The sequence below is a fragment of the Mustelus asterias genome, chromosome 14 (genome assembly GCF_964213995.1).
Source record: "Mustelus asterias chromosome 14, sMusAst1.hap1.1, whole genome shotgun sequence".
Classification (NCBI taxonomy): Eukaryota; Metazoa; Chordata; class Chondrichthyes; order Carcharhiniformes; family Triakidae; genus Mustelus; species Mustelus asterias.
Window position 1 is genome coordinate 47,203,737 of NC_135814.1, and position 144,179 is coordinate 47,347,915.

The window sequence follows — 144,179 nt, forward strand, 5'->3', positions numbered from 1 at the left end:
TGGGAGTACAAGTACACAGGTCACTGAAAGTGGCAATGCAGGTGGAGAAGGTAGTCAAGAAGGCATACGACATGCTTGCCTTCATCGGCCGGGGCATTGAGTTTGCAGCTTTATAGAACCTTAGTTAGGCCGCACTTGGAATATAGTGTTCAATTCTGGTCACCACACTACCAGGAGGATGTGGAGGCTTTGGAGAGGGTACAGAAAAGATTTACCAGGATGTTGCTTGGTATGGAGGGCATTAGCTATGAGGAGAGGTTGGAGAAACTTGGTTTGTTCTCACTGGAGCAACGGAGATTGAGAGGAGACCTGATAGAAATCTACAAGATTATGAGAGGCATGTACAGAGTGGATAGTCAGAAGCTTTTTCCCAGGGTGGAAGAGTCAATTACTACGGGGCATAGGTTTAAGGTGCGAGGCGCAAGGTTTAAAGGAGATGTACAAGGCAGATATTTTACACAGAGAGTAGTGGGTGCCTGGAACTCGTTGCCAGGGGAGGTAGTGGAAGCGGATACGGTAGTGACTTTTAAGGGGCATCTTGACAAGTACATGAATAGAGGGATATGGTCCCCGGAAGGGTAGGAGGTTTTAGTTAAGTTGGGCAGCATGGTCGGTGCAGGCTTGGAGGGCTGAAGGGCCTGTGCAGTAATTTTCTTTGTTCTTTGTTCTTATTGGACCACAAATTACATCTTCCAAATATCTTGCTGCCTGAAACGGGCAGCTGCTCTGGATGCCCGGAAGTAAGACTCTTTCAAGACAGAGCCAGTCACATTATCAGGGATAGTGGATTTAGTAAAACCATCGACCCTATTTTGAGGCTGTTACTGTCCTATTAACACCAAATAAGGCAAGTGAGAATCAACTTCACAGTATCCCTTCCCAAGCTTTCTGCACAATCATATTTTGGTATTATTCTTCAAGATTTTTGTCTTTTGTTCATGAGGAGACTTCTACAAGCAAACGGAATTTTTCAGCCTGCTATGTTCTGTGTATGGGCCAACGTCTTTTGGTTCAACAATTAACTCTAGTTAGGTTGTGTGATTAGGGGAATTTATGTCAGATGCCTACCTCATCTTCCGATCACTTCCATTGCCAGACCAACATCATGACTAACCTCAATTTGTACTACTTCTCTTCTATAAATACATCATAAAGGGCTGCACCACGGTGGCACAGTGGTTAGCACTGCTGCCTCACAGTGCCAGGAACCCAGGTTCAATTCTGAACTCGGGTGACTGTGTGTAGTTTGCGCATTCTCCCTGTATCTGCGTGGGTTTCCTTGGGTTGCCCTGGTTTCCTCCCTCACTCCAAAGATGTGCGGGTTAGGTTAATTGGTCATGCTAAATTGACCCTCAGGGGGATTAACAGGGTAAATACGTGGGGTTACAGGAATAGGGCCTGGGTGGGATTGTTGTCGGTGCAGGCTCAATAGACCAAATGGCTTCCTTCTACACTGTAGAGATTCGATGAATCTATGAATTTCTATCCAGGCCAAAGATAATCCATTCTGTCTTCTTTTGTCACAACTTCAGCAGGAATACTGTTTGCTGTTGATTGTAAGTTTTAATTGTGATCTTGGGAACCCATGAAAGGGAAGGAGGAGAGGGTATTGTGGAACAGGTGATAATGTAAACCTGCATAGTTTGTTGTTGCCTTCGACACTTGAAAAACTTTGCAGGTAATTAACCCTCTTTACAAGAGGATAATTAAAAAATAATCCTATAGGTTTATTTCTAAGGGACTTCCATGGACCTGAACACAATTAGTTTGCCAGTGTTCAGATTGTTCAACACTTAAAAGGCAAGAGTCAGGGAAATTTAAGCGATGGAAGTTATCCTGCTAACCATGTGTTCTTCCAAAACTCGTGGGGTGGACATTGCCTTTGTCTATCCAGGCAACAGCAGGAATTTTCTACGGTGGTTGGTAGGAGCGCTGACCCACTATTTCTGGGTCCCCTCTGATTTTCCACTTTTTCCAAAGTGCCAACTGTCCATATTTTGCTTGGAGAGTGCCTTAAGCCACGAACAAAACTCAATGTCACCGTGGGCAACAAAACTGTTAAAGCTGCAAGTGGTGAATTTAAATGCTTTTTATTTCCCAACATGTTTATCAGATTGATATTTTCAAACCAACCCATTGCAGGAGGGAGAGAAAATAACGGAATGTTTTTCTTTATAAAATAACGGAATTTTAAAAATATAAAATGATGATGTAAGTGGCAGAGATGCAGCAGAACTTTTGTTTGACTTCACGCAGAGATGTCATCACCAATAAAACCATGGGCCAAGCACTCAGAAAATTGTCACTTCAAACATGGAATCACTTATGGAATGGGAACAGATCAATATTGTACGTAAAACATCAATGACTCTTATTTCCCGAGATCAGTTGAGGATAGATGATTTTTTGAATTATTGTAGAGTTCTCCTTTAAGAAATTTTATCATTCATTCAGATTGCAGTGGAATCTTGCACCTCTTTCTTTAAAAAAGCCACTTTAAAAGCCTTAGAAACATTTAAAATACTTGTGATTCAAAGCTACAATCTTATCAGTTGCACCCCCATTGCAGCAGGTGAAGGCAAAACTAATCTAACTTGTGCTATTAAATAACAGGTTCATATTCAATTTTAGCAATATACCTGGGTATATAGGAGCTTCCTGTTTCCGTCTAACGAGTGATGCTAATTTTTTAAGGTTTCTTAAAACCATCATGGCATAATTAGTTCCTATAGCCATCTGGCTAGAAGAAGGTGCAAAGTATTTAGTATGCTGGCTTTCCATCTCTCTCCAGATGTTTAGCTACAGGGTAGCATTATCACAGCAGTTCGTGCAGCTGTTTAGGGGAAATGGAGCTGAATATATAAAGCATAGTGTATCACTTAGAGGCTGCAATGAACCATGTTAATCAGTTCATAGAGTCTGCATTAATTATTTGATTTGCATGGATTATAAGCATTTTTATTTTAAATGCAATTTTATGCTGTAGAGCTGAAGTATTTTATATATCTTATGTATTGGCTTTGAAGTGTTTTAATGCTATAAATAGAATAACATTTTACATCGCTCATTTCAGAGCATATTGAAGACGGATCAATGAATAAGGTGCCATCAAGTTGTCATAGCCATTTAATTATAATATATGAAGGGTTTTTTTTACAGTTATTCTTTTTCTTTCAATTCTTGAAAGGCAAAATTTAACCGGTTGATTGGAATTAGCTGTATAGCACCAGCCTAAAACATCAACATTTTAGATTATTTTGAATTGAGTAACTTTATACTTTCCAATACTTGGTCAGCAAAATGACATTCAAAATTGTATGTACAAACAAACGACGCACCGGGGTATTGTGTGGTGGTACAAACATGTAATTGTATTGGTAATGCCTTTTACCAACCTCTGTAGAATACGTGTCAACCTTCCACCAGCACTGCAGCACCTAGATTGATATGCCTTGAGAAAAATATCCCCTGCTACATATAGCAGAGTTATTCTATATGCAGTACTTATAATGTTGTTTATGTATTTTCACTGCAGCTTTTGTAAATCATCATGGAATTTGCCATCTATCCTTGTACTGCAGGCCTCGCCCTATCCAAATGTAAATAACAAAGGTCACGGTCATTTGAAACGCCTTGTGGTTCAACAACTCTAATTATATTTACTCACATTATCTGACAGTCTCTCTTGCTGCCATTTCAATTGTGCAAAAAACTCCTCTTTCCAAGTCCAGATTGCTGAGGAAAGGTACATTGTTACATATATATATATATATATATATATTATAGACAGATTACATGCAGATTTCCGGCCATATGGTAAAACTCACCTGCACAAGCTAGTGAATGTCCTACCCACTATAAAGGCTGACTAGTTCCACTTAGCTTGCTTCTAATAGGTATGAATACCTAGGTTTTAAAACAGAATGAATTAAACTTTGTAACATTTTGCTTTTGAATGACCTACTCTGTGAAATTACAACGGCAAACTAATCCTTTAGGACCAAGGGCTCTATCAATCTTTGGATTTTTCTAATGTGGAAGCTACTCAATTGCATCTCAGAAATCAGGGAGGTAATTACTCATGCAGACAGCACAAAATGAAAGAAAAAAATGCAAGTTCTGCTGAGTATCCCTTTTAGAACAAGCTGCAGAATAGTCCATGCAGCCACTATAATCAGTCAAATTCTTCTGCTAATTTTTCAGGTGTTGAAAGCAATAGTGAGAATACATGCTGCGAAAGTTAACAAAGCAAAGCCGACTTAAAGGAGGTTTGTTCTGAGTGAAGTACCTCTCTCCTGCAAGTACTTTCTATGCAAAGATCTGTTGAAGATCCACTCCACAGAGATAAACCACTTCTTGCGCACAGTGAAATCTAATGCGCCTCTCCACATGCATGCATTACATTTCACAATATGTGAATTGTTGGAAAACACTCTTTTTACTCCTGACTCATTTTATGGTTCCGACATAGATAATTTGTTTATTCTTAGCACCATAAGAGCTTCATGCTTTTGTGTAAACAGTTTTAGTTGAAACGCTTTTTGAAACATATTGAAATACTAGATCCAAAAGTGCAGAATTTACCCATGAATAACTTCAAAACTATTTTAGTGAATTTGGATTTTTGAAGTCTTTTCGCCGAATTTCAGAGGGAAACTTAAGATGTCTTAATTTCCTTGAGCAGATAAAATTGGGCAAATATCCCTTGAAATTGAAATCTCATATTATAGTGCAGCGCTTTGTGAAAGCTATGATGCAAGTGAGCCTGTTTTATGTATTTTAATGTTGTGTAAACATTGGTGATCATGATAAATCAACATGGAAAACAGTCATTTAGCATGTTTTAAAGGCGTGGGTTTTTTTAAAGTTGAGGGCTGGCGTCATTTTGGACAAAGGGTTGCAGTGTGAAAATAAGCAAGGATCAAATTAAAGAAATAATATCAAGTGATATTTAATGAAAACATGAATACAATCAAATGATGAGGAAATGTTCATTCAAGTTGATTGCATTAAACTAACGGTGGCCAGACTGTTATTTAGATCCAAATTCATAAAGGTTAATTAAACAATCCAAATATTTTAATAATTATCTTCAAATTTTAGTTTCTGATGAACATTTGTAAAATACTATAGAAGTTAATTATAATTTTTGTAATCCAGCAAATGTGTAAAAATTTCCCTTTCAACCCTAATTTAACAGCCATGACAATTATGATATTTTCACACAAATGGTTGCATTGCAGAGTTCTAATTTTTGATAGTAACTCTGTGAGGGGTTTCCTGTTGGTTTTCTGGGAAAAAGTTCCAGGCTCAAACTCTACTCATTCCTGTGCACGTAAGGCTGACTGAAAAAGCTTTGCTGCGGACAGCCAGAGATTTCCTGGGGAGAGTGTGTGTAAGTAGCTCAGCTAGTAGCACAATAGAAATAGGAATCCTTACATTATGAAAACTGACAGAGTGGGGCATTGTTGGCAGGTCTGGTAATTCACCTGCTTGAAGAAGTGAATGTCAAGTGAGCAGTGAACGATGCAGTATGAAGATGTCCTAGGTTAGATTTTTGCTGAATTTATTTGTTAACTAAAGGAGCTTGGGACTTTTAGCATCTTATTGTAAAGTCACATGTGCAAAATATATCTGGGTTTCATTGACTAGTGTGATTGAAGTCATGAAAGACACTTGCATTTGAATTGCCAATCCAACTTAAATGAATATTAAACATATTAAAAGGAGCAATGGGATCCAGGGATACAGTTTCAAAAATCGTTAAAAGTAGCACTGAAGGTTAACAAAGCCATAAAAAATGCAAACATAGCACTGTGGTTCATCTCTAGAGAGATGGAATTGAATAGTAGAGAAGTTATAGAAGCTTGGTTAGACCACACTCGTGTTCTGTGCAGTTTTGGTCTCCATGCCACAAAATGGATCGAGAGTTATTGGTGAAAATGCACAAAAGATTTACGAGCAGTATAACAGAACTAAGATGCTGCAACTGTCAGGAAAGACTGATTAGGCTGGAGCTCTTTTCTCTAGAAAGGAGAAGACTGAGAGGTGGCCTGCTAGAAGTCTTTAAAATTATGAAGGGGTTCAATAGCATCGAAGCTTCCACTTGTGGGTGAACTTAAAAATAACAATGCTAAATATGAGATGGTTAGTAATAATTCCCACTAGGAATTCAGGAGAAATGTCTTCACTCGTTGGTTAGAATGTGGAACTTGCTATTAGACAGAATGGTTGAGGCCAATAGCATACATGCATTTAAGGGAATGCTAGATAAGTAAATGAGGGAGACTGGAAAGCTATGTTGATAGAATGAGATGCAATAAGGTGGGAGGAGATGGAGCATAAATACAGCAAAGGCTGTTTGGCCAAATGGCCTTTTTCTGTGCTGTGTAAATTCAATGTAATACACATACACATTCCTGTCCTGCTTTAATTTACAGTTAATTGCTTATACTATAATGCTTCATAAAAATTGCTTTAATCGGAACGGGAGCAGATCATTTTCCACTTTGCCACTCATGGGAAGCTGTTCCTTGTTGGTGGATGGTTTATTTTCAATTGACTTTTCCTGCTTGAACATTTACTAATATTATCAAAGTGATGATGCAAAAATGTCATCAAAAATTTATAGCTGCTGAAAATAACTGTTGTGCTTGGAAACTGCTTTCATCTGACCTCAAGCTGAATTTTAAAAGAGAGTTCCTCCACTTTATAGCATCAATGCCCCACAGCTCCAAGTAACTTCAAATGATTGTATAATCACACCAGGAAATCCATCCACAAGTGTCAACTATTTATATTTCCATACTTATATTTCTCTTTGCTTCTGCAGCTATCTGAGAAATAGAATCAATGATTTTGGAGTGATTGGATGGGCAAAATAATCCATTTGTGATGACTGGCTGCATTAACTACTCCCGAATCTGGTCATCCTTTATACTTATGAATTATGCAGTCAAATTCTACACTAATCTTTTGGCATATTGCACAACTCTACATAATCTACTATGGAGTAAGGTACTTGCGTTTGTGTGCACTCCTGTTTTAAAACACTTTTGTCCTGTCACTTCCACAGCCATGCATGTGCCACATACACTTCGATATTATTTTCATCCCATCTGTCAGCTGTGAAGGTATGTATAAGGTATACCAATACATACCAAGATGTTTGAGATGGCATGCCTATTGGTTGCACTACTACCCTCCGAGGTCTGATAACCCTACACTAGATGGTGCTATGGGTAAATTTCATTTAAAGTTGACCCCCTCCCTTCCCCGCCCCCTCCCGGATCACTGTGTTCCTTGCAGATCGGTCTAATATTTGTTTTATCACCATGAACCTCACAACTCTACCACTCTGCATCCCATCCTGGGTCTCACAGTATTCATCCTTCACTTGACCGCATAATAAGATGTCTTTGGATGTTCTTGGGTCTTCCATAGTAAAAGGGCTTAGAAAGAGGAGGAGGTCATTCAGACCCATGGGCCTGTTCTGCCAGTCAATTATATCATGCTTAGTCTCTAGATGAATTCATTCTATCCACTTTGATTCCATATCCTTTAACATTCTTCCCCATCAAAAGCCTAGATGCAGTGTTTTGAAATTTTCAGTTGACAGGTTTTTGGGGGAAGAGTTCCAGATTTCCATTCCCCTTTGTGTGAAGAGGTGTTGTTCGAGATCACTCCTCAGTAGCCAACCTCTAAATTTAGGGTTATAAATGACTCTAATGACCCTTTGTGCTGGACTCCCCCACCAGAAGGGTTGTCAATTTGGCTGGTTGCCAGGCAGAAAATGGAAGAAAAAGAAGTCATGAGGCACCGACACTATGTTCCTCTGGGTAGCTGGCCTTGCTGCGTTCCCTGGCTATTCATGGCTTCCCTGCACCCACTCCACCTCCCTGCAGAGGTATTGCTCACAACTAATATTAGACTAATCCCCTTCATCAGGTTTATTTTCTGCTGCTAATTTTTATGGTTATCATTAAGAATGCAAGAGGAGAGAGTATGATTTTTCTAAGCAGAAAATTGTAACATGCAATAGTTTGTCTCAGGGAATAGAAAAACAGGAGTTATTTTGCCCTTTTAAGGAAAATAGGATAGAATTTTTCAGCAGCAGAACATGCAAGACTATGAAAAGAGTGGGGTAGTGTAATTAGTTACAGATTGCCCTTGCATTGAGCAGGCACAAGCACTTTGGGACGAATGGTCTCCACTGCTGTAAACCTCCATAGTTTAATGAACTGGAATTTTGTGGTGCGCAGTACCAGGACAAGACCATATCAGAGTAAATCAGGATAAACCATTTTCCTTCATTTGATCTCCAATCCTCACCTCAACGACAGACCTCTTATTGCACTATCACTGAAGATCTTTGAGCGGGATTATTAAAATGTGCTAAAAAAATGGTCTTCCACTTTGAGATCTTTTAAAAATCTTCTTACTCTCCATTCTTTTGGCTCTGATCTCTTAGATCGTTACATTGGGAGAGCTTCCAGTGCCCACACTTTTGAAAGTATTGGGCTCTATAGTGCTACCAGCACCTGCATCAAGGATGTGGTCACTGAACACTAGCACGCTTGGTTAGCATGTTAGCCTAGACCTCCAAAGGTCAGCATGACCCCCCAAAGGGAAACTGGACTTCTGCCACAAGAATGACTGTATCTGTCTTTGCAATGCTTGGCTAAAAAGGAAAGCACAACAAATGGAGGAACATACATGAGAGAGAGCGTCCAGATTTCTTGATGAAGTACTGGAGGCATGAGTGATGCAGGAAAGACACCTAATTCTTCAAGGGGTCAGGGGGCTATCAGGTCACAGCCTGAGACAGGAATGGGAGCTGTTCGCCAGAATGGTCAATTCGTGGAGTCTAACCATGAGGACCTGACAGCAGTGCCGCAAGGTTCACTAACTCATATAGATGGTCAAGATCAGTGAAAACATCTTCTATCCACTGCTCCACCAATATATTACACTATTCAATGAACCATATTATCCATCACACCCTTGCAGAATGCCCTTAAGCAACTCTGAGCTTATGAGCCCATTTCAAGTTGCAACACTTTGGCTTGAGTGGCTGCAGTCTGGGATTAGCTGGCTAAGAGGCAACATAGAAACATAGAAACATAGAAGCAGGAGTTGGCCATCCAGCCCTTCGTGCCTCCTCCACCATTCATTTTGGTCATGGTTGATCATCGAATTAATATCCTGATCTCTCCTTTCCCCCATATCCCTTGATCCCTTTAGCCCCTAGAGCTATATCTAATTTCTTCCTGAAATTCGACAACATTTTGGCCTCAACTACTTTCTGTGGTAGTGAATTCTACACATTCACCACCTTCTGGGTGAAGAAATTTTTCACCTCAGTTCTAAAAGATTTATCTCTTATCCTCAAACTATAACCCCTAGTTCTGGACTTCCCCACTATTGGGAACATTCTTTCTGAATCTCTCCTATCTAGGCCTGTTAGAATTTTATAAGTTTCTATGAGAAACCTCTCACTCTTCTAAACTCCAGTGAATATAACCCTAATCGACTTGGTCTCTCCTTACATGACAGACCTGTCATCTCAGAAATTAGCCTGGTAAACTTTTGCTGTACTCCCTCTATAGCAAGGATATCCTTCCTCAGATTAAGACATCAAACTGCACACAATATTCCAGGTGTGGCCTCACTAGTGCCCGATACAATTGCAGCAAAACATTCCTATCCCTCTAGTCAAATCCTCTCCCTATGAAGGTCAACATACCATTTGCCTTCTTTACTGCCTGCTATACCTGCGCACTTATTTTCAGCGACTGATGCACGAGGACACCAAGGTCTCGTTGAGTATCCACCTCTCTCAATTTGCACCCATTCAAGTAATAATCTGTCTTCCTATTATTGATACCAAAGTGGATAACCTCACATTTATCCATTGTTGCAGCATTGAAACAGTGAGAACACTGGTGGAATAGCCGGGATGGAGGCACAAATCCAGTCATCCTGATAGAGGACAGCAAATTCATGCACTGTGGAGTCATTGCCGGATCCCAGGTTGAGGCTCTGCAATTCTAGTAATCTGCCGGAAGGCAGATTGCAGGACTTCTGTGAGAGCATGCATTCTTACTGAGCACTGCTAGAGAGAGATAGGAATGCAAGTGAGAGTGTTACAATGCATTTGGATGATGTGCCTGCCTTAGCTGAATAGCTGGTGATTGGTGGAGGCAGCAAGATGGAAAAGTGAGGCTGGCAACAGTAGTACATGTGAAAGGGAAGCAAAGCATCTTAATGCTAGGCATGAGTCCTGATTGCTGTTGCATGAGTGATGGCAGGTGTGGTGCACTGCACAGCAGGAGATATCAGTGAGTAGGAGATGTCATGAGAAGATGCCTTCACTGACCTTGACCATACATATGAGGTCATTGAACCTTTTTCAGCACTGCATTCAACTTCATGGGGCCAGACTCCAGGAAGTGACATCCCTGGCCACCAGCTTCCATTCACTTCTTACGTTGTGCCTTGATAGGCCCCTAGCTCCTTGCAGGATCTTTCCTCCATCATTTAGGTCTCCAACTCTACATCAGGAAATCTGCGAGTTCTCTCTCTTGCATGTTGCTTGCTTTGTTGCATTTTCCTTCTAGTCCAGTGTTCCAGAAACAGTTACAGCCACTCTTGTTGCATGAATTAACCCTGCCTTTAAGAGGAGCTGTTTGCCTTTAAGGGATGCAAGCTAGTCATACGCAATGCTGGGCCACCTGGTGAGTGTACAGCCAGTCAGCAGCGATTTCTGCATTGGGTTGCAGGCTGTTATCATTAAAATGAAAGAGCATCAAAAAGTCTGCGTAATGCCTTTTGCAATGAGACTGGGCATAGGGTAGTTCCTTATCCGAAAATGGGCTTTATGCTGTACTTCTCTCTTTATCGCTTCTTTCTGATTTAGAATCACAGAATCATAGAATCCTTACAGTGTAGAAGAGGCCATTTGGCCCATCGAATCTACACCGACCCTGTGACAGAGTATCTTACCCAGACCCTCTCCCCAGCCCTATCCCTGTAACCCCACACATGTACCCCCTAACCTACTCACCTTTTGACACTAAGGGGCAATTTAGCATGGCCAATCCACTTAACCTGCACATCTTTGGATTGTGGGAGGAAACCAGAACACTGGAAGGAAACCTACGCAGACACGGGGAGAACGTGCAAACTCCACACTGACAGTCACCCAAGACTGCAATTGAAGCCTGGTGCCTGGAGCTGTGAGGCAGCAGTGCTAACCACTGTACATTTTCAAAGTCAAGTTTGGAACAAAGACAAACAGTAACCTTATTTCATAATTTTTATTAAGCAAAGGTCTTCCTTATACTTCCATATGATTTTACCTATGTCTTCGAAAATGGTGGAATATCACATCAGACCTCCATTCCGTCAGCATGAAATATTATGGAAATTTATAAACAAACAACAAATAACCATTCCAATCAGTTATATACTTTAAAGTAGAAAGTCTTTTAATCTAATTTCTCAAGTAGATAAATTAAAAGTTCCAATCTAATATTGATACATCCTTTTATGGATTACTCTATAAAGATGATCCTTTTTTTTACAATCTTTTTCTGACTAGTGGGGTTGGCCGGTCTGTCTTATCTTTTCCTGTGAAGTTTTCATTTGATTTGACCACGTTCTGATCAGTAACTTCAGTGAACAGATCGAGTCATTTTCACTGGGTGGCTGCGGCTTCTTTAAGGTTTTTATAACTGATAGTTGTGTGCAAAATAATTAGCTGGGATACACTTAATTGAACACACCTTACTGCCCATGCTTTTTCAAAGTTAGCTCGATCCTTAAAGTACATATCAAAAGAAGCTCAATCGAAAGATCCAAAGAATGCTGCTAATTTACAGTAGCTAGATTTAAAGAACATCTACAAAGACTAGACAAAATTCTTTGCTCCAAAAGTGCAATTGTGTCCACCAAGCCACTAAAGTTAATTCAGTGTTAAACTTTTCCAACTTTGACATTTTGATTCATTAGTTCATACTAGATTTAAACCTAGTTTCCAAAGTTGAAAGGGCAGCACATTAAGTAATCATACTATTTCTTCTCCCTAGTTGGACTGGTTTTTTTTAAAGCAATTTTCTCCCAGGATTTTCCTCATTGCTGAGTTCAGAATGCTCCGCAGCTGCATTAAATACCTTAATTTTCCTCCTGAGAATGATTTATACGCGGTGGTCAATGTTTGACTCATGTACGCTGTCACATTACTGTCCTTCTCCACTTTATTTTACCATATCCTTTCACAATGGATTGCTGCCAGTGGAACAAAATACACAAGCAACATTTAAATGAGCCTCCTGCAGTATCTGCATGCTGATTCTCTTTGTTAAGCATGCAGATACAAACATGACTGACAATGCTATTGTATTGTAAAGTGGTTTGTTCCACATCAGAAGTGAAAGTAGACTTTACGTAATAGCAAAATTAGAGATCGTAGTTTTAGCTTTTTAAACAAATGTTGTTTTGATATCCAGTTTTCCTATCTTTCATTGAAGAATAATCACCAACTGGCAAATCAAATACCACTTCTTCTGAATCCACTTTAAACTTTTTGCATGTTTTCACGGCATGGCTACTTGGCAAATAATTTTACCTGATGCCGCATTGCTATTCTGTAAGTGTGACCGAGCGTTTCGTGTTACATTTTGACAGTTTATGTAAGGAAATCGTAATGTCAGTTAATAAAGCACAAAGCTTGCAGCATCTCAAGGTAAATGGGAGGATGCATCATGTGGTGTGACATTGATTGGGAAGATTTCAGGTTTCTGTGGAGTATGTTGATGCCAGCTGAAGTGGCAGTGAGGATGCCCCAACTCATTTCAGGATCCCCATCCTAAGGCGGTTCTGTACCTGATGATTGACTCATGCTAATGTCCTATTGGAAGTGTGCATGTGTGAACATCAGGTGAGGGCATGGTGACTTTAACAAGTGAAAAGTTGGCTGAACCTTATTGCTCATGTGTACACAAAAAAATGGACAGTTGCATGAGGTACTGAAGATTGCGATTTGTTTTGGGTTACATAAAGTAAAGATAAGTTAAGTACATTAAGTCCACTCCCTCTATAGTCCTTGAAACCTACCAAACATTGAAAGCTCCCTTGTAACATAACTAACCATAGGTAAATCCCCAAAAAGGTCTATCCCCATGCAATTTCTCCCAGATTAATTCCTACTGCTTTCAAAGAAATCAACAGGAAATGGAAAAGTAGAAAAAATGAATGGAATGTCCTTCCATTGTTTGTGAATCAGAAAGAATGCTGGGCTGTGCCTTTTCTGCACGGCAGTGTTAAAGTAACACATTGTAATAACTTTCCAACATATCTTGCCTAGTTTATCGCAATATTCTGAAACTGCAGCTTTTCAAATGCTTTTTGAAGGCTATTTTTAAGACATGTATGTTGGCTTCTTGTTTTTGGCTTCTTGTTGTAATCAGATAATGAATATAAATAACTTCAATTTAAAATAATCAAATATTTAATCATTTTCCTGTGCATTACTGATCATTCTGCAATTGGGGCCCATTGTACTTTTCAGCCTTGTTGTAATTGTATCTGTTCATGGTCAAACCTTTCCGTAAGCTGTAAGTTATTTTGCATGATTGTTGTAGAAAGGACATTTTGATCACATTAGCATTAACCAAAATGACTAATTTTATGCATTTTGGTGCATTTATGATCAAGTTAATGGACTAATTAAAATATTTAGAAGGAAATAGCTGAGTGATGTCTTTTTTTTAGTCATTGTTATTAATATTATGTTGGCTTGGGCAGTGTGCCAATGATATTGCAGTCATATGGTTGTGTACTTTTGTCATTCAGTCGGCCCAGGGTTGATCATACAATGAGGACTTAGGTACTGGGCTGACCATACAACTCAACAGTTTCAAAGAAGAAGAAAAAAGCAATTCTCAAAACAATCACACTAATCAAATGATTCAACTCGTCCCTGATCACACTACACAGCTTACACCATCTTTCAGTTGTGTGGTATCAAAAGTGTAACTTGCATGACTTCTCACTCATCAAATACATGACCAACAGAGGCAGTAAGGGAATTAGTTATAGACAGACTCCCCCAGTAAATGAACAGCTAGTTTTCCAGAAAAGAAATGGGCAATAACTTGCAATAACCCAATCTGTAAGGATTCACACTGGAAGCATCGATATAGCTAACAGCAGCAGGAAGTATTTGAATTGATGGTGGATTTATTTTTGGATTAATGTTGGGTAACAGAGGACATTATATGGGTTGTTTAGTAAGTAAATTCTTCAGGTTATACTCAATCATATCTGATAACATGTTATGGTTCAAACCTTCGGTCAGTTGAGCTTCAAAATCTGTTTCATACCATGAAGTAAAAAGGGAAGATCAGTTTAATAGCTTTGAGATCTAACACTGTGGCACAATGGTTAGCACTGCTGCCTAACAGCGCCAGGGACCCGTGTTCAATTCCAGCCTCGGGTGACTGTCCGTGTGGAGTTTGCACGTTCTCCCCATGTCTGCGCCTGTTTCCTCTGGGTGCTCCGGTTTCCTCCCACATTCCAAAGATATAGAGGTTACGTTGATTGGCAATGCTAAATTGCCCTGTAGTGTCAGGGAATTAGCAGGGTAAATACATGGGATTATGGCGCCTGAGTGGGATTGCTGTCGATGGAGGCTCAATGGGCTGAAAGGGTTCCTTCTGCACTGTAGGGATTCTATAGACCCCATTTTACCATTTTGATTCTAAGTGCTGGGTAGACTTGAAACTGGGAGTGTTTCAGATCCGACTTTTAGACTCGTTCGCAGACACCCCCATATGCACTCTGCCTGCAAAAATATCAGCGATTCCGAATCACATTGCACAAACCTATGGGTGGGGCTTAAAGCACCCAAAACCCTACAGCTCCGAACGGCGTCTACAACTGCACATGCACAGAAAAAAAATGATAGAATGCTGTTCCCCTGCCATTTTGCTCCCTGACCTCCACAGACATTGCCCAATCCTCACAACATTACTGACTCCCTTATCCCTCCACCCCCCTGCCACCCAGACTGATCGTGGGCCCCTCCCCCTCTTTGATCCCCACTGATCTCAGGCAGTGTGGCAGTGGACCCCCCCTTCCTCCCCCACTGATCTCAAGCAGAGAGCCATTGGATGTTCAGCACTTACCTCCTCACTAACTGGAGCGCCCGAATCAGACTTTTGTGGAGCATGTCTGTTTCGCACTGATTCTGGATGGATGAACGCGGTGGTAAAGGGGGAAATGCCAGTAAGGTTGTGTGTGCAGTCCACTAAGCCAATTTAAATGCATGCAAATGCATTTAAATAGCCGTCGCGCCCATTTCGGGCACAGTCCCAATTGCGGCCATTTTTGGGCCTTGGTAAAGGAGGAGCCGGCGTGGAGGTGGGCGCAAATCACACTACTTGCCTCACGCACGACTTTACCAAGTTTCCGCGCCTGAAAACGAGCGCAAATTGATGGTAAAATCGGGCCCTATGTTTCTACGTTATACTACAATAAAGGAGAATAAAGGAAATCTATATACTCTTATTGTTGAAACAGAGCATAAAATTAAATACAGAATTACTTAGTTGCTTGAGAAGGAATATGAAAAGTAATTTGGAGAGTTAGCAGGTGGTTAAACCAGGTGACTCAGCAGTAAGAAACACTGGCACACGTTGATGCGCTGAATGTGATATAACTTCTCAGATTCTAATTCGCAGGTCCAGTTAGGTTAATTTTTAAAAAATGTTTAAATACTGATATCTCCTTCTAATTCAAACACTGTATTAGGAACAGGAAAATGCACAGCAGTAAAATATTTTGAACATTATATGCTTACATCGGATTGAAATCATTAGAGGTCCCCTAGGGCTCAGTGGGTAACTATATCGCTCAAAATGGTACTAAGCCAAATCTATCAGGAAGGCCCTAGGTGTGACTTCTGCCTTGTGGTAAGTAGGTGTTGGGTGGATTAGTGTTAGAACTGAGATAATTAGCCTTGCACTGCTGGGACAGGAAAGGCAAAAGGTGTTTTCTTCTGATTCTGCATCATGTTTCTTGCTGATATATGTATACGTACATGTGTTTATTTGTGCCTGTGCTTTCATATGTGTATAGCAATCACACAAAGACATGATATTTAGCTGCAACGAGCCTTTCCCCTCCCCTCCCTACTCCCCCAAGTCCTACCTGCTTGAACTCACTTTCTACTCTCATGCATGAAGATTATCAGTGGCCCTATGGACCTGTATACTCAGATGTATCATAATCTCCTGGGGAAACAACGGGAACATAGGAATAATAAATGACATTTATTTAAAAAAAAATTAAAATTACAAAACATTCTCGACAATATAGAATTTCCCACAGAATTACTTGAAGTTTATTTGGAAAGAATCATTAAAGTCCAGAACAGAAGTGTTTAAAATTGCAGCCCTCAGCGTGGCTGGAGCACAATGGCTGGACAGGCCCACAAGCTGAGTTTTCTGTGTAAAGGATTACGGCCATATTCCCTCATCTGTGCAACCAGATCACTGTATTCACTCAGAATCAGATATTTATGCTAAGCACCAGGGATCTCATGTATTTGCCACAGCATTTACCCACATTGCCATATACAAAATAGTATATCAGCCCCTGCGGGTTCAGAATGCGGGTTTGTTTTCTGAGCAATATTTTGTTTGTTCAATGTAAGAATTGTTTGGTATTTGTGAAATGTGTAAATATTTGTGTTCCGACTTCCTGGAATTCCCTTCAGTAACAGAAAAAGCAAAATCCACTTGCTGAGAAGTCTGCAGCGGTGTTCCTGCTTTGGGCTGAATTGGAGAACCGCCTTTATGTTCAAATTAAGGTTCAAACCTATTTGCTTAATCTCAAGTGAAAAATCTTCCACAAAACAGCAGAACAAAGTAGCGTCATAACTGTTTACTTCATTCGCTTGCATTGAAAAAAACAATTGTTTTATTTAAGATTGCTAATATGGTGTAATTTTGTTGATGCAGCTGAAATGGACTTATCAAGGGAAAGAAAGCACTGAAAATGACTATAAAAAGTTAGAATGAGCCATTTATTAGCTTCATTGGCATACATCAGGTTATTTTTGAATAAATTAAATATATGAGGTGGGATTCTCCCAAAACAATTCTCAGTGTCGAATTTGTGTAAAAACTGGAGTAAACCTGCTGTTTTTTTTAGCGGGATTTTCAGAATGAATCTCCCACACTCTGTGCACTGCAGAGCGCCCTTGCGTGAATCTCGCAAAAAATCTGGGTGCAGGCTCTATTCCTGCTGGAGAGGCCGGCAGCATAGCGCTGAGTGGACCACTGCGCATGCGTCAATCTGTCATAGCACTGAGATCGGCGCATGCGCAGTAGCCCCGCACTTCTGGCCTCCTGATCGCTGGCCACCCCTACGAACCCCCCATTGCTGCCCTTCCGACCCCCACACGGCCCAATTCGCTGACCCCCCCCCCCCCCCCACCCTCGGAAGTGTCCAGGCCAGCCTCGCAATCCCCTCTTCCCCTGGCCTGCCTCAATCTCCCTCCCACCCCCCACCCCAGCAGTCCTGATTTTCTGATCCACGCCCCCCCCCCCCCCCCCTCCCTGACCTAACCGGCAACATGACACACACCCACAGCCCCGGACCCCCCTGCAGGGGAAGATGGAGCCCTGATCGCTGGCCTTGCTCTGTCCGAGTGCAGAGTGGCAGCGGGACCCCCACCCCCACTGATCTCCCCCCACAGAGGCCCCGCCCCTATGCCCCCCCTTGGCACTACCTGATGCCCGGTAGACAGTGCCAAGGTGCCCCCTTTGGTATTGCCACTTTGCCCATTGGGTAGTTCCAGGGCGCCAGGCTGGCACTGTCAAGCTGGCAATGCCCTGACCCCCTCAATGGCCCCCTTCACTCCAGCGGGGGTGCGCCGCCAGCTCCCCACAATTGGGGAGCTATTTTAAACCCCGTTGGAGTGAAACACTCATAGAACCATAGAACATAGAAAAACTACAACACAAAACAGGCCCTTCCGCCCCACAAGTTGTGCCGAACATATCCCTACCTTTTAGGCCTACCTATAACCCTCCATCCTATTAAGTCCCATGTACTCATCCAGGAGTCTCTTAAAAGACCCTATTGAGTTTGCCTCCACCGCCGCTGACGGCAGCCGATTCCACTCGCCCACCACCCTCTGTGTGAAAAACTTCCCCCTAACATTTCCCCTGTACCTAGCCCTCAGCACCTTAAACCTGTGTCCTCTCGTAGCAGACATTTCCACGCTGGGAAAAAGCCTCTGAGAGTCCACCCGATCTATGCCTCTCAACATCTTATATACCTCTATTAGGTCTCCTCTCATCCTACATCTCTCCAAGGAGAAAAGACTGAGCTCCCTCAGCCTATCCTCATAAGGCATGCCACTCAATCCAGGCAACATCCTTGTAAATCTCCTCTGCACCCTTTCAATCTTTTCCACATCCTTCCTGTAATGAGGCGACCAGAACTGAGCACAGTACTCCAAGTGGGGTCTGACGAGGGTCTTGTATAGCTGCATCATTATCCCCGGACTCCTAAACTCAATCCCTCGATTGATAAAGGCCAGCACACCATACGCCTTCTTAACCACCTCCTCCACCTGGGGGGCCGATTTTAGAGTCCTATGGACCCGGACCTCAAGGTTCATCTGATCCTCTACAGTACTAAGAGTCTTTCCCTTTATATTGTACTCCTTCATCCCATTCGACCTGCCAAAATGGACCACTACGCATTTATCTGGGTTGAAGTCCATCTGCCACTTCTCCGCCCAGTCTTGCATCCTATCTATGTCCCTCTGTAACTTCTGACATCCCTCCAGACTATCCACAACCCCAGCAACCTTCGTGTCATCGGCAAACTTACCAACCCATCCCTCCACTTCCTCATCCAGGTCATTTATGAAAATGACAAACAGCAAGGATCCCAGAACTGATCCCTGGGGCACACCACTGGTGACTGACTTCCATTTACAAAAAGACCCATCAAACCCACTCTCTGCCTCCTTTGGGCAAGCCAGTTCTGGATCCAACGGGCAGCAGCCCCTTGGATCCCATGCCCTCTCACTTTTTCTAGAAGCCTTGCATGGGGGACCTTATCGGACGCCTTGCTAAAATCTATATAAACCACATCTACTGCTTTCCCTTCGTCAATGTGTTTAGTCACAATTTCGAAGAACTCCACTAGGCTCGTAAGGCACGATCTGCCTTTCCTGGTGGGGTTGGGGGGGGGCGGGGCGGTGGGGGGGGGGGGGGGGGTGGGGGAGTGGACTCTTGCAGGCAGGGGGACTTCAGTCCTGGGCCCGCTAATTAGATGCAAATCTCAATTTAAATAAATTATACAGCTCCGCACTGATTTCTGGCATGGAGTTTACGGCACTGGAAATCCGGCGGCCTGAGACATGCGGAGGCCATTGCGCCCAGTGGGGTGCCCGCTCCATAGCCTCTGCTTGGGTCTCCTGGCCTGCTGTGCTGCTAAATCAGCGTAGCATGCTGGGAGAATCACCCCCATATTTTTTAATATTTAAAAGATTTTAATATGTGCCTTCCAATGCTTTTGTGCCTCAACATCTAAGGGCGGGATTCTCCTATCTCATCCATTCGCACCCACTGCCAGCAGGAATGGGGAATTGGCGCTCAGCCAAAGCTCCATTCACTGCAGCAGCTCCACCGAATCTCAGCCACTGCCGAGGTGAGAGGTTTTCGGTGTAAGTTTAATTTGAAAAATTTCTTTGAATGGGAACAATTGGCAGAAATTCACTTGGCTCATTATTTGGATCTGGTTGTGTGGCCAACCAGTGGGCAGGACGAGGTTCCAATGCACTGGGCAGTATCTGGAACCCGTGTTCGCTCTGAACCTGATTTAGAGACATTTCTATATATTTAATTATTATTAACCCATCCCCTCACCATATCCTAACCCCTCACCATGTCTTCAAACCGTGCCGTCATGAAGTCATGCCAATGCGGTTTACAACAGGTTCACACAGACTTGAACCTATTGTGAAGGTCTACCCAGGGAGGTAAAGGTAAGTACAGCCCCTGGGGAACAAGGGACATGGCCCGGAAGTGGCTGGGCAATGCCTCTGGCAATGCATCTTGGCACAGCAGTGTCAACCTCTGCCAAGGGGCAGGCCCAGTGGGAGTCCCACAGGGTGGGGGGGGGTCATGTGGCTCTACTTGTCGGGGGGTGGGGGGAGAAGGGGCTGATGTTGGGGGGGGGAGGGGGGAGAAGGAGCCGATGATCGCGGGGGGGGGGGGGTGCGGGGGAGAAGGGATGGATGATCACGGGGTTGGGTAGGATGAAGGGGCCGATGACCACGCAGGGGTCAGGGGTCGGAGTAAATGCCAGCTCTGATCGGGGGTGGGGATGGGAGTCGCTGAGGCCTCCGTGGTGGGAGGTGGGGTAGGCTCATTGCTGCTCTGATCAGGGCACCTTTAATGATGGCACCCCGATCTCTGCACAGTCGAGTTTTGCTAGTGTGTTTAACTCTCCCCCCTCGCCCCTGCCAAACCCACCCCTCACCGTATGATGGTGTGAAACACACCCCCTTGATTTTTTTTGGCAGAGTGTCATAAGCTCTGAAGAGAAAACCGACCAGTTTCTCTGGAAACACATCCGTTTTCTTGCCAGAACCAACACTGCCATTTTGTTTAGTAGGATTTAGCCCATTGTTTTCTTTTTAAAACCTGTGCAAAGCAGCATTCAATTTACACTTAACATATAATTCCTCAATCCTTTCGGTCGGCTGTTTGAGCCGTCTTCAGATGGGTTGCACTGGTAAAAGCAGCGTAAACTAGAGGAAGCTTCACCTTGTAATATGGACAGTAAAATAAGGAAAATGTATGCCCTTCAGCCTGCACATGCAAAATCTGACATGTGGAGGACACGTGTAGTTCAGGTCATATCACTTCCATTTTCTGTCGGGAAATAGCAGGTGGTAAACAGCATCTCACTGACGTGAGATGTTAAAAATATTTGACTGAGCTTTAGGTGAAGAGAAGGCCGGACTGAAGTTGCATTATCTTGGTGGATGCTTAAATTATTGGCCAAGGTTTCATAAGAGTTGCTTCTCTAAACGCATCACCTAATTAAAGAGGAGGAAACATTTATTTATCATTAAGTCATTAGCATATGAAGGATTGAACAGAAGATTTAATTTTTAAATGACAGGTGGCGGTGCATTTTATTGATACATGCTAATCCTGTTTTTATTATCAAAGAACTGGGCATATTCCGAGGCACTGGGGAAAGGATGGGAAGGCAGAAGACTTGCAGGAATTGGTCAGAAACCAGCTGTTTTGTTACTTTACAAATACAAAAAAAAAACTTTCACCCAACCCTTTCTCCCAAGCCTTCAATGTAATAATTTAGCTGTTTTTAAATCCTCAATAAATCAGTGTTTTGCATGAACTACAGTAGCACTGTATATTTTAAATTATCCTAAATAAACACAAGATAATGAGAAATATTTCCACTGTATACAGTTTGCGAATAAAATATTTATTGCACCTAAAGACATAAATAGCTCTGGTGATTACTGTGGTATTTTCTGGAACGTTCTGTTTTCGTTCTTCAGTGATTCTGTTCGTCTGTCTGTGAGGTGCGCTGGAGCTGAAACGTTTAAGTCTAAACAGAAAAATAAAAACAAAGTGTAATAAAATACTATGCAAATCGCACTCTAACACTCACATTTAGTATCATAAAAGCATTTGGTACACTCCCATTGCGGAGCAGCAGTCACCTCTTTTTTTCAACCAATTCCACTGCAAACAGCGTTATCTTGATTAAAGTTTAATTAAGGATCACATTTGGCAGTACTTTTCACACCGATCTACACCAGCAGATTTTCTAGGGCTTAACTTTATCGTGCAGAAAATCCTCTTTTATTACTCCCAACCTGTTGTAAAAGCTGTTGGCACAGAGCGATGGCTGCTTCATTCAGTGGCCTTGTTTGCTGCTGGAAAAATCCCAAGTCTCCAGAGAGAGCACCACAGTGGTTCAATTTAATATCTGTCCTATCACTACAAGGCTCTAGCTCATTATTAATGATACTATTCATTAATTTCTTGTTGGGCTGATGTTGTTATTTATTAAAATATTAAAGAAAGCTCCTGAGACACATACATAATGAGGGATACCTCAAATCCTTGTGCTATGCCAGCTGAGGGTATGAATATACAGCAAATCTGCCCACACCGCCAATGCTCTCTCTCTCTCTTTCACTCATTAGTCCTTCCTCCGAGTGTGAGTGACACTGTAAATTCATTTTCTGCAGTGCCCAATCAGAAAATGATACCGACAAAAAAAGCTTTCTTTAACAAGGTATTGCTATTCAAAATGAATTGCCTGCTCTTTTGCTAATCCGTTCTATGTATATTTTTGGAGGACAATTAAATTGCCAAGATTTAAACATGAAACAAATAAAACTGAACATATATTTCTATTAAGATTTTACATTTTTAAAACAAATCTCCATTTTTTCTTTTTGTTTCAAAATCTGACTGAATTCCACTAATCCCTCATCTATTTAGTTCATTTGCATGCTGACCACACTTAATGGCTCCAAATAAGCGATGTGTAGACCACAATTGTCAGTTGTAATGTACATCTGCAAATCTTTGCAGGTTTTAAACTAAAACAGCCTAACTCTTGCACTGCACTCGAAAGATTGTCATGCATTCTTGCAAATTGGAATGATATAATCGACAGTCATGAGACTTAATTCAAATTTTGGCTCATTGTTTTACGGCTGCGGCAGTAAATCGTTGACTTGAAGGTTACGCAACAGACTAGTGGGAAGTAATTTGTTGAGCTTGAGCAAGTCCTTAGGTATTTGAGGTCAATTCTTCAAAGCAGAGCATTTGACCATCTTTTTTGGCACAAAACTGTAGTGGATGGAAAAAAAACTAAAGCACTAACCCCTTTTAATCATTATTTCCTGTCTTCTCCCCTTCTTCATCCACTCAGAAGCAGAATGCAATTTGCTCTAAGGTCTTTTCCAATGCAGCTGCAAAACAAACATGATTACGTGCAAATGAAGAATGGAAGAAACTATCCTTTAATTATCTATCCATTTTCTCAGACCTGCTTGGTGTTTCCTTAGGTTGATTCAGCCAATTCACTTGTGTAGCTTATAGCCTAAAGATTGTGATTCTGGAAGGAAATAGTATTTTTTCCACTGCCTGCTTCTCTCTCTCTCTTGCTGAAGTTAATTGGTAGAATTCTTAATAGTAGTTTGGCACAACTGGGTAATTTGCTAGACCACTACAGAGACTACTTAAGAGTCAGCCACAATGGTGTTGGACTGGAATCATATGTAGGTCAGGTTTTTTTCCCTAAGGGTTATCAGTGAACCAGTTAAACATTAGTCAACCAGTTGGGTTTTGTGGCAGTAGCTTTGTGATCACCTTTTTCCTGATGAATGTCTCAAGTGATGGGTTAATTATAGCAAAAACTATCTTTCCCAGAAATCCCACCATTTACATCAGAGTCCTACCTGTTTTAAATCTGTAAGAAGGACATTAGCTGCATGTTAAATTCCTAGACAATCTGAAAATCTGAAAGATAAGCAATAAGTGGAGGAATTTTCTTCTATTTCTTTTTTCTCTGCTGCGCTGCGGAGTAGAGCTACTCCAAGCTACCTCCCAGCAATTTCAGGCAGGCATATCTTTGTTTTCTCGCCATTACATCATCAAGACCCTGATCATGGAGCACTTCCTATATATGCCTCTGTGTTGGAGGCTGAGTGGGAGCCAAAGGAAATGAAGGAGGTACACATGATGAGGGTACACCAAAGTAGAAGAGCAGCTAGGTGGTACACTTCCACAAGTGTCTACAGACCAGGCTGTTTGCCTAAGAATTACATAGCATTATGTCAGAAGGGATCTGCTTAAGGAGAGAACAGTTCTGTAAATGATATAGAATCAACTTTCTCCAGACCATTAACTATCATCAAACTGACCTGAAAAATATTGATCCAAACAGAAAAAAAATGCACCATGTACACAATGGCCAAAGTCAGTTTCAATACATTGCACCTCTAAGTGAAATTATTCTTCAATTTCTCAGATAGAGCCAATTTCCAGGCTGCTCTAAAAACTACTGTACTATTTCATATCTTTGCACCTGTCCACCAGGCTCCTGTAAGGAAAAGGCTTTGAGGTGTACTAATTGTTCATGACAGACTGAATAGTTCCAGTTAGGCCTTGGGAAACCCTCTGAAAATGTTGGTCCAGATCTTCCAGTGTCCGCATATCCTGAGATTGAATGTGTCTCCTAAGATGTGCCAGGAGACCCCCCTGAAAGTCCCAACTCTATTGCTCCATGGGAATTGCCCAGAAAGTTTGAACTTCTGATGCGCAATTCCCTTGCTCCTGGAACCCGCTAAAAAAGCCTCCAATTTGAGATAGTTACCCTTCTAGCAAGAATAGCTACCCAGAAAATATTAGACAGAAATATCCTATTCTAATTCTTGGATAACTACACAACTGACCCTCCAATTGTGCACTGAGGAACCCCAGCCCCTGCCTGCCATTTGACCCGCAACCTCCGACAACCCCCCAGACCTCCCCCACTAACCCCCGAGCTACCTTTATTAGCCCCCACCAACCAACATCTCCTGAACCACCTGACAACTTACTGATTGCCCCCCCCAACCGCCCGATTCCCCCATGATCCAACCTACCCATATCCCACCCTACACAGCTGCCATCGTACCCCCTACCCACTTACCTCACCCACCCTACCTCCTTATTCAATCTACCCCCTTAACTACTAATGCTGCCTGCCCTCCAGGCAATCTGCCGATGATTGGCACTCCGAGGAAGTTACAGGGGTAACTGAGGAATTGGGGCGGCACAATGGCACAGTGGTGAGCACTGCTGCCTCATAGCGCCAGAGACCTGGGTTCAATTCCCGCCTTGGGTCACTGTCTGTGTGGAGTTTGTGCATTCTCCCCGTGTCTGTGTGGGTTTCCTCCGAGTGCTCTGGTTTCCTCCCACAGTCCAAAAGATGTGCGGGTTAGGTTGATTGGCCATGTTAAATTGACTCTAGTGTCAGGGGATAAACAGGGTAAATATGTGGGGTTGTGGGAATAGGGCCTGGGTGGGATTGTGGTCGGTGTAGACTCGATGGGCTGAATGGCCTCCTTCTGCACTGTAGGGACTCGATGATCTCCAAATGCATTGAGTAGGGTGAGGTTCCTGTGCTTGCATTGTAGATACGAAGGAAACACCTCAGTGAAAAATAAATCAATGGACTTCAAACCTAAGTACTGTTTGAATGGCATGTACAGTACTGTTTGTCAACCTCTCTGGCAGTGCAAATTAATTATTAGAAGCATGGAGCCTCATTCTTTCAGGTTTCAATACTCGATTTGACATTGGATTCACCACTCTAACTTACACTTCCTACTCAGTCCTTGCACTGTTAATTTCACAATGCTTCAATCTGTTTGGTTAAGGGGATACAAAATTGTTTATCCCATTCACTCAGGCCCCAGATACTCTGCAGAAGATGCCACACCATTCCCATCTCACAACTCCAGCTCGCAGGGCAGCATGCTATCAATACTTAAATGAGCAAGGACAAGCCTCACTAACAGCAGGCACTATTCAGTGACCTGCAGAGCAATCTTTCGGCTATTATGATTCTGATTTTCCAAAGATACATTCTCCCCCTCCCCATTAACTGTAGTGCTTTAAATACTGCTGCACGACAACAAGTCCCTTCTTCCCAGTGGCAGTCGCCGATGAGGAGTAGTATCATTGGTCCAAAGCCTGCATGCATACATTTTTAGGGCCCCATAAGGAAAATCCAGTGTGCGGGTGGGATAATTCCTTGGGCAAATGGAAGTCCCATCCTGTTTATGATCTGCCAACCAGAGGGAAATCCAGGCTGTTGTTTCTGTCAGGAGATTAAGTAGATTTGGAAAAATACACTGACAGAGCAGGCTGTACAAGGTCAATGGAGGAAATAGAATCAATAGGTCGGCTGGCCTTTTCTCATTCCATACTTTATGTTCTCCTTTTTCTGTGGTACAAAGTGTTTCGAAAGACTATAAATGTCATATTCTTGACGCATTTAAGATTCTTTTGGAAGATTATAAAGCAACAATTTTAGCTGTGACTCAGTTAAAACACTCTTGCTAGTGAGTCAGAAGGTTATGGGTTGGAATTCTCTGGCTGTTCATGCCAGCGGGATTCTCTGGTCCGGCTGCAGTGAACAGAGATTCAGCTGAGTGCCAAATTCTCCATCCCTGCTTGTAGCAGCAGTGGGGCATGAATTGCCGTGGGTTTAAGTTCCACTCCAGTGTCCTGAGCACCGTATCCAGTACCATACTGAGAATATGTTGCACTGTCAGAGGTGTCCATTCCCAGGCAACACATTAAACAGCAGCTTATCACTTTCCCTCGCAGTCAATATAAGGGATTAAAGGACACTTTCTGATAAGAGCTGGTCGAGTTCTCCTTAGTGTCCTGGTCAGAATCTATCCTCAGCCAATAGCCTGGATTTTCATTTGGGAACACTCAAAAAATAGTGGCCTTGTCCCGATTCCAGGATTCCTAACCTCATTCCGTGTCTGTCTGATTCCCGGGAGTGCCTTTACAGGGTGCAGGCTGCTTTGGGCCAAAAGCCCATATTGACATCCCTGACCAGACCAGCACCATTGCGGAGATAGGAATGACCCACTACTCCGCCTTCCTCCTGACGTCAGGCCAGATTTTTGGAAACATAGAAACATAGAAGATAGGAGCAGGAGGAGGCCATTTGGCCCTTGTGGTGAACCATCGTTGGTTCCCACTGGATAGTACTGAGCCAGGGTCTGGCCAGTACTACAAGGATGTACATATGTTACTGTTGGGTTGTGCTACTTGTTGCTGTTGGGGTTAGGGTGGGGTTGTTACACCTTTGTACTGTAGTGTTGTGGTACATCCCAGTCGGGCTCCGCCTCCTGGGAGAGGTATAAAAGTCCCTGCTCTGGCTGGGACCCCTTCAGTCTGGGATAGTGTATATAATTATTGGCTGCTTCATTACGGTAAATAAAAGCCTTTTATTTCCTGAGCATCTAGCCTCGTGTTTGATAACGCGCTTCAATTTTATTAACTGTTGTTAAACTCTCGTCAAAGAGAAAAAAAAAGAGAGTATGGAGCAGATCCTGAAGCGGGAACGCCTTACACTAGATCCACGTGCGGTGGGCGCCTCTAACGCCTTCGACCACTGGCTGAAGTGCTTCGAAGACTACCTGGCAGCCTCCGCAGCGGTCACCACAGATGATGACAGACTCCGGGTCCACTACGCGAGGGTAAGCGACACTGTCTACCTCGCGATCCGTGCGGCCACCGATTATACTAAGGCCCTCGAGCTTCTGAAGAAGCGTTATATCAAACCGCCCAATGAAATACACGCTCGTTACCTCTTAGCCACTCGACGACGGCAGTCTGGCGAAACGATGGAGGAATATGCGAACGAGCTCCTACAGCTAGCCAGGGGCTGTGACTTCAAACCTGTGTCGGCTGAGCAGAGCATGAACGACCTCGCCCGAGATGCGTTTGTGGCGGGAGTCGGATCGTCGTACATTCGACTTAAACTATTGGAGAAGGGTAACCTTAACCTTACCCAGGCAATCGAGCTAGCGGAGATGCTCGAGATGGCCTCCAAAAGCTTAGTATTATATCCGGAGGACCACGTGGAGACAACGTGGCAGGAGCAGTCACCAATCCCTCCTCGTCCCTCGGGTTCGAAATGCTGCGTAATGGCGTGCTCACACTTGGGCCAGACGACGGCAGCAGCTCCGGGCAGCCCGCGGTGCTACTTCTGTGGGGGAGCGAAGCATACTCGGCAACGGTGTCCTGCTAAGGCTGTGTTGTGCTCCGCCTGCGGTAAGAAAGGGCACTATTCGAAAGTGTGCCGATCTAAACCTAGGAATGTCAGTGCGGCCTGCGATTCTTCAGAGCTCGGGTCTTCGTCATCGAAATCATCGAGGGGTTCGTCCACGTGCGAGGCCAGGACGACGCCAATATGGTCGACGGAGTCGGAGGAGTGTGACCACCAGGGGTTGCTGAGTTTGGCGTCATCACCCACGTGCGACTTATGGGAGCGGCCATGTTGGTCGGCACTGACCGCGAACGACCAGCAGGGGTCCTCCTCATTGATTTCAGCTGCCTGCAGTGGCGCTCATGAACCAACAGTGGCGTCGATCATCCTGGACCAGGCCAAGCCTCATAGACTTGACAAATCTATGATGAACATCCAGGTAAATGACCACTTGATTTATTGTCTGTTTGACAGCGGGAGCACTGAGAGCTTTATCCACCCAGACACTGTGAAGCGGTGTGGACTCCAGATTCAACCTGCCAAACAGACAATCTCTATGGCATCGAGGTCCCGGTCTGTCACCGTGCTAGGGAGTTGCGTGGTAATTTTGAAGGTGCAAGGCGCAGTTTACGAGCGTTTCAAGCTCCTAGTGTTGCCGTACCTTTGCGCGCCAATACTTCTCGGACTAAACTTCATGGTCCACTTGAGGAGTGTAACCCTACAGTACGGTGGGCCACTCCCTTCACTGGCAGTGGGAAAACAGCAGCAGCCTCGAAATTGCCCAACGCGCCCCACCTGTAGCCTCTCGACGCTGAAGATCACCACACCCTCCCTGTTCCAGAATCTTGTGCCAGGCTGCAAGCCCATCGCGACTAAAAGTAGGCGTTACAGCGCTGAGGATCGGATCTTCATTAGATCTGAGGTTCAGCGGCTCCTCAAAGAAAGGATCATACAACCTAGCGCTAGTCCGTGGAGAGCGCAGGTCGTGGTGGTCAAGAGCGGGAACAAACCCCGGATGGTCATTGACTATAGTCAGACCATTAATCGATATACGCAGCTAGATGCGGATCCTCTCCCGCGCATATCTGATATGGTCAATCAGATTGCGCAGTACCGGGTGTTCTCCACCATAGACCTCAAGTCTGCCTACCACCAACTCCCCATTCACCCAGAGGACCGACAATACACGGCTTTTGAGGCAGATGGTCGCTTGTATCACTTTCTCAGGGTTCCCTTTGGTGTCACCAATGGGGTCTCGGTCTTCCAGCATGCTATGGACCGAATGGTGGACCAGAACGGGCTGCGGGCTACCTTCCCGTACCTGGATAATGTCACCATCTGCGGCCATGACCACCAGGACCACGACACGAATCTCCTGAATTTCCTACGCACTGCATCTCGCCTGAACTTGACCTACAACAGGGAGAAGTGTGTGTTTCATACGCGCCGTTTAGCCATCCTAGGATACGTGGTGGAAAACGGGGTCATTGGCCCTGATCCAGATCGTATGCGCCCCCTTTCTGAACTTCCCTTGCCTGCTAGTGCAAAAGCACTGAGAAGATGCTTAGGCTTCTTCTCTTATTATGCGCAGTGGGTTCCCAATTACGCGGACAAAGCCCGTCCGCTCATTAAGTCCACGACTTTTCCCCTAACGCCAGAGGCCCGATTGGCCTTCGATAAATTAAAAGCCGACATTGCGAAAGCTACGATGCACGCTGTTGACGAGTCCATCCCCTTTCAGGTGGAAAGCGATGCATCTGATTTTGCCCTGGCTGCCACACTTAACCAGGCGGGCAGGCCCGTCGCATTTTTTCCCTCACCCTCCAAGGCCCCGAAATCCGGCATTCAGCGGTGGAAAAGGAGGCCCAGGCCATTGTGGAGGCCGTCAGGCACTGGCGCCATTACTTGGCGGGAAAACGGTTCACCCTGATCACGGACCAGCGGTCCGTGGCGTTCATGTTTAACAACACGCAGAGGGGCAAGATCAAGAATGACAAGATCTTGCGGTGGAGAATTGAACTCTCCACCTATAACTACGACATCATGTACGGTCCAGGGAAACTCAATGAGCCCTCGGATGCCCTCTCGCGTGGAACATGCGCCAGTATACAGGAGGACCGTTTGCAGGCTCTCCATAATGGCCTATGCCATCCTGGGGTCACTCGGCTCTACCACTTTATAAAAGCCCGCAACCTGCCCTACTCGGTGGAGGACGTCAGGTCCATAACAAGAAGCTGTCGGGTTTGCGCAGAATGCAAACCGCACTTTTACCGGCCTGACCGGGCATATTTAGTCAAGGCCACTCGTCCCTTTGAGAGACTGAGTGTCGATTTTAAGGGCCCCCTTCCCTCAACAGATCGGAATGTGTACTTCCTCAACATCATTGACGAGTACTCTCGGTTCCCTTTTGTTGTTCCCTGCTCTGATACATCCGCTGCCACGGTTATCAAGGCATTCCGTGATCTCTTTACCCTGTTCGGGTACCCCGGCTACATCCATAGCGACAGGGGCTCGTCGTTCATGAGCGATGACTTGAGGCAATATCTGCTCTCATACGGGATTGCCTCTAGTAGGACCACGAGCTACAACCCTAGGGGTAACGGACAGGTGGAACGTGAGAATGCTACAGTCTGGAAGGCTGTCTTACTGGCGTTGAAGTCAAAAAGTCTTCCAGTCTCCCGTTGGCAAGAGGTGCTCCCTGATGCGCTCCATTCTATTCGTTCCCTCCTGTGTACGGCAACCAATGCTACTCCCCATGAGAGGATGTTTTCGTTCCCTCGGAAGTCTTCCTCGGCGACCTCATTACCGTCTTGGTTGACGTACTCAGGACCCGTCCTCCTGCGGCGACATGTAAGGGCCCGCAAGTCTGACCCGTTGGTCGAACAGGTCCATCTCCTCCACGCCAACCCTCAGTATGCCTATGTGGCATACCCTGACGAGCGAGAGGACACGGTCTCGATCCGAGACCTGGCGCCAGCAGGGGACGTAGCAACCCCTGTCGCTCCCATACCCCCTGTTACAAACCCCTTAACTCTTGTTTCTCCCCCGGACACGGCGCGGGCAGCATCGGGACCATTGCTTAACCCTTTTACTCGCGTGTACAGCTTGCCTGAGCCCAGAAGATGGTCGCCACTGCAGGGCGTGTCAGGACCCCATGGACTACCGTCACCTCGGGGTCAACCGGCCTGTGAGTCCGTGGAAGAACAGCTGGACGCCGCCTTGGGGAGAACGCCACCGCAAGTGCCTACTCCGGTGTCACCGCCGGTATTGAGGAGGTCACAACGACGGTGCGGTCCCCCTGACCGTCTGAACTTATAGACTGCTGACACTTTATTCTGTTTTGTACCCCGCCGGCCTTTGTTCTCAAAGGAGGGGTGAATGTGGTGAACCATCGTTGGTTCCCACTGGATAGTACTGAGCCAGGGTCTGGCCAGTACTACAAGGATGTACATATGTTACTGTTGGGTTGTGCTATTGTTGCTGTTGGGTTAGGGTGGGGTTGTTACACCTTTGTACTGTAGTGTTGTGGTACATCCCAGTCGGGCTCCGCCTCCTGGGAGAGGTATAAAAGTCCCTGCTCTGGCTGGGACCCCTTCAGTCTGGGATAGTGTATATAATTATTGGCTGCTTCATTACAGTAAATAAAAGCCTTTTATTTCCCGAGCATCTGGCCTCGTGTTTGATAACGCACATCAGCCCTTCGAGCCTGCTCCGCCATTCATTGCGATCATGTCTGATCGTCCAACTCAATAGCCTAATCCTGCTTTTACCCATAACCTTTGATCCCATTCTCTCCAAGTGCTATATCCAGCTGCCTCTTGAATACATTCAATGTTTTGGCATCATCTATTTCCTGTGGTAATGAATTCCACCCTGAGGTAATGAATTTTAAAGAGTTGTGGTTCATGGCCCCTCAGAGGAGTTGTGATCCCAAGGCTGCATTAAGGGACTTTTTAAAAGCTGAGTCCAAAAGATCCCTCTCATGTCCCCAAGCCATGCTCTGCCTTCCCTGTGGCCCCTCAGGTGCGCTATGCCAGGTTACACACACCCCCGCACCCCACTCCAGGGCCCCTCAATGCAGCCTATGTTAAGCTCTGCCCTTCCACCCAATCCACCCAAGATATTAATATCTTGTGAACAGATAAAACTGTTGTGGATTAATGGGATTTCAGTGTGGAGAAATGTGAGATGTCATTTTTGTAAAGGGTAGACAAGCTAATTTTATAAATAATGAAATCCCAGAAACAGTGGAAGCCCAGAGAGTCATGGGTGTCCATGTTCATCTGAGTACAGCATGGATTCAGCAGAATGGGACCTGGATTCTACGGTCAAATTATGAGCTGAGGTTACACAGACTAGGATTGTATTTGCTGAAATTTAAAACGATCATGGGTGATTTGATCAAATTTGTCAAAGTGTCAAGGGCATTGATGGGCTATTAGTTTGGCTTTGTTTTCCACAAGTGACAACTGATGATGAGTCAATTGCTGATTTTAAAAGCTAAGACTGGCCTTATCAAATGCTCTTTGCAAATCTAAATATTCTTCTGTCATTCTGGCCCTTGATCACAGTGTGTTTGTGTGTTTCTTTATTCATTTATAAGATGTGGGCATCGCTGGCTAGACCAGCATTTATTGCTCTTGAGAAGGTGGTGGTGAGCTGCCTCCTTGAATTGCTGCAATCCCTGAGGTGAAGGTACACCGTAAGAAGTCTCACAACACCAGGTTAAAGTCCAACAGGTTTATTTGGTAGCACAAGCTTTCGGAGCATGACTCCTTCATCAGGGAAGTGGCTAGGTACACCTACAGTGCTATTAGGCAGAGAGTTCCAGGATTTTGACTGTGAATGAACAGTGATATATTTCCGAGTCAGGATGTTGTGGGATGAGGGCTGGAAGGTCGTTGTGTTTTTCCTTTAAATGGGACAAAGTCTCAAACCACCGAGGGAACCCTTTCAATGAGCCCGTCTCCACACCTCACCTTGTGAGTGCCTTCACACTTTTTCCCCCAGATTGGCTCGCCCCAATCTTGCTCACACCCGACCCCCAGCAATGAAGATCCCACATTTCCAGACACTTTCTCCCAAGGTATGGGGCCGAGTCGGGAATTTTCCCAACTCCCCCTCCCCACCTTGAGATTGAAAATTCAGACCAATATCTCTAAAAGAGGCTATCAAGGCATTTATCTCAATGCTGTTTCATGGGATCATAATGTGTTCAAACTGCCACATTTCCTTTATTTACAACAGTGACTGTACTGCAAAGTGCGTAGTTGGCTTTGAACTACTTTGATGCTCCCTGAGCTCATGAAAGATGCTATATAAATGAAAGTTCTTTTTATACTGAAAGTATTATTAATGAAATCATGCATAAATTTGCCCTGAAAATGCATTGTGTCATTTCGAATGATCTTATACAGCAGAGGTTGAACTTCCACCTGCCAATCGCTCGCGGTATTGAGCCTGTTGTAGAACACAGCGTTAACTTATTTAAATAAGCTCTGACATTTCAGCAGCGTACATCTGGTGTAGACAGGATAATGCATTGGTGATGGGGCAGCAACTACTACTAAACCTTTAACTAGGCAGAAAAAGATGAAGATTTCAGCCTGTGACAGGGGAATCACCTTGTAAGTAGTGAAACTTCCACAAGACTGAGTTGACTAGTTAGTAGGGGGAATAGATGGCTAAAACAGCAACTTCTCCAAGAATGCCTTTCACTGGAGGGGGATTCTGAGGGAGGGAGGAAGACATTGGATGGAGACAGAAACAAAGAGAATTGAAATAAGGCCAATTTTCGGGTACATCCAACTGAAATTTCGCAGAGGAGAGAAAGGCCACTGCATGTCTGCAGGGGAAAAGAAAATCTCAGAAAAGTGACTCACATTCAGTGTGGAGAAAAGGTGACAGTGGCACTGAGTGCCATCTTTCCCACCATTAGAATTACAGACCTGTCCTCCATACCAGAAAATAGGCCTGACCTAATGGCCTGCCGTGAGACACAGGACACTCTACTTTTTCTTCCTTGTACACCATGGCCATCAACATATTGACAACCTTCTAAAGTGACCAAATGCAAAAGTTCACCCTCTCACTGCTCTTTAGTTTAAGTGCCCACAACTCAGGATCACGTATGGAAATAACACTGGGTGATTCACAAAACACACGGAAGAAGGGAAGTGGTTGAGATGTGCCAACAAAGTAGTGGAAAAGATTGGCCCATGGCTTCGAAATGGTGAGACCCAGTTCTCATGGATACTTGTCTGGAAAGTAAGATATTCGAGGGACATCGTGCCTATATGTCAGCACTGAGATCAGTCTCTGAGTGTGTGCAGTAACTAACAAGTGTGACCCTAGAATCCCTAGCCTCTGTTTGCAGAAACACTGTGAATGTTTTCAACAACAAAAGCAGAAATTCCTGGAAAATCTCAGCAGATCTGACAGCATTGGTGGAGAGACAACAGAGCCAACGTTTCAAGTCAGGATGACTCTTCGTCAGAGAGAAGTTTTCCCTTCTTAGCGGACTTAATTGGGACCTGTGACTGCCCACTACCTCACAAGTGGCACAGGAGAAGCCAGGACCCGTCCTCCCAGGAAGTAAGGCTTGCTCCCCTAATAGCTGCTGAGGGGAGATTAACCAGCACAGTTTTACCAGTTTTAAGCTTTCTGCCAATGTTCTTTCTGAGTGCTTTCAGAGAATCTGATAACAGCCATTTACCAACCATCGTACTATTCATTGGACAAACAGGCCCAGGCGTCAGTAAAACCACAAGGGCCCAAATCTTCTGCTCTCCAGATTGTTGGAGACTAGAGTGGCAATGGAACCATTATGGGCTGGAAACCCCATGAAATGGATACCAGCGCAGAACATACCTCAGCAGTGCCAGCTTCTTGAATTAGGCCGAAAACTTCTTGCACAAGGGAATTACCAACCTCAAGTGGTCCAGCTAGGCTTTGCTGGTCTTGCAACATTTTGCCATGTCACATTTTGCAGACTGTTCTTTTTTTTAAAGAAATATTTTATCAAATCCCTGGACATGTGTTCCATTGTAGCATTCAGGGATATTATAGACAGAATTATCCCACAAAGCTGTGATCTGAAAATCTGTAACAAGTTTATTTTATTTTATTCTTGCAGATTTGAACAGTCAAAGAGCTTGTTGCAACACAACAGCTTCATTACAAAATAGATTAAAGGCAGAGGAAGATCCTGAATTTGCCTCGGAGTGATTTTCGAGTTTCCAAATTGTGCCTTGGTTGTGAATAATGGGAAGCTAATTTCTGACATAATTGGTGTTGCAGAAGATTTTCTGGCATCTCTATTTGGAATTCAGCCTCAGAATTTTTAGACATTTAAACCGGTCATCTAGACAGAAGAGAAATCCTTTCCACTTCAATTATACCTTTCATGAGCTATTTAAAAAGCCCCAACTGATTTTTCCCTTCTAACTTTCATCTACCCCTCAATTTACTTAAGAAAAATGGATCAGCGTAAGCTATTCCTTTCCCTTGTCATTGTAATATACTGTCAATTGCATCTTCTCCATGGAATAATGTGAAGCATTTCCTACTGTATGGTAAGATTTAGCTTCTTAGGCCAGGCTCTTACTGTTTGGCTGATATCTTAATAGCATCTTGCGTCCAGAGTAATTTTCTGAGTCATAGCTTGCTTGGTTGATTATCTTGTCTGTATGTTGTGTTTCTCTATTCTCCTATCTTCTATTGCTTATTGTAATCTTATGGCATCATATTTAGCTTGAATTGAATACCACACAGTAAGAAATAATTTATTCACTTCTTGGCTATATTGTTAGATTGACCGAGGAATACAAATTTCATGTCCTCTCATCTGCAGTTTGCTCAAAGGCATTTTCAGGAAATCCAATAATAGCACTTAATACCATAAATATAAATTATAGAATGCTCTGGAAATTGAATTTCAAATACACTCGATTAACAACATGTTTTATTTTCATATACAAAGCAGAATACTCATATGATAAAGCATTAAGGTATTCCATACAATATCTAAGCGTTAGTCAATGCTGCCATGCATACAATATGACATTATCATGCTCACTTCAGATATATGGCATAGAAGACAGATGGTAAATGTTCAATGAAACAAGTTTAAATGGAGAAATGCTCCATTTAACTGACCTGCCATTATCTAATTACTTTATTGCTTTCCCAGTTAAAGCTTAGTGTTGCAATTCTTCTTCAACTAAATAGCAGGTTTAGGTGTAACTCTGCAGCAAAGTCACCTTTCTTTCGATTTAAGAATACTGTAGTGATTCTATAGCAGGACAAAATTCTTCTATCTGCTGCTGTAAAAGAGGCATGAAACCATTTACTTGCTTAATTTCTACCCTTTAATCATTACTCTTCACGGAGTCTGTTGTAGCAGTGTCATATTGTCCATTTGGGACTTTGTCAGTTGCATTCATCTCCCACAAACAGAACATTTCTTTCTTTCTCTGACTCTCTTTTGTAGTTGATACCTTCTCCCCCGATGTATCTAATTCTCACTCTTTTTAAGAGTACCACCGTGATAATGAGTTTTCTTAATTGCTGCATGGGCCCTGTGATAAATGGACACATCCTTTTTAGAAATGATAATATAGAAAATCCATCTAAATAAAAGTACAGTTCCAAATCTAAAACAATAAGCCATTCAAATGTTGTTACTTTAATCAGACACAAGTGAGGCTGGACAAAAGTGATTTTTCCAACCTCACCATGCCCGGCGCTGATTGCATCAATCCCAGAAAATTGCGTGCAGGCCTAAAAGCGGGTTTTGTGCCCAGCCCCAAATAGTTTGCAGTCATCCCAGTCCCTTGCTACTGGCACACACTGGATCTTGCCCAGAAAGGGTGCAAGGCTGATTAGCATATTACAAGTAACATTTAAATATGCTTAGCTTGTTTGACGCTGGATTCTCCCAGCTCCCGGGATGTTCCGAACTTTGGGTGCGGCACAAACCCAGCTGGAATCACTTACTGGTCTCTATTAATGAAGACCAAGGGTGATGGCTGCTCCAGGGGGCTCAGAGGCCATTGAAGCCCCCAGGTGGTTGGGGACATGGCTGGGTAGTGCCAGGTGGGCACTGCAAAGGGGGTGAGGCCTGAGTGGGGATGGGGCCTGAGTGGGGGTCATGAAGAGGAGGCTATGCAGGGGGGTTTTGTAGAGGGGTTATGATGGATAGGGTGGAGGCGGAGAGATTCTTTCCACTTAGTAAGGAAGTTAAAACTAGAGGACACAGCCTCAAAATAAAGGGGGGTCGGTTTAAGACAGAGTTGAGGAGGAACTTCTTCTCCCAGAGGGTGGTGAATCTCTGGAATTCTCTGCCCACTGAGGTGGTGGAGGCTACCTCGCTGAATATGTTTAAAGCGCGGATGGATGGATTCCTGATCGGTAAGGGAATTAAGGGTTATGGGGATCAGGCGGGTAAGTGGTACTGATCCACGTCAGATCAGCCATGATCTTATTGAATGGCGGGGCAGGCTCGAGGGGCTAGATGGCCTACTCCTGCTCCTATTTCTTATGTTCTTATGATGGGGGGCTATGACAGGTTGGGACATAAAGGGCAGTACAAAGGGGTGGAGCATGAAGGGGGCATGAAGTAGTGGGGCATGAAGGGGGCATGAAGGGGGGCCCATTGGAGGGCCCCAATTCTCCGATGCCGGCGATTTATGTTGGGGAGAACGTCATGAAACATGCCACCGATGGGGCATGTTTCCTTTATGCTTTATTCCTTTATTCCTCATGTCCATGGAGGGAGGAAGGGGGTTCACCAATGCACTGAGAGATCGGGGCGCCCTTTCAAAATGGTACCAGATCGCTTTGTAGCCGGGCTCACTGGTGTGTTTCGTGTTTAGGCCCCACCCCTCACAGAACCAGTGCGCAACTCACCATTTTACCAAAAAATGACTAAGGCTGGAATATTATGGCCGTTCACACCGGTGGGATTTTCCCATCCCGCTGCAGTGAACAGAGATTTGATTAGGCGCCAACTTCTCCGACTTCACTGCGGCGGTGGCGTGTCATGAACGTCCGGTAAGAATGTGCCCAAAGTGTGGGATAATTGCGGCCTAGTCTGCGCCTCAGATCAGACCGACCCTTGGGTGCGGCACAAACCCAGCTGGAATCACTACTGGTCTCTATTAATGAAGACCAAGCGTCAGATCAGACTGACACAGATCGTTCTGGTCTTCCGACCGTTATGACATGTTTCCGCCCTGCATTTTCACAGAGCAGTCTTTCTGATCTCCCATTTAAATTACATATATGTTAACAAGAACTTTTGTCTGTTACACTCATTTTATTTATAAGCCTTCTATATTGCAAAGGAAAGGCAACGGCCAACCATTGCAGTGCCTTGCCAAGCATAAACACGGATGAATGACCATTATTGTCAATGTCCACTTAGGGCATGGTACCTGAAGAGAGAGATACTACAAAGCCTTTCGAGGAGATGACTGAAACATAAACCACTCGTATTTAAAACCACTGAAGACTGCAAGGAAACAGAAGTTTAATTTGGATTGGAGTAGCCCTTATGTGGAGGTATATTTTTAATGCAGTGATTGATGATAGGACTTTGTTTATAAAGTGAAGGTAGTGAAGGAAGTGAATGGTAAAGTGACCATTATATTGACCAGCATTGTGAAAGTGGAAAAGTTTTCAGATAAATTTGGGTATTTTGTTTGCTCTACCACATCTAAGATTTTAAATTATTCAGCTCTGGGACTTTGTTTATACAGCGGTGCAATGGAATCCAATTATGAATGCTTGGCTGGGCTCTAAACCCCACTAATGGGCCAGGGTTTTACGGCTCCGACACAGTTTCTCCCCCTGATGGATGTGGTGGGTCATTTAAATTGTTATTTACTTTGATAGAACCACAATATTCCATGGGATATAGACGAAACTGTAAAATCCTGGACAAAGATTCAACTCAGCAAGAATCATAGAATCATAGAATCCCTACAGTGCAGAAGGAAGCCATTCAGCCCATCAAGTCTGCACCCACCAGAATCCCACCCAGGCCCTATTCCCATCACCCCACATATTTATCCTGCTAATCCCCCTGACACTAGGGTCAATTTAGCATGGCCAATCAACCTAGCCCGCACATCTTTGGACTGTGGGAGGAAACTGGAGCACCTGGAGGAAACCCATGCAGACACGGGGAGAATGTGCAAACTCCACACAGACAGTGACCTAAGGCTGGAATTGAACCCGGGTCCCTGGCGCCGTGAGGCAGCAATGCTAACCACTGTACCACCATGCCACAGTTGTTAACACAGCTGTCCAGGGGACTGTGAGTTGTGTTTTGATTAACATCTTTATGAACAGTTAACTGGATTATGTTTCTTGAAATTAGCTTTGAATGGGTGTTTGTTAGTTTTGACAGTTTATGAACACTTAAGAGGATTAAATTTTTTTCATGATTTCTCACCTCTCGCAATCTTACCACCACCGGATCTCTGGCTCGTTCAGCCTCACGCACGGAAATCATTCCGGGGGAGGGGGGAGGCTCACAAGCAGCCATAGGGCCCCACAGTAGGAGGGGTGGGATGCCGGGTTTCAGCCACGGAGGCCGGCTGATAGCAGCAGAGGCAGTACCAGGTCTTTGCTACTCTCAGAGCACATAAACCTGCACATGCACAATGGCACCCTCTGCTGCTATCAGCAGGCTTTCGAGTGATGTAGGCCATGCCCACTCCCCCTACTGGCAAGAAACAGATTGAGGGTCATTTAATTGTACAGAATGCAAAAGATGTGACCGGTGGCCTTGCCGAAATAATGGATCTGAAATTCTCTTGTTTTCATGTTCATTCTAGATTTAGAACCTTTTTGGTAACCCTGTGTTTTTGAGTGAGAGATTTATGAACACTTAAGAGGATTAAGATTATTTGAAGTGGTGTTTGAATTGTTGTCTCTAACAGTTTCATGAGCATCTCTAAGGTTTCCCATGTTATTATAGGACTCTTGAATTCTGTCCATTGTGATACTGAATGAGGAGGCATAGTGTATGGAGAATGCATGGGATGGGTGAGGGGTGAGGGCTATGTTGCCTATCTTTCATATACACGACTGGGATGATGTCCTAGTGAATGGAGGATTGCCTTCTAACGTGCCTGTTGAGGCATTCACCTGCCTCTGTTCCAGCCTCAGATCTCTGTCTGGAGGCAGTGGCCCCCACTCCAGCTCAGCCCTGCAACATCACCGTGCAAATATCATGGGTAGTCACTGCTGGACAGGAGGTGGGACTATGATGTAGGGAAGTGACTTGTGATTCCTGCTTCACAGATGAAATTCCAGGCCAGGTTTCACGACATTCTGTAAAGTCTTAAATCCTCCAGAGGTTGGTTGGATGTGGAGGGGTGTCCGATGCCAGGGAAAGAGACTCCCTAATCGACTGGGAGGAAGGTCTGCAGCTCCTCCTGGCCCACACACAGTGTTGTAAAGGGATTTACCTTTTCCCTGAAGCTATTCTGATGCTTGTGTAAACCTGGATGACCAGGTTTAACCCTGTAAAAACATGTTAAATATGGGGCTTCTAGCTTCATTATAATGTTTAAATGGATAACCTGCCTCCTGAGAGTGGATTGCCTGACCACCTCTATCCCACCTTCATTGAACCTGGACATTGGCAGATTGGGTGCAATTCGGGATTAGGTTTAAGATTTTAAAAAACTTATCCATCTCGCCCTACCTGAACTCTCCCATATTTGGTGGTTAACATTCTCCCCTACAAATCTATTTGCCTCAAAATAATTATTTCCTTTTCTAATATTGTGCAAGGCTTCATTAATGGGATACTTTTATTTTAAAAAATTTTACTTTTAGCATTACTTTGTTTAGTAGTTCATCACAACTTTGTATAATGCCCTTCATTATAAAACTGCTTTTTCACATTGTTGTATGGTATGCGGGATCTTCAATAGTGAATGTGATATTCAAATGTGAATGTGAAAAGCATGTGAAATTCTTGTTCTCCTGCACATAAAATTATACACGTAATACAGGTTGAGTATCCTTTATCTGAAGCCTGTTTTGGGTTTCAGACAATTTCGGTTTTCAGATATGGCACATAAATTTACATTACCGTAGCCGAAGCCTAAACCCAACTGTGGTCGAAAGTAAATACAATGGCTATAAAAATAAGATGTATTATTGAATAATAAATACATGGTAGCTGGAATTAGTTTCTTTTAGACATGCTAACCACAAAAATGCAAGGTAAGTAATGCAAACAAATAACTAGACTTCTGGTGCTAAATGCTGGTGAGGTTCAACGAAAATACATTTTTGGATGTGTTAGGCTTTCAGATTTATGGAAACTCGACTTGCATTGACAGGTCAGAAATAGGGCATTCGACCCAAAAATCTATGCCTTAAGCCTCTGCTAGCCCCATGTCATCTGGGCCCGTCAGTTTATCCTTCCATTTGTCTTTCATGTCCTTATGTAATTCCTCCTTAAATGCATCTATGTTCTATGACTCAACTTCTCCATGTGGTAGCAATTCCTACATTCCAACCACTCTGTTACAATGTGGTCTCTCCAGAATTCTATGTTGGACTTATTACTGATTATCCTGTGAGCTGTTTTACAATATATTCCCTACTAATGCAATTTTTCAGAGACTGAGCCTGAGGACATCACACGAATATGTGTAAGAAACTTAAAACAATGAGGAGAAACAGTGAATCAATTCACTAACAATATCAAAAACAAGGAACAATGTTTTTGTTCACAGGATGTGGACATTGCTGCCCATCCCTAATTGCTCTCAAGAAAGTGCTGGTGAGCCACCTTCTTGAACCATCGCAGTTCGTCTGGAGTGGGTATTTCCACAGTGCTGTTAGGAAGGGACTTCCATGAGTTTGATCCTCTGACAGTGAATAACGGTGGCGATATGGTTCCATGTCAAAATTATGTGTGGCTAGGAGGGGAAATTGCAGGTAGAACTTTCGGGCTAACAGTCACAGCCATCTTCCTTCGTGCTGGGAATGACTCCAACCAGTGGATAGTTTTCCTCTCGACTCCCACCAACTTCAACCTTTCCAGGGCTCCTTGATTCCACACTTGGTCAAATTATGACTTGATGTTAAAGGCAGTTACTTACACCTTCACTCCTCAATTCAACTCTTCCTTCCATGTTTGAAGCAAAACTGTAATGAGGTCAGGAGTTCAGTAACCCTGGCAGAACCCAAGCTCAACATCACTGAGCAGATTATTGCTGTGTAAGTATCACTTGGTAGCACTGTTGATGGATCCTTCTATTACTTTGCTGATGGTCGAGGAGAGGTTGGTGAGATGGCAATTCACTAGATTGGATTTGTCCTGCTTTTTGTGGACATAGTAAGAAGTCTCACTACAGACGGGACAAAACTGAGCAGTTTTCCACATTGCTGCGTAGATACCAGTGTTGTAACTATTCTGGAACAGCTTGACTAGGGGCACAGCCTGTTCTGGAGCACAAATCACCTGGACTATTGCTGGAATGCTCTCACATGATGCAGTATCCTGTGTCTTCAGCCATTTCTTGATACCATGTGGAGAGAATTGAATTGACTGAAGATTGACATCTGTGATGCTGGGGACCTCGGGAGGAGACCGAGAGGGATCATCCACTTGGTATTTGCTTCAAGCCTGTATTTTGTACTGATGTGTTGGGCTCCTCCATCATTGAGAATGGGAATGTTTGTGGAGCCACCTCCTCCTGTTGATTGACTAATTGTCCACCACCATTCACAGCTGGATGTGTCAGCACTTTTGAGCTTTGATTTGATATGTTGCTTGTGGGATCACTTAGCAGGACAAATCCAATCTGTTTATCGCATGCTGCATCCACTGTTTAGCACATTATTAGTCCAGTGTTGTAACTTCACCAGGTTGACACCTCATTTTTAGGTGTGCCTGCTGCTGCTCCTGGCATGTTCTCCTGCACTCTCCATTGAATCAGGGTTAATCCCTTGTTTGATGACAATAGTAGAGTGGGAGATATGCTGAGTGAAGAGATTACAGATTATGCTTTAATACAATTCTGCTGATGACTGACAGTGCCTCATATTTGCCCAGTTTTGAGCTGCTAGATTTGTTCTGAACCTATCCCAAGTAGCGCAGTTATAGTGCCAAACAACACAATAGAGGACATGCTCAGAGTAAAGACGGCTCTTTGTCTTCAACAAGGACTGTTTGGTGGTGATTCCTACCTACATACAAACAGGAGCAGGAGTAGGCCACTTTGCCTCTTGAGATTGTTTGGCTCTCAATAAGGTCATGGCTGATCTGATTGTAATTTCAACCCCAAGTTCCTGCGTACCCCTGATAACATTTATTAAGCAAGAATCTATCTAGCTCTGCCTTAAAAATATTCAAAGGTTTTGCTTCCACTGCCTTTTGAGGAAGAGTTCCAGAAACTCATGACTCTCTGAGAGAGAAGAATTCTCCTCATCTCTGTCTTAAATGAGCAACCCCTTATTGTAAAAAAGTGACCCCTAATTCTAGATTCTCCCACCAAGAGGAAACATCCTCTCCATATCCACCCTGTCAATACCTTTCAGGATCTTAAAGGTTTCAATCAAGTTGCCTTTTATTTTTCTTAACTCTAGTGGATACAAACCTAACCACTCCAATCCTTCCTCATTAGACAATCCATCCATTCTTGGTATTGGTCCAGTAAACCTTCCTTGAACTGCCTCTAATGCATTCACATCTTTCCTTAGATAAGGAGGCCAATACTGTACACAATACTCCAGATGTGATCTCACCAATGCCCTCTACAACTGAAGCATAACCTCCCTACTTTTGTAATTAGTTTCCCTCTACTGTCAGAGACAGATACATCTGTGGCAGGTGTATTGATGAGGACAAGGTTTAGTAGGTTTTTCCCTCTCGCTGGTTCCCTAATCATCTGCTGCAGACAGGTACGTCCTGAGGTCAAGGCAATCAAGGCCTGGATACTGAGACTCATATCATGTCCTTCAACCAACTACCACCTACTGTCTTCCCTCAGCAGGTAAATTGGTGCTCCTCCAAGTAGACCATCACTTGAAAGAAGCAAGGCGCAGATGTACTTTGAGTGGAGGGACTTCAATGTCCATCACCAAGAGTGGCTCGGTAGCGGCGCTACTGACCAATCTGGCCAAGTCCTGAAGGACATATCATCAACCAAAATATAACTCACCAGAAGGTCTAACATCCAGGGTATAATTGCAACTTTACTAGGAATAGCCAGGGGAAAGATGAGAAAGATAGGTTCAGAGCCATCATCTAAATCAATGGTTCCCAACCAGTGTGCCGTGAAGACCCCCCCCCCCCCCCCGCCCCCCCCCCCCCCCCCCCCGAAAAATGTGCCACAAAAAAATATTCAAAATGATTAAAAATTCATTAATTAAACTAAAACTAAACTCCGTCTTCAGTCTATGGTCGTCATCTCCAAGACCTGATGAATCTTAAGCCTCCCGCGTATGTGCCGGTCGGGAAAGAGCCGCAGATGCGCAGTTTAGATTTTTTTTCATTGGTCAGGCCCATGTGCATGACCAAGGGGACTTGGAGCTGAAGACAAAGGCCCCACACAAAACAAAAACTCAAAAAGGGCACTTCGGAGAAGCGAAAGAGACAGAGTTAAAAAAATGGTACATGCTGCTCTGAAAACCAAAATATTGAAACCATGCCAGCAACTTACAAATATAGTTTAGCTAATGCCGAGATATGAGATTAGCATGATACAGAGACTTATATCTTTACTTCAGCTTTCTCCTCTTTCTTTTTTAATTATGTTACCGCTTTTTTCTCATACTTCATTTTTCTGCCTGAGATAATAGTACCCAAAATATAAATACAAAAGCATAATATTGCAGATGCTGGAAATCTGACATAATAAGAAAGAATACTGGAAAAAACTCAGGTAATCAGGCAGTATCTGTGGAGAAGAACAGTCAACATTCATGTTGATAGAACCATAGAATCCGACAGTGCAGAAGGAGGCCATTCGGCCCATCAAATCTGCACCAACTGCAGTCCCATCCAGGCCTATCTCATAACTTCATGCATTTACCCTAGCTAGTCCCCCTGACACTAAGGGGCAATTTAGCATGGCCAATGTACCTAACCTGCATATCTTTGGACTGTGGGAGGAAACCGGAGCACCCGGAGGAAACCCATGCAGACATGGGGAGAATGTGCAAACTGCACACAGACAGTGACCCAAGCCGGGAATCAAACCTGGGTCCCTGGTGCTGTGAAGCAGCAGTGCTAACCTCTGCTCCACCGTGCCACCCAATAGCTGCTTCTAAATATGAAATCTTGTATGAACTGGATAAATTATTTGTTAAATTTGTTTTTAAGGAAATCAAGGTTCTCTTTATACATTTTACATTTATATTGCATTGTTTACATTTGTCCAAGTCAATGCTCCGGGCTTAGTGACAGCTGGAACTGAAGCTATCAGTGCTCAGCATTATTATGGTGGAAATCGGATTTTTGGCATCCACACATGCACAGTTAAACATGGAAACCCGCGTTTTCAGATACACTCCAGATTTTCCGCCCGCGTCGCCGTTCTCTCCTGCGGCAAAGGGGTGCTGAAAGTTGCCCCCAAAAGGTCTTTTGCTGGAGCGAAGAGCAGAGAAAGTAGGCGGTGTGTCTCAACGTTTTTCATAGTATAGAGGCATACTGTGACACATAAAAGGTTGGGAACCACTGATCTAAATGCTTAAGTGGTTAGAAACTCAATTTAGTGCAAAATAAATGTAGACACGCGAAGGGGGGTTTGGTCTCACTTGACAATGTGAGTCAGAGGGGGAAGAATCACATCTAGATCTAGTTAATCTGCATTATATTCTTGCTCTTCTCTTGTCGTTCATCGTAATGGACACTTCCCATTCCTTACAGTAGTTAGGTGCTGAAAGGGAAGGTCAATAGACATGGTAAGAAATTATTTGACAATACTGACAGTTATTGACAGTCTGAACCTAAAATACAATCAGATATATCATCAAATATCAATAGGAGATCATTATTCAGGTATTCAATTTGAATATAGAATTTTTAACATATACAATAGTGTGCACCTAACACTTAGTCAAAATATAAATTGCCTTTTTGCAGTCTTGTAATGATTTTCATATATAGTGTAGGTGTTGAACTGCTAATTAAGAAGTATAAAATAAGATCCATTCAATACTGTTAGAAATTCTGTTACATGGCAGACTCCCTTACAAGCCAACTTTAATGTGATGCATATTGTGTATGAGGGGAAAATCTTCTGTCTTTAAATGAACTCTTCTACTGCAGTTGTTGAACTCTGGCCTTTTTATCCTCTCTTTAGCCATTTCCTAATCTTAAATGGCATCATGGAATGGTATTTTGGTGAATGTGCATTTTTCATTGCAGATAATAAAATCAAATATACACTGTCCCTTCAGCAACATAGTAATTTCTGAGGGAAAATAAGCTATTGTTACAAACTGCTTTAAATGATTGACTTTTTAAACTTAAATCTGTGCTTCTTTAAGTCAATTTACTGTTGTTGTGGTGTTCTCAGTTCAGGCAACTGCAGGATTCCTGCTGGCTTAATGTGGTTATTTACAAGTGTTTGCAGGAAACATTAAAATTAATCATTGTTGGGTTGTAATTAATGAATCCTCCCTGTGAGGTCCCTGATAACTGCATTTACTATTGTACTGCAGCATCAGATTGACAGGAATCAGAATTAGACATTGCATTTTTCCAATCTAAGTCAAAGCAGCAAAAGGGTTGACTGGACCTAAGCAATGAGCCCAAGCAACAGGACTCCGCTGTGTTTAATTTGTCCATGTCTTCCATTCGATACCACCAGTATTAATAGCCTTACAAGGAAACTCTGCAGTCATTAATCATAATAATTAATCAGATCCAATTATATTGCATATAAATGTGAACAAATTGCTGGAAAAATAATGATCTATCACCAACATGCCATGAGGAAAAAGAGACTAAAATAGTAATTAGAAGCAGGGATTTAGTTGTGTAGAAATGCACTGCGACTGATGGTTATAATATGAGCATCTGATGATGTAATTAGTGGATACTGAGTATAATAGGCATACATTATACTTCCCAGTAGCAATGGCTATCCAGGAAAAAATGAACATTCAAAATGGATTAAACTAGCAATAGCTGCAGTTTTTAGAGTTGTATTTTTTCAGCAAAATAATTGCGGTTTAAAGATAAATGCAAAAAAGCATTTTTTTCTGAATGTTCAATAATGTACTGCACATATTTTATAAACGGACACTTTTTTGTAAAATGATAATGGATGAATTGTTTCATTTTGATGCAGAAAATCTATAAATATTGGGTTCATCAGATTTTTTTTTAGTAACCGAACAGTCATAACTGCTGCACTTCAGTACCTTTGATCTCAATATTGTGCTTCCTACAAAGACACATAGCTCTTATCATACCTTTTCCAGCATCTACTGCAGAAGACCTCAATAATGCACAAGAACATCTGGGAATGCAATAATTTCAGCTTTCAAAGATAAGACCAGCTACAGTACAGGTAAAGTTCTATATAGTCAGATTTTCTCAATGAATTGATTAATGTTTTGACACATGAAACATACTGTATAGTGTCAGAACTTACCCAGTATCACTTGTATGATAAAAGACGTAATTTACCATCTACATTTAGCATGTTTGATGGACATTGATAACGTGCAATTTAAAATCAAGTAAAATTTTCCACAGAGAAGCAGAAATGCTATTATTAGTTTTATATAATCCCTTATGCAAGCATTTAAGCCAACATTAAGATCAGTGATAACACACACAGTAAACAAGATTTCACAATGGCAATTCTTTTCACTAGTTGCAAGTGCTAATTGCTAGTTTCTCAAGGGTAAAGAATTAATCACCTGCTAGATTTACAGTCTCTAAGCTGAGACCGGAGGACAGAAGCAATAAGAAAACTCTTGAGGGATGCATCATATGGTGAGTATAAATACCAGTCTCCATGCATATGTAAATTGCCAACAAAGTTTTTAAAGCTCAAGTGTGCTAATTTCAAACAGGCACTGAAGCTTGTTTTCAGCTGATGTTTAGTGCTTGCCTGTGGGTGGTACAGAACATTTATAATATTAGCAAATAGCCGGCAATGAGTAATTATGCAACACTTTGCTGGACATTAATAATTGTGTTTCAATTGCTGTTCCAAAGGAATAGCATGCAGGATGATAGGCTAAGTGCAATTTTGGTCACCAGGGGTTAACTCTTCTTGCTGTCTGCTTTCCATTTGACTTGTAGGATATTTCAATGATGTAAAAGTGATGTGAAAGCATATTTTTCCTTTTATTTGCCTTTTTGGTCTTTCAAATTTTGGGGAAAAAGGTAGCATTTTAACAATTTTGATTATGTTTTTCATATGATTGCTTTTTAAAATTCCGCTTGGTTCGATATTGCACAACCTTTGTAAAATATAAAGTATCAATATTATTTTAAAAAATGAAATGTGGAAACAGTTTTCCTGTACAGCTAGATGTAAAATCTCACTGACGGCTAATCTTTGAAATTATGAAACTGCTTGATTTCATTGCGTTTTCTTGCTAAGCAACGGGAATTTTCTGAAACGTGTTTAAAGTCTGTCGCTGTGTTTGAGAGTGATGTGTTTAAGTGCTCCTTGTGAACTTATATAAACAGTGCCATCACGGCAGAGTTTCAGTTTATAATCAGATAAAGGAAACAGTTTCAGAAAGTGCAATAATCAGAATATCAGTAACCTAATAGTTAGAATAAATTTTCCAGTCTCTGGCTTTTTAATGAACTTTTTTTAAAATTAAGGAATATGTGCAGAGCCACCAACAATTTATATTTGTGTGCAGCAAAGGAAACTTAAGCCATTAGAAAGGGGGCAAAGACACTTCCTTTACTTTCGTTGTAGAGAGCTGCTAGTAAGTGGTTAATGGGCAGTAAACCTGCCATTCCAATTCTGCAAAAGGACATGTGCTATAAACTCAAACAATAAGTAAAACTAGAATAATATATTTTTCATCAAATAGCCAAAAGCTGTGTTCAAGAATTGTATTAACCCTCATAAAAAATCTCTTATGTGAGATAGAAAAAGTCATTATAAAATATCAGTCAAATACTTAAAAATGATCTCACACAATAGTGGCAACATTGAGGTTTTATCCGGCATACTTAATATGTAAAATATTCAATCGTATTGAAGTGCAGTGCAATGAAGACTTGCAGATTTGCAAGAGACTGAACTATCTTGCTGGCAAACCAACAATTCTAAAAATCATGCAAAGTGTATGCTCCCTGAACTACTGAGTGCAATTATGCTCTATTGCTCCCCAGAAGAAAGCAGTATTAGTCATGGGAACCCCTACATGAATGAAGATCAGTTTAGTTGTCATGACAGTATGACAGAATTTAGTCTTTTTCTGAACAGCTTCTGCATCCCATGTGTATAAAGACAATAGACCATTGCTCAGAGAACCAATAAATCAATTAGTTTGAACAGATACAGTTCAGCAAAACACATTTATACTACTCAATGAAAACAAGATTTCTCTTCCCACAATATTTTAAGCTCTTCAGTTCATTTATCTCATCCTATGGTAAGTCGAATACTTGCCACAATTCCATTTTTCTATATTCTGCCTGAGCAGTACAGATTTAATGAAATTGTGTATCTCTATGTTCACATTGCAGTAAGGTATCCAGTAGAATATGCAAGGAGTCTCTATTTCAATAACTTTGAGAAGCAGAAATGACCACAAATGGTGGAATAAGATGTTTAAACCTGGATATTTTATCTAGTGAGCACTATAGAATGATTGTATCATCTTTATGTCTCCTGCAATAATCCAGATTTAATTAAAGTAAATGCATGAAATCTGTCTCAGTGAAGGTAAGGGGTTAAATTATACCTCCTTCCAATAATAGACAATCAAAAGATCTTATATTGATTGAAATGAAAATCAATTGTTCATGAACTTTGATGATGGATGTGAATGCTTATGAATGTGCTTTATACCGACTGTCAGGACCAGGTATCCCCTGATCAGGTGCGCAATAGCCAGAGGCAGAGGAAAATTCCACTTACTTTGTGCCTCAACCCCACTCAGAAGTGTACTCCTGCTTCATTTCACAGAATCATAGAATCTCTATAGTGCAGAAGGAGGCCATTCAGCCCATCAAGTCGGCACCGACTTTCCGACAGAGCATCTTACCCAGGCCCACCCCCTGCCCTATCCCCGTCACCCCACACATTGATCCCATTAATTCTCCTAACCTACGCATCTTGGGACGCTAAGGGACAATTTAGCATGGCCAATCCACCTAACTTGCACATCTTTGGAGTGTGGGAGGAAACCCGAGCACCAGGAGGAAGCCCACGCAGACATGGGGAGAATGAGAAAACTCCACACAGTCATTCAAGGCCGGAATTGAACCTGGGTCCTTGGTGCTGTGAGGCAGCAGTGCTAGCCACTGGTCCACCGTATCATTTTCTTTTTGCTTTCCATCCCAACAATTCTCTTGAGATCATTAACCAGTATCCAGAATCTGCTGAATTACCGTACATGCTTATGTAAATGTTGATCTCACGTAAAAGTCACCCCTTGCGACTTTTGGCCTAAAATAAATGCAATTTTTCATATGCCTTGCCTAAGAGTCAACCCTAACTTTTCAGGAATCAAACGGCGTGGTGATTATGAACTACTTACTGGTAATTACTACAGTGCATCCATTTATAGGTACATGCAAGAAACTTTACATTTTCCCACTGTCACTTCTAGTGGCAATCTCCCAGCCTAAAGTCGACTGGATGACCGATCAACATGCCTTCAAGAAAGAATAATAGGTACACACAGCTCAATTTAAAATGAAGGTTGTAGCATTCGTCGAGATGACTAACAAGTGTGCAGCAGCACGAGAGTTTAACGTTTCTGAGAAAAAATTATGGACGGAAGAAAGATATCCAATCAAGCTATAAAGGATGTTGAAGAAAGAATGCACCAGCAGAGGAGGACTGAACAAGTGGTTTCACCTAGAGAAAGATGTGGCAGAATGGGTTAGTAAGCATCGGCAGATGGTAATTCCACCACCTTCAATGCCATCTGACTCTATGCCCTTAGAGAAGCTAAGATAGATGGTATTCCAGAATTAAAGCCCAGCACTGATTCATGCAAAGATTCATGAGAAGCTGCCATTTTGTATTCCATCAGAAAACAAAAAATTCACATCAAATTCCACCATTTTGTCAACAGATATCGGGTGAAGAACGTGTATTGATTGGCCTGCATTGGAAACTTGGATGAATCACCAATGAACTTTGACATGCAAACATGACCATTCAAGGGTTGGTGAAAATCCTGTCCTGGTAAAGGTGATTTTTAAAAATTAATTTGTGGGACATGGGCGTCGCTGGCTGGCCAGCATTTATTGCCCATCCCTAGTTGCCCTCGAGAAGGTGGTGGTGAGCTGCCTTCTTGAATCACTGCCATTCGTGTTCTGTGGGTTGACCCATAATGCCGTTAGGAAGGGAATTCCAGGATTTTGACCCAGTGACTGCGAAGGAACAGCGATATATTTCCAAGTCAGGATGGTGAGTGGCTTGGAGGGGAACTTGCAGGTGGTGGTGTTCCCATGTAAATGCTGCCCTTGTCCTTCTAGATGGAAGTGATTGTGGGTTTGGAAGGCGCTGTCTCAGGATCTTTGGTGAATTGCTGCAGTGCATCTTGTAAATAGTACACACTAGTCTCATATTCCACACTTCACTTGAAGCATTTCTTGCAATTGTCTTCACCTCACAGCCTTTCCCATGAACATAGACAACAGTGGCCATGAGAAGACATGATACATTCCATCTTATGTGGCAGATAACACAAAATTAAAGCCCCGGTGATATTCAAGCACAAAACTTTAGTCAAAGAGAAATATTAAAAGACATTGGGCGGAATTTTTCGGTCTGCCGAAGGTAACCCCTTTTTGTTAAGATAAAGCATCAGACCACCCCAGGATGGGATGAAATGCCACATCTTATCAGCTTGGATCTTGTTTGTCTCTTTTGTGGGGACCTTGAATTGGGTTCATTTGGAATTTGAATTTGGTTTTTGGAGCAAGCAAGGAATGGATTTGGGTGTGCCCGGTCCATTCTGAGCATTGACTTTGTAACTTTAAGGATGGAGTAAAAAAATTAAAAGATAAAAAAGTGACTCCCCCTGGTGGATTCCAGAGCAGTGGGGCATGCGAGCGAACCATGCAAAAAGCTATAGATTTTGGTGGGATCAGAAGATCATGCCGGTGATCAGTGCTGAGCTATATCCGCTGTGGGAAACAGGCCAAAAATCCCAGCTGTTGTTGTCTATGTTCATGAGAAAGGCTGTGAGGGTGAAGACAATTGCAAGAAATGGTTCACAAGAAATGTGGGGAATATGGGGCCAGGGGGACTATGCAAAGAAAAATGTTTGCTTGTATGGGACATGTTCAAATCCCACCTTGTCAACGACAGAGCCTGGGATGTGAGACCAATCAATATTGACATGGCAATTATCCCCGCAGGTCTTACAACTGTTGGTCAATTCTTGGATGTGTGCATAAATACACCTCTCAAGGACAGTAGACAAAAGATGTAGAAAAATCAGATGATGGAATTTAAAAACATTTACTGAGATGCATATATGCAATGAGGGGCATGGACAAAGTGGATAGTCAGAAGCTGTTTCCCAGGGTGGAAGAGTCAATTACTAGGGGGCAAAGGTTTAAGATGCAAAGGGCAAGGTTTAAAGGGGATGTACGAGGCAAGTTTTATTACACAGAGGGTGATGGATGCCTGGAACTCGCTGCCGGGGGAGGTGGTTGAAGCAGATATGATAGTGATTTTTAAGGAGCGTCTTGACAAATACATGAATAGGATGGGAATAGAAGGATATGGTGCCTGGAAGGATTGGGGGTTTTAGTTCAGTCAGGTAGCATGGTTGGTGCAGGCTTGGAGGGCCGAAGGGCCTGTTCCTGTGCTGTAATTTTCTTTGCTCTTTGTTCTTTGATCTTCACAAGCAATATTGGGCAGAATTTTATGGTTCCTTGTTAGCGGGCTTGTTGGTAGGAGAAGACCTAAAATTCCCAGGGTGGCATTCCCGCCATCCTCCTGCCTGCCTGGACCTTCCAAAAAATTACAGGCGGGTGGGCGGGTAAGGCCTAAATGGCCCACCCACCTGTATTCTAGTTGAGCATCTTAAATGGTCAATTAATGACCACTTATGGGCCACTTGCTGTCTGTTGGCAATTTTGAGGCTGGCAGGAGGAGTTTAACACTAGGGAAGAAGCGCAGCAAATCACTTTGCTCAAGCCTTGGGCAAGAGATGGGGATACCTCCCTCAAGGAGGCTAAACTGGATGCTGCCTCCCCCCCCCCCCCCCCATCCCCCAAAGGTTTCCTCTTTCCTGACAGGTGCTCTTACTGATTTCCTCTCGATCAAGACCCCCCCTTTTTCTCTGTGGCCTCACCTCCCCTCCTTGCTTTGGGATCCATGCACATCCTTTCCTGGACTTTGGGACTTGGTGGAATGTTTGACCATTGCTGCTGCTGACATTGCTTGGAATACAGAGCTGCCAGATAAACAGATTGAGGTGGGGCTTCCATAGCATTAAATAGCTGTGGGGCAATCAGCGTTAATAGGATTGCATTTCCCATGGATCCTGAGGGTGGTGAGTGATGCGAAAATCCTTTCCATTGTGACACTTGGATCATAGGTATGTGGAATGAACTTGATCCTAAAATTGTCAAAAAACCATTTCTAAAATATGGAACATTGAAGATGTTAGTGAGGACGATTACCTGTGAAATGATAGTGTTGACGTGACCTAGGATTACCAATGGTGGTGTTGGTGTCCAGGAATATCCATCTGATAATGTTATACAATATTGGGATGAATTGTTCCATGATTCAGAAGGCGAGCAGAGTGATTTTCAAGGATTTCAAGGATTTCAACAGGAAGTTTTGTGGTTAATTCATTACGGTAGACGTTTATATTTGCCATGATTTTGAGCCCGCATTTGCTGTGAGCAATGTTTACGAACAAACCTTGGAGTCACGAGGGAAGTGCAGGCTTCCAGCTGCATGTCCTTGAAATCCTGTTGTGAAACATGTCATTCTAATTGCACGCTGATGTGGGCTCTTAACCCAGTGTGGATGGTTGAATCCGGTGAGCAGGCATCATAATCAGATGCTGATTTATGCTAATGATATTCAGCGGTGTGAAACAGCCCACGTGTGACAGCTAAAGCACACAATCATTTTCTTGTTTTTACATCATCCTAAAACCGTTGTTCGACTTTCTTCCAGAATTTAGCTCTCACACCTGCCATAATTCCAACCCTGATTGGGAGCAGAACATCCTGGCTCTCGTTTCGTTATTGATATCGAAATTTAACTTGTTTGTAAAGAAGCACTTTGGCTCGAGGAGCGTTGATGGTCATGGATTCATACATTGTCCTTTCAATCTTCATTCTGATGCCTTGAACCATCACAAGTGAAATGAGTTCATGTGATCTCAGCCCACATCTGAGTGGACATACACTGACAACACAAAATTACAGTATATACTTGTGTAAAAGTTGAATTTTTGAGACCAATTTTGTAGGCCAGAATTCATGGGATTGACATTTAGAGGAATGATGTGTGACCATAACAAACATATCAAGCAGCTTCGTGTCCGAAACCCAGGGAGTGCCAAGACCTTGTAAATCTTGAGACCTTGTAGGTCTCAGATCTGACATCTTCGAGGAGCACACAGGGTGTAGGGCTGAGAACAAGGGTTACTCGCCCATGCGGCAGCCTCAGACTCCCGCACAGGGAAGGTACAATAAGGCTCATGCCGCAACCTAGACATTGGTGGAACAAATCATAGAGATTATGAAAATGTGATTCTGATGCTTGGACAGATCTGGTGAAGCACTCCAGCACACTCCCCAGAGAGTCCCATGCACCATCATGGCTTGCTGCACACTACATGACTTGAAACTGCAAAGGTTGGAAGACTTGGCAGATGATGAGATGGAGGAGCTGTACATCTTCTCTGATGAGGAGGACCTTGAAAAAGATGATGGTGAAGCGGTTGTGGAAGCTGAGGATATGGGCGTGAGACCATTGTATGGGCCAGACGAGGCAAGCAGGCAAGAATTCCAGTCCCACCAAAGTCAATAGACATTTGTGTTGCTGGTTGACCACACTCTTGGGTAACCCGCTGGCCAATGGCGACTTACCTCTGCCACTGGAAAACCTACTGCACGGTGGGGGAGGGAAGGGGAGGGTCTGGGGGTGGAATCCTGTCCAAAGTGTTTCGTGGATAAGAGTAGTCAGAATTAGACACACCTTAGGATATTGCTGACATTGGGATTGTAGCCCATACAGCAGGCAAACACATGACTGATAGGAAGACATACAATGGGATTGTTTAGTTTGAGTACATTCTATTGATAACAGTTTGTAGCATCATTTCCTTCTCCTCCCTTTAGGCCCCTCCCTGGTTCCTTGAGGAGAAGGGGCACTTGGAGGGAGGTTGAAGTGTCCCAACCCCCTCTCGTGTTGCCACTTGCAGAAGCTCACTCGTGATGACAGCGATGGAGTACAAGCCCGAGTGTGTTTCTGGCAGAAATTAGACATTCTGCTGGATTAGGTTCTCCATGGCGTCTACCATTCTCTCCATGGAGACTATGAGGCATTCACAATCATGGCACCATGACATCAGAGAGCATGTAGACTAACTCCTCCCCCTCTCGTGTCATTCTCTGACACCTGCTTCTAATGTTCTCTTGCATCTCTTTGACACTCCAGCATCTTCTCTATGGCTGCTTACGAAGTTCATCATCTGACTCAGACTTAGCAGAGACTTCTTGAGCCTGAGACAAAAGTAGATATGTGATCCACCAAGATGTGTTTCGCTGGGCTGGGGGAGAGTGCAGGTGAATGCTTGATGGTTCTACAGTGTGAAATCATCCTTACCCTCCTCCAAAGTGTCCTGAGGGCTGGAGTTAATTCCAAGTGTGGGGCTGGCCTCACCCTCTTCATGTTGGCACCAAGATAGGAGAGAAAAGAGAATAAGTGACTGGCTAGGCTGGCTCAAACATGGCACTCATCAACATCTTGGATTATGTCTGCTTCTCCACTGGATGATTGGGGGAAATTGACCTCACCATTGATATAGGTACAGTCACGGTCCTCCCCTGCCAGCTCGGCAACCTGCTGTTTGAATGCAGTGAGGGGCTTGAGCTCAGGCAACCCCTCTCCCATTTTCTCACTCTTCCTCCTGTTGTGTGCTGCACCCTCCTGCATAGAGATAGATAGATGGATTGTAAACACATATAATGAAAGAGCAGGCTGCTTATTCTGTGCCTGCTAACTGACTTCCTGGCTCCCCAAATCCTGACCACCATGTGCATGGCACAAGTGTGGAGTGAGATGAAACACTCCATGCTGGATGACCACAGCTCCAAAAAACCTCAGGGAGCTGGACAACATCCAGGACAAAGCAGCCACTGGATTGGCACATTCAACTGTGAAGGGAAAGATCAACAAACAAAGCCGGCTGCATACTGTCTAAGAACCATTAAACTGTCAGTCAAAGGAGAATTAAAAGGACTGGACTGAAATTGAATGGAAGCAAAGGTTTTCAAAGGCTTTGAAGGGATTTCAAAGGCTTTGAGGTTTCTATGAAGGCTCAGTGACTTGAAATAAATGTTATGTTAAAAGAATGGGATTGATGGGAATCCCTCCCTTGTCAATGTTATTGACTTACATCAGTCGGTGGACTTGAAAGGGGCCTTCTCACACCTGCAGCTTTTTAGAGAGGGAAAGGAGAATCCCTTCTGCTGAATGGAGTACAGCTGGGATTTTGCAGCCTGCCAGGTGTCCAGAGGGTAAGGCAATTAAAGTGACCAGACCACCTCCAACTTTTCACAATTGACAGACAGGAATGAAGATTTCGATCAGTGCGATGCCTGAACTCACCATGCCAGGAGTGATCTTCAGCTTTCCCATGGCTAGAAGGGGAAGACTAGCCAGAACCCTTGTGGGATCCTTCCTCTGCAGGCTGGCAGTGGCAGAGGAGTATGTGGGCACTGCACTTACCTCCTTGCCTCCCCCCTTGGGGGTCGAACACTCCCGGACCATGCTAGTCATGGCCAGCCCCAAAGCCCGCCCGGTGCAATCCCTCTGGGTGAATAGCGGGAGGGCATTGAATGGGGCTACAAACCTGCTAATCACATCTAAATCAACACTCTGGCATAGTCATCGGGTTCCCATCAGATCTGGTTGGGAATCTGATCAGAGCGACGAGATGGACCGGGCGAAATGGAAACACTTTGATACCCGGGCACAATCCCATTTTAGCCCTAACGCTGTAATCAGTGGGTCATTGGGATTCCCGCTAGCGGTGAACGGGTCTGGTGAATTTCCCCTTCTCATATGTGCTAAGCATGCCCGTCACTAATTACACTCATGGGAGAATTCCCAGAGCAGGATTTCCTTATGGCCTTCCCTGGATTGATAGTTAATGTTAAATTATACTGTAAGTAGCTTGTGGAAACGGTCGTTGTGTTAGTCTGGTTTAAATAAGGATCTTTATACAGAGATGATTGGGTGCTGTGTTAACTCAAAGTGGAACCGATCAAAGAGTTTTTGTGTTATCCTCACAACCCAAATGGTAGTTTTTCAGCTGAGTGTTCTGGAACAGTGTATTTCTCACTGTTTGAGGGGCTCAGATTGTTTGAAAGATAAACATGAGTATGATGCCAATTCCCTTCACATTTAAAGTTTAAACATTAAACATATCTTGGGATCAGATGAGAAAAGATTGACCCTTCACTCAGAGATTGACAAGAGAATGGTTTATTGGACTTGACAGTTGAGTACACCCTACTGATAAATATTTGAGTTAAAGAATGAGCACATGTCATGTCAGAACTTCTCTCCTTCAGAACTTGATGGTTAAGACTAATTTGCAAAAATCTTTAACCCTGATTTTATGAATTTCTAGTTAATAATATTCGTTACCCAGACCAGAACAAGACTGTCAAAAGTAATAAGAATAGAAATAGCCATTTAGGATAATTGCTAAATCATTGCGTTTTGCAGATATAAAAAATAAAGAAGGTGTATTAGTGGAAAATAGATTTTAAATAAACATATCTAAACATGTGACAGAAATGGTACATTTTACACCTGTTCATTTTATGCATTATCAGGAATATCAAAATGTTTCCTTTCATCAATATTTTACATATTTTTCTTGTCAGAGCAGACTCAACACCTGAAAATAAATAACAGCATTAAATAATATCTTTCAAAACCTTAATAAATATGTCTGTTCATTAAATTTATGTAGCTGACATTGCAGGGAAAACGGCATGATTTCACTACTCATTTTGACACAAGCAGCAGATTGGAATAATGTGTTATGGAAATAAACTGGTTTTGTGCATTCAAGTATGTCATTATTTAGGACTGACTTTTCTTCTGACATTCTAGGGTAATCCAAAGTATAATAAAGTATACGTTGTAGTTATTTACCTCATGTTCACTGCATGAGCTGTGAGGTGGAAGAAAATGGCCACATCAGACCTCATTGTTTGGCATGAGAAACATATTCAAAAGATGAGGTCATCTGAAGAGTTTCTATTTTAATTACACCATTATTTATATTTTCTGAGCTGTATCAGCATTCACTTGGAAGGCTCTTCTTTTAATTGTAAAATTTGAAATGTATTTTTTAATGGATCGCCAGTACCAGAACAGACTAACTTAATCGTGACAATTTTCAGTGCCATCGTTACTGATGACCTTGGGGTTCGTAGCAGTCATTCACCTTGTTTCCACAGGTAGCAATGACTGCATCTTTATAGATTTTCAGAACCATCCAAATAAGCATGCTAATCATGTGAAAAAATTATGATCACTGTCACCTAAATTTTAAGGAAAACTTTGCCTAATGCTTGTGGGGATAATCCTGTGAGTTGCCAGACAGTATGAACTAAGCAGATGCTAAGTTTGACTCCCATTCTGTGATATGTTAGTTCCTCAAAGTCATATTGGTGCTTGTCTCAATATCCCTAAGTTACAGAAGAGAATTTTGCTCCTGACCATTAACCAGTGACACCTTTGATTTGACTTGATTTATTATGATCACATGTATTAGTATACAGTGAAAAATCTTGTTCCTTGCGCGCTATACTGACAAAGCATACCATTCATAGAGAAGGAAAGGAGAGGGTGCAGAATGTAGTGTTACAGTCATAGCTAGGGTGTAGAGGAAGATCAACTTCGTATAAGGTAGGTCCATTGAAAAATCTGATGACAGCAGGGAAGATGCTGTTCTTTAGTTGGTTGGTCCGTGTTTTCAGATTCTTATATCTTTTTCCCGACGGAAGAAGATGAAAGAGAGTATGTCCAGGGTGCATGGGGTCCTTGATTATGCTGGCTGCTTTTCCAAGGCAGTGGGAAGTGTAGACAGAGTCAATGGATGGGAGGCTGGTTTGTGTAATGGACTGGGCAACGTTCATGACCTTTTGTAGTTTCTTGTGGTCACCTGCTGTAAGTGCAGGGAGTAGAAATTTGTATCAGGTTCGAGTGAGGAGTGAATGGTGTTGGACGACTGCTCTCTATGTGACCCGCCAATATTTGTTTCCATGACCGGACAGGGAATTGTACAAATCACTTTGTGTTGCTGCCTGAGACCATCTTCTACCTCGTGTGTGTAAACGTGAGATGAAGAAATTACCACTTATTGCTTATTGCTCCAAATTTAAAAAGAAAATGAAAACAAAATCACAGTGACTCAGTTTGAGGTGGGGAGCTTTTCATTTGTGAGGAGCTACTTTTGTGATTAGTTACAGTGCGTTGTTATTTTAACTGCATTAGCAGCATGTTGAAAATCCTGCTATATCTGTCTTTCCTCTTTGCCAGTCGCGAACACCCACGTTATGGGTAGCGACCTTTTGAAAATCTGGCCCCTGGGCTATACAATGGGTTAGATGTCAGCCGACTGTCAGCAGAGCACAGAATTCTTGCTTGAAGTCCTAGGTGACAACCTTCTTCTACTTTTAGCAAGACAGATTTAAGAATGCGCTATGTTTTTAAATACTGTTTTAAACATTCGTAAGAAGAAGCCATAATTACATTTTAAAAAAATTTGCTGCTAGGCTCCTGAGAAGAATATTGCTTTAGAAAAAACAGAGAATGACGAATTCAGCTAGGTGCATTAAAATAACAAACTGCTCAACTATTTCACAACAAATGTTTCAACCTTATTATAATTTTTCACTCTGAAATTTCTTTTCATGCTCTGTCCAAGTGCAATATACTGTTCATGGCACCTGGTGAGAAACATAGAAAATAGGAGCAGGCCGTTCGCCCTTCCAGCCTGTTTCTGGCATTCATTATGATCACGGCTGATCATTCATCTCATTAGCCAGATCCTGCTTTTCCCGCCATATAAGTTCATAAGTTTATAAGATATAGGAGCAGAATTAGGCCATTCGGCCCATTGAGTCCATTCCGCCATTTGATCATGGCTGATATCTCCTCATCCCCATTTTCCTGGCTTCTCCTTATAACCCTTCAACCCACTACCAATTAAAAATCTGTCTAACTCCTCCATAAATTTACTCACTGTCCCAGCATCCACCGCACTTTGGGTAGCGAATTCCACAGATTACAACCCTTTGGGAGAAGTAGTTTCTCCTCAACTCTGTTTTAAGTTTGCTATCCCTTATCCTGAGACTATGACCTTTCATCCTAGAATGCCCCACAAGAGGAAACATCCGCTCCATGTCTACTTTATCCATACCTTTTATCATCTTGTATACCTCAATTTGATCTCCCCTCATTCTTCTAAATTCTAGAGAGCATAGGCTTAAACTGTTCAACCTCTCTTCATGCGACAAACCCCTTATCTCTGGAATCAATCTAGTGAACCTCCTCTGAACTGCCTCCAATGCCACGATATCTTTCCTCAAATAAGGGGACCAAAACTGTGCACAATACTCCAGATGCGGTCTCACCAATGCCTTATATAGTTGCAACAATACTTCAAAATCTTTATATTCTATTCCTTTAGCTATAAATACCAACATTCCATTCGCTTTCTTTAGTATCTGTACATGCATGCTCTTTTTCTGTGACTCATGATTGAGGGCACCCAGATCCCTCTGCACTGGAGCACCCTGAAGTTTCTCCCCATTTAGATAATAAGTCACCTTCCCATTTTCCCGATCCTTTGATCCCTTTGCTCTAAGACCTAGATCTAACTGCTTGCAAACACAGTAAAAAGTCTCACAACACCAGGCTAAAGTCCAACAGGCTTATTTAGTAGCACGAGCTTTCGGAGCACTGCCCCTTCATCAGGTGAGTGTCTCAGGAAGGGGCAGCACTCCGAAAACTCGTGCTACCAAATAAACCTGTTGGACTTTAACCTGGTGCTGTGAGACTTCTTACTGTGTTTACCCCAGTCCAACGCTGGCATCTCCACATCATGCTTGCAAATATACAGGGGACGATTCTCCCAAAAAACTTCTAAGTGTTGAATTTGCATGAAAACTGGAGTAAATTCCGCGGGCTTTTTCAGTGGGTGTTCAGAGAAGAATCTTCCACATTCTGTGCACTGCAGAGTGTAATAGCGTATCTCACGTAAAGAATCAGTGGGCCTATTCCCGCCGGAGGGTCCGGGAGCATAGCACTGAGCGAGCCACTGCGCATGCACCGATCTGCCAGTGCTGAGATCAGCGCATGCGCAGTAGCCCCTGTCTGCCAGCCTCCCGATTGCTGGCCAGCCCCGTGACTCCCACATCGCCATCCCTCTCACCACCCCCCTTCCCGCCCCGGTCCGATTGCTGGCCCCCCCAAGCATGCCTGGGCCCAGCCTCGACCACCCACTCCATAGCCCGGATCTCCTGTCCGCCCCCCTCCAATTCCCTCTCACCACTGGCAGTTCCTCCCCCACCACCCCCTGAAGCCCGACCCTCCCTCCAGCAGGCTGCCCCTCCCCACCCCGATGGCTAACCCCGATTGTTGGCCTCCCTCCCCCAGCGATCCCGACTGCAGGACTCCCTCACTGATCGCCCCCACAAGGCCCAGGAGTCTTCAGTCCCGGGCCAGTTAATTATATTGAAAATATATTTAAATATATATATATTTCTGGCGCTGGGTGATGCGCTCGGGGCCGGACACCCAGCGTGGATCATGCTAATCCTGCTTAAATCTCCCGGCCCTCTGTGCTAAAAATTCAGTGCAGCGGGATGGGAGAATCGTCCCCATAATGTTTTGTCCTCAACTGCTCTCTGTGGTAGCACTCTCTGAGTGAAGAAATTTCTCCTCAAATCAGTCCTATAAGATTTAGCTCATACCCTTAGACTATGACCCCTGGTTCTAGACACTCCCATCATCGGGTACGTCCTTCCTGCATTTACCCTCTCTTGTCCTGTTAGAATTTTATAGGCTTCCATGAGATCCCCATCATTCTTCTGAACACCAGCAGGTATGATCCTGACCGACTCAATCTCTCCTCTGACATCAGTTCTGCCATCCCAGGATTCAGTCTGGTTTACTCGTTTATTGGAGTGTTGTTACTCACACCTTTGCTACCTTGGCCAAGCTAGGAATTCCCTGAGAGGGTCCAACAGTCAGGAGTTAACCTTTTTTTACACTTCAATGCACTCCAACCCTATGCTGTATTTTCAGTTACATGGCTGTAAATTAAGTCTTTGTGAGCTATAACCTGTAATGTCACAAGCGGCTGGATGCTAGAGGGATGGTGTTTCCAACACTCGCCCCTTCATTTTCTAGACCATATCCACCCCTTATTCAACATGGCCATGCCTACCAAGTTGGTCACAGGAAGTCACATGACAGACAGATGAGGAATCAGTACAAGCAAGTATTAGCTGTGTAGCCTTATCAGACTATATAAGTAGAGTACCAAGTCCAACTAAAAGAGGATGCCTTAGGGTGAAAACAAGGAAGATGCTGGGCCTTTGTATGGGGTACATGGTGTGTGTAAATTCATTGTGTGTTTTGTGACACTGAACCTGATTTGGAATTTGATTAAAGGCTGGATGAAAATCACCTCGGTAACTAGAACCTTTTCCATTTTCATGTGGGTTAATCAATAAATTGTTTCATACTTGGACTTCTGGCTATCTACATTATGTTTTGAAACCCAGCTATATTGCTGCCTGACCTCTTGCAACATTACATGTGGTGGAGGATGTGGGCATTGGTTGTGGATTGGTAACAGAGACCAAAAAGAGACATTGACATCCTTATTCAGCAGCTCGCCCAGCCAACACTGACTCAAATTAAGGCAATCTGGGTGCTACAAGAAGCAACTCCAACACAAGCTACCACCAACCAATTGCTGTTGGAAGAGAAAAGACTGGGTCAAGAGCAGCTCTGGGTAGAACTTCAGAAACTCAACACCATGCTCTGCAAACCAGTGTCTGGAGACACTGGCCTACAGAATCTGACATACGGATGATGTAGGGGCATACTTGAGGGTCTGAGAAAGCCTCTAACTGGAAAGCCTGGCCTAAAGAACAGTGGGCTGGCGCCACTGCTTCTTATCTGACTGGGGAAGCACAAAAGGCTGACTAGGATTTGGAGGAGGCAGCCACTGAAGATTGCAACCAGCTCAAAGCAGAAATCCTGACAGGACTGGGGTGTCACCACAGCTGTGAAGGACCAACACTTCCATGCTTGGGCCTACCATTCTGACTAAGCTCCTGATTCCCAGTTGTGGGACTTGATGTGGTTCATCTGGCTTGCAAATAGTTCTCGGACTGAAACCTTGAACTCAGACCTGGTGGTGAAGCGGGCTATGTTAGCTCACTTTCTGAGAACCTTTTCCAGAGACGTCAAATGAACAGTGAGCCAGGGTAACGCCCAGACAATGGACGAGGCAGTAGACTTGGTAGAGTGACACTGGGCTACAGAAGTACTCATGAAGTCGGGAAAATCAAAGCGATTGACCCCAGAATGCACTAGATAGAAGCTCGCCAATGTTATGTCTGCTTAGAAAGGGGACATTTTGCTCAACAATGCCCATGCCTGAGAAAGTAGGATATAGTCGGAGAGGATGAGATGGACTGAAACCTTAATTCCCCATACAGCCAGGCCAAGCTTGGGGCATCTTGGAAGATGCAAATGGTCTCGCTTGAGCGAGGCTGTAAAATCCTGCCCAATATTACTTCTAACAATGCAGAACTCCCTCAATACTATACTGATGTCTTAGCCTAGATTGTCCAAGCCCTAGAATGGGAATTCAACCCATGACTACCTTAAAGGAAGAGTCCAACTATTTGACCAAGCTACCACTGAATAAGTCACGTTGTCATACCTGTGACTGTGATTATTTGAGCCAGTAACTTCCTGGCTTCCCATCAGATTTGAGGAGTACTGCAAAGTTGCGCTGGGAAATCCCTCTCTGAGGTTCCCAGGTAAAGCGTTATGTGGCAATATGCTAACTTCCCCTGGACAATTGTGCTGTGCTGGAACCACCTGACAAATCAAATCAAAGCGCTGACTTTGGATGGTTCAGCCAGTTTTACACCAAAGGTTAGAAGAAATAAAACCACTTCTGACTTCAGTGTAGCAATTTTAAACAGCCAGATCGAGCCCTGTACAGGATCCACCCCCCACACACTCTGGGTATCCCCTCTCCTCGCCTAACCTCCACAGCCTCCCACCCCATGGGATTCCCCCAAACCCTGGCCACTTGTGACAACCACCCCTCTTGCACCCCCTCCCCGCAACCAAGCAGACTCTCTGGACCTCCATATACCCTCACCACCAAATTCCATGCACTTGCCTGGATACTTACCTTTTGCCTGGCCTGTTTCGTTCACAGGGCCCTTTAAATCAATCTGCTTTCAGGCAGTCAGTGCAGTAAAAAAGGGGTAATGGCCTCCTTGAGTTTGCCAGTGTTGCACTGCACTGTGGCCTTTGAGGACTCTTTAGCTGCAAGTTCTAAGCAGCTCCAACCAGCGGATGTTTGAGCAAAGTTTGCCGGAGCAGGTATGTGCACTTCAAACTCTTGTAATTCCAGTGGGCCAGGTCTTTACAGCGTAGGGTGTAAATTATGGCCCCTAGTTATTTGCCAATGGGAGTTATGTGGGATCTATTTTAATCAAGTAGGTATGTGGGTTAGGGAAGGGTGGGATGTGTTGTGCCAAAAAATGTGGCGGGAGACTTAAAAAACTCTGTTCCAGCCCTGATCTGGCTGACTGCAATTTTAAATTGCAGGTGTTGAGGACATCTACCAGAAGAAAAATGGGCCCTTCTTTACATGTGTCAATTGGGCTCCAGTGACACCATTTAAATCCAAATGCTATTTTTAGCTGAGGCCTGAGTGGGGGAGCAGTATGGTTTCTCATTTGCTGGGATATGTTCCTGTCTGAGAGTAAAAATCAACCCCATGCTTGCATGTGAAAGCACAACAAAGATGTAGTATAAAACATATTAAATGAGAATATGTGTCAGTTTAATTCTCATTGTTCTTATTATAAACACAAAGGGCACATAACACATATTCCTTTTCGTAAAGTAGCTCCAAAATATCTCCGCGTGATATTGTCTACCATTTCTGAAGTATCACCCAATGGCAATTAATGTCAGAAAATATTGGCAGATACAATCTCAACTATGTTTTAACAACTTCTTGTGGAGCTAATATAAAACTCTAGCTTTGTGATTGATTCAGACATTGATTTTAGCAGTGCTTGTATAAATGCTAGACAAGCCGAGTTTCCCTCTCTCACTTGCAGATTTTAATGTCTGTTTATATTATAGCTGAATAATTTAATACTTAAAGAACTAAGAGTCACAGAATAAGAAGTTAAAGCCAACCCCATCATAGATTTTTAATTTGCTCTGATCTTAGTTTGGAAAATTAAGCGCGCTAGTTCTGGAGCATGACTGGATAATGAAAACGGCTCATTCATCTGAATAAAATATAGGAAGGAGTGATGAATTATGTTTTTGCTGCTTTTCATTTAGCAGTCCATATCTTCACACCACTGGCATTGCCTAATTTATTGGATGTTTCTTGTATTATTGGGATTGTAGGAGACGCCAGAATATCCTATGGAGGCTACAGTGATGGAATTTCATTAAAGATGTGACTTACTTATGCCAAATGTTGTCCAACTGCCATATTCTGTCACTGTACAGAATGTCATTTGTGTGTCAGGCAGTACGCTAATGGTAACAGAATATTCCTTAATTTCTGAGTGACACATTTTAAAAGAAATGAAGATTCCTCAGTGCTTTTCTTTCTACAACTGCCAGCAAATAACACCCCATGAAATAGTTAATAAACTTTTAAGTACCAGGTATCATAAACTCGAGTTGCCAACTGATAGTGCTGTCCTTTTATTTATACAGGTTATTTTTAGTCAAGAATTTCAACCAGACTTCAACACAATGATTACCTCAATTCCTGAATTTTAAGTAAAGGTTGCTATCTAAACTTACATATATATAAAGTTGTGTGAGAAAGAATGAGGATACATTGAAGCAGAGTACAGTATCACGCCAAACTCTTCTGTGAGGATTTCAGCATGCACCTATGTCCCTGGTAGCTTTAATGTATCAGGCTTGAAACTTGTGAGCAGAATGTTATTATTTTTACAATGTTGCAGAGAACAATTCTCTCTTAATTTTAAGATAGGATTCACTCAGCACATTCAAATTAGATTGATTAGTGCATGTTCATGTTTAATATCCATTTTCTATCAGCTTTAAGTATTTGTAGCTGTTCTACATAACAGAAGTAGTTTGTCATTGTGTGACATGTTCTTGACAATCAGCATAGTTTCATGCATTTTTAAAGGTTCTTTGGCACATAATGGAGTGCTAAATCTGTTTTACTAACAAAAGTACCCCGAGGAAGCATAATACAAGGTTAAGGTAAAAGCATACATGGCAAAGAAATTGTTCTTCCATGATTAATTTTTGTTTAGGAATGATTAAGTTCTCATGGCTTAATACAACTTCAGCACAGGGAACAGCTATTTCATCATTTTTCACTCAGCCCATGTTAGTAAAATAGCAAAGCGTTGTCCTGTAATCCATGATTACATACTATACATAAATATGCAGTGGTTAAATTTTTTCTTTAAAGTTTATTTATTAGTGTCACAAGTAGGCTTACATTAGTACTGCAATGAAATTACTGTGAAAATTCCCAAGTCGCCACACTCCAGTGCCTATTCGAATGCACTGAGGGAGAATTTAGCATGGCCAAATGCACCTAACCAGCGCATCTTTCGGACTGTGGGAGGAAACTGGAGCAGCCTGAGGAAACCCATGCAGACACAGGGAGAATGTGCAGGTTCTGCACAGACAGTGACCCAAGCTGGGAATCGAACCCGGGTCCCTGGCGCTGTGAGGCAGCAGTGCTAACCACACATGTTACCATCAACTCCAAACTTCAGGCTTCTACTCATATTATGCTGAGATATAGATCGCAAATTTTGCACATTAACATAGGCTTCCAAATCATGAATCTGTTTGAGATCATATCCGGATGAGCATGTTGGAATGTGTTTTTGTTTCAAGTGCAGTATTTCAGAAAAAAAATCTCTCTTGATATTTCCATTTCCTTGTGGATTTCTAAAGTACTCATGCAACCATTGCCACATCAGCTTTTATTCAATCACAAAGCTACATTAGAAGGGCATATGTGGAACACTCACTAATAGCTGTTTAACATATCTGTCCAGCAAAGCTTGTTTCTTTTTCATAGTTTGGCATGTATGAATGAAAATAATTAGATGTGGTTTGGTTATGAGATTTTTAATGATTTCATATACTACATATAAAAACTTCTATTCATTTTATCAGTGATATTAATCTGCACCGACAGTTTTCTCAGCCATTTTAATTGTTTACATTTCAAGACACAAATAATTTTGAGGAAGCATTCTGAAGAATAGTTTCCAATAATAATGTTTCTTCTGTGGTCACAAATATCACCTGTCTCCCCACTAAACATCTCTCATTTTCCTCGGAATAAATTGAGTGTTTAAGATTCATTTTCCTATTTCAATCTCATCAGATACACAAAAACCTGCATTAATAAGTGCAGAGTGAAGTTGTCAAGCTAGTCCATGTAAAAGCAAGACCAGAAAGGAATCTTTCTTATCTTAAATATCTGCATTAATTTCAGACTTCTTTTCAGAGATCAGCAAGCCTGCGCTAACAAAGCAAACCTTGCTGTACTGATCTGTCACATGTCTAAGACTCTAATTCAACACTATGTCCATGCAACAGGCTTTATCAGAATTATAAAACTTCCAATTTCAGCTTTTTTTTTGGATCTTGTGTTTAAATCAATCAATTGCAAACAGGATTTAATTAAAGAATATTATTTCAAAGTATAATTACCTACTGGGACTAAAATGAGCCTCCATTGGCTATAACATCCCCCCACTGTGATCCCACACTGGAACGTGTTGAGTTTTAGATTAATATGCACGCTGTAAGTACAAGTCCTAATCTCAATCTTAAAGGACATTTAAAACACACTTGGAATCTTGAATGCAATCATGCACAATGTGACTACAACGTCCACCATGCTAAATTTCCGATTACATTTTTTACGTGCATGATTTAAATCGCTTTAGCAGCAGTCCAGGGAGCATTTTATTCTGCATATTAATTATACAATAGTTGTGCCATATATGGGTCTCGGTGGTCATGGTCTGTAATCCAGCTCATTTGAACTGTGAACAGAGTTTCTGAGCATGCTGTGCACATTAGGTTAAGATATGTTGCATGGCCATGCTTCTGTTCAGAAAAAAAATTATTTCTGATGCTATTCTGTGTTGGGGTTAAGATAGAATATACACTCAATGCATAAGGTGGACATAAAATATGGTGCTCTAAAATATATATCAAATTGGGCTAAAGGCGCCAAAATAATGAACAAAATTGTGAACATTTCAAATTGAATACATTTTTGAACAGAAAAGCATTGGTGTGAAAGTTTTCCGCATGTCAGTATTCAATGTAATTATATATTGTGTATGCAAAAATATACAGAGGTCCTAGGACAAATGTATTCAAGCAATTGCTGCTAAGTGGCAAAATTAATATCAGTGTTATAAATGTAAGCATATGAAAGTGTTACTTATTAAAAACTATCAGTACTAACGTCTCCTATGGTATTTCTCATACTGAGTTAGGAATTAATGAAAACAGTAAAAAGGAATTGTGTTGATGTTGCTACTGTCACATCTTTGGGATATTGCCATGTACTTAACTCCAATTCATTCCCTTTGAGGTGCAAACATTGTTGTATAGATATGTGCAGCAGGAAGGAGATGAATAAATATGTAAACTTTATAATGATATTGGCTGAGGGAAAAATATTAGACAGGTGCAGTCTTCATCTTCTTCAAATAGTGCCATAGGCAAGGATTGATTTACAGTGAAACACATGAGGTCTAGCCACAGTGCTCCAGCCAACAAGGGGGGCCCCGCCGCCAGTCACACTGTTGTACTGCCAGACCCGGTAAGAGTTAGCGCAGCTGGAGTGCACATTGACATGGCCAGACAGCAGGGTGTCCAACTGAGCCTATCAGCAGCAAATGCAGAGCTTTGAGAATCAAAGAGCAGGAAGGTGAGTAATGGTTGGCAGCAGATGTGCGCATGCATGCGAGACCATGTGGCAAGGGAGAGACATGGTGGGTGAGCATGGCGAGGGAAGCCGAGGTTTGTGCTGGCAGCAGAGCGGTACCCCTGCCCCAGGCCAGCAACAGGCAAGCGAGCAGTGAGAAACAGAGGAAGTTTTTCAGGTCGATAACCCTTCACCAGATCCTTTGGTTTGGTGGTTTGCTTTTTTCTGGAGTTATTCCAGTCTCAGTTGATATTTGGTATGAATTTGCTCAGATATGTTTCTGTGTAAGATTGGAGAGAGACAAAACTGGTTGGTGTTTTATCTGCTCTAGCAGACTGCTTGTTTAACATATGAAAATGAAATTCATGTTGAGCTGCTTTTAAAGCAGTGCAAGCCCACTCCCCTGACTTAGTCGCTGCAGTGTTGGAGACGGCAGGCAGGTCAGCACAGGTGTAACACTGAATGATCTAACATAGCACTTGAACACAAACTGTGATCCATATCTTTGAATCAGTGCCAGTTGCTTTACAAGGTAGTATTGTGAATTATTTATTCAAATAGTGCCATAATAATAATAATAAATTTTTATCCTTATTTGAGGAAGGATGTGGTGGCATTGGAGGCAGTTCAGAGGAGGTTCACCAGATTGATCCCAGGGATGAAAAAGTTGACGTATGAGGAGAGATTGAACAGTTTGGGTTTATACTCGCTGGAGTTTAGAAGGATGAGAAGGAATCTGATCAAGGTATATAAAATTTTAAAAGGGATTGATAAAGTAAATGTAGAACAAATGTTTCCTCTTCCAGGGCAATCTTGAACAAGAGGTCACAGGTATAGCTTGTGAGGCGGTAGATTTAAAACTGAGATGAGGAGGAATTACTTCTCACAGAGGGTGGTGAATTTGTAGAACTTGCTGCCCCATAGAGCGGTGGAGTCTGAATCATTAAAAGGTTTCAAGAAGGAGATAGATATGTTTCTTATAAATTAAAAGGGATAAGGGGATATGGGGAGCAGGTGGGGAGGTGGATTTGAGACCAGGGAGAGATCAGCCATGATCTGATTGAATGGCGGAGCAGGCTCGAAGAACTGAATTGCCTTCTTCTGTTTCTAATTCCTATGTTCCTATGAATGGTTCCAGACAGTTCATACATACTTCAGCTGAAGATATACAAATGCCTGGTATGCAGGAATCCTGTCTATTCAGATGCTGTTTCTCTCATTCTGACCTCTTGTATATCCATAATGGCAAACCACCCAGGAGTGCGTTTCATGCTTCAGCTTCCTGGGACTCAGCTCTTGAATTCTCTCTCAACCTCTCTACATCTCTCTGGCACACTGTCTCAATTATCCCCTTTAAAACATTCCCTGAATCATATTTCATGAACCAAATATTTTTTCATCTTATGTCAAATTTTCTCATAAATCTCGGTGACATTTTTGTTTTATAATATTTCACTGAGGCTCCTTGAGGTGTTTCCATATGTAGAAGTTATAAATATAAGTTATTGTCGTATTTTCATAATTGGGTAGATTTCTCCGTCCAGACCCTATGATCGTGTGTGTTGCATTAACCAGCAATGTGGTGTGACTATGACATGTCATTTGGTTACAGGACACCAAGGGAAAGACCTCTTGTTCGATATTGCCCATAAGAGGAAACATTTGTTCTGCATTTACTTAACAGACGGGTGGTTGGCACTCATCATTTTGTGTATGATGGCCCTGGGCTTTCTACATCTTGTTCTGTGTGGCATTTTGAGAAGCTGAAACTTATTTTTCATCCGTGGGACCCTTCAGTCAGTGAAGCTAATTTTTTCTACAGCTTAATGATATTTAATGTCCCTCTTTGTGAAATGCTGTACAACAGATCAAGATCAAAAATGAACATCCATAAATACAAATTAGGTGTCTGTGGCATCTGCTTTTGTGTTCTGTGGGATGAGCCTGGGTGGGGAGGGGTGAGATGAGGTAGAGTGGGCACAGGGTCCCACTAACTGTAAGTCTACTTCTGTCCATAGGATCTTATACATCCATCTGCAAGGGCAAATGGGCATGTAGCTAAAACACCTCAGCCAAAAGATGGAACCTCTGAAAATGCAGTGCTTTCTCTGGTTGTTTTATAATGACAGGCACATTATAACACAAAGTGGACAGCATATTATTATAAATGCATAACTGATACCCCATGACATTGCTCTCTCTTGGAACTGTATTCTCTGCTACCCTTCCAATTCTTTCTGTGCAGCTCTTCTGGCTATCTATAGGTTTGTATTTTTCATGTCTCTCACAAACCTTTCTACTTTGTGCCATTAATTTTCAACACAAAATGATAATGGACCATGTTGAATGGTTTCAAGGAGATAGACATATTTCTAATTAAAAAAGGGATAAAGGGAAATGGGGAGCAGGTGGGGAGGTGGATTTGAGACTGGGGAGAGATCAGCCATGATCTGATTGAATGGCGGAGCAGGCCAGAATTTGTCCACTTCTGCTCCTAATTCCGATGTTCCTAATTCTTTTCCACACATGCCTGTTGCATTATTGTAAACAACTACATAAGTTGCACTCCTTCCAACAGATATTAGGGGGTACTTTACACTTTGTGGAACCAGGAAGAACATTCCTTTTCAGCATGTGAAGTGGACAGCTAAAATTGTCTTGAGGTTGTAGATGTGTTACAGGACTCGATTTAAATATATTAATGAAGAGCACACCTATTTTGAACTGAAGTGCAGGCCACGCAAATCAAGATCCACTTGAAAACAACATGCTGCAGGTCTTAGGAAGCAAGCTAGCTGTTGGTGTTCGAAAATATGAGGCTGCAGTGAGATACTCATGTCTACATTTGTGCTGAGGGATCTGACTTGAATCAATGGTAGCCTTTTAGCTTTGGCTCAGAATATTTGGAATTAAGCCCTACTCCTGTCCTTGAGTACAGGATCCATGGCTAGAGTTTTCAATTATCCATGTTGATGAGATTGTCACAAGTGTGGTTTGAAATTCATTTGAATGCCTCTGGGACATGCTGGAATTTTCAAAGCGAGGGTAGGGGTGGTGGAGGTGGGCTGTGTTCATGATCGTTGTTGTCAGGAACCCACTCGCCTCCAATTAATGGCCCATTAAGTTCCTTAGGAGCTTGCTAATTATGTCAGAAAGCAATTTTCAAATAGGACATCGCCAAACCTGAGTTGTCAGGTTCAATGTGGGAAACAATTACATTTTGTTTGAAGAGCAAAGATCTTTGGCTTGGCCTAAGATGGTCTTTTCCATTTGGGCACTGTGCCTTTAAGTTGGTTATTCAGCCATATCTATGCTCGATGAGTCTTTTGGTCCTTCAATATGCTGCTTCTGCAAGGCAGCAGCAGGCCCTGACACGGATGCCATCTGCCTTTGCAGATCATGCTCCATAGGCAGATCCCGCCTCTTGGCAGAGCTTGGCACTGCTAATTGGATGCAAGCTCACCTCTGCTCTGTGAGGGCATCTACATTTGTAGCTTGTGCCTGTGCATAACACAAATGCAGCGTTGGGCTGGCACAATGGACTTAAACGGTTTCCTTCTCATTGGCCTTGTTGCTTCCTTTCACTGTAAACTTCCTCTGGGGTCCGTATTATTCAGACAGTGAAGAAGACCTGAATGTGTTTAAGGCTATCGAGAGGTTTTGATAGGGAAAACATAGAGAAGCTGTTTCCATCTGTGGAGGCCAGAACTAGGAGCCATATTAGATAGAACACTAATCTTTCCAATGGAAAATTCAGGAGAAATGTCTTTACCCAGAGAGTGGTTACAAAATCGGAGCGGGCGAGGCTCACAGAACAGCATTCTCCGTTGCCCTTGGGCGGAATCTTACGAGCCTCGGGCGGGCGAGGCAGTAAAATTCTGGCAAATGTGTCACTTGGAAGACATAGCTGAGGTGATTAGCATAGAAACAGTTACGAGGAAGATAGATAACCAAGAAAGGAAAAGATGGAGATGCTGATAAGGTTAGTTGAAGTAGGGTGGGTGGATTCTCCTGTGGAGTCTAAAAATTGGCATGGCCTATTAGACTGCGCAAACTGTTTCCATGCTATGAATATTATGTAAAAGAAATGTTTCATAATATATTTAAATATTTTTATTTTTAAGATCACCATATTTAAAATCTGAAGGAATGAGAAACTATAATAAAAGTTAGTTTTTAGTGCCAGAGAAATTTGACAGTGATAAAGACTTATCATGACACTAAAGATTTATTTACACAGGTTTAGTATACATTTAGCATGTAGGTATGACAACTTCATGTCATTTGTTTCAATGAGTGAATTTCTTGGTGAGATACCTTTACAGCAAATCTTCCGGAGGAGTGGGACAACTCAGACCGCAACTTCTTGATTTCCGTGTATTTTCTCTGTATGTACAGTTATCAGATATTGCTGTCTGATTAATAAGGAGTATATGACAGCCTCATCATTATTTCCACTGCAAAATCCACTATTATGATTTGCTCTTTTCTAAGCCCATGACTTTTACCACCTCGAATGATGAGGGCAGCAGATGCATGGGAACACCACCACCTGCAAGTTCCCCTCTAAGCCATCCTGTATTGGAACCATATCACCATTCCTTCACCGTTGCTGGCTCAAAATCCAGGAACTCCCACCCAAACAGCACTCTGGGTGTACCTAAGGGGCTCAAGAAGGTGACTCACCATTACCTTTTCAAGGGCAATTAGGGATGGGCAATAAATGTTGGCCGAGCCAGCGACACGGACATCCTGTGAAAGCATTTAATACAGCTTACAATAAAATGAGGTGATTCCTTATATAGACAACATAAATTCTTAAAACACTAGTGTCGTATATTAACAGAATATTGAGCTACATCGTGTCTGTAATGAACTTTGTAATGAGTGCTGAGCTTTCATATCCTGTGGCAAACAACGCAGAGAGAATATTTCTGTAAAACAATAAACCACATCTGTCATCCAGCCAAGTTCATGACGAGTGGAATCTTCCATGCCCACTTTGAGTGGGAAGTTTGGTGGGGGGTTGGGGGGGGGGCAGCTTAATTTGGCATGAGGTCAAAAATCAGTTTCTCAATAGCAGGAAGAACATTTGTAATTAATGTTTGTGAAATATTAAAAGCAGGTCAAGCACTCTTTTCGCATTGCATTTGTATGTCGTGCATGCTCATTAAAAGACCAACTCACCAAAATTAAGTGCCCCCTCCAAATTATCTTTTCCGCCAGTGAGAAATTTGTGAGTTCATATTTTCGACTGCAAATAAATAATGCACATCTGGTCAGGTAGCCTTCCTCCTGGACTTTGGAGTGAGTAGCCACTGCTTTGGCCTTCTTGGGGGTGACTCGGAAATGTCAGCCACTTAATTAAGATTGGGTGCCGGTAGGCCAAACTGCACAAAAACTGGACACCGGAGGCAGGATCAGTAGGGAAGGGTGGGCAAGGGACGTAGGATCAACCAGAGAGGGTGTCCGGGGAAGGAAGCCAGTCTATCTGGGGCTAGTTAGGTGGGTAAACATGTCTAGCTTGCCTTGATCCTGTTGTAGAGCGATGGATGGGCTCTCTGGGCAGTGAGCATCATAAAAGGTCGAAAGAGTGAATTCGCTAATGTTCAGAATTTGGTCCAAAGGGCTTAAATTATAAAGGATGTAAGAAATGGATAGCTGGGCAATAATGATCCGATTGACATACTTAATATGAATTTATGAATGGGAAATCATGTTTGATGAATTTGGTTTTTGACAATGTTAGAAAGAGAATTGAAGAAGGGGAGTCAGCGGACATTGATTACTTATATTTTTGGAAGGCTTTTATTGAAGTCCGCCACTGGAGGTGGGTTAGCAGAATTAAACAGTATAACAGTATAACAGTATTATATACTGGTGTGGATTAAGAATTTGCTCACAGGCAGAAAACACAGAGTAGAAATAAACAGGTCGTTATTATGTTGGCAGGCTGTGACTAGTGGGGTCTGCAAGGATCAATACTTGGGCTCCAACAGTTCACTATTTTTAAAATTTTATTCATGGCATATGAGCATTGCTAGCTAAGCCAGCATTGGCTGCCCAACTCTAATTGCCCTTGAGAAGGTGGTGGTGAACTGTTGTCTTGAACTGTTGTCATCCTAAGGTGTAGGTACACCTATAGTGCTGTTAGGGAGGTGGTTCTAGGCTTTTGACCCAGCGATAGCGAAGGAATGGCAATATATTTCCAAGTCAGGGTGGTGAGGGGAATTTCCAGATGATGGCATTTCCATGTGTCTGCCAACCTTGTCCTTCAAGATGAGAGTGATCATGGGTTTGGAAGGTGCTAAGGAACCCTGGTGAGTAGATGGTAGATGGTACACACTGCTGTCACTATTTGTCAGTGATGGATATATATATTAATGATTTGGAAGTGGGAACCAAATGTACTATTTCCAGATTTGCAGATGACACAAAGCTAGGTGGGAATATATGTTGTGAGGAAGATCCAAATCAGCTTCAAGGGAATTTGGACAGAACATGTTCTTATGTTCTTAACATGGCAGATGGAATATAATGTGGAAATTGCGAGGTTATGACTTTGGTAGGAGGAACAGAACATTTCTTAAATGGTAAGAGATTAGAAAGTGTAGAAACTGTAGATGTCCTCATCAATACGTCACTGAAAGCTAACCTGCAGGTGCAACAAGCAATCAGGAAGGCTAATTGTATGTTAGCTTTTATCACAAGAGAATTTGAGTACAGGAATAGTGAGGTCTTGCTCCAAAGCTTGGTTAGACCACACCTGGAGTACTGTGTACATTAGGAAGGATGCTATTGCTATGGTTGGAGTGCAAAAAAGCTTCACCAGAGTTGTTCCCAGGATGGCGGGACTGTCCTATGAAGAGGGATTGGGCAAACTGTGACTGTATTCTCCAGAGTTTTGAAGAATCAGAAATGATTTCATTGAAACTTACAAAAGGGATAGACAGGGTAGATGCATGTATGATGTTTCCCCTGGTTGGGGAATCTAAAACCAGGAGACATAGTTTCAAAATAAGGAGGAAGTCATTTATGACTGAGATGAGGAGAAATGTTTTTACACAGAGGGTTATGAATCTTTGGAGTTCTCTACCCCAGAATGCTATGGGAGGCTCAGTCATTGTGCATATTTACGGTAGAGATTGACAGTTTTCTAAATACCAGTTACATAAAGAGTAAGGGGATAATGTGGGGAAAAAGTGAATGATCAGCCATGATCATATTGAGTGGTGGAGCAGGCATGATAGGCTGAATGGTTTACTCCTGCTCCGATGTTCCTACTGAATTAGGATACTGAGAGGCAGAGGGTACAGTGACAGCAGGAATGTCAACATAGATAATACTAGAATCCAGGATAATAGGGGTGGGTTAAAGGGTAGCAGGAGGGAGAGGAATAACAAAGCGATGATGGTGTAGGATGATGGGGAGAGCTTGTTGGGTAAGAGGGAGAGTTGAAGATGCTGGATGTGCTGGCAATCCTCACATGCACCATGCTGAAGCTATCAAGGTTGTTGCACTTTGATATGGGAGGGCAACAACTGCTCCCCCCCTCCCCCTCCTCCCCCTCTCCAAACTTCCATTCTCTGGGTAAATGGTCATGACTGATGAAGGCTTCTGTGGTAAGTCTTTTCATGATGCCAAGGCAATGGTAACCCTTTAGAGTCTTGAGGGCAGTGGAGGCAAGCTGAATAGCGTGTGAGGGTGGGTTCTCGCACATGGCTGTCATTAACTGGCTGTCATTAACCTGGTCAATGAGTAATGTCTCCATGCACATTCAGGTATGAACAGGAGGAACACTCATCTGTGGTCCTCCAGGATGTCCTTCACCTGGAAGGGGTGGGGGAGGACATTTCTAGATAGATCCCTTGGATTAGCTGAGCATCATTTCTGAATTGATCCAGAAACATGTAAAATACCATTTCCTTTACCTTGTTTTGCAATCAGTTCCTCTTCAAATTGGTTCTATAATATATAATTCTGTGAAACTAGGGATGCAACATGAAACATACTTTACTCTGGGTCCTTAGCGGCAGAACTTAAGTTTAGAAACAAGCAGAGCAATTGTCACCAAAGCACATTTTCTGCACATAGAATCCATATGGTTTTTATCATTTCAATTGCCATGAGGTAACTCTGCCAAATTACTACCCAGACTGTGAAGGGGTAAGTTAACCTGGTATTTTGTACTGCAATGTCTTCCCTACCTAGGATATGTGACAAAATAAGAAAATGAATATGTGCAGAGAGCACTGGTCTGCAGGCAACCTGAAATACACTCTTCAGTAGTGCAACAAGATGATTTCTGCATTGCATATCTAAAATCTGTGTAGAATCTTAAGTGTAAAGAGTATAATCATTTGCATTTTTGTTTGTCAGCTGCTTGTTTTTACTATTACACACTGGTCTCTGTTTAACCCTTTGTTTCCCTGCAACTTTGACAATACACCTATCTTAAAAAAAAGAAAACTCATTTTTATTTCCAAAAGATCGTGCAAAATTAGAGCAAAATATAAAGACAATAACTATTTATTCATCGAGTAAACGATGATCATTCTTTCCTGCTGTAAGCAAAGCTCGTTCTTTTCCTTAAAAAGGCCTTCTCTGTTGTGGATTATCAAATTTTAAAATGCGCCATCAGTTTAATCTTTGTCTTGTTTTTTGTTGTCATTTTTTGTGAGTTTGTTTAATAATTCTGCAAAACTTATGCTTCCTGAGGTTTGAAGTCTTCTGAGACAAAGAAATGATGCAACTGAACTTTAATTCAAATATCACATCACATTCAAATGCCTTTTCATTATTCCGTACAAAGAACTAGACCAAAAGAGGTATTATTTTTGTGAATTTTTTTTTTAAATAATGAAAAACTATTTTGGCAGTAATAACACAGAAAGTCTGTCAGCAATTTGTTGTTTTACAACTCCAAAGTTGCACATTTTTCTGGAACAAAAATTTTAATAAGTTTCCAATTTTAAAATCTCAGCAAAAATGCTGATACGGTTTACCTTGATAAATTAGAAATGGTAAAATTTCAGTAACGGTGTATGGGGGTCAGCTTTGTTACTTGAGGTGATGGAATAAAAAAAACAAACAGATTTTTCTTACTGCCACATACTTCTCCTTAATAATAAGCTTATTCTGTCCTGCATAAATCGGGGCTGAATGAAATCTCATTAAATTAGCTGACTGATGGAATAAATACACAGTCTATGCCTCGTCAGCCCGTAGCAAACCAAGTAAGGGTTCTGATTTGGTAGAGTTCAGCTTATTTGCACATTCACTGCACTCCTCTCAAAGATATGTAAATTATACTGGTTAAAACTAAATGCTAAAGTCTGAACCATCAGTTTTCCAGTTCATGATCTCCACATGAGGCTGTTACAGGGATAATGTACCATACAATACAGAGTTTACTTTTAATTAACAGAAAAAAATCTATTTTGTAATGAATATGAAATCTGGATTACTGCACAAAAACTCAAGGCAGTGTATTTTTATTAAAGGCTCAAGTGCTTTGCAGGAAAATAAGTAGTACAATATCATCAGAGTGACATGAATGATGTGAGTATTTATATTCTGAAAGCATGAAAATTGTTTCAGAAGATTGGCACATCACAGGCCTGTAATTTTATACATACTAAATTACAAATTAGTAATAGTACATGACAGTCATTTGTGATGTATGATATTGTACTGCCGCACTCACCTAAAATAAGTAACAACAGCTAATTAAACAGTGTGCTGTTTATCAATGAACGGTTGTGTTCCATGTACAGCCTGCTCAATTTCATTTTAAGGCTGTGTCAACTAAATTTTAATAGATTCCCATGAAAGTAGTTTGTTGTATCTTTTGAAACATGATGACCTATTGAATGTTTGCACAGTCAATGAAATGACATTGAATCTTACAGCGTCTTTACTGAAGTCACAACAAGGTTTAAATGAACTTTTAAAAGCTATGTTTGAGCAATGAAGTTAAATGTATTTTTAAATGTTCTGCCTTATTCAAATGAAGGATAAATTTACATTATTTTGTTATATTGATTATATACAACCTTACAGAGTATTGCAGAATGGGGCTCTCACAGAATGAAAGAGACAGGAGCAATATGGATATGAAATTGATGAGTGACAGGAAACAGAGGGTATTAGTTAATGAATGTTTTTTGGCCTGAAAGAAGGTATGTTGTGGAGTTCCCCAAGGGTCGGGTGTTAGGACCTTTGCTCTTCCTGATATATATGGATGATCTAGACTTGGTGTACAGGGCACAATTTAGAAATTGTGGGTGATATAAAAATTGGCTGCATTGTGAAATGTGAGGAGGATATCATCCTATCAAAAGGACATAAACAAGTTGGTGGAATGGGCAGACAAGTGGCAGATGAAATTCAACACAGAGAATTGTGAATGATTCATTTTGGTAGGAAGAACATGTTGAGGCAATATAAACTAAAGGATACAATTCTAAATGGGGTGCAGAAACTGAGGGGCCTGGATGAATGTGTGCATAAGTCATTGAAGGTGGCAGGGCAGATTGAGAGAGCAGTTAATAAAGTATACAGAATTCCAGGCTTTATTAACAGGGGTATAGAGTACAAGAGCAAGGAAAATGTGGTGGAAAACTAATCCTGGTAGCCTCTGTGGAGAGAGAAATAAAGTTAATGTTTTGAGTCGATTATGACTTCTTCAGAGTGAAGAACCATATTCGCCTTGGAACATTAATTCTGTTCTCTCCCCACAGATGCTAACAGAGCTGCTGAGCTTTTCCAGCACATTTTGTTTTTAATTCATATTTCCAGCATCCACAGTATTTTGCTTCTATTTTTGAGGTTATATTAAACTTGCATCAATATTAATTCAGCCTTGGTATTACTTCCAATTTGGAAAGATGTGAAGGCATTAGAGAGAGTGCAGAAAAAAAATCACAAGAATGGATGAGGAAGTTCAGTTACCTCAATAGATTGAAGACATTGGGACTGTCTTCTGTGGAGAAGAGATCAGAGGGGGTTTAATAGAGGTTTTCCAAATCATGAGGGGTCTGGACAGAGTAGAAAGGGATGACTTGTTCCCACTGGTGGAAGGCTTGAAAACAAGAGGACACCGATTTAAGGTAGTTAGCAAAGGCAAGATGTGTTTTCGTGCAGTGAGTAGTCAAGGTCTGGAATGTGCTGCCTGAGATTGTGGTGGAGGCAGGTTCAATCAATGCATTGAAGAGGGAGTTAATTATTATCTGAAAAGGAAACATATGCAAGGTTATGGAAAGAAAGTGAGGGGAATGGTGCTAAATGAATTGCTCATTCAGAGAGCTGGTGCAGACATGGCGGACTAAATGCCCTTCTTCTGTGCTGCAACAATTCTACGGCTCTGTGATTCATATAATCCAGGAACTTCCAGTGGGAAGAAAAGGATAATCTTTCAATCAGGATGTTTTTATGTAGTTTAATGGATAGACATTGTCTATCAGAACATTTTCAATGATTAGTGATTCCTCAGTATCACTCTGCCTATGGATTTGCGATCTTGGACCCAACAGCACTCCAGATTTAACAAGTAAACCGTATTTTGAGTTATTATAAAGAAGTAAATGTAAACTACAATACAGAAGCAGGTCACTCAGTTCAACCACTCAGTGTGGCATTTATACTCCACATGAGCCTCCTTCCATCCTAATGATCTCTTCCCACTCTACCTCAATGTTCCTCAATCCCTTTTCCTCATGCATGTATCAAGGCTTCCCTTAAGTACATGAATGCAAATGTCATGACATTGCAGTAATTATATATGCCTGAAATTTTCACAAGGGATTTCCCAACCTCCTGCTGTCGGAATCCCTGTTAAATCCACTTGTCATGATGTGGAGATGCCGGCGTTGGACTGGGGTAAACACAGTAAGGAGTCTAACAACACCAGGTTAAAGTCCAACAGGTTTATTTGGTAGCAAATGCCACTAGCTTTCAGAGCGCTGCTCCTTCGTCAGGTGAGTGGGAGATCTGCTCATAAACAGCAAACAGGGCATATAAAGCCACAAACTCAATTTACAGAATAATGAATAATGATTGGAATGTGAGTCTTTACAGCTAATCAAGTCTTAAAGGTACAGACAATGTGAGTGGAGAGAGCATTAGCACAGGTTAAAGAGATGTGTATTGTCTCCAGACAGGACAGCCAGTGAGACTTTGCAAGTCCAGGCAAGTTGTGGGGGTTACAGATAGTGTGACACGAGCCCAAGATCCCGGTTGAGGCCGTCCTCACGTGAGCGGAACCTGGCTATCAGTCTCTGCTCAGCGACTCTGCGCTGTCATGTGTTGTGAAGGCCGCTTCGGAGAATGCTTACCCGAATATCAGAGGCCGAATGCCCGTAACCACTGAAGTGCTCCCCAACAGGAAGAGAACAGTCTTGCCTGGTGATTGTCGAGCAGTGTTCATTCATCCGTTGTCGTAGCGTCTGCATGGTTTCCCCAATGTACCATGCCTCAGGACATCCTTTCCTGCAGCGTATCAGGTAGACAATGTTGGCCGAGTTGCAAGAGTATGTACCGTGTACCTGGTGGATGGTGTTCTCACGTGAGATGATGGCATCCGTGTCGATGATCCGGCACGTCTTGCAGCGGTTGCTGTGGCAGGGTTGTGTGGTGTCGTGGTCACTGTTCTCCTGAAGGCTGGGTAGTTTGCTGCAGACAATGGTCTGTTTGAGGTTCCACTTGTGCCATTTTTTGCAGGCTTTCCGCTGACCCACAGAAGTTACAGCGGGAGATAGGAAAACGTTCCAAAATTCTGCTCACCAGTTTACAGCTAAAGCCTATTGTGCCTGCAGTGTGACTCCTCAAAAGCTGAGCTTTGTAGTCTATTCCTACCCTGGTTAAACATCAAAATATATTCAGTAGGCAGCATTATTGCTGAGTACTTGACTTGTCCCCCGTAAAGTTAACACAACAGTGACCATTTACCATTCACTATTCTATTTAACACAGATAAATACATAATTCAGGTAAACAATCTTTATTACTACTGCAATTTAGTTAAACTGCTTAAAGGAACCCATATTTTTGACCAAGAGCAAACATTACAGAGTTTGGATTTCTGATAGAAAGGCCACCTCCCAATTTGTTCGGCGACTTTTATCTGACAGAAAGATAAACAATTTCACCTGCTGTTAAAATTTCAGGTTTTAGATATCAGTCTTCTCGCTCAATCATTAAACAACAGTTCCTGCAAGTGGAACTTGCCCCATATAATCTAGAGGCTGAACTATTCCCATAATCTGACATTTGGGGAATCCTCGCTTTTTCGGTTGGATTTAATAGAAGCTCACTTTGTGCTGCCAACTCACTTCAGAGTGGAAAATATTAGACTAAAACACTTACTTCTAATTAAATACAGATAAATGGCACAAAACTGGACAAAAAATAAATAAAAGTACAATGTAAAACATATATTATTGAGGAGAAAATTTCACAATGGAAAAGAAGTCCAATATTTGAGCAAATTGCACTCTCAGGATGGCAAGTTCATGTTGCTTTTACTCACTTCCACTGTTTTTGGTGTTGGGGTAAAGAGTCTTACAGTAAACAAGCTAAATGAATGCTTGAGATCCAAATACTGGCTGAATTGTTTGAAATTTAGGATTTTAGTTTCCCACTGTCTTTGAAGCAGAGATTTTTGAAAGAATTTAATATTATGTTCAAATTTAAAAATTACCACAGCTATATACAAAGAAAAATGAATTCGTTATGCAGTTGTAGAATTCATGCAATCCAGTCAGTGCATTACATGGATTTGTTTAGCGATGCAAACACCATTAACAAGTCCCCATTAATCAATCAATTAGTGATGAGCCACTTTGATCTTTTGATTAACAGACACTGTCTGCTTTTTAATTAAATGTGAAACAAAGTAATTCAAAATCTGTGAGCACTGCCCACAAGGAGTGATGGACATTCCTGGTGGGATTTCATTTTGTCTCAAACTAAACATTGTCACTGAATGCTCCAGCCATTTTATCTTAACGTGCTTCTCTCTCCTAAAATCATGCGAGCTGGATTTGTGCGGGGGTTCTTCTCCATGTCCAGCATATTCCTCTTGGTCCAAAATTCCTCCCTCCCCGACCCCCTCGGTCCACATTAATCTAAGGACATATTAACCCAAGAAACAGCAGCAGGAGACCATTCAACCCCTCGAGCCTGCTCCGCCATTCACTAAAATCATGGATGATTTGATTGTAACCTCAATTCCACTTCCCTGCCTGCCCCTTCAGCTTTACAATGAATCTGTCTAACTCAGCCTTGAATATGTTCAATGGTCCAGCCTCCACTGGGATTCTGTTCCTAGCCTGGGATTCTCTTCATCATCCTGCGGATTCTCCTCCAAGTCCCGGATTCTCCTCATAGTCCCAGATTCTCCTCCAAGTCCGGGATTCTCCACCTATTCCTGGATTCCCCACCTATTCCTGGACTCTCCTCCAAGTCCTGTATTCTCCTCCAAGTCCCGGATTCTCCTTCAAGTCCCAGATTCTCCTCCTGGATTCTCCCCAATACAGGACTTGGGGGATTCTCCCCCAAGTCCCGGATTCTCCTCCAAGTCCTGTATTCTCCTCCAAGTCCCAGATTCTCCTCCAAGTCCCAGATTTCCTCATAGTCCCAGATTGTCCTCCAAGTCCAGGATTTTCCACCTATTCCTGGATTCTTCTCCAAGTCCTGTATTCTCCACCTATTCCTGGATTCTCCCTCAAGTCCCAGATTCTCTTCCTGGATTCTCCTCCAAGTCCCAGATTCCCCCCCAAGTCTCGGATTCTCCTCCAAGTCCCAGATTTCCACATAGTTCCAGGTTGTCCTCCAAGTCTGGGATTCTCCACCTATTCCTGGATTCTTCTCCAAGTCCTGTATTCTCCTCATAGTCCCAGATTCTCCTCCAAGTCCCGGATTCTCTACCTATTCCTGGATTCTCCTCCAAGTCTGGAATTCTCCGCCAAGTCAGGGATTCTCTTCCTCGTCTCTATTTTTCTCCAAGTACCAGATTTTCCGCCTAGTCCAGATTCTCTTATTTTGATTTATTTAATTAATTTATTTATTAGTGTCACAAGTAGGCTTACATTAACACTGTAATGAAGTCACTGTGAAAATCCCCCAGTTGCCACACTCCGGCACCTCTTCGGGTACACTGAGGGAGAATTTAACATGGCCAATGCTCCGAACCAGCACGTCTTTCAGACTGTGAGAGGAAAGCGGAGCAGCTAGAGGAAGCCCAGGCAGACATGGGGAGAACTTGCGGACTCTGCACAGACAGTGACCCAAGTGGGAATCAAACCTGGGTCCCTGGTGCTGTGAGGCAGCAGTGCTAACCCACTGTGCCACTATGCGGATTCCCCTCCTAGTGTGAATTATTCTCCAAGTCCAAGATGATCCTGCTGCCCTGAATTAAACCTGTTGGACTTTAACCTGGTGTTGTTAAAACTCTTACTGTGCTTGCCCTGAGTTAGCCCATTAACCTAGGATTCTCCTGCTGTCCCATTATAAGAAAAACCCTGGGAAAAAGTGATAAATACCAGGGCTGGAATTCTCTGACTTCGCCTGCAGCTGGGATTCTCCAGTCCCGCTGCGGTGAATGGAGAATTGGCTGAGTGCCAAATGCTCCATTTTCACTGGCAACGGCAGCAGGGTGTGTGAGACTGGAGAATTCCTGCCCAGATTTCAGTGACATCCACAAAAGATACAAGTAACTAACGAGAGAACCTCACAGACATTCTTGCTGACGATTTCAGAGTTAACTCCTTTCCCATTTACAAATGAACAGAAAAGCGAGCATGTACTCAGGTGCTTATTGTTTCCTTTCATTATTTTTGTCGCCACTTGGCAGCCAACTCCAGCAGAACAGCAATGACTTGGTTTCACAATATTAACCTCACAATGAATTTGAATGTTGTAATAAGCATTTAGTGGATATTTTGATGATGCAACAGACACTAAGGTTTACAGACAGGGTGAAATAATTGAGGATTATTCAATTAAGTTGAAAATTTCTCTGCTGAATTTTCATTTTTCAAAGATCAGCAGATGCTAGTTAAGTGAAGGGTCGGTTTTATTTGTACAGCAGCATTTGAAAGTCGAAAAAAAAAGACCCCTCTATTCCTGGGTATAATTGAAATGATGTACCCAGCAAGATGGAGCTCCAGCTGTGTGTTCAAGTTACATTTATCAGCGGGGGAGAGAGCAAGCTTAACAAAGACATTTCAGTTGTTGCAGCCAGAGCTCCCTTACTGCTCTAGTACACTTTCCAGTGGGCAGCAACTATTTTTGCACCATTTTTGGTTAATGCTAGTCCTGGGATGAGAGCGGCCCTTTTGAAAGAGTGAATATATGGCTCTGAGATGTGTTCACCATGAAACATTTATGGCTTTGAACGGATTTCAAGAAACTGCAATCTCATCCCTTGCCCACCATGCCAACAAGGTGGGCTAATTCACAGAGTTAACTATTCAGTATACGTATTAAAATGCTTGCAAAGTCAACCAGATGTGTAACAGGGAAAATCTTGTCACTATCTCCAGCAGAGAGGTTTCTGTGAATTGGATAATTTTTGCATTTGTTCTGATCTAGGCCAGAAACTCCAAGGTGTTTTATGAAGATAGCCTAGACCCTAAGTTTTTACCTTTAAATTTGGCATGAGTGAGCATAAGGGGTGAATTTCTCCCGTCCCACCCACCATGGAAATTGTAGGCCTCGGTCTAAAAGAAGAATGAGGCATATGACATGCATAGGCAGCTGGGATCAAGTGAATCCCTTGAAGAGTACAGAAGTTGTCAGAGTAGAGTTAAGAGAGAAATCAGGAGGGCTAAAAGGGGACATGAGACTGCTTTGGCACATAAGGTAAAGGAGAATCCAAAGAGCTTCTACAAATACATAAAGGACAAAAGAGTAACAAGGGAGAGAGTAGGGACTCTTAAGGATCAACAAGGTCATCTATGTGCGGATCCACAAGAGATGAGTGAGATCCTAAATAAATATTTCTCATTGGTAGTTACTGTTGAGAAAGGCATGGATGTTCGGGAACTTGGGGAAATAAATAGTGATGTCTTGAGGAGTATACATATTACAGAGAAGAAGGTGCTGGAAGTCTTAAAGTGCATCAAGGCAGATAAATCCCCAGGACCTGATGAAATGTGTCCCAGGGTGTTATGGGAGGTTAGGGAGGAAATTGGGGGCCCCCTAGCAGAGATATTTGAATCATCGACAGCCACAGGTGAGGTGACTGAAGATTGGAGGGTAGCAAATGTTGTGCCCTTCTTTAAGAAAGGCTGCAGGGAAAAGCTTGGGAACTACAGACTGGTGAGCCTAACGTCTGTAGTGGGTAATTCATTCGAAGGTATTCTGAGAGACAGGGTCTATAGGCATTTAGAGATACAAGGACTGATTAGGGACAGTCAGCATGGCTTTGTGAGTGGAAGATCATGCCTCACAAATTTGAGTGAGTTTTTTGAAGGGGTAACCAAGAAGTTAGATGAGGGCAGTGCAGTCGATGTTGTCTATATGGACTTTAGCAAGGCCTTTGACAAAGTGCTGCATGGTAGGTTGGTGCATAAAGATAAATCTCATGGGATCCAGGGTGAGATAGCCAAATAGATACAAAATTGGGTTGATGACAGAATGTGGAGATGCAGGCGTTGGACTGGGGTAAGCACAGTAAAAAGTCTCACAGCACCAGGTTAAAGCTTTCGGAGCGACACTCCGAAAGCTTGTGCTACAAAGTAAACTGTTGGACTTCAACCTGGTGTTGATGACAGAAGACAGAGGATGGTTGTAGAGGATTGTTTTTCAAACTGGAGGCCTGTGACCAGCAGTGTGCTTCAGGGATCGGTGCTGGGTCCACTGTTATTTGTTATTTATATTAATGATTTGGGTGAGAACATAGGAGGCATGATTAGTAAATTTGCAGGTGACACCAAGAATGGTGGCATTGTGGACAGTGAAGAAGGTTACCGAGGATTGCAACGGGATCTTGATCAATTGGGCCAGTGGGCCGATGAATGGCAGATGGAGTTTAATTTAGAGAAATGTGAGGTGACGCATTTTGGGAGATTGAAGCGGGGCAGGACTTACTCAGTTAATGGTAGGGTGTTGGGGAGAGTTATAGAACAAAGAGATCTCGGGGTACATGTTCATAGCTCCTTGAAAGTGGAATCACAGGTGGACAGAGTGGTGAAGAAGGCATTCAGCATGCTTGGTTTCATTGGTCAGAACATTGAAAACAGGCGTTGGAATGTCTTGTTGAGGTTGTTTTAAAAATAGTAAGGCCACACTTGGAATACTGTGTACAGTTCTGGTCACACTATTAAAGAAAGGGTATTACTAAACTAGAAAGAGTGCAAAAAAGATTAACTAGGATGCTACCGGGACTTGATGGTTTGAGTTATAAGGAGAGGCTGGATAGACTGGGACTTTTTTCCCTGGAGTGTAGGAGGCGTAAGGGTGATCTTATAGGTCTATAAAATAATGAGGGGCATAGATAAGGTAGATAGTCAACACTTTTTCCCAAAGATAGGGGAAACTAGAGGGCATAGGTTTAAAGTGAGAGGGGAGTGATACAAAAGGGTCCAGAGGGGCAATTTTTTCACACAGAGGATGGTGTTTGGAACAAGCTGCCAAAGGTAGTAGTAGAGGTCGGTACAATTTTGTCTGTTAAAAAGCATTTAGACAGTTACATGGGTAAGATTGGTAGAGAGGGATATGGGCCAAATGCAGGCAATTGGGACTAGCTTAGTGGTAAAAACTGGGGGGTATGGACAAGTTAAGCCGAAGGGCCTGTTTCCATACTGTAAACCTCTATGACTCTCTGCCCAAGGGGTGGGCAGCTCACTGGCTCAATGGCAATAATGGTCATCCCGCTGGCAGGAACCGGGAGGGATTTGCCCATTGCCCTCCTGACCTATACCTGGAGTTTAAATGTACCTCACTACCTCGGTGGTCTTCAAGCTAAAAACTCACTTCACGAATAATTTGTGATTCTATTTGTCACAATCCTCAACCTTTGCTAATTCATATTTTAGGTGGATGGTAGTTATGGACCCAAACCTCAACAGTTGCTTTTATTTTGCCACAGATTCCTTCACAGAAGATATGATGTTGTATATTATTCTACTTGATCAATGATTGAGAGCACCTTTAACATTTTAAAAACATAGTCCAGGTATTTGAAAAGCCTTTGAGTGCAGTATAACCCTGTCAAAAACATGATGTATCTCTAGAAGATTGTATATAATATAACAATGCCTCAAGATACTGATCTAGAGCAAAGTCCTGAAGAATTCTATTAATGGTCTGGTGATGGATAAGATGGCTCAACTGAGTCTGTATTTTAGATAGAAGAATCCCCGGGAAGCTGAGACTAGTTATATTTCAACTTAGAACAACGAACAAAGAAAATTACAGCACAGGAATAGGCCCTTCGGCCCTCCAAGCCTGCACTGACCAGGCTGCCCGACTGAACTAAAACCCCTACCCTTCCGGGGACCATATCTCTCTATTCCCATCCTATTCATGTATTTGTCCATATCTGCTTCCACTACCTCCCCCGGCAGCGAGTTCCAGGCACCCACCACCCTCTGTGTAAAGACTTTGCCTCGTACATCTCTTTTAAACCTTGCCCCTCGCACCTTAAACCTATGCCCCCTAGTAATTGACTCTTCCACCCTGGGAAATAGCTTCCGACTATCCACTCTGTCCATGCCCCTCATAATCTTGTAGACTTCTCTTAGGTCGCCCCTCTGTCATTCCAGTGAGAACAAACCAAGTTTCTCCAACCTCTCCTCATAGCTAATGCCCTCCATGCCAGGAAATATCCTGGTAAATCTTTTCTGTACCCTCTCCAAAGCCTCCACATCTTTAGGTGAAGAAGATTCCCCCAAAAGTAAGCACCATTCAAGCATGTTATATTTTTACATAATATTCAAAAATTGGACTTGTTCTGCCAAAAAATATTTTTCTTTCTTTGAATAAGACATATGGGCCGGAAGTTTCTGACCGTTCACGCAAGCGGGATTTTCCCACCCCACTGCAGTGAATGGAGATATCCGGCACCAAAGTCTCCACTGCGGATGCCACTCTCACTGTGTTGGCCTTGGAGCGCTGCATTGACAGCACCATGTCCTTCTATAGAAGGCGATGGGACTCCTCCAGTCGGCCTTGCAGTTCAAGGAGCATTGCTGTCATCTCTTCCTGATACTTGTGGCTCTGTCTTTGCAGCTCCAGGAGCTGTGGGGCGACTGGGCCCAGGGGCACATCATTGGCAAGGGGTTCTGCAGAATACTGGGCTCCAACATCCCTCCGAGATCCGGTTCCCTGGGACGTCCCTGCCTACGCCTATGAATTGGACCTGCGAGGTCTGAGTGTCTGCACTGGTGTCGGGTGCAGGTGACAACTGTGACGTGTCTTCCATGATGGGGTTGGAGAAGTCCCTCTCTGAGCTGCTGGAGTCCAGTGGATCAAGGGGGCATGGTCCAGCCTGTTCCAGTGGTCGGCCTGCAAGAGAAGACACATGGCGTCAGTGCATTACAGGTGGGAACATTGATTATTTACTTGAGACTTGAGGCATGACAGCATATATGTTGAGGATTCTCACATTTCTCTGCTGTCCCCACTTCACTGGCAGTGCAGGCTAGCTCTTCCTCCTCCCCGGCTGGGCCAAGAGCTTGTTCTGCAAAACGTGCGAGGGCCCAGAGCTCTGACATTAGTCCAGATAGCAGTGCCACTCACACCTGTTGTGATTGAGCTTGTCCTGCAATGACACAGGGAGGAAGACTGTAGGCGGGAGTGTTGACACTTAAAATGGTGATGAGGTGTGGCAGCATGGGGCTTAGGTGGGAACTGGAGTATGAGGAACGTAGCAGCTACTGGGGGAACATGTGGATTGTGCCTGGTGTTGGTAGAAGCCAAGGTGGCTGCATGAGGGAAAGGGTTGGGGGTGCAAGGGGTGTGTGAGGGGGTCCAGTGGGAGACTGAGGATGGTTCATTTACCCTGGCTAAGCGAAGAAGATTATTCATCTTCTTCCGACACTGCTACCTCATCCTCTTCTGCAGTGCACTCGTACTCACCACGGTTGCCACTGCATCCCAGATTGAGGTGGTTGGAAGGCTGTCTCCTGGAGCGGGAATAGAGGGTGTCCCACCTCTGCCCCACTCCTCCAGCATCCTGATGAGGGGGCCCCCTTCTGAAAAGTGCGGTGCTGGCTTCTTGGCTGCCATCCCCTGCAGACATTGTGGAACAAGTGCTGGGGAGCCGCTTATATGGAGCTCTCCAGTGATTGCAGCAGTTATGTTGTTACGCAGTGGGCGAATCAGAGGGAACGTGCTGCAGGAGCGGTGAGATACCCGTGGGAATAGAAACTAATATGAATAAGCTGCAAGATTCGGACCAAAGCCACACAGGCGCTGTCAATGGGAAACACTCCACTTTTTGTGCCAGAACCAACACTGTGCTTCTGTTTGGTAAGATTTCATCCATGATTTTATATACATTACACATTTAAACATTATACAGAAAATATATCTGGAGGAAATGCATAATAGGATTATGCAAAAATAGGTCTGAAGAAATCCACAAGTATATTGTCAGGTGAAGTTCAGAAAATGGCTGAGACTGGTCAGCATTGACTATTTCGTTTGATATTAGTAGGGTAGTAAACACCTTCTCAACCTTGACCCTTGCCTAAGGTGTGATAACCCTCAGGTTAAATCACCATCAGTCAGTCTCCCCATCAAAGGGGAGAGCAGCCTATGGTCATTTGGGGCTATGATGACTTTTCCTTTGATAGGGTAGCAATGAGATCAGTAGTCTTACTGTCATGTTAACATAGGAGATGTGTCGGGCTCCATTTTAAAAAGAGACTTTACTATCCGGTGTCTTAAGTGCCCATGATTCAGTTGATAGGCCATTTTAATACATAAACCTGGGTCCCACAACTTAAATAGGACCTCAATTGCCATTTTAGGTCAGAGGTGGTCAGAGCCTTTTCAACAGAATACAAGATCCAATCTGTGCTACAAGCAATGAAACAGAGAAAGTCCTTTAAACATCAGTCTTGAACCACTGCTGTGAAACCCAGAGAGCACGACCATAAATCTCACATCTGTAAGTTTAACAGCTGTTGCCAGCTGTGGGTGCCCCACTCTCAGCTATTACCATCATCCCCTCCCGAGGCCCAAGTGTTGTCTTGCTAGCAGAATATCCGGCCCACTTTTTGCGTTTAACCTAATAAGCTACAGCAGATGGCCGTTTGGAGCCCTGCAGCTGGCCTGGTGAATTTAAGTGAATTTAAGCCAATGCCACAAAATCGCATGGGCCTCGTTGTTGCCGGGTGAGACGGCTGACCAGTGATCTTCATGGGGTTAGCCGCACAAAAGTCAAAAATGACCCAGCTGAGTTGAACCTGGCCTTTTCCATTGCCAAGGAGAAAACAAGAATCTTTTTACACTTTCCCCATCAATATCTTCTCGTCTCCTGACATAGATTTATGGCGCGAGCAGCTCTTGTCAGTGAGTCTTACACTCTATTTAAAATGTGCTTACAGTAGAGGCACCTTTGTAATGTTATGTGTTTTAATGTTGGATTGATACCACAATGCAGATTCAGCACTATCAGGAAAACTGTGGATGTGAAAAATCCTTGCAATTTTCTTTAATTTTGCTGCAATGTACCTTTGACAGTGCTTCCTGGCGGATCTGAGAAAATCCCGTTTATTCTCTTCCGTCTTCTTGTCTCGATGAACAGAAGGAGGAATTTTACCCCTGATTTTGTGGTCCTTGGTGGATTACATTACCTCAGATCAAACCTGTTTCTGAGTTATTAACATAAACTCAGTTCTATTTTGTTCCTGTACATTTAAATACTGGCAGAGAAAAACCTTAACTTTTACATTTGTGGTCAGCATCACCAGTATCATTAGAAATGTGATTCAATTTAGCTTGATTGGTTGAACTGTAGAAAATGATAACTGATTACTTCACAATGCACTATCTTCTGAAACTGGAGAATGGCCCCTGTGCTTTTGGGCAAAAGCCTATATTTTGTGTTGGGGTAATTGTCCCTAGGTTTCTCTGATAGAGGATTTCTGAAGCTTGCTTCCATTAACTGATCACATGACTTTTTGATTTGATTTATTGTCACATGTATTAGCATACAGTGAAAAGTATTGTTTTTTGCGCACTATATAGACAAAGCATACCATTCATAGAGAAGGAAACGAGAGAGTGCAGAATGTAGTGTTACAGTCATAGCTAGGGTATAGAGAAAGATCAACTTAATGTGAGGTAGGTCCATTCAAAAGTCTGATGGCAGCAGGGAAGAAGCTGTTCTTGAGTCGGTTGGTATGTACCCTCAGACATTTCTATCCCTTTCCTGACAGAAGAAAGTGGAAGAGAATGGGGGCGATTCTCCCAGTCCATTGCACTGCTCGAGCAATGCAGCGGGCAGGGAGACATCAGCGGGGGCCATTTCACTGGCTTCCCGCTGGGTGCCACAGTCTCCGCGAGTCTCCCAGCCGAAGATTTCCAGCGTCATCAGCTCCACGCCGAGACTTCGAGGGGGGCGGAGATCAGAGAGATTGGAGATGGCTGAGATGGAGGGCGGGGGGAGAGGAGACATTGTGGCTTGCCCAGCAAGGTCCGGGAGGCCAGTGATCAGGTGGTGGGGGGAATCGGTATGCCAGTGATGAGGGATTGCGGGGCTGGCCAGTGATCGGGCTGGACAGCCGGCAATGCAGGGCCACTGCTCTGACAGATCAGCACACGTGCTGTGGCAGACAATTTCGATGGCGTCGAGGTCCCGGTCTGTTACCGTGCTAGGGAGCTGCGTGGTCAACCTAACGGTGCGGGGCACAGTTTATGAGAACTTCAGGCTCCTCGTGTTACCGCACCTTTGCGCTCCAATACTCCTGGAACGAGACTTTATGGTCCACCTGAGGAGTGTAACCCTGCAGTACGATGGGCCACTCCCTCCACTTTCAGTGGGAGCACAGCAGCCTCCAAATTGCCCAGCGCGCTCCACGTGTAGCCTCTCGACACTCAGAATCACCCCATCATCCTTATTCAAGAATCTCGTGCCAGGCTGCAAGCCCATCGCAACCAAGAGCAGGCGTTACAGCGCTGAGGATCGGATCTTTATTCGATCTGAAGTTCAGCGGCTCCTCAGGGAAGGGATCATTCAACCTAGCACTAGTCCGTGGAGAGCGCAAGTCATGGTGGTTAAAACTGGAGACAAACCCCGGATGGTCATAGACTATAGTCAGACCATTAATAGATACACGCAGCTGGATGCGTATCCTCTCCCACGCATATCTGACATGGTCAACCAGATTGCGCAGTACCGGGTGTTCTCCACCATTGACTTGAAGTCAGCTTACCACCAGCTCCCCATTCGCCCAGAGGACCGAAAATATACGGCCTTTGAGGCGGATGGTCGTCTTTACCACTTTTTAAGGGTTCCCTTTGGCGTCACGAATGGGGTCTCGGTCTTCCAGCGTGCAATGGACCGAATGGTGGACCAGAACGGGCTGCGGGCTACCTTCCCGTACCTGGATAACGTCACTATCTGCGGCCATGACCAGCAGGACCATGATGCCAACCTCCTTAGATTTTTACGCACTGCGTCTCGCCTGAATCTGACCTACAACAGGGAGAAGTGTGTATTTAGCAAGCGCCGCCTAGCAATTCTCGGATACGTGGTGGAAAACGGGGTCCTTGGCCCTGATCCAGACCGTATGCGTCCCCTCCTTGAACTTCCCCTGCCCACTAGTATCAAAGCACTGAGAAGATGTTTAGGTTTCTTTTCATATTATGCACAGGGGGTTCCCAATTATGCGGACAAAGCCCGTCCGCTCATAAAGTCTACCTCTTTTCCCCTAGCAGCAGAGGCTCGCTTAGCCTTTGAAGGGATAAAAGCCGACATCGCGAAAGCCACGAAGCACGCTGTTGATGAGTCCATCCCTTTTCAGGTGGAGAGTGATGCATCTGATTTCGCCCTGGCCGCCACACTTAACCAGGCGGGCAGGCCCGTCGCCTTTTTCTCTCGCACCCTCCAAGGCCCTGAAATTCGGCACTCCGCGGTGGAAAAAGAGGCTCAGGCCATTGTGGAGGCCGTCTGGGATTGGCGCCATTACTTGGCGGGAAAACGATTCACCCTGCTCACGGACCGAAATCAATGGGTAATAGTGGCTAAAAGATAGGGATATATGGGCGGAAAGCTTTCCTTTGCATTGCATACAGCAAAACCTATCTCCCGAATGCAAATGAAAGGTAAAAGGAAAGGTCTTCTTTGAATTGCTTGCATACTTCATAGAATCATAGAATCCCACAGTGCAGAAGGAGGCCATTCAGCCCATCGAGCCTGAACTGACAACAATCCCATCCTATCCCCATAACCCCACATATTTATGCTGCTAGTCCCCTGGACACTTAGGTGCAATTTAGCATGGCCAATCACCCTAACCCGCACATCTTTGGACTGCGGGAGGAAACCGGAGCACCCGGAGGAAACCCATGCAGGCAGGGGGAAAATGTGCAAACTCCATACAGACAGTCACCAGAGGCCGGAATTGAACCCGGGTCCCTGGAGCTGTGTGCCACCGTGTCAGCCAAATGCAAGCATGTCTTGGTTTGTGAGGTGGAGGGAGAGCACTTGCATCTGCAACAGACATAAATTGCAGCAAGATTCAGAAGACAGTGGGAGTGAAGTTGGTTTCCTGCTTCCTACAGAGGGACACTCAGTGGGATTTATCACTTGTCCTTCCATTGGACGATTTGAGAGTGTCGAGGTAATAAGCGAACAACTGAGTCTAGGGGTGGGATTTTCAGGTTCCGCTGTTGCGATCCCCTGCCGCGGGTTTCACAGTGGCGGGAGCTGGATTCAATGGGAAATTCCATTGACAGTGGCAGAACCAGAAAAACCCACCACTGGCCAATAGCAGGCTGCCTCCTGCCATTGAGAAAGGCGCCACAGGAAGGGCAAGAAAACATCACTGTAGGTATTCTGGCTGTTGCTTTTGCTTAGGTGACCATCACAATTGCTACAGATCTCTCAGATCCACAACAGTGGCTAACTTTCTTTCTCCAAAGCGAGGCGCAGACTCACTCATTAGGTGCAGGCCCGTGCTGTGGAAATGCTCTGCCTTTGCCAATAGACATCAGAAATACATCTGCCTGACTTGCACACAGGTAGAGGAGGAAAGTTGGTGCTGGGGGGGTGTGGGAGTAGTTTTGAGTGAGAAACAAAAGGTACACAAGACCACAGTATGATCGGTTCCTATGGTGACCTTCACCATTTTTCCTGGGTAGTAATTTTGAGGTGAAAAAGTAACAATTACCCACTCCTTGTCCTTTCTCTGTGCAAATAAAAGATTTACCCCTGCCGTTGTCTTGTTTCTTTACAATCCCTTCCTGCTGGGCTGAAAGCATATCCATATCGATACTAAGTAGTAAATAGCTCATAACTACAAACCTAACCTTGGTGACTGAGAATTGTAATTAATACCCCGGAGTGACTGGGACTAGCAACGTAAAGAGAGCCAGACAGTCTTAAATGCAGAAAGATATGAGGTCCTGGCCATCTCAATGCGCGATATTGTGGACATGGAATCAAATCAGCTGGAGGTAAAATCTAGGAAAGTTAAACTGAGGCACATGTAAATTTTGAACACTTACATAGATCTTAATTTTTCGGAGGAGCTTGCAGGAGAGAAATAGGGGGCTCTGGGTAGGCCAGGATTTTCCTCTTTGTCTTCCTAACAGTTGATAATAGGCAACATCCTGAGGGGAATACAGCAAATGTCTTCCCCACTCAGGCCTGGGTTCAAATGCAATTGTGATCCCACTGATGAAATTGGACCCCTATTTGCATAAAGTTGTATGGTTCTTACCTGCTCCCTGCAAAGCACTCAGTCACTGAACTGTGGTGAGCAATTAAAATGGTGGCCAGGAGGAATGTGGCAGTAAGACAGAACATGCAGAGGTGCCAATGTAAAAAAGGGAAGATAATTAGTCCATGGCAGGTGATTCTAAGATGTGAAGATGCTGGCGTTGGACTGGGGTAAGCTCAGTAAGAAGTCTCACAACTGTTGGACTTTAACCTGGTGTTGTGAGACTTGTTACTAAGGTGATTCTAAAACAGGACAATGCACTCACAGTTTTGTTTCCTGAGGGATGAGCTAGTGCAGGATTCTCACTTGGGTGTGTGCCACACACTCAGCATCATTAGGTTGATTGGCCATGCTAAATTGCTCCTTAGTGTCAGGGGGACTAGCTCGAGTAAATGCATGGGGTTATAGGGATAGGGCTTGGGTGGGATTGTGTTGGGTGCAGACTCGATGGGCCGAATGGCCTCCTTCTGCACTGTAGGATTCTATGATTTGTTGCTGGCACGTTTCACATCCTTTCTGACCAGCTCAATGGCTTGATTTTCAGCGGGAATGAGGACCTTGATTTTGGCCACTCTACCCCTAGTCTGAGACTTCTCCCTTCGATTGTGTGCAAGCTTGTCCTGTATAAAGACAGATGGAGAGTGAGAGCAGGACACATGCCGTGGCAGATGATAAGAATGTCTGCCATGTGTGGGTGAGGAGGTTGCAAATTGCAGAGGATTTTTTTATTGATTCAGGCTGCTGCTGATGGGGTCAGCATTTATTGTCCATCGCTAATTGCCTATGAACTGACTGGTTTGCTAGGCCATTTAAGAGGTGGTATTAAGAGAGAGTAGTGATGTACCTTGAGCTGGCAAAGTGTGAGATGTCGAATGTGTGATCTTCTTGGAGATCCTCTCCACTTGGAGCCGGCTGAGATGCCAGAGAATGTCTGACGGGTTGGTGAGTGTGTGAGTTAAATGATGAATTGATGGACTTACCCTGGCTGCAAGGATGAGATCATTCATCCTCTTTCGGCACTGGGTGGCTAATCTCCTCGGTGCAGCATTCGCACTGACCACCGCATCCGCTGTCTCTCAAACCAGAATGGTGAGTCTGTGCCAGTCGTCATGGGGATAGAGGACATTGCAAAGGGCCCTGACTGTGTCTAGCAGGCACTCCAGTGAGGCCCCACTGAATTTCAGAGCAGCACGCTTCGTCCTTTGGGAGCCATGTCCTCCATGGAGTCCAGGGCTATAGACATTTAAAAAAGCTGTGAATGGTGCCATTTAAATGTGGCACCCAGAGTGAGGATAATGATGATGATAATATCTCGCAGTCTAAGCTCTAAAAATATGGGGATACAATAACTTCAGTGACAAATCTGAAAAATGCATGCCATATATTATTTTTCCAAGGCAATTTAAAATTATCGGGAACATTGTTGTAAATGTGGGAGTGGATCTCCTCATTCAATGTAACATTGGCAGAGGAACCACAGAAACTCTGAAATAATAATATAAACAGTACATGCAGCGATTTCTAATTCTGTCACCAGGCATGCATTTTTAATCTGGAGTCGGTAACCCAACACCCAGAACATTTCCGGGTCCCACATTGCGTCAGTGTCAGTGAAGCGACATGATTTTGACATGCAAAGGGCTTAATTGGCACAAGGCGAGTGCAGGACCCAATCAATGGTGTCAGGATTGGCCTAGAGGTGGGACATAGAAACTGAATCCCTTTGAAAAGGTGAGCAGCAGCAATGATTGGGCTAGTCATCCCCTGAGGAGATGGCACAGGAGCATTCGCAGAGGGCCAGCATTGGCACAGGCAGGTGTCCACGGGTGGCCCCAGGTTTCTCTTGAAATATTAACCAAAGCAGTTGCTGAGAGGCAAGAGGTAACTTTCCCAGGGTCATGTTGTAGAAATCCTCCCAGAGACACCAAATGAGCCTTGATGGATGTATCTGTGATGGCCAGCAGTAGAGTGAACAGCAGGAGGTGAACCCGGTGTCATAAAAGATTCAATGACCTGATTTGATCCACGAAAGTGAGTAGCAAGCAACAGCCAGGTGATAGGCCTTTACATCCGTCTACAGGAGAGCCTACATGAGCAGATTGAGGTTGGAATTTTGCCACTGTTCACGCTGGTGGGATTTTTCCATCCTGTCGCACTGAACGGAGACTTGGCTGGTTGCAAAATTCTCCGACTTCGCTGCAGTGGGAGCGTGGAGTGAACGGCAGATAAGATCGCGCCCCGAGTCTCTAAAGTGCTCTCTACCGTTATCAAAGCAACTGGCCAGCTGTATCACTGACACCAGCCACCCTCACACAGGGGGCACAGTTGAGCAATAGGGGATCACTGAAGAGTGCACAGCTCTTGTCAATGTTTCGCTGGAATAAGCGAGGAAGTCTGGATTACTCACATCACTTTCTCCTCATTCTGAAGGAAAAGCAAGCTCACAACAATCACAAGATGTCTTTACATCTCTTTCCATAATTACTCTAAATGCATTGTGTTGTGATTACTGTCAGCTAGATGATCTCCTGGTGTAACATACTCCATTTGCACTATTTCATTTCCAAGAATCAGATACAACACTGTTTGCCAAATTAAAACAAAAATTGCTGGAATAACTCAGCAGGTTAAGCAGCATCTGTGGAGAGGGAAACAGAGTGAACATTTCAAGTCTGTGTGACTCTTCTTCAGAGCCCATTTGCGCTATTTCATTTCCAGAAACAGATCCAACAGTGTTTTTTCTTTATTGGACTGGATTGATGAAAAAGGTTATCTTGCACTCATATGAGAAATGTTCAATTCCAGAAATCCAGTTGATGAAAGATAGAAATAGAACAAATATTTACACATTTTTATATTTATTTACAGGGTTAAATATTACAAGTATATGCCCACTAACCCAACCACAGTTTTAGATTCCATCTATTTATATATTTTTTTGAAACAACAGGAAGATTGCAAGTACTGAAATATATGGAGTTCCAGATTTCCCGTATTAAACCCGACTAAAACGTTGGTGAGGGAGGAACCCACTGAGGGAAACACTGGATGCCACGCAGCAATTTGATGGCCAATTAGCTGTTAGGTGAGAGACAGAACTGCCACCCTTCTAGATCAGGAAATTCCACCTCCAGCATTTTGGGACAGAGGTCCGTAGTTATGGATCAGAGTTTGTGTAAGTACCATAGAACCATAGAACCTTTACAGTGCAGAAAGAGTCTTTAGGCCCATCAAGTCTACACCGAGTCTCTGAAAGAGCATCTTAACCAGGTCTATCCACCCTACCCCCATAACCACATACATTTACCATGGCTAATTCACCTAACCTTCACATCTTTGGACTGTACAAGGAAACCAGAGCACTCAGAGGAAACCCACACAGACACATGGAGAATGTGAAAATTCCATTCAGACGGGCACCCAAGGCCAGTACTGAACCCAGGTCCTAAGTGTTGTGCCATCGTAGTCAGGGGGATCTTGCTGGGGGTCCTGCTGGGTACCAAGCTGGCAGGCCCTGGCAAGGGAGAAGGAGGGTTGCGTAGAGCTGGGGTTTGAGAGGCCATGACAGGAGCGCAACCTCATGGGAGGTAAAACTTTGGGGGCCCACTGATTGGATGTGTTAATGAGGGATTTGCTTCTGCCCACCACCAGCTGTGCCAGTTAAATCTCAATGAAAGGAGAATGAGGCCCTTCAGTGGATATTCACTCCACTCCATTGGTCCACTGGTGGGCAGGCCGCCTGATGCCACTCTACCGCAGGCACAATAATGATGGGGATAGGAGTGGGCAGGTAGGCAGTGGGTCACCCATTGGACTTAATAAACCACCTTCAAGTCTGCTGATGGGAAGTGTTAAATAGGAACTAAGTGACCCGTCTAAAAGAGGTAGCACTGATATGCTGTAGTAAACACACAAATCTTTAAAGGACACTTAACCAACCAGATTAAAGTGACATTCTCAGGGTTGATGAATATACTCCCCCCACCCTACCTGCAATGACCATCAGTTGCAGAAGCCTCCAGTGTACTGGCGGCCTCTGCATATACCCTCTCCAGTTAGCGCATGATGTAGCCATGGAAGAAAGGCAGGAAGTCGGACCTAATAATTCCTTCAGCTGGCCACTGCCTGGGATTTGTTTATTTATGGGGGTGCAAGTGAATACTCAATTACTGCCTGCATACAATTAAACAAATAATATACAATTAACCAAGGAATACCGCCACTATCTTTTGCACTATGTTTTCCCCAATCTATATTAGTATAATTAAAGACTTCTAAAATTAGCACTTTACTTTGTTATATATCTTTGAAATTTGGCAACAGACTTGCTCAGCATCTCTCTCCCTTTACGGTTTAGAGCTCTATAAAAAAGCCTTTTAACAATGTAACATCTCCCTTAGTTTCAGAATTCACACAACTGGAATCAGATCTATAACATAGTCTTAGGTATTGTTCCTTTTACAAATGTAACATCATCTTTAACCAATCCTACATGAATCCCCTTTACTTCTTCCCCCTTTATCATTCCGGAATCCCTGGTAACCAAGTATCCATTCGGGGCCTTGTTTCAGCCACGTCTCTTTTAAGGCAGTCATGTTATATTTCCATTATCTCCTGAATTAGAATTATTTCCTCTAATTCCATTGCCCCTCCTATTTGGTATCATGTGGAAATTTGACCATTTTGCTTCAAATTTCTAATTTCAGGTCATTTAGGACCTGCTGTGGTCCCAGTATTGGTCTTGGACACCCTCTCACCTTATTGGAACTATCTCCTCTCATACACTTCCCACAGCTTTTGAGTTTGACTGATAACTTGTCACGTAGGAATTTGCCAAATGCCTTTTGCCTTAACTTGGAGCCACAGAGGCCCAGGAAAATGGGATAAGTGCTGGTTATTTTGTAGAGTTTTCCAAATGCCATTTCAGATATTATTATCTCAAAGATATAAATGATTTTTGTCAGATATGATCTTTCCCTTCCGATTGCAAGTTGCTTACTGGTTACCAGGTTATTAATGTGCAGATACCAAGGTTTATAGCTGATAATCAATTCCATTATTTTATATTGAATGGAACTGAGACTATTTGGTCTGTAGTTGTCCGTCTGACTTTTTATCTTCGCCCTGCACTTGCTTCCTTTTCAAGTATACATCCAATTTCCTTTTGAAATTTACTGTTGAATCTGCTTCCACCAAGCTGTTGAGCAATACATTCTAAACAATAGCATCTCATTGCATTAAAAAATGCCCCAATGTTCCCTCTGGTTCTTTTGTCAACTATCAGGAATGTTGTTATATCAAATCCTTCCATTGCTTTCCACTCCGCCAGTGGAAACTTTTTCTCCTTATCTACTCTATCAAAACACCAAATAATTTTGAACACCTAAATTACATTATTAATGCTAATAAAGTAAATAATTATGTGTTAATTATTTATTAATAAAATATATTATTGAACTGAGAAACAAAGGTTACATGTATTCCAACCTTGCCCCTTTCTCTGGCCATTCTTTGCTGCTGCTTTCCTGATGCAAACAGAATTGACTGAGGCTTTTCAAATCACATCTTCCTGAGCCCAGCCACAAATACATCTTTGTTAAACTCAGGTCCGATCTGGCATATTTATTTGCCTGTGGATTTCAAATTACCTGTGGAGCTACACAATAGTGCGCAAATTCCTCATTAATGACCTTTAAGCAAACCACAACAAACTACGACACAACTTTTCTCTGACATTTATTGTTCAAATTCGGGAGGGAGGTGATTTTTGCCATCAGTGCTCCATGTGGACAAATGATCTTTCGGGGCCTGTCAGCTTTCCACCAGGTTTTGGTAAGCTCCAGATTTTCAGAAGAGAATCTTAACTGACTCGTACATGGATTGGGAAAGTACTCCTTCATTGGTGGGAATCTGAATTTGAATCCAAGGGTAATTAGAGGTCTGATGCAGTGTAATCTGTTCCCCAGAATAGAATATTAGAGGATACAACGTGTTCCATGGAGTGAGACTGCCTACGTAATGACATCGCTCCTTTAATTGCAGTCTGAAAAGGATGGTTCATTACCATCTCATTATAATTATCTTGACATAAACTGTGCGAGACAATTGCGCCAAAGTCAGCGGTAGAAGTATGCTGGTGTAAATTGCAATATAATCTGCACCATGCTGGTTGCCGCAGCCCTGGATTTCTTTAGAAGGAAGATTAAGAAACACTGGGTTTTCCACAGATGGTGGAACATTTCAAACCATGTAAAATACATCTGGTACAGAAGTGACTCTTGTCGCACTCACACGCCATTTACACTCGGACATCAAATTCAGTTTTATCTGTTGATCTGATTTGAATTCGATCTGCTTGGAATCTATCTTACATATTTTTTCTCCAAAGCAGTTCATGGGTTCACCAGTACAAATTACTGCCAAGCACATGTGCTATGTCATCTCAGGCTGCAGCGAGCTGCGTGTCTACGCCAACCCCATTCAAATACCTTTGAAACCAACATGAAAAGATTTTCACAAGGACAAAAGATGCACGTCATTTGCACACTTTTTCTTTCAAAACATCTGTGGAATCTGAGTTTGTTTCGTGTCAAGGTTTGACCAATATTCGCCATTAACAATTTTGTGCTGCCAATTTTGTACTCTTCCAAATTTAAATTTATATGTCAAAAGTAAAATGCATCAAATTTACAATCAAACTGTGGATAATTGTTGTTTTATTTTCGTGTGGATACTTATACAGTGCAATGGCCTTTTTTGTCTGGCAGCAGCTTTTCTCATTTAAGAGTTACAAAACCATTGTGTCTAATCCCATGAACCAATCTATAATACAATGTGACCTATGGGTAACTGTCAAACAAAATCAAGCAAAAATCCATATCCCAAACGATTACACTTACTAAGCTTCCTTCCTACCACAGATGAAGAGAAACCTATTTTAACAGTTCTTAATATTGCAAGCAGCTTGTAACCATGAAACGTGCTTGTAGTTCAATTACCCATAAATTACATCTGGAACTATAACTAATTGTTACAATCAGTGCGATGAAATGTAATTTAAAGATCTGAGTACTTCATTATAGGTTAACTACAGTAATTCACAAAAAATGCACTAAACTTTTTACTAGGCAGTAAAGACATTTTACTTTTCCAACAGCTAACTATGTCCACATTTGAAAGAAATGTAGATTAGTCTTTAATTTTCCCCTTTACATGAAAACAAAAATACTTGTTTTGTTTATGTTCCGTGCTGTACAATCACAGCTTCATAGAGATACCACTTACCTCTTCTGAGTGAGGAGTAGGTGTATTAGGGTTGTTCTACCTTTGGACATGGACAGATGATTCTTTTCAGATGACCGATGCAGATAAATAAGCAACAGTTGCCCTCCCTATCCCCTCCCAAAGTTCCAGGTGCGCTGAGGTGAAAAGATGGGATATGAGAGTGTGGGCAGGTCAGAGTGAAAATTACTTCCCGCCAGTAAGAACTGTATCCTGCTCACAAAAGCCAGAATTCTATGGGGCAGCAATAGCCCTGTCCACTGGCTGTAAAGCTGGTGGCACCCCGGGTTTTGTGGCCATAAAAGCAATGACCTGATTTTACGTTGAGCAGACAGTTAATTGCCTGCAGTTGTGGCTTCCACCCCTCTAAGGGAGGATGTCCTGTCTCCATGATCTTCAGATCAATCGGGGGGTGGCTGGCGGCTTTTCAGTCCCAGCAAGGCTACTGGGAGTGATGGTCACTACTGGAGCCGCATCAGGACCCAGAGCAGCAGCCATTGAGGAGGTTGGAGTTCAGCTAAGGGGGCCAGTGGTTACCAGGGTCAGTCACATAGGACCTGGCAAAGTGAGGGGATCAATCATGAGGGCAGGGTATCCTTCCAGTGCTCTAGGGACCATCCAAGGGCCTCAGGGTGCCTGATCAGGACATTCCCCTCTCCAAGTCTGCAGGCTGATCACCAGGTTTTACTGGGCAGTTTCGCCACATGGGACATTAAAAACCCTTGACAAAGACTTGGTGCATTAAATAAAAATAAAAAGGCACACTTTCATCCCATGTAACTGAAGCTCCAGCCAATTTTGGAATTACCACGGCACGATTAGTTACCATGATGGATGCAAAATTCTGCTAATTAAAGTTTGAGATCTGAACTAATTTTGATGCTTGCAGAATAAAAATATACATTAAATAACACAGAGACCAGTTGTTTACTTGTCTGTTATTTGGTTTTGACTAACAAGTGAATGCATAGAATATGCTAACATGACAGTGCTAAGTAGATGTTTACAGCAGTTTAAGTAATTAATTCATGTTAATTTTTAATTACAGTGATAGTACTCACAAACAGAGTATTTTGTTTCACACAACAGCTGCACTGTTCAGCCCTGGTGGTAAGAACACAAATCGGTCAGGTGTGGAAGCTGGCACCATTACCCACTAAGTGCCACAACAGCTGTAAGACAGAACACATTTCGCTTTATTAGGATACCCATAAATCAATCACAAGCGGCCAAGATGATTTGCTGGTGTAGTACTTTGAATAAGTAGACTACAGTCAATAGTGGTACATCCTTAAAACATACTTGAAATTTCAACAGTTGCACAAGTGTCAAATGTTCCCATCTGCAAAGTGGGAGCTGGAAACTCAGCGTTCTCACTGAGACTATCTTTGCATAACTTTTAACAATGGCTCAGAAATATTTTCTGGGGTTATAGTCCATGTAAAACAAAACAAAAATCTCTTTCGTTCTCTGGTTGCCAAGTGCTCCACGTTTTGTAAACACACCACATGGCAGTTCAGTGAACAAAGGGATGCTGCTTGGCAAACACGCTGTTCTGGGTTTCAGGTTTACTTTTTTATGGCAGTTCCTGGTTTTCTCGTAGTGTTGCTCATTTTATCAAGTATGTAATTTCAAGAGATTTTCATCTATTGGACTTTGCCCTCATCCTCACAAGAAATGTTGGAAATACGATCAGATGGACATCAGCTTGACCTCCTGCCCAATATTGCCCTCCATTGATTTCAACAGGAAGTACAATTGCCCAGGGTACGAAATTGGTTCTGCGCCATGGCACAGCGGCACAGCTGTCTCACAATGCCAGGGACCGGGCTTCGATTCCGGCCTCAGGTCACTGTCTGTGTGGGTTTCCTCCGGGTGCTCTAGTTTCCTCCCACAGTCCAGAGATGTGTGGGTTAGGTTAATTGGCCATGATAAATTGCCCCTTAGTGTTAGGGAGATTAACAGGGTAAATAGCTGGGTTTACAGGGATAGGGCCTGGCTGGGGGTTGTTGTCAGTGCAGGCTCGATGGGTCGAGTGGCCTCCTTCTGTACTGTGGGGGTTCTAATTTTCTGACAGTGGGCTGAGGTTAAAATTGACCCATTGCGTCCCTTACAATAGAGTACACTTTACAAAATTTATAGTGAAACAGAAGCATGGAGGTACTGCTCCACATTGTTAAAAAAGTCATTAACAATCTAACTTATTGCACTGCACTTTCATTTAATATGTGACCCACCATTGCAATTATTTAGAAAGAAAATTTACATTCTAGCAATGAACCATTTAACATGGCGTTTTATATTTTAATACACAGCACACTTTGGCTTTACCAAAAATAACATTACCCAAACGAAAAAAAGATAACAAATTGCAATCTACAAATTACTGCTGTCAACCCCTGTGGACAAATATTTAATGCTTTTGTGTGACATTCCTCTGTTCAGTATTTAAGACAGACATTAACCTCTTTATCTTAAATGTGTTAATGTCTCTGCCAAAGCTGCAGAGAAACATCATTCAAATCCATTAAGCTAATATAGAACAACAGCAGGTTTAACACTTATACGTTGCTGCATCCTAATTAGGACTGCAACACTCATAATTTTTGGGTGAAATATTTGTTGAAAATAGGATGGTATAATAATTGTTAGAGTCAAAAACCTATAAACTTTTCATGTGTTAACTGCCCTTCTAAGCCATCAAATGGATGTGCAGCATGCAAACATTTCTGGCCGGAAGTACGATGCCTCACATGTTGGTGAGGAGAAGAAAAGGCATCCAGGGCCCAGGCTTCAATCAGGCACCAGGCTCTTCGCATATGCAGCCCCACTGTAATTTGGCTTGCCCTGCAGCTGTGCCAGCTCTGTGAAAACTGACCTTTAAATTGCCTGCTACCAAAAAGGTACATTATTTGAAATGTACTTACCTGAATACGCAGACAGACGGAGAAGAGATTCTCCCAATCTCACTTTTAAAGAGCGTGGACTGCCACACCCTCCATACTGGCTGCCGAATCCAGCCTCTGATCGTTCTCTGCAACCTCCAAACTTCAAACTACAGCCTCTTACCTCCTGAAATCTAGGCCGGAATTTTACCGTCCTGCCCACCACGGGACTTGGAGCGGGCAAGGGGCAGACCCTGGAAAGGTCGTTTGTACGGTTTCGGAATGAGCGAGACCATAAAAACCTGCCTCTAGCCTCTAATTTGTCCTGTATTAGCACTTTCTGTCACCATTTGTGCATGTAAAGTCAAACCAGAATAAACTTTTTTCCCCCTGCTTGGTACTTTGAACTCCATATGTTGCACATTGTCTCTTTTCTGTCTTGCAATGATATCTCCATCTGGCAATGAGGTAAGATTGCGGATTCCCTAACCAAACAAATTTGGGTTGGGGAAACTTCCAGAAAACAAGTAGAAGAATTGGGAGCCTTTTCTTTTGCTGAGAAATAGTTTTAAAAATCCTGTCTCAGGGTAAAGGCCGCTTATATTCACAGGTAGACTGACATTCAAGGATGATTGCATCAACAGGTATTATTGGGCAAAAGGGAGATTATAATATGTGGAGTGGCTAGAGATGCATTTCACTAAATATCCTGATGTTCCTGATAATCTGGGTGTTGCTCAGGCAGTGGAAGGATGCCTAGAAGTGTATGACATTCTCAAGAATTTGCTTGACTCTGCTGAGCTAAAAGACACGCCACCATTGGACATTTTGTGTAAGCTTGAGCAGCGTTACAGTCCCAAGCCATTGGAGACTGCAGAAAGCTATCCATTTGGAACCTGAATCAGTTGCCAAGTGAAGACATTGGCGAGGCTACTGTGTTTTTGAAAAGAAACTGCTCACTCATTGCAATTTTGAAGAATCTCAGAAGACGGCATTGCTGGACAGATTTGTGTGCAGTTTAAAAAGCGACTGCATTGTCAGTTGGTTGCTGACATTGCCTGAATTAACTTCCAACGTAGCTTGCCAAACAACATTGTCCATAGACATGCCAGAATGTGACTCGAGAGAAGTCAAGGGTTAGCAACTGCCAGTCGTCTACTGATGTAAATAAGCTGAAACTGAGTAAGCAGGAGGCCCGAATGACAGCGGAAGTTCTAAAACGTCCTGTTACTGGTGCCGAGGTCAATTTTGAAGCCAGAGGGCTCCAGCTGCACGAGGAAGGGTCACCTTGTCAAGACATGGGACAAAAATATAAATGGAGGAAACGCTGGCTGAAGGCAATAGCACTCACTGCATATGGCTGTCAATCAGCACCAAGTCAATAAGGGGTTGGCCAAGACCCATACAATCTGAAGCGTGAAGTTTTCAGAGTGTCGCAATCCCAAGTAATGTTGTACAGATCTCCTATAAACATGGAGGTCAACACTGCTGTATTGTCAGCGTGATTCCTGAATCGCTTTCCCATCAAACGTGAAGTAAACATCAACTGGAGCAATCACACCTAAAATTACCAAGCAATGGAGGAGAGAAAATCTCCATAATGGGAAATGTGTTGGTTTCAGTCACATACAAGAAGCAATGTGAAAAATTGCCGTAATTGTGATGAAGGATGAAAGAAGTTAAAAACCAGTGGAAAACAGGTTTTTTTTTTGCATGGAAGCAACATTCCCAATGGAGAACAGCACCTAAGTACCCTTAGCTGGTAAGCGAAACCAGCCAATCGATTCAAGGATATAAGGCCAAAGTACAGGTTCAGAGGAACGCAAGATCGGATTACTGCAGGTCTTGTCCAGTGTCCTAAGCTGCCAGGGAGAACATACAGCAGAAAATGAAAAGACTTGAAACAAAGAACGTTGTGGGGGGCAATATGCTGGTCCCATTCACCATGGACGATGCCTCAAAGACCCAATGCCGGTGAATGGCGGTTAATTTGAGAAAGGATGTCCCGATCTTTGTGGAGCCAGCCTTCCTGGCATCTTTAGACCCTGCCCCTCACCATGGTGGCACAAAACACACCCCCTGCTTTAAAATGGCGAGGTGTCATAAGATCTGGAGAGAAAACCTGCCTGTTTCTCTGGGTAGCAACATGCTGGTTTTCAGTCAGATCCGGACACTTTGCCATTTTTTGGGAAAATTCTGCCCAATATCTCTGAATTAGAGCAGAGTAATTGGGCTACTCCCATAGTTGTAGTACCAAAGTCAGATGATAGCAGAAGAATATTTGGGGATTATAAGGTAACCGTAAATCAAGTAAAGTTTGTTTTTATTAGTCACAAGTAAGGCCTACATTAACACTGCAATTAAGTTACTGTGAAATTCCCCTAGTCGCCATAGTCCGGCACCTATTCAGGTCAATGCACCGAACCAGCATGTCTTTCAGACTGTGGGAGGAAACCGGAGCATCTGGAGGAAACCCACACAGACACGGGGAGAAGGTGCAAACTCCACACATTGACCCAAGCCGGGAATCGAACCTGTGTCCCTGGCACTGTGAAGCAGCAGTGCTAACCCTGCGTTATCTTCTCACCAAGAGTAAGGTTCAAGCAATAAGAAATGTGCCATGTACTTAGAATATCTCTAAACTCAGATCTTTTTTGAGCTTAGTGAATACTGTGGTAAATTCATACCAAATTTGACAATGTTATTGCATCCATTGATTGAACTCTTGAGGAAGGATGCTATGTGAAACTGGACAAGGCCATGTGACAAAGCATTCCTGTTCTGTAGAAGTAAATTGGTAGAAGGTAAAATGCTTGCACATTGCAATGTGCTCAAAAAGAGTTAGCTAGCATATAGTTCCTCCCCATGCAGAATGGGTGCTGTGATCTCTCATGTGCTGAGGAGAAACTAATTGCCTCATGCACCGTCAGTGCCAGTGAATGGAATTACTTTACTTACTCCAAAAATCAAAGACACTGGGTGGAATCTTGCGGCCAGACTCTCCGTGTGCGAGGGTAGCGGCGTGGGCTCAAAACGCAGAGAGTTTGAAAAAACATGATTCTTGCCAGCGAGATCGCGTTTTCCAATTTTGAACTAACCTCGCCAGTGGAGTGATGTGAACATGCTGGGGAAGGGTGGGAACTCAACTTGAATGTGTCAGCGAGAACTCACACTGGATATTGAGACTGCACTAAATATTTAGCAGACGACGACGTGATGTCACGCCAGCCCCATTTACAACAGCTCCCTGTTGAGCTGTTGTAAATGGGAGGGGGGAGGGGGGGGGGGGGGGGGGGGGGGGCGGGTTGGGGGCAGCCACAACAGAGGGGCAGTAATGGGGGTGACTATGAGGTCCTGGAGTCCTGCTTTGTGAGAGGCCAGGTTGTAAGGGCAGGGGGAGAGGGTGGTTGCCTATACTCTGCCCTCAGTGTGGGAGAGACATAGCACAGCCATTCTCACACTTCACAGGAATGAAGTGCTGGGTGTGTGCGTGGGTTTGCCAAGTTTGGCGGCATGAAATGACAGGTTCTGTGAGTGAACGGAGTGATTTATTATTAGTAACTACATACAGGGGTGATCTATCTATACTTGTGCCCATTTTCACCTATGCCAACTTGGTGCCGATCACTGCTTAATCTTCCTCACCCTTCCACAACTTCTCGGTGCTTCCCCCGGAATCTGCAGCTGAGGTTGAGGAGGACTGCTGACTTCCACAGCCTGGTGCTTTGGATTATCTTGGCGCGTGTCCCCTTGAGGGCCCTGGCCTGCTTTCGGGTATTGCAGTGCTGCCCTCATCATTGTGTGAGGGGTGGAGGAGTGTCGCTCACAGGAAGGGAGATTAAGATGGCTGGACACCCCCAGGGTCTCCTGGGTGGAAGCTCCCCCTGACTGTGAACCAGATGATCCTGACCCGTTTGGGTGCCCGATAGGCCTGGTAGTCATTCATGGTATAGAGGGGCGCCTGGAGTGAGGTCCAGATGCCCCACAGTCCTCTGGCATTGACACTCATGGATTTTCATTACTGCCTGCACCATGCAATTGAAGCCCTGCACCATGGAGTTCAAACGCTCAGACATGGAGGTCATGGGGCGGCACGGTAGCATAGTGGTTAGCACTGTTGCTTCACAGCTCCAGGGACTTGTGTTCGATTCCCGGCTCGGGTCACTGTCTGTGCGGAGTTTGCACAGTCCCCCCCTTGTCTGCGTGGGTTTCCTCCGGGTGCTCCGGTTTCCTCCCACAGTCCAAAGATGTGCGGGTTAGGTTGATTGGCCAAGCTAAATTGCCCCTTAGTGTCCCGGGATGCGTAGGTTAGAGGGATTAGCGAGTAAATATGTAGGGATACGGGGATAGGGCCTGGGTGGGATTGTTGTTGGTGCAGACTCGTTGGGCCCAATGGCCTCTTTCTGCACTGTAGGGTTTCTATGGCTCTATGGTACTATGATCTGAACCATGATGAGGAAATCTCCTGCCACAGAGTGCATATCCTGCGCCACGCTCTCCACTGCGGACGCTGACCTCACAGTGTTGGCCTCGATGTGCTTTAGTGATGGCACCATCTCCTTAAGTCGAAGGCAATGGGATTCCTCCAGTTGGCCTTGCAGTTCAAGGAGGGATGCTGTCATCCCTTCCTGATGCTCGCAACTCTGCCTTTGCAATTCCATCAACTGGATCCAGGGGCATATCATCGGGCAGGGACCCAGCAGAGTCCTGGCCTCTGACATCCCTCCAAATGCTGGTTCCCCAACCCATCCCTGCCTCCCCCTGCTGTGGATCTTTAGCCGCGAGGTGTTCACCAGTGAGTGACCCAGATGCCTGCCTACTTAGTGATCCCACTGAGGTGTGAGTACTGGAGTTGGAGCTGGTGCTGGGTGTGGGTAACAGCTATCTTTAGCGGTGGGGTCTGAGAATTCTCCCTCAGAGCTGTTTGAGTCCAATGGGTCCAAGGGGCACGAGGATAGTCCGGCCTGTTTGACTGTTTTGTCTGCAAGAGAAGGGAGATGTCATTCCTGTATCACAGGGGATAAATGAGGGGACATTGATTACTCACTTGAGGCTTGGAGAATGATGAGGATTCTCACGTTTGTCTGCTGCCCCCACTTCACTATCAGTGCAGGTGTGCTCTTCCTCCTCCCCAGCCAACGGAGCGTTCTGTCCTGAAATGTTGTGAGGGTTCTGAGCTCCAGTATTACTCTGGCTGGACATGTTTGCTCACGCTTATTGTGGTTTATTTTGTCCTGCAATGACACAGATAGGGAGAGTGTAGGCGACAGTACGACATTTAAGATGGCGATGAGGTGTGGTAGATGTGGTTCTTAAGTGGGAGTTGGAGTGTGGCAGCGAGTAGGGAAGAACATGGCACTTGGGGGAGTGAGAGGTGGGCTTCCTTAACGGGTGTTGGTAAAAGCCCGAAGTGGCTGGGTGAGAGATGAAGGTGGAGGTGGCAGGGGTGTGTGAGGTGGTACAGAAAAAAGCTGCATGAGGCTGACTTACCCTGGCTGAGTTAAGATCGTTCATCTTCTTGAGGCACTGCTGCCCTGTCACCTTTTGCAGTGAGCTGGTACTCACAAGGACTGCCATTGCCTCCCAGGCGGGGGTGATGACCTTTGCTGGGATATCGCCTTCTGGACCGGGGGTAGAGTGCATCCCGTCTCTGTTGCACTCCATCCAGCAGCCTGGTCAGGGCTCCATCCGAGAAACGAGGTGCGGGGCTTCCTGGCTGCCATCTCCTGCAGTCATTGTGGAATAAGTTCTGGGGAGCTGGTTATATGGGGTGTCCCAGTGATTACAGCGATTAAGTTGAGCCGGGTCAGGCAAATCAGAGGGAGGCTGCCGTAATTCTCATGGCCATAAAATCCTTGGTTAATCAGGCTCAAGATCTGGTCAGAAACTACTTTGGAGCCTTCGGTGGGATTCAATCCAATTTTCATGCCGGAACCGACACATTGCCAAATTCTGGTAAATCACTCCAGTGCTTTAGTTTTTTAAAGCATTGTCTTTGATTTTTGGAGTAAGAAGATTTCATAATTACTGTATTGTCATAATGTCATGATCGAAACTGATCCCAAGCCACTGACGGCTATTTTGAATCCAAAGTCTTGAGTACTCACTTTAACTGCAATCCTAATGCAGAGATGGACTTTGATTTTATCTGCTTAGCATCTTGACATTAAGCACAAGACAACCGGGATGTTCAAATTACCATCCCTCTCATAGGTAGAGCCCAATAGTGAAGATGTATTTTTATTTTCACACTTGGATGAGGTGCCAGATGACATTGGTGCAACAACTAGAGGAGACCCTGTATCGATAAAGCGTCTAACAAGAAGCTAGCTTTGGTGGCCAGGGTTAGATAAGGACAGAGAAGACATGGTGAAACAATATGAATCATGTGAACCTGCAGAAAATAAGCCACCATGGGTAACCTTTATAATCATGGAATTGGTCAACTAGAGAATGGCAGAGGCTTCACATAGATTTTGTAAAATTTGAAGGGCATCAGCTATTCATTGTGATGGATAGCTATCTGAAGTGGGTTGAGGGGTTCCTGATGAATCAAACAACAATGAGCAAAACTCTCGATATTTTGCATACTTTGTTTGCTGCTTATGGATTCCCAGAGGAAGTTGTGTCCGACAAAATGTTCAGTATGTGCCTATAGATCATGTTTTACCATCAGAGGTTCATGAAGAAGGGAGTTGGGAAGAAGCAAATGAAACTGATGAATTGGGCAGTTGGATTATGAGTAGAGTACCAATAGCTACTCCAACACAAGTTGTGTCTGAAACCAGTTTGGAACTGAGTTAGAGTCAGATAGACATGTCTGATAGAGTGGAGAATTCAATTGAGGTCAAGGTTAAAACCAGGCTTTGTTCAAGAAAGCCTCTTCACAGATCAGTGGCTAAGTTGGATTTGTAAATAAAAAACTAAGAAATGTATATGAGTTGCGTAGAATTTGAACTTTTGTGTAACTTTTAATATTAAGGACGCAGGACTATAAAAGCACCCTCTTGTGGCCTTTTGTATGTATGTATGGATAGTCAAGCCAGAATAAACTAGTTTCTCAATTAGGTACTTTGAACTCTGTGTGCCGCATACTGTCTCTTTTCTGTCCTGCAAAGGTTTCAAAAACCCCAAAGCTCTCATCTTTTCCCTGGGATCTCATGGTCTCTGGCATCCTATCCTCTCAACTGGCCTCTTAACTTCCAATCAGTACTTCACATATCTGAGGGTTGGTGCAATGCGAGTGGCAACCTGATGTTGGTTTCCTCTTCACCGGCTGGCTATTCATACCTTGTCAACTCCATTGAAATAAAGCCAGGGCTTAATATTGGGGGAGCCTTGGAACTCATCATACACCTTTACACCAGTGTGTCCTAGGATTGTCAACTCTGGATTGACATACTTCTGAAGATTTGTTCAAGCAACATTTCAGAATATAGCACTCAACTATATGGGATTTTCCTACTGTTTGCAAATATTACTGCATTTACTTTAGTTGCATGACAGAAAAACACCAAGCCCTGAAGAAAATAGTGAGCTTTTTATTTTATACTGAGATGAATTATATAACATAGAAATCAAATAAAGAATACAATAGGAAGATTTGGGAGTAACTCATGTTTAAATAAGAACTGTTCATGATATTTGCGCAGTAAAGGGGGATGGCACCATAGTGATAATGTTTATGGACTAGCAACCCAGAGGCTTGGATAACGTCCTGGAAATATGTGTTCAAATCCTACCATGAAGGCAGGCCAGGGGAATTTTAATTCATTCATTCATTCAAATACACTGTTAGTCTCATGATCATGAAACTTTTGGATTGTCAGAAAAAAAAAATCAGGTTCACTAATGACTTTCAGGGGAGGAAAACTGCATTACTTTACCTGGTCTGTCCTGCATGTGACTCCAGAAACCTGTAATGGTTGAGCAAGCCACTCAGCTGCAACAAACTGCTACAAGAAGAAGTATTGTGGGAGTACCTATGACAAAATCAAAATTGAAAATGCTTGGTTGGTTAGTCATCTGGCATCCTTCCATCCAAACCCAACTTAATTCAATTTACTGAACCTTGCACCCGATCAGGGAGGTGAAGCTTAGCCCTTAGGAAACAATACCAAAGTTACCCGACTCATGGAATGAAATCCATTTCTTTCTTCCTCCTTCGACAGTTTGTGTTTATGATCTGCTCCCCCACTCTCCCCAACCCTTACAACCACAATTGATATCCCAGGGCCCTCGGGAGTTTTCAATGGCCTTGACACTGTTACATTCCTAAAAGATAATGAAGTGGTGGTTTCAGAATATAAGGGAAACCAGCGAGGTTCAGACAATACAAATCAGCTGCAAGCCATGATACCCACATGTGCAAACTGTGCATACAAAGACTGTTTCTCCTGAGCCTCCATCAGCAGCATGAGGGAGATGAATTACTCATCCCAGTCAGGTCCCATTCCAAAGCAGGAAAGTTGAAAACCTACCATGCACTCAAAAATAGTCACATCCAATTTTTACTCTGCAATATCTAGTTCTTTGGTGACAAAAGGATGGAATGCATTCACAGAAAGAAGTGAAATGATCTTTAGCACCAAATCCCAAATCCAACAGATTGATTTGCCACAATAACAAAATGACGTGATAACAATCTCAACTAGGAGATTTTTATTTTTGGCAAAAAAACATGTTTATTGCTTCAGGAATTCTTCCTCTGAGGGCATGTGAAGTTTTGGCCTGGTGAATGATTCCTTTATGAATGTGTAAACCCAAATCTCAAATATCACTAATTGGTTTGGCTTGCTAGATCAAACTTCAGGGAATCAAAAACCTGAGACATTCCACTTCAGCCTTCTAGCAGGTATGGTGGTACAGTTGTGATGTTAATAAGCTAATAATCCTGAAATTTGGGCCAGAATTTTACCGGCATGCCCGCCCCGATTCCGGGAGTGGGCGAGGCTTGGAGAACTGCATTCTCCGTTGGCCTCGGGCGGGATTGTACGAACCTCGGGCGGACATGCCGGTAAAATTCTGCCCTTGGTCTAATTACCCAAAGAACATGAGTTATATTACCAATACAACAGTTGGAGCATTTGAACTGAGTTTTATATGTCTGGAAATGTAAAGTGACCAGTGAGCTGTCAGATTGTTGTAAAAATATGACTGGTTCACAAACCTCTTTTAGAGAATGAAATCTGCTGACCTGATCCAGTCTGCCCTATGTGGGAATCCAATTCAATGCCAATATGATAGACCCTTAATTGCCCTCTGAGGTGTCCTTGGGAGCCGTTAAGTTGCATCAAATTGCTACCACCAGTTCAGGGAAATGAGGGCTGGGTTACAAATGCCAACTTTGCTCGTGATGCTCACATCCTGTGAACGAAGAAAAAAGAACTTTATAATGGCCTCAGCATAGATCAAGATTAAGTATAAACAAGCTCTGGTAAAAGAATGCAGACCCAGTATTATCGGATATGTGCTTTCTCCTTTGAACATCTGTGTCAGCTAGCATGTCCGTTTCACTTGAATTATCAATAATTTCACAAATTGCTGTGTTACAAGTCACTTACGATTTTCAGATGGTCAAAGCTGATGACCTCAGACTTTTGATCAGCTGACGCTGCACTTTGGAGAGACAAACCAATTGATGAAATTCAGATTCTTAATTCAGCTCCATGTGATGGTGAAGCTTTGTGGAAGCCATTTAAATCTGTTTTTGCTGATGTTTCATTATCAGGTAATCGGAGTTGTCCTTGCAAATCTGACAAATTCATCTTGGATTCTCAGGAAATGTTGCATGGAAAGAAACACATAGAAAAGCTTGACCTGTCAAGGACAGCCCCATTATATGTGCACTATGTATCAGAATCACATGAAATGTGTGTGCACTAGCAAAAACTTGCAGGTAGTTGAGCATGCGAAGTTGTGTACAGCTTAGGTTCAGCATTACTCAACATGGAACATGTTTCAATTTGTGTTTTGAAAATATTTATGTCACTGAGGTCAATTTTTTATATAAAACATTTCACTTTTTCTGTTGATCTGCACATTGTATGCAAGTGGTTTTATATTTAACTACCTGACTTGTTTTTGATATCAATTTTATTTGGATATTTAATCGGAGCCAATGGCTTCAGAAATAAGAGTCCGATTCGTACATGCAATATAGGATAGAGTTAACGTTTACTATTTATGTTTGTCAGCATATTAATGGTTTAATGTTGTGCTGCCATGATCCCAGAACTAAGAAATTATCTCTGAGAAGGATTTGTCCTAGTGATGATCTTATTGATTGCGACTGATTTATGGCGTCAACATTTCATTGTCAAGAATCATGGTTTTGTTACATCAGGAAAATTAAATTGGGAGAGTTATTTTCCTTTGCAGTGATAGTGGCAGTTAGAATATTTCACCTGTAATGAGATGTGTGCGTTATGTGCCATAGTGAACCACTGCAGAGCCATTAAATATATGTAAATGAAGAGAAACACAAGAGAGCTTGGGTATAATAACGTTCAGAGCAGAGAAATGGATCCTGGAAAGTGATTAATTTATTTGATGATGCCTCAAGTGAGGAATTTTAGGTCACAAATGAAGTGACAGGATGACAAATTACCATTTTAAAGAATTTACTGGGCATCATTACAGAACAATTGTCAGGTAGTTTATGGTGGCTGAGAAGATGGTATAAATATAGATCTTTTCCTTATCTGAAATGAATTATTAATCAACTTTTTAAAGCTTTGTAAGTGATGGCCAGCCATCTGATTGGAACTAATACATCCTTGCACTTTTAACCTGATTCTTGCATGATTTGTAATCAGAATCTATGAAGTAAAAGTTACAATTTTTAAGGATGGAAAACCATGCTCTCCAGCCTACTATTCCTCCTTTTTTTGTGGCAGAATGGGATCATTTCATTGGCATTTATCACAATATCTATTTATGTACATCATTTCCATGGTGAGTTAATTGAAATGATTACAGTTTGTGTTCATTTTTTGAGATGAAATTCGGCAGTATAATCTTTCCCTCTGATTAGGTAAAGGGAAAATTCACTCAATTGTACAGAAAGGCTGTACATTTTATTCATTTATTTAAAGTGGCCAATATTCTGAAATTCATACTGCCATTTTGTGAAGAAACCCTGAAAGTAAATTGAATTGTTTTCACCACCAGAGGAGACTATTGCCTCTCTATTGTGCAGGGTTCTCCGGATCACATGGTGGTGCTGTGACTAGCTTGTGCTCTGGAGCCATATACTTGCCCCAGAAACACCCTTGGGCTTCTGCTTATTAAAAATTAGGATTTTATTTGTATTCATTAACTTACATTTTGTGGCGTGTTTCTTAAACTGGAGGTATAGAGCACAGGATGCAGCATTGCAAACTGCAAGTCTTTTAAAAAATGATTTATTGATTTTGCACTATTGTTTTCAAGTACTTGAGATTTGCTCGGGCACACAGGAAGGGCAAGTTTTCTCACTTTCCCATTTCTCTCCATGTGAATTGTGCACATTAAAACAATAATGTGACATGAATACATTTGTAATTAATTTGTAAATGTTGGCAGTGCTGGCAACAATGCTGACATGATGGGCCGAATGGCCTCCTTCTGTGCTGTAACAATTCTTTGGAGCATCCACCAATCAAGATTGGATGTAGGATTGAAAATCAATGGCATCCTCCCACTGATGAAGCAATGTTACTTGATCGATATCCCCACAACAGAACACGACACTGTTCAACACACTCAGAGGTCTTAGTTTGTGAATAAACCAACACAGGATAGAATTTGAAAATCAGCTTCTGCTAATGAAGACCAAGACATTTCCTTCTGCTATCATTTTTACACAGATGCAAACATGACAGGTGGCTGAGACCTGACTCATGTCTGTGAGGTTAGCAATGTCTCAGAAACTCTTGATACTACAATGGCTTCCTATGGACTTTTCCCTTCTCAAAGCTCACCTGGGGAATAGTAGTGAGGGAGTAATTAAGAATGGTTGTGATCAGGATTTTGGGAGAATTGGTGATCTGTTCCTTTATTGTGGGTCAGAAGAAGCGCTCACGCTGCCTTTGGCTCCATAGTCAGCTACATTATTTACTTACTGTGTTGCCGGCCATACCTCGGGCTATATTCACTCAGTGCAGGGGACGTTGGCATTGACTACCTCAGGGCAAATTAATCTTACAGAAAGGGGTCTCAGAAAGGAAATATACCCCTTATTTGCATGTGTGAGAGCTGCTTTAGGCATGGGCAAATGATACTTCCTGATTGCCTTATCCAATATAGATGGTAAATTTCAACCAAAATGCAGTTCTTGCGTGGTCCAATTTCTAGGGCAAATCACGTTTATTCACCAATAAAAAGGTCTTCTTTACCCTTCTTCATTGTTAATTATGTCTTCAACATTCTGAAATATTCTCCACTTGTAGGTAAAGTCCTCTCCTTCCAAATAGCTTGAACAGTATGTTTCATGTTGTATGTTATATTGGCAGGCAGAAACCAAGTGTATAATAATATATTAACTTTCTCTCTAGTTAGTACACCTAAGTGTGAATTGTATGATGGAATAAATGTGTAAAACAAAAATCAGGTGTTTACTGAAATTTAGCTGTGTGTAAGGTACTAAAATATTGTCCCCTGAGTAATTTTCTTTTGGGTTCAACAACATCTTCAGTCTTTAGTCTAAAGTATTCTAACATTTTCATCAACCTCTTGCACAAGATTTTATCATGAGAGTTTTGTCAAGACAATCAGAAATGTTATAATTCCATTCTGGGCTTTGCATTTGTTGGAAGATGCAAAATAGGAAAGACTGTTATCAGAATTAATTTTGAAATATGTAGATTTGAAAATGTGTTTTCTTAATCTTTTTCTGGGACATAGGCATGGCTGGAGGCAGTAGCATTCATTGCTCATCCCTGGTTGCCCTTGATATGGGTGGCTTACCAGGCCATTTCAGAGGACAGATATGAGAGCCGACCACATTATGTGGATCTGGAGTCACATGTAGGCCAGACCAGGTAAGGACAACAGATTTCCTTCCCGAGTCAACTTGATGGGCTTTTATGACAATCAATGATAGTTTCATGGTCGCTGTTACTGAGACTAGCCATATATTACAAATGCATTAATTAACTTAATTTAAGTTCCACTAGCTGCCATTGTGGGATTTGAGCCCATGTCCCCAGAGCATTTGCCTGGGCCTCTGGATTACTAGCCGAGTGATGTTACCACCATGTCACTGTCTCCCCCAAATTTTATTAAAATGATGCATATGTTTTCAAATGGCAAGTGTTTTGCATTACTTTACAACTAATGCATTGAATGTTTTGAAACTCCCTTCCTGGAATTCTTCAAACGAATTAAAAGAACTCAAAATCATGTTGAAATGTAAGTGAGAATCCAGTGTTTGTAAAACATTTAATGAAGAGGCTGATGTATATATGCTGAAAGAAAAGCATTACTTGCGTTTATACAATGTCTTATTACCCTTCTGAGAAATATTTTAAAGTTGTACACATACAATTACTTATTACAGAAATGTAGCAACTACGGTTAGGTAAGAAATTATAAAAATAGAAATACTTTATAAAAGCAAATGATGTTTTTGCCAGAGTTATTGTACATTCCCTTCGGCTAATCAAATCATAGACTTAAGACTATTACCACTTCAACTAATTAGATCTCAGAACCATGTAATGAGGGGGCAATCAGATTCTGGAGTCTTTGTACTGGGAATTATGTTTAGTTCAGTCACAAATAAGACCAATATTGTTCATAAAAGCAATTTTCTATGGCATACAGTTGTCATGTCAATTATCACCCACTAAAAGTCTCTTCAAGTAAATGGGCAGATTTTAATGTACCTGAGTGTATTGGATAGCCTGGTGGCAGCAAGTCGAGGAAAGTCAAGCAAGGAGCAGGGCTGCCCATAACGCAACCCACTCACCATTCTGTCCATTTATAATGAATGGCAAATCAGGCTGAGGTGCCTTGTGGGCATGCAAACCTCCCTTATGTGGTGTTCTTCTTTATGTTTCACCCAGGTGCTCCAACATATCATGAACAATGTCATTGAACATATATTTATGAAGGAAAACTATCTTCAGATCCATTGCTTTTATGTTGTATTGTAACTGACAACTTTAATACAGTTGCAGCATAAACATATTATTCAAAAGTTCTGATGAAATACAAGCTTTACAATACCAACCTTGAAAGATGTATGCAGCTTATGTTTTCATTGCTCATGCTTTATTCCTTCTTTTGTACCAACACAATGTGACTCATACCATATTAATTATCAACCTACAGATATATTTGATTCTTTAGCCGGTTGTATATATTACTCATAGTGCAATTGAATACAAAACATTTTTAAATGCAATTTGAGTTTTAAAGTCTTGTCACTTTAAGGGTATTTGGCTTCAATGTCATCAACCCTACTTTAAAGCTATATGGTTGAAAATGAATGGGGTTTGGTTTTCAGATATCAGTTTTCAGTCACTGAAATGCCAGATACAAGTATGAGTATTGTACTTGCAGCACATCCCTACTCTTTAACCGTGAGTGCAATTGGTGTGGGATGCACTGCAAGATCTGGATTTTCTCTTCAAGGTCATGAGCACCAAGGCAGAACATTTCTCAGCGCTCTGCAAACCTGGCTTGGGAGAAGGTACTCCACATGTAGGATTTTCATTCCATGTTCTCAGGAAGTCAAGCCCACTGCCCGGAATGAGTGCGGAGACTGCTGGTTGTGATGGTGGGCTGGGCAGAAGACCTGTCTCTATGCTTTGGTACCGTGTCCAAGATTTTTTAAAAAAGGAATAAGACAAAAAAAACAGTCCTCCAGCCCTCACATCTCACACCTTCGCCACCCACCACACACCCTGCATATGCCACTCATGCCAACCCATGCCACCTAATTGCCTCTACACACTCCCATGCCAACCTATGCCACTCTATTCATCCCCTTGGCTCCCATATGCTCCATGCCAATTTGTGCTCCTCTATGCACACCATGGCCCTTCATAGCCCCAATATCAACTCATGCTAACCCATGTTGCCCATAATATCACTCTTTTCCCCTACATTGAACATGCCAACTCACCCCATATGTACCATGGGCAGACCTCAGGATCCATGTTGATATTAAATTAAATGAAGTTCTAAGTGTCTCTTGCAGACTTTATTTTTTAAATACCCTGTAATTCATTACATATTTTTCTTTTTTCTTTCATGGAATGTGGGTGTCGCTGGCAAAGCCCACATTTGTTGCCCATCCCTGATTGCCCTTGAGCTGAACAGTTCAAAGGATAATGAAGCATCAACCACATTTCTCTGGGTCTGGAGTCACATGCAGGCTAGATTTCCTTCCCTCAATGTCTTCAGCAGACCAGATAAATCTTTGCAATGTTCGGTGATAGTTTTATGGCCACCATTACTGAGATTAGCCACATTTATGAATTTAATTTAAATTCCACCAGCTGCTGTGGTGGGATATAAATACATGACCCCAGACTATTAGCCTGGGCCTCTGAATTACTAGTACAGTGACATTACCACTATGCCACTATCTCTCCCATTCCTTAAACAACATCTTCATTAATTCAAGTGCTTAATCCCTTATAAAATCATGCATTAGAATTCATAGTCCTCCCTCACAGAGTGCAGGACCACTTGGAGCTGTCAATCAAACTGATATGATAATGGAAGGTTGTTAAATAGGAAACTTTTTTTAACATTCCATGTACTTTTTTTCAAAATTTAAAGGTCAGAAGTTTTAGGTACCTTGACAGCTTGACAGTTTGCCTTTAGCAGTTTGATTTGATACGTCTGACATTTCTAATGAGCATGACAGTTAATTAGTTTATGCAATTTTTATGCACACTCATGCTGACCTTTAACAATCCCCAGGGGTGGAGAGTGGGAGGTAGGGGAAGGAATCTAACCTCCCCCAGGGACCTGAGAGTTGCCAATAAATCAGATTGACTGACAGCTGTCAAAGATGGGACTGCCCAAGTGAGGGACAGAAGACCTGCCTGCAGTCAATTGATGTTCATTTGACTGTGAAATGCTTGCGTGATGCTTGGAGTTGGTGGGGTGAAGCGTGACCCTGCCATCTAAAACAATTTGTGGCTTGGTCGCAAGATGATCAAGGTTGAGAAGTAATATTTTAGAGTAAACAATATTTTGGAAAGGCATACAGAATAGCAAAGGAGTTTGAGTGTTTCTGATCGTAAAGGAGTATATAAGGATCAAGCCTTTGAAGATCATTAAATAGGATCAGTATGGGTGGAAATTAGGAAGAGAACAAGTCAGAAAACATTGGTGGGAGTAGACCCACTAACCATAGTTATATCATTGGGCAGAGCATGAAGCAAGAAACTAGAGAAGCCTGTAATAAAGGAAATGTAATAGTTGTGGGGACTGTAATCTTCATATAGGGAGGAACAATCAAATTGGCAAGAATGGCCCAGAAGATAAGTTTACAAATGTTTTTTGTGACTGTTTCTTGGAACAATGCATTGTGGAACTGACTAGGAAGAAAGCTATCTTAGATCGAGTATTGTGTAATGAAACAGGGTTAATTAGTAATGTCTTGGTATAAGCTCAGTTGGGAAATAATGACCATAATATCATTGAACTTCATGTTAAATCTGAAAGTGACATATTCCAATTGCAAACAAAAAATCTTAAATTTAAACAAAACTACTTACAAGGTGTGAGGGGAGATCTGGTTCAGGTTAATTGGGCAAATAGACTAAAAGGTATGGAGGTAAAATGAAAAGTGGGAAACATTTATAAAAACAAATCAAAATGTTCAAAAAAATACATTCCACTGAAGAACAAAAACACAGCAAGAGGGACCTATCCATGACGCACTGAGGAAGTTAAGGCTAGTATTCGATTAAAAGAAGTTTACATTGTTGTAAAAAACAGTAGCAAGCCTGAGCATTGAGAGTGTTTTAGAAACCAGCAAAGGGCCACCAAAATGGTGCTAAAAAGGGAAAAGTAGAATATGAAAATAAACTAGCCAGGAATATAAAAACAGATTAAAAGAGCTTTTAAAGTATATAAAAATGATGAGAACAGTTAAAATAAATGTTGGTGCCTGATAAAAAGAGACAAGAGACTTTATCATTGGAATGAGAAAATGAAGGCATTGAGCAAATATTTTGCATCTGTCTTCATAGTAGAAGACACACATTTGAATCCAGAAATAGATGATAATCTAGGGGCTAAAAAGGGTGAGAAAATTAGCGACATTAATATCAGCAGAGATAAAGTACTGGAGAAAATTAAGGGATGAAAATCCAACAAATCCCTGGGACATGATGGGCTACACCCTGGGGCTCCAGAAGAGACAGCTGCAGAAATATTGGATGTGGTGCCAATGAATGCCAAAGGGAGATGGTTAGTTTTGTTGTTTTTGGATATGCTTGGCACTGGTGTGGCACAAATGTTACTTGCCACTTATTAGCCCAGGCCTGAATGTTGACCAGGTCTTACTTAAGCTAAGGATACTACAGCTTCAATTCAACATTAGTATTTGCATTTTATTAATCCAGTTAATCTATTATCAAAGTTGCGGAGAACATTATCGCACATCTGATGATTAAAATGTATTGAATGTTCTGGAAAAGGGCAGGATGCTGTTGCTCAACTAATGGCATGCATGAAATTATGATGTTCTATGAGTTCATGTGTCATTGAAATATTATTTTTCTGTTTACTTAGATGCAATTCCTTGCGGTGGCAAAGTGGATCTCAATGAGCTGTACTGGTGAGCAAGATTAGTGCTAGTTACTAGGTGCAACAGAATGTTCAATTGGCAAAATTCAGAACAATAGTGTGGTTTTTCTTTTTGCAATTCCTATTCAGAAGGATAAGAGTTAAAAAAGAGCGCTTATTGATAAATCAGAAAGAGACACAGAAATAAACAAAGAAGTGCATGCTAATTGGCTGAGTGTTGTCATGAAGAAAACATTCATTATTATCCTCTTGTGGGGCCAATTTATTTGGCTCATGCACCTCCTATATCAGCAATTTCAGTGACACACTCTGACAACTTGGTGTCAAATTATTAATGATAATTAACATACTGCTTATATCACATGGACAATTGGGTTACCCAATTTAGAACACCATGGACACTCTTTAAAAAAAGATATTCCCACTTCTATGATGTCACAATATCTCAGCAGTACCAGGAGATAGTTTAATTTAGCATCAGCTTCTGACCGAGATATATAAAATTCTAAAAGGGATTGATAGATTAAACGTAGACCAATTGTTTCTTCTTAAGGGGTAATCTAGAACAAGAGGTCACAGGTTAGGTTGAGAGGCGGTAGATTTAAAACTTAAATGAGGAGGAACTACTTCTTGTAGAGGGTGGTGAATTTGTGGAACTCGCTACCCCTTGGTGCAGTGGAGTCTGAATCATTAAATGGTTCAAGGAGGAGATAGATATATTTCTAATTTTAAAAATGGGTTAAAGGGATATGGGGAACTGGTAGGGAGGTGGATTTGAGCCCAGGGAGAGATCAGCCATGATCTGATTGAATGGCAGAGCAGGCTTGAAGGGCTGATTTTTGCCTAGTTCTGCTCCTAATTCCTGTGTTCCTATGTTTATATGCTCAGTAGAATGATGGAAAAATGAAGATCACCTTCATTGGAAAATCTACAGATGTAATGCCATTAAGAAACTATGGGGTTTTGCCCGGTGAATACTTTTTGTTCCACCTTAGCCTATATCAGGTTACCTTCATTATGAAGTACAACTCACTATAACATGCAAAATGCTCAGCTCCAAAGAAGCATGTTATAAATGAGGGTGGAGCTGCATTAGACTGAGCCTAGTTCAAGTGTCCAATGGTCAGATGACATTACAATTAAATAGCACATAGAGAGTTTAAAGGTATACACCCTGCCAGTTGCAAATAAAATTACGGTTGGTTCAGTATTGATCCTCTGCCACTAGATGCCACTAACACGTTTGATAAATTATGCTTTCTATTTTACCTCCAAAGATACAGGTGACTTCTAAGGGTAGAACATTAGTATGACCCAACCTTTTCAATAGTTTGATTTGATTTTGTTTGAGTTATTATTGTCACATGTACCGAGATACACTGAGAAGTATTGTTTTGCATGCTATCCATACAAATCATACCATACATAGCTTGTAAAGAGTCGCCACACTCCAGTGTCAACTTGAAACATGGATATGGTCAACCCACAGTGGGATTAGTAACATATCCCCATTCCCTCTCCACTCCTTGTGTTGTGGGACTGGCTGCAAGTATATTAGGGCCTTGTGTCGAGGTCAAGTTTTGTGGATTAAGAACATAAGAACTAGGAGCAGGAATAGGCCATCTGGCCCCTTGAGCCTGCTCCGCCATTCAATAAGATCATGGGTGATCTTATTGTGGACTCAGCTCCACTTACCCACCCGCTCACCATAACCCTTAATTCCTTTACTGTTCAAAAATTTATCTACCCTTGCCTCAAAAGGATTAGAGGAACATGATCAACAGGGGGAAGAAATAAAGTTTTAAAATGAACTAAAAAAAGTAAAGACATCAGCTTGCACAATGGATTGCTGCCTGACATTAACTTATCAATAGAGAGACAGAGATTACAAACATGTCAGAGACTCAGAGGATGGAGTGTGTAGAGAGCTCACATCGGATGGCCGGGAATTAAAGTCCTTTACCTTGAAGTGGGTATAATTGTGGAATAAAGCTTGTAATAGAGGCTGAAAGGTAAATGTGGGAGGGTGTGGGGGGGATTTGAATTCAGTTTGCTATGGTTGTGATTGTCAGATTTCTGTCTCTCTGTCTGTCTGTATCTCTATCCACTGGGATGTGAGGGGGAGAGAGAGAGAGCAAAATACAGCAGGAGTGTTGGGGGTGTTGGGGGGGTGGTGAGAGGGGAGTGATGGAGGTGGTGTAGTGAGAGAAACAATTGCTTCCCGAATGCAACTCTTGGCTCCAGGAGTATAGACTTAGAAGTACCTGTGAACTCACAATATAGGGCCTGATTTTACCATTTTCATTCTAAGTGCCGAATCTGGGCATAATGCAGATCCGACTTAGAAATCTGCTTTTAGGCGCCCCTATACGCTCTCAGCCATCTCCAGTCCCATTTGCGCTGTGGGCGGGGCTTAGTGCGGCCGGAACGATCGGAGCCCTGAACTGTGCATGCGCAGTTTGAAAAGAATTTGAAAAAGCGCGCCCGTGTCAGATCGCTCCCGGGCCGCAGAAAGTGGAGAAAGTGGCCCGGGAGCGAGGATGCACATACACACATCACTGTCCCCCTAATCCACCCCCACACTACCCACACACATCACTTTCCCCCTTATCCACCCCCCCACTATCCACACACATCACTGTCCCCCTTATCCACCCTCCACTACCCCCACACATCACTGTCCCTCTTATCCACCCCCCCACTACCCAGATCGATCGCCACCCCTGCCCCCTCCCCTCCCCACCGATTGCCCGCAGAGTGGCAGTGGACCCCCCTGCCCCCCCACCAGAGATCCATCTGCCCCCACCACCAGAGATCCAGCTGCCCCCCCCCCCCCCACCAGAGATCCATCTGCCCCCCCCACCAGTGAGCGATCGGGTCTCCCCCTCCCCCCCGAGATACAGCTTACCCACCTCCCTCCTCCACCACCCCCTGGACAATGATCTGGCCTCACTCCCCTGCCCCCCCCCCTGCCCCAGAGAATGGTCTGGCCTCACCCACCCCCCCCCCCCACCATACAATGATCTGGCCTCACTCCCCCCCCCCCAGCCCCCGACAATGAACTGGCTTTACTCCCCTCCCCCCCAGAGAATGGTCTGGCCTCACACCCCCTCCCCTCCAGAGGAACATCTGACCCGCCTCCTCCTCCCCCTCACCACCAGACCATGATCAGCCCTCCCCCCCCCGCCACCACCAGACAACGGTCGGCCGTCTCCCCCCCCCCCCCACCCCCCCGCCCCCCCAGAGATACATCTGACCCACCTCCTCCTCCTCCCCCCTCAACCAGACAACGATCTGGCCTCACTCCCCTCCTCCCCCCCCAACCAGAGAATGATCTGACCCGCCTCCCTCCTCCCTCCTCCCCCCCCCCCACCACTGATCTGAGTCAGAGAGCCGTTGGAGACACTGAACACGCCCGTCAGAAGCTGGAGCATCCATTTCAGACTTTTATTTAGCAGGTCCATTACGGCGCGGTTCCGGATTGGCAAACGTGCTGATAAGGTTGGGCGGGCAGTTCATTAATTCAATTCAAATGCATGCAAATGCATTTAAATCGTCGTTGCGCCCGTTTTGGGCGCGAATCGAATCGCCGCCATTCCCGGGTTTCGGTAAAGTGGCAATCTGCGCGGATGCGGGTGCAGATCGCGATAATGGACTCTCACCTGACTTTACCACGTTTTCGCGCCCGTTTAGGGCCCATAGTTTGGTGCATTGGTGCATTGCATTTTTGCAATGATTGCCTGATCACCAACCCCCGCCCCCTCACCCTCATCACATAAAAAACCTTTCACATATTAGATGATTTTTATTTGTACTTATGAATCGAATCAGATCTATTTATTATTCAATCTTCAATTAATCATTCACATTTAATTAACTCCACAATTTGCGACCATCAAAACTCAACTCCATTGCTGTTGCCAAAAATAGCTTTCTGCCACATAATCAAATTCAGACTTAATAAAACTGAGTCAATACCTATTCTTTGGAAGCAGAAGAAAACTACTCGATGCTAACTAGTGGTTGACAACAAGATCTGAATTATACGGAATGCTGAGTAGACTTGTCTGAGCCCATTTGAAACAAACATTTGTGCTTTTTTTTTGTTTTGGCGGCCAGTTGGGAACATTATGCAAATTACGAGACACCCACACATTTAGTGCGAGCGAAGAAAATGCACCATTTTTAAACCTAAATGATTATTACCGGGGAAATGCTACAATTTAACTCTGGTGTTGCAGGATAATTGACAGCAAAAGCAAACCCAAAAGAGGCTAATAGCTGCTGTCTTTCCCCACCCCTGAGTAATAATTACTGTAACACCATTGGATTAAAAAAAAATCTCCTTGATTTGCTATGAGAAGCGTGCATGTGCATTCTTTCCATATTATTTGACTGAGAATTTTCATTCGGTTAATGCATTTTCCATTCGTTGCACTAGTTTTGCACTGCCCTAGCACAATATAAACAAACCAGAGTAAACTGACAGTTGTTATAACTCGATTTATTAATCCTCTTTTTGTGGAATTTATACACTTTTATACACTTCACTTGTGAAGATCAAATCAAGGATCTGGAATTAATATGCAAACATGAGAACTACAGAACTATATTGTGTCAAAATATGTTAAAAGTTTTGAGTTGCAGCCTAATATTTGAGAACCAGGCCTTTAGTCATTTGTCACAATACACTAGTCAGAAACTGAAATTTAAAACACCTTTTATCTCCTGTCTTGACTCGCTTATAACAAATCCAGGAATCATTGATAATTTGTCTGATTAATAATTATTACCAATTATGTTTCAATGGGTGTTATTACTCTGTCTCATTGTCTCCCTAACAGCGCTATGGGTGTACTTACAACACATCGACTGCAGTGATTCAAGAAGGCAGCTCACCACCACCCCCTCAAGGGCAATTAGGGATGGGCAATAAATGCTGGCTTAGCCAGTGACGCCCACATCCTGTGAACAAATAATTTTTAAAAGTGCTAATCACCATATAGCAAAGACATCAGCCAGTCGGTATAAAATAAATACTGAAGAGTTCACTATGACATGCAGTGTGCACACATCCATGTTTCCCAGTTTTAATGGGAGCTCATCAATTTAAAACCATTTCTTGCTCCACAGATGCTGTCTGACTGTTTCCCCCATTTTTTGCTTTTATTTCAGATTTCCAGCATCTATGGTAATTTGCTTCTGCACTTAAGTTAGCATTAGGCCTGTGGCCTAGGCAAACAAAAGGCCTGATGTTGCCTGACTCTTTGCAGCTTACACATCCATTGCAGCCCAATCACTCAGACAGACTTCTCAGGCTATATCAGCCGAATCAGTGGTCCTTAAAGGATTCACCAGAAGCTGCTATTAAAAAAAAGGCGTATTCCTCCCACCAGGGGCCTGTTGCGCCGCCCTCCTCCCACTCCTCCTCTCTTCACAGGCCTACTGTAGACCCAGTTCTGATGTCTCTGCCGGTTGACTTTCCTTCTGTTTGAGGTGCAGGGGGCTGATTTATTGGTCCTCTTGCGCACCCGTTTTGCGCTGGCGGTTGTTGCAATATTGCTGTGTTTGTGCCTGAAATTGGGGGTGGGGGGGCGGTGAACTAAGTTCAAGTCCATCAAATGTACAGTCGGCATTCACACTTGACATCTGCTTAGTGAATGCTGAATGCAACCCATGATAGAACTCTATTAGTATGTATTATTCTTTTAAAAAATAGATACTAGTGAGATTAATGGTCCCATTTAAATCCCTTGTTAAGGTTACTGCCCTGTAATCATTCTAAGGTTATCTGTTATTTTCTGCATAATGGATGTTATTTGCTGAGTGGGGAGAGTTATATTGAAAATACTTCTCACTGCTTGCCGACAAGCGTATCTTCAAAATACCACGAAACTACACAAGAAGATTATTTTAAACTTGATTTACCGAGCACCTTTTTGATCTGCTGGTAGGTTGAAATTGTAAGTTAAATTATTATTTTCCTATTAACTTTCATTCAGCAAATGAAAATGAAACACAGACTATTTGAGACAGAAAATGTGCAGTGCTGGATTGTTTAAGGGTTAATATGAACCCTAGCTTGCTTGTGAAGACATGTAGTGATATTAATTTAGCTTTTATTGGATCACATGACATGCCAAAGCTCTCTGTCAGACCTGCCAGATTCATTCCCCATGATATGTTTGAACTTCTGTTATGGAGCTGATGAAAGCAAGCATCTCTGACAGAAAGAGCATTTGTTGTGTACTTTAGTTAGACAGGAACCTTGACTTCCCTTCTGGGCTTGCTGGAGGGAATCAACACTCAAAGGCCATTTATTTAAAGTGGGAACTGTCACTATAGTTATAATATTTTATTTAAATTTGCAACATGGAAACATACTAATAGGCTATTTACCAAAGTATTTTGCAAGGTCATATAGACCATGTCGTTTGTCAGCAATCCATTCAAGACCTGCGATTTTTAGATGCGTGAAAACTAATTACTATTACTATTTTAATTTGTTTTCAGGCCTGTTAAATCTTGTAAGATTTTAACTTCTATGAATCTCATATCTGTAATAAACATTTGAAAATTATTCAAGTTACAAACCCCAAGGTCATTGAGAAGTAGCCACATCTTCCTGTTTAATCCCAGTTAAACAAGAATGGTAAAGTATCTTTTCTGTTGTTAAAAATGGTTTCATATGTTATAATGATTTTATAGCCTCTGTGTGTACTCGATCTTTCCAGATTATTAATTCAGGGAACAGAACATGACCAATCAGGAGGGAGAACAGTGAAGAACAGTAGAAAACTAAGTTCATCGCTGATTTGACAGTTTCATAAGTGCATTGACATTTAGCTGTTGTTGCAGCGAAGACTGTTGTAAACAATTAAGGAAATGTGAAGAACGGATGTGAGCGTGTTCTGTTGCTTTGTGATCCATTGTTGCTAATGAGTGCACCATAACATTAGTTAACAATGAAGGGCTGTACCATTGTCACATCAGTTATCCAAGCAACTTTTGCAAAGGGAAAATGGTAAACAGCTTTAATTTGGTGGTTAGAAGATTAAGTTTAGATTCCACATTTTTATGGCATGTCATCAAATTCTGTGAGAGAAAAAGTATTTGCACTCACTGAGATGTGACTTGTATTATCGTTTCAAATTGCTGACAGTGCAGTATTGAGTCAGCCCTCAGTCTCAGGTGGAGCATTTAAACTAAGCAGCCTCCTACTATTATTCAGTGACTCCGGGATATCCCTGTTGTTTTTGGGAGGAAGCCTATTGTCTATAGGAGGACACTATGAAATTCTTGGATTGTGGGGCATGGAAGTGAAAAGCTGCCTCTTTTTTACAGTGAGAAATTTTCTGATTGGGCCACATTCTTTTGGATTCTCTCAGGACATCCTGACACATTTGTCTTCTATCTGAGTCCTACCCTAAATTCTGCCTTTCTTTTACAAAGATAAAGAAAAGGGAATCTGTGATGCCACATCTTTCTCACTGGTTGAGGTGCCAATTCCATGAGCTGAACCCATCTGATAAATTAACAGAAAGGGCAACATTTTCAGTTGAAAACAAAAAAGAAGGAAGATAAACTCCTGACCCAGTTCATTCTTTCATAGCCAGGTAACTTTGGAGGACTGTTCTCAGAGTAGCGGTGCAAGAAGGAGAGAATAATTGTGAAAAGGCTATCAGTTATCCTGGTTCTGAGCAAACCGATTACATATGGGGGAAAAATGTCTCAAAAGATCACTGAGGTGAGGGGGTGTGGGGGGGGGGGGGGGGGGGGGCGGGGGCGGTCTTCCCACAACCTGCTCTTAAACGTAAAAGATCCACCTGAAGATCATCGACCACAGACTTTGGGAGTTCCTTCCATTGCCATCTCCCACCCGTGGCAGGCAGTGTTATAAGAACTTGAGGCATAGAAAATATAATTAAAAACTGTTCACATTGGTTTCAGTGACTCAACATCATTGCATCATGGAATCTTAAACAGTAGGGCCAATCAATCAGGTTGGCACTTTTTCTGTCTGCTGACTGTACCAGTCCAACACCTGTCTTCATTGAGCGACAGGATATCATCTGAGTGACAGCCTTTTATTATACTGCTTACCCGGGTAGTTAGATTTATGGGATAGCCACAATTTCCATTAAGTAGAGACAGTTTGTAGTGATACCTTCCCAAGGTTACTAGAAAAGCAGTTCAAAACTGTTAAAGCAACACCTACAGTGCTGACCTCAATGACTTTTTACTTCAAACGAGTAAAATGTGATTTAAAAAATTTTTTGTTTAATTGAATATTTGCGAAATATTCTTCATTACAATCTTGCTTTGTTGCAACTATTGGATAATGAAAATCTGAACAGGGACATATTGATCCTGTGCGACATGCTTTAAAGGACCCTCCACAGTTTATTTCAAGTATTTTACTTAATCCCAGCTGTCCTTCTTGTCTTCAGAAGTTAACAGAATGACACTATACCAAACATTTGCTTCACTTGCACCAGAATGGATAAACTGTAACTTTATCTGATACTTTCAATGGATATCCAGTGGGCAAATACCACAACTTTACACTTTATCCATGTGTTTCAATGATTTGGGTGAGATTCTGGTAAAACACGGCCTCTCGAGGAACAGGGCAACTTTGGCAGCAACTTCCTGATTTCCACACTGTGCAATTGCCAGACATTGCTGTCTGATTTATTCCTTAGTAACAGTGAGTACTGATAACTTTGCCATTACTCCTACCAAAAAAGTCTGTGCCCTTGAGAAGAGAAACACTGATTGCACTTCACGACTGAGAAAATTTCAGATGTTAGAGGAATTAAAGTGCATTATTGAGAATCTTTCCATATTAGATTCAAACTGGGAGAACATTTATTATATGTGTTCAGCCTGAGTTACAAAGGAAATTTATGTTTAAATTTAATTATATTCACTATTTAGTCTTTTAAATGTATCACATTATCTAAAGGCTTAGTGATTGGAATGTGTTATACTTGTTTGTAGAATCTACAAATAGCTGTGAGACTAGATTCTTCCCTGGTAAAACTATAAGGTTGTGTTTATAGTTAGTAATAATCGTCGCTGTCCATCAATGAGTTTGAACATAGTTGCGATTTAAAGCCACATTAGGTAATAAAGTATTAATGACAGTCCATAATTTGCTATCAAAATAACACCAAGGTGAATGGCGCACAACATTATTTATGCACAAATGATACAGCAACTTCAGGCGGGGGCAGATGTGAAGCTAAACAAGAAAGTAAAAAAGTTGCTATCCAAGTTGCGCTGCTCTGTAGCTTTGTGAAAATGACATCCGACTGTCTGAATCTCTATTGAACATCATTGAATGCTGTGAGGTTGCTGTTCTTGCGCAGTAGCTATGAACAAAACTCACTCCAGAAAGTAAGAGCTGGTATAAAGTGAGACAAGGTGTCTAACTCAAAGACACAACGGCAATACCAGTTAAGTCAACTGAGAGTTTTATTTTGTTATCAGAGATCCTTTGATTTCTTACCAGAGAAGCTGTTAATGAGACTATACTAAGATTTTTTGCATGTATGTGGTATCAGCATTGTTTAAAAAGGCTAGCAAAACAAAAAAATAGTGAAGAAAATTACATTACATTAACCAATAGGCACCACTTTTTGTGTATATATGTGTTTCTTAATTACTCAGGGACCAGCAAAAAAAGTCAGGTACAATGCTGGAGGCTCACTGAGTGCTAAATGAATTATCTCCAAATTTGCAGATGATACAGAGTGGGTGGGAGGGTGAGCTGTGAGAAGGATGCAGAAATGCTTCAGTGTGATTTGCACAGGCTGAGTGTGTGGGCATCTGCATGGCAGATGCAGTATAATGTGGTTAAATGTGAAGTTATCCACTTCGGTAGCAATAATAGAAAGACAGATTATTATTTGAATGGGTGTAAATTGAGCGAGGTGGATACTCAGTGAGACCTTGGTGTCCTCATGCATCAGTCGCTGAAAGTAAGCATGCAGGTACAGCAGGCAGTAAAGAAGGCAAATGTTATGCTGGCCTTCATAGCGTGAGGATTTGAGTATATGAATAGGGATTTTTTTTACTGCAATTATATAGAGCGCTGGTGAGGCCACACCTGGAGTATTGTGTTCAGTTTTGGTGTCCTTATCTGAGGAAGAATGTCCTTGCTTTAGAGGGAATACAGCAAAGGTTTAGCAAGATGATTCCTAGGATGGCAGATCTGTCATATGAGGAGAGACTAAGTTAGTTAGACCATAAGACCATAAGACATAGGAGCGGAAGTAAGGCCATTCGGCCCATCGAGTCCACTCCACCATTCAATCATGGTTGATTTCAACTCCATTTACCCGCTCTCTCCCCATAGCCCTTAATTCCTCGAGAAATCAAGAATTTATCAATTTCTGTCTTGAAGACGCTCAACGTCTCGGCCTCCACAGCCCTCTGTGGCAATGAATTCCACAGACCCACCACTCTCTGGCTGAAGAAATTTCTCCTCATCTCTGTTCTAAAGTGACTCCCTTTTATTCTAAGGCTGTGCCCCCGCGTCCTAGTCTCCCCTGTTAATGGAAACAACTTCCCTACGTCCATCCTATCTAAGCCGTTCATTATCTTGTAAGTTTCTATCAGATCTCCCCTCAACCTCCTAAACTCCAATGAATATAATCCCACGATCCTCAGACGTTCATCGTATGTCAGGCCTACCATTCCTGGGATCATCCGTGTGAATCTCCGCTGGACCCGCTCCAGTGCCAGTATGTCCTTCCTGAGGTGTGGGGCCCAAAATTGCTCACAGTACTCCAAATGGGGCCTAACCAGTGCTTTATAAAGCATTAGGATTATATTCACTGGAGTTTAGAAGAGTGAGAGGGGATCTCATAGGAACTTATAAGATTCTAACAGGGTTAGACAGGGTAGATTCATGAAGAATATTTCCGATGGTGGTGAGGGTCCAGATCTCACAGTTTGAGGATGAGGGATAAACGTTTTAGAACTGAGGTGAGGAGAAATTTCTTCACCCAGAGGGTAGTGAATATGTGGAATTCACTACCACAGAAATGTTGTCTGATTTTAAGAAGAAATAAGATATAGCTCTTGGGCTAAAGGGATCAAGGGATATAAGGGGATCAGGATAGTGAAGTTGATCAAAATAAATGGCAGAGCAGGCTTGAAGGGCAGAATGGCCTACTCCTGCTTCCAGTTTATATCTTTCTATGTGTAATGATTACCAATGCAGAGAGATTATATTGAGAGGATAGGATTCCAGGTGACATTCGAAGGGCTATGTATGAGGACCTTATGTTTTGATAAGGAGGCAAGCGGCAACATGTGTCAAAAGTTAGAAGGGGAACTTCAGCTCCACCCGAACTCAATCAGTGGCCATGGAAAGGACAAGAACTTTCAAATAGTATAAATTCAACTGCCTACTGGCAATGGCCAGCATCCACCAGGTTATAATCTCACACAGAACACTGCATCCACTAGGTTACAATCTCACCCAGAGCTCTGCATCCACCCAGGTTACAATCTCACCCAGAGTGCTGCATTCACCAGGTTACAATCTCACCCAGAGTTCTGCATCCACCCAGGTTACAATCTCAACTAGGTTGCTGCATCCGCCAGGTTACAATCTCACCCAGCGTGCTACATCCACCAGGTTACAATCTCACCCAGAGCTCTCCATCCACCCAGGTTACAATCTCACCCAGATTGCTGCATTCACCAGATTACAATCTCACCCAGAGTGCTACATCCACCAGGTTACAACCTCACACAGATTGCTGCATCCACCAGGTTACAATCTCACCCAGAGTGCTACATCCACCAGGTTACAATCTCGCCCAGATTGCTGTATTCACCAGGTTACAATCTCACCCAGAGCGCTGTATTCACCAGGTTACAATCTCACACAGATTGCTGTATTCACCAGGTTACAATCTCACACAGATTGTTGTATTCACCAGGTTACAACCTCATCTGGTTAAATCCACCAGATTTAAACATAGTTCAGTTCTGTGAGTACTGCTTCCATGATATCCCAGAATCCATATTTCACTGGACTTCAGAATGTGTTGTCTGCAACTTGGCCCCAGCAACGTGAGGGATCTGTCACATTTGACAGGGCCATTGATTCCTCAATGAGTCAGATACTGTCAACAGATGCAGCCAAATTTCTGACACCAACTTACTGCCCAACCCCCTCACTGCCCAGCACCCTCATTGCCCATTCCATCTCACTCTGTATCACCCCTCATTGCCCCCAGATGTACCTCACTCTTCCATATATCTACATCACTTCTCGCTGCACGTCTCTCACAGTCCTCACTACACTGCCCATCCCGGCTCGCTATACTGAACTTACTGCCCTTTGACCTACTTCACTAAACCTTACATCTGTCTCACTGTCCATTCCCCTCACTGTCCCAACATCCTCCTCACTTTCTTTCTCCATTACTGCCCATCTCCCTCACTGCCCAACCCCCTCACTGCCCAACCCCCTCACTATCCACCCCATCATTACTCCCTCCACACTCTCCCCTCACTGCCCTTTACACGCTCCTTCTTACTGCCCCCTTTTAGTTCCTCCTGCTGCAACCCTCCTAACTGCCCCTTCTACAGCCCTTTCTCTACCCAATTCAGTCCCCTCACTGCTCTCTGTAGCCCCCCTCACTCCTCTCCACTGCCATCTCGCTACCCTCTGCCTCCCTGACCACGCACTGCACCCACCGCCCAATGATTATTTGAATCTCCAGGCAGTTTAATGCCTGTGGTAAGAAAGGACAAAGTGTTACAGTGGTGAAGCTTGTTGATATGTCTCATCATATCAGCTTTACGAACTTCTTCTCATTGGAATCTTCATTTGCCATCTTGCTGCCAACTGCTGGCCAAAGTAAGAAGAATAACACTCACCTTCCCTCATTCACCAGTGCTGTGGTTGGACAGCCCTTTCTTCATGTTCACACACCTCCATCATGGAGGCCACATCACCACCAGTCGCCAACTGCTCATGGCCATGATGAGCTTTTTTTCACATGCAGAACATATGTTAATTCAGCTGGAACGGTTGTTTGATCGCGTGTGAGGAGACCATGATTTGTGACTCTCAAACTCGAAGTTTTAAAAAATTCATTATGGGATCTGGGCATCGCTGGCTGGGTCAGCATTTGTTGCCTATCCCTAAATGCCCTTGAACTGGGTGGCTTGCTAGACCATTTCAAAGTCAACCACATTTCTTTGGAGTCACATGTAGGTAAGACCAGGTAAGAATGACAGATTCCCTTTGCTCCAGTTATGTGGGAGGGCACCCATTGTATATGGCTCTGAAAGGCACTGCAGTACTAAACCTTTATGCCTCTGGATCCTTCCAGGGAGCTGTGGGTGGTCTGTGTGGAATCTCATAGTTAGCTGTGTCAAGCTGATCACTGAAGCCCTGTTCAGATATGTAAACAGATTCATCCATTGCAGGGTTCCCCACATCAATAGCAGCCAGTGCAGACCCCTGCTTGTACCTAGTGTGTCTTGAGCTTACGTTATGGGTGCTACGTCGAGTGCCTCACCCTAGCTAACTGTGGCATTGAGGGCAGGTTACTCTTCTCGTTGCCCTGTTGGAACAGATGGCCTTGGTGCTTGTCCTCTGGTTGGTGGGGCCTGAGCAGGAATCATCTGGGAGGGTTCCTTGGCAACATTGCAGGGCAACCCTAAGTCGCCATGTACTCCTGGGATGAAGCAGAGATTGTCAAAGAGACGGAAGAGCTGATGCCCTCATCCTGGGATCTGTAAGAAGAGTGCACAGATGGCAGCCACCTTGTCCACCATTCTGAACTGAGTCCTCACCCCCCTGCTCACCAATGAAGGGTAGACAACATCAGTGACACTCCTTCTCCCACACAGGCAGTGACCCGCTGAGGTCAGTGTCTGTGTTAGTAATTGCAGGTTGAAGTGGAACCCCAGTAGCCCATGATTGTTCCTGGAGCTGCCTCTCAATGCGTGACACCACTCTCTCAATGAATGAGGCTGTGGCCTCAGAGTTCAGGGTCAATACAGCACTCATGCTCTGCAAGGACTCCCCCATGACAGAGACCATGTTACTCAGATCCTCAGTGATCTCAGTGAGATCTCCCTGTGCACCCTGCTGCACATCCAGCATTTACTGCCTTATGGACAACTCCAGAGTCTCATCATCTTCCTCAGACTCAGCATGGCTCTATCAGTCCTCTGATAGCTAGTGCTCTGAACACTTCCTCCCTCCATCATCTGCCGCTGTGAGTGTGATGTAACCTCACCACTGTGCCCCAACAACTCTCCCGACACAGTACTGGCATGCATGTACCTACGCTGGTGCTGGGTGCTGAGAACTGGTGTGCAGCACATGCATCCCCCGATGTCTCAGGTGTCAGGCTGATGGGGGCGGGTGGTGGTTGTCTGCCTGTTGGCTGGCTCTGACAGATGGCTCATCTGGGGGATGGAAACAAAGGGTATGATTCATTCATCCCCTCCCCCACTCCCTACCCCACCAGTGACAGATCAGTCCCAATCTGTTTCGACCTAGGCCGGTGTAGAGCTCCAATGAGTGCTGAGACCTTCGTCTCGAACACCATACCATACTGCCCCCCACTAAAACATCCCAGAGAGGTTTGAGAGTGTTACCACCCCCTTGGATACCTGAACCTTTGATGGAGCAGAGATTGCTGATTCATCTCTCCAGCCTTAGAACACATTGGCACACGTGTGATCCGAGACTATATGAGACCTGGACACTTGATTGTAACCACAGATGGCCACCCTCCTCAGTATCCCATTCAGCACAATCCTCACTCAGTACTCACCCATGCTGAGCGTAGAAGGTCATTGAATCTCCTCTGGATCTAGGTTCTCCGGAAAAGGTCATGGCCATTGACCTCTACTGTCACCTTGATCTGTGCCTTCCTGGTGAGGGGGGATGGCCTCCTTCTCACATCCCTCGGCATCAGGATGTTCCTCCTTTGCGTTATTACCTTCAGCAGGGCTCAGAGGCAGTCATCCAGGAAACGGGGTGCTTGCTGGCCACCCGAGGTCCATTCCCATCTGCTGTGGCTTCTGTTATGGTTCGGGTCAGAAACTCCAAAGTGTTTTATGGAGCCTGCCTTATTGATCATAAGTCTTGCATCTTGAATTTGGCTAGGATAAGTATGATGTGTTTCACTTCAGGTATGATTCAAATGACCCACTAGGGAGCTTTTATCAAACAAAATTTATTTAAGAATATAGTTAACATGTACAGTAAGAATATTAACAAAAACTTTTATCAATTAGAAACAAGAAACAAAACAACCACTATAATGTGTGGTTGTTAATGAATATATCTAAGATGTTCTAACCAAAACCAAAACCTTCCATAGACAAGACCCTTTGAACAAGTTCAACACAGCAGAGTCTATTGCTCACGTGATACTGGAAATTGAGTCCTTTGGTTGAAGTCTGCAGTCTTCTGGATTCACTTAGAACAAGTTGAAGTCAAAACAGCTTCTCAGAAGCCCAGGAAGAGACTCTCTGGTCAAGCCACCAACTGCAGAATCTTCACTGCAGGAATATAAGACTTTTCTTTCGGATGACCAGTAGAATTTCCAAAACAGGGAGAGAAGGGAAACACTTCATTTTAGCCTGCAGCCCCTTCTAAAACTAAACTGTAGCTCAGAACTGAAAATGAAAGAACTTCTGTTACCTGATCTGCCAACCAGTTATTTTTTCCTCCTAACAATGCAGAGTTATAAAAAATCCCAAAGTAAAAACAAACAACTCCCATCCAAACTACTTAAGGAGCAATAAAAAGACATCTGGTAGCTCGCCCAGCAATAATAATGACTTCAGCTGAGGCTGTGAGCTAAGAAATCCTGATTGTAAAAAAATCCTTCCTTAAAGGTACACTAACGTCACACTTCCTTCTGCTGCCATTGTTCTGGCAGGCATTCTTTTGTGGCCTGTGGAGGTCACTTTTGAAGTTTGTGGATGGCTGGCATTGGACCCGGCATCCACTGTGTTCCCAACCCCACCAGCCCTGCTCGACCAATTCAGCCGTCCGTGATTCGCGTAATCTTGTGAATTTCAATTGGATTAGGGTAGGAACTGGATTTGTGGCTGCTTCTGGTTCTGCCCACTGAGCACGCAGGTTAAGGGTGAAATTCCCTATCGTTATTCGGGTAATTGCAAGGCAGTACCCATCCCCCGTAACAGTCGGTGGTGTTTATAAAGCCTTGTGTTTCGCAGACATTCTCAGGGCCATCTTCAGAGGTGGTTCAGCAGCCCTGTCGAGGATGCAGTGCTATTTCCTTCATGCCCTCACATATTGCCAAGACTAAATGAGCAATGGCAAGGTGATCTAATGGTGAGAGCTGTTTATTGCCCTAATCTAGCAACATTTCATTCATATGCAGAATTAGTTTTAACATTGTCTCCTCATTATAGCTGTTGTACAGACGTGATTTAAAAAATCACAGCAACAAAATATAATTTGCTAAATTGTCAATGAAGTCCTTTAATTTTAATCCAGTCACTTATTTCTTTCAACAAGTCATCAGATTGATGACCAAGCTTTCATTAGATAGTTAAATTGGGGAGCTTCAGCTACCAGGAATTGGAGGAGAATGCCAATAGACTTGGACTAAAACTCATTTTTCATTGAAGTGGATCTCAATGTAACAGCCAAAGGTTTTAACTGGTACCAGTGGTGCTTGTGATATATTAACCAGAGTTCCCCCTGCATAATACTTACTATTTTAAAACGTAATGGCACAGTCAGCACTTCAACTTCATTTGTGTATCTAGCAAGTGGGTATAGTCGATAAGTAACTACGTGAAATTGTATGGTTTGATTTGATTTATTATAGTCCTATGTATTGGGATACAGTGAAAAGTATTGTTTCTTGCGTGCTATACAGACCAAACATATTGTTCATAGAATACATGAGGGAGAAGGAAAGGAGAGGGCGCTGAAAATAGTATTATGGTTACAAATAGGGTGAAGAGAAAGATCAGCTTAATATATGGTAGGTCCATTCAAAAGTCTGATGGCAGCAGGGAAGAAACTGTTCTTGAGTTGGTTGGTATGTGTTCTCAGACGTTCATATCTTTTTTCTGATGGAAGAAGGTGGAAAAGAGTTTGTTCAGGGTGCATGGGGTCCATGATTATGTTGGCTGTTTTCCCGAGACAGTGGGAATTGTAGATGGAGACATCCTGAATGAAAAAGTAAAGGGTAACAACGTAAATCATAGAAATCATAGAAATCATAGAAACCCTACAGCATAGAAAGAGGCCATTCGTCCCATCGAGTCTGCACCGACCACAATCCCACCCAGGCCCTACCCCCATACCCCTACATATTTTACCCACTAATCCCTCTAACCTAAGCATCTCAGGACACTAAGGGCAATGTTAGCATGGCCAATCAACCTAACCCGCACATCTTTGGACTGTGGGAGGAAACCGGAGCACTCGGAGGAAACCCACGCAGACACGAGGAGAATGTGCAAACTCCACACAGAAAGATGAAACATCACAGGAAAACAGTATAACGAAAAGAAAGAAAACTATTAGACAGCAGAGGAAAATGGAAAAAGCAAGACACTGACTACATGCCTATGGGCCCCAGCAACATCCTGGTTGTGGTAGTGATGGGCAGCATTTTCTGTGCCTAACACCGGGCATGTTTTCAGCAAAGAACCATACAAAATAGTATGGTTCTTACCCCACAAACTTCCCGCCCACCCCCGAGCTCACCGTCATAATAAGGGGCAGGTGCCGAAATTGGCGGAGTGCCCACTATATTTAAATAAATAATCAATGATCAATTAGGCTTGTTAAGAAAGCAATTGACCTCAATAATACACTTCCCACACCATAATATGGATAGTATGGGCAGTCGTGTGGGAATGTGCAGGACGCTTTAAAAAAAATACATTTTAAAGGGTAGGAAGGAAGAGGAGATACTATCTTCAGGGGGTGCCCTTTGTGGATCGGAGGACAGACTCTCAAGATAGTGACCCCTTTCTTCCTACCTGCCTGCTCCATAAACTTACCAACTTCACCCACCGCCACCCAACCCTCTCCCTAAACTTCCCAAACACTCCCTGTCCAAGACTCCGGACTTACCTGGCTATCGGAACCATGGCCGCCTTCTTGTTCCTGGATGTAATCCTGGCAGTGCCAACTAATGCACTCTTGATGTTGACAGGACTGGTGGGACCTGCTCCTTAGCAGGGGGTGAATGTCCAACATTGCCTCAGTTTAGCCTTTCCATGATGCATTCTGGCTGTGGAACAGATAGGGTACATGCTGTCTCTGCTTCCGGGGGGGTCAGCAGTCCGCCCCTCCCCCACCCATCGCCACATAATATTCTGCCCAAAGACTTGGGCTCTGGAGCTAGCCCTGACTTTAACAATGCTGTTCCAGTACAGCTGTAATGCTAACATCCACCTGATAAAGTGAAAAATTGCCCAGGTAGGAACTGTTCACCAAAAGCACGACAAACCCAATCTGGCCAATTACAACCCTATCAGTCTCCTCTCAATCATCAGCAAATTGAAGGACTGTACCATCAGCAGTTCTATCAGTAACCTATGCATCGATCTTCAGTTTTGATTCAACCAGGATTAATCAAACGATTGTCAAATTTAAGTAAGAGCCCATTTGGTTTACTAATATACTCTAGGGAAGGAAATCTGCCATTGTTACCTGGTCTGAATGCCCTCTGAAATAGCTTAGCAAGCCACTCAGTTGTATCCAACCACTACAAAGTCTACACAAAGGAATGAAACTGTTAGACTCTTGTAGGACAAAAGATCATGAAGTGGTAGCACATGGGGCTGGGTACAAACAGCAACAGAGATTTATTCAACATTTGTTAACTCTACAAAAGCTTGATTTAGACTGAGGCAAAGCCCGCAAAGCAGCCAACGATGTCACAAACTATAGTTGTGACGATACTCTTCAAATGACAGCTCAACAACACAACAACCCCAATTATATAACATCCCTCCCCCTTTACATCTAAGGTCCCCAAGCAACACATAACGATCAGGTGGGCATCTATTCTGCACAGGTTGCTTGCACACTTCAGGATTTTGTTTATTCCTGACCTTAGAGGTATTCTCTGATTCTTCAGAGGATGTCTCTATCCTGGAAGGTGTAACAGTCTCTTTTACAGAAGGAAGACTAACTGCAGCAGGGGATTTTTCAGCAATCTCAATTTTTGCTGATTGACCCAAAGTTGCAGTCACAGTATCTGGCCGTATGGATGGCAGTTTATCCTGAGGTAGTTCTGGCATACACGGTGCTGGTACATTGATACATGTAGCGAACAAATGATCTGTGTATCATCTCCACACCAGCTCATCCTCAGTTTATACTGTAGAGGAGATTGGGTCAGCTTGAGGCCAAACAAGTTGCATGAACCCATTTTTCGCTCGCGGTATAGCCACAGACCAAAACCTGCTCTCCTTGTCAAAAAATGCATCTTTTGGAATTACCTTCTCCTTTAAGATTTGCGACGCTGATTCCATTCTACTATTTTAGATGTCTCCTGTGGTAAGAGAAGATCAAATGTAGTTCTCAGCTTTCTCTTCATTTGTAGTAAAGCTGGGGAACTCTGAGTGTTCACGAGTGTGGTGTTGAAATGTGTCACCGAGAAACTGTTTAGATGGTGTATTAATGAACTTTGGTCTTTAAGGCTTTCAGAGAATGCTTCAAGAACTGGTTAAATCTTTTGGCTAACCCATTCTTTAATGGATGATATGGTGCTGATTGTATCTGTTAGATTCCACTCACCTTCAAATTGTCTTCAAATTCTTGAGC